General features: G+C 39.8%; 19 protein-coding genes and 1 long non-coding RNA gene across 25 annotated transcripts; 11 read left to right on the top strand and 9 right to left on the bottom strand.

Annotated features, from left to right (window-relative positions):
- Positions 1-48,556: 48,556 nt before the first annotated feature.
- VhaM9.7-d (Vacuolar H[+] ATPase M9.7 subunit d) lies at positions 48,557-49,106 on the top strand. Its single transcript, XM_020962015.2, has one exon. The coding sequence runs from the start codon at positions 48,675-48,677 to the stop codon at positions 48,939-48,941; it is 267 nt and encodes an 88-aa protein (XP_020817674.1). The 5' UTR covers positions 48,557-48,674; the 3' UTR covers positions 48,942-49,106.
- On the bottom strand, positions 49,103-53,785 carry Actn3 (alpha actinin 3). The gene is made up of 2 exons (XM_020962014.2): positions 53,426-53,785; positions 49,103-53,368 (listed from the first exon to the last, which is right to left on the bottom strand). The coding sequence occupies exons 1-2, from the start codon at positions 53,616-53,618 to the stop codon at positions 49,164-49,166; spliced, it is 4,398 nt and encodes a 1,465-aa protein (XP_020817673.2). The 5' UTR covers positions 53,619-53,785; the 3' UTR covers positions 49,103-49,163.
- Positions 53,786-53,921: 136 nt separating this feature from the next.
- AhcyL2 (Adenosylhomocysteinase like 2) lies at positions 53,922-57,770 on the bottom strand. Its single transcript, XM_020961498.2, is given in 8 exon segments — positions 53,922-54,023; positions 54,084-54,108; positions 54,110-54,204; positions 54,419-54,662; positions 54,725-55,710; positions 55,817-55,886; positions 57,144-57,204; positions 57,321-57,770. Coding segments are annotated over 7 exon segments (1,518 nt in total). The 5' UTR covers positions 57,195-57,204; positions 57,321-57,770; the 3' UTR covers positions 53,922-53,976.
- Positions 57,771-59,533: 1,763 nt separating this feature from the next.
- Positions 59,534-64,673, bottom strand: LOC110190869 (uncharacterized). 5 transcript variants are annotated; one of them, XM_020961521.2, is made up of 3 exons: positions 64,223-64,673; positions 60,896-60,944; positions 59,534-60,136 (listed from the first exon to the last, which is right to left on the bottom strand). In XM_020961521.2, the coding sequence occupies exons 2-3, from the start codon at positions 60,906-60,908 to the stop codon at positions 59,865-59,867; spliced, it is 285 nt and encodes a 94-aa protein (XP_020817180.1). In that variant the 5' UTR covers positions 60,909-60,944; positions 64,223-64,673; the 3' UTR covers positions 59,534-59,864. The 5 variants fall into 5 exon arrangements, with proteins under 5 accessions (XP_020817180.1, XP_086697132.1, XP_020817181.1 ...); XM_086841006.1 differs by lacking the exon at positions 64,223-64,673 and adding an exon at positions 62,751-63,139; XM_020961522.2 differs by lacking the exon at positions 64,223-64,673 and adding an exon at positions 62,759-63,139.
- On the top strand, positions 61,427-63,988 carry LOC147642616 (uncharacterized). The gene is made up of 2 exons (XR_015273481.1): positions 61,427-61,565; positions 61,624-63,988. It is a non-coding gene; the product is annotated as an uncharacterized LOC147642616 (long non-coding RNA).
- Positions 64,452-68,170, top strand: LOC110191214 (uncharacterized). Its single transcript, XM_020961980.2, has 4 exons — positions 64,452-64,812; positions 66,436-66,748; positions 66,809-67,240; positions 67,302-68,170. The coding sequence occupies exons 2-4, from the start codon at positions 66,699-66,701 to the stop codon at positions 67,675-67,677; spliced, it is 858 nt and encodes a 285-aa protein (XP_020817639.2). The 5' UTR covers positions 64,452-64,812; positions 66,436-66,698; the 3' UTR covers positions 67,678-68,170.
- A 51-nt stretch (positions 68,171-68,221) lies between these two features.
- On the bottom strand, positions 68,222-69,821 carry LOC110191212 (ER membrane protein complex subunit 2-like). Its single transcript, XM_020961979.2, has 4 exons — positions 69,607-69,821; positions 69,069-69,477; positions 68,854-69,010; positions 68,222-68,792 (listed from the first exon to the last, which is right to left on the bottom strand). Exons 1-4 carry the CDS (start codon positions 69,638-69,640, stop codon positions 68,511-68,513), a joined length of 882 nt encoding a protein of 293 aa, XP_020817638.2. The 5' UTR covers positions 69,641-69,821; the 3' UTR covers positions 68,222-68,510.
- Positions 69,822-70,305: 484 nt separating this feature from the next.
- Positions 70,306-73,077, top strand: LOC110191412 (xylulose kinase). Its single transcript, XM_020962269.2, has 6 exons — positions 70,306-70,622; positions 71,080-71,201; positions 71,265-72,092; positions 72,146-72,367; positions 72,423-72,612; positions 72,667-73,077. Exons 1-6 carry the CDS (start codon positions 70,566-70,568, stop codon positions 72,898-72,900), a joined length of 1,653 nt encoding a protein of 550 aa, XP_020817928.2. The 5' UTR covers positions 70,306-70,565; the 3' UTR covers positions 72,901-73,077.
- Positions 72,996-76,019, bottom strand: Sf3a1 (splicing factor 3a subunit 1). Its single transcript, XM_020962267.2, has 7 exons — positions 75,794-76,019; positions 75,514-75,678; positions 75,281-75,452; positions 73,751-75,219; positions 73,517-73,689; positions 73,277-73,447; positions 72,996-73,214 (listed from the first exon to the last, which is right to left on the bottom strand). Exons 1-7 carry the CDS (start codon positions 75,900-75,902, stop codon positions 73,113-73,115), a joined length of 2,361 nt encoding a protein of 786 aa, XP_020817926.2. The 5' UTR covers positions 75,903-76,019; the 3' UTR covers positions 72,996-73,112.
- Positions 76,020-76,522: 503 nt separating this feature from the next.
- Irc (Immune-regulated catalase) lies at positions 76,523-81,030 on the top strand. Its single transcript, XM_020962268.2, has 11 exons — positions 76,523-76,863; positions 78,078-78,186; positions 78,293-78,623; positions 78,685-78,880; positions 78,996-79,177; positions 79,236-79,795; positions 79,852-79,999; positions 80,061-80,228; positions 80,363-80,480; positions 80,542-80,704; positions 80,895-81,030. The coding sequence occupies exons 1-11, from the start codon at positions 76,767-76,769 to the stop codon at positions 80,926-80,928; spliced, it is 2,106 nt and encodes a 701-aa protein (XP_020817927.2). The 5' UTR covers positions 76,523-76,766; the 3' UTR covers positions 80,929-81,030.
- A 1,264-nt stretch (positions 81,031-82,294) lies between these two features.
- Positions 82,295-88,446, top strand: LOC110190492 (epidermal growth factor receptor kinase substrate 8-like protein 2). Of its 2 annotated transcripts, none has more exons than XM_020961019.2 (7): positions 82,295-82,436; positions 83,651-84,047; positions 84,119-84,163; positions 84,286-85,182; positions 87,045-87,414; positions 87,759-88,099; positions 88,162-88,446. In XM_020961019.2, exons 2-7 carry the CDS (start codon positions 83,652-83,654, stop codon positions 88,255-88,257), a joined length of 2,145 nt encoding a protein of 714 aa, XP_020816678.2. In that variant the 5' UTR covers positions 82,295-82,436; position 83,651; the 3' UTR covers positions 88,258-88,446. The 2 variants fall into 2 exon arrangements, with proteins under 2 accessions (XP_020816678.2, XP_020816670.2); XM_020961011.2 differs by lacking the exon at positions 82,295-82,436 and adding an exon at positions 82,822-82,978.
- Positions 88,447-90,707: 2,261 nt separating this feature from the next.
- Positions 90,708-106,656, top strand: Pxd (Peroxidase). The gene is made up of 9 exons (XM_020961732.2): positions 90,708-91,300; positions 103,529-103,701; positions 103,767-103,967; positions 104,028-104,239; positions 104,332-105,076; positions 105,567-105,723; positions 105,786-106,155; positions 106,228-106,333; positions 106,400-106,656. The coding sequence occupies exons 2-9, from the start codon at positions 103,529-103,531 to the stop codon at positions 106,506-106,508; spliced, it is 2,073 nt and encodes a 690-aa protein (XP_020817391.2). The 5' UTR covers positions 90,708-91,300; the 3' UTR covers positions 106,509-106,656.
- On the bottom strand, positions 96,227-100,512 carry Adsl (adenylosuccinate lyase). The gene has a single exon (XM_020961733.2). It carries the CDS (start codon positions 98,282-98,284, stop codon positions 96,839-96,841), a length of 1,446 nt encoding a protein of 481 aa, XP_020817392.2. The 5' UTR covers positions 98,285-100,512; the 3' UTR covers positions 96,227-96,838.
- A 697-nt stretch (positions 106,657-107,353) lies between the features above and the next one.
- On the top strand, positions 107,354-109,390 carry LOC110191431 (uncharacterized). Its single transcript, XM_086839912.1, has 3 exons — positions 107,354-107,405; positions 107,496-108,101; positions 108,183-109,390. Exons 1-3 carry the CDS (start codon positions 107,375-107,377, stop codon positions 109,388-109,390), a joined length of 1,845 nt encoding a protein of 614 aa, XP_086696038.1. The 5' UTR covers positions 107,354-107,374.
- A 455-nt stretch (positions 109,391-109,845) lies between these two features.
- On the top strand, positions 109,846-113,593 carry LOC110191432 (uncharacterized). The gene is made up of 3 exons (XM_086839920.1): positions 109,846-110,057; positions 111,250-111,367; positions 111,427-113,593. Exons 2-3 carry the CDS (start codon positions 111,337-111,339, stop codon positions 113,475-113,477), a joined length of 2,082 nt encoding a protein of 693 aa, XP_086696046.1. The 5' UTR covers positions 109,846-110,057; positions 111,250-111,336; the 3' UTR covers positions 113,478-113,593.
- Positions 113,588-116,067, bottom strand: LOC110190977 (peroxidase). The gene is made up of 5 exons (XM_020961681.2): positions 114,757-116,067; positions 114,356-114,695; positions 114,105-114,300; positions 113,941-114,046; positions 113,588-113,884 (listed from the first exon to the last, which is right to left on the bottom strand). Exons 1-5 carry the CDS (start codon positions 115,977-115,979, stop codon positions 113,803-113,805), a joined length of 1,947 nt encoding a protein of 648 aa, XP_020817340.2. The 5' UTR covers positions 115,980-116,067; the 3' UTR covers positions 113,588-113,802.
- A 409-nt stretch (positions 116,068-116,476) lies between these two features.
- On the bottom strand, positions 116,477-120,260 carry LOC110189742 (uncharacterized). The gene is made up of 13 exons (XM_020959947.2): positions 120,084-120,260; positions 119,824-119,959; positions 119,641-119,751; positions 119,399-119,558; positions 119,307-119,333; positions 119,067-119,232; positions 118,663-119,010; positions 117,779-118,606; positions 117,551-117,719; positions 117,390-117,492; positions 117,194-117,325; positions 116,980-117,121; positions 116,477-116,927 (listed from the first exon to the last, which is right to left on the bottom strand). The coding sequence occupies exons 1-13, from the start codon at positions 120,176-120,178 to the stop codon at positions 116,702-116,704; spliced, it is 2,643 nt and encodes an 880-aa protein (XP_020815606.2). The 5' UTR covers positions 120,179-120,260; the 3' UTR covers positions 116,477-116,701.
- Positions 120,261-121,106: 846 nt separating this feature from the next.
- On the top strand, positions 121,107-122,277 carry Trm7-32 (tRNA methyltransferase 7-32). The gene is made up of 3 exons (XM_020961501.2): positions 121,107-121,327; positions 121,390-122,078; positions 122,137-122,277. Exons 1-3 carry the CDS (start codon positions 121,207-121,209, stop codon positions 122,239-122,241), a joined length of 915 nt encoding a protein of 304 aa, XP_020817160.1. The 5' UTR covers positions 121,107-121,206; the 3' UTR covers positions 122,242-122,277.
- Positions 122,243-123,572, bottom strand: bdwf (bedwarfed). The gene is made up of 2 exons (XM_020961500.2): positions 123,041-123,572; positions 122,243-122,981 (listed from the first exon to the last, which is right to left on the bottom strand). The coding sequence occupies exons 1-2, from the start codon at positions 123,428-123,430 to the stop codon at positions 122,406-122,408; spliced, it is 966 nt and encodes a 321-aa protein (XP_020817159.2). The 5' UTR covers positions 123,431-123,572; the 3' UTR covers positions 122,243-122,405.
- Positions 123,573-123,982: 410 nt separating this feature from the next.
- Patr-1 (Protein associated with topo II related - 1) lies at positions 123,983-128,941 on the top strand. Its single transcript, XM_020961745.2, has 5 exons — positions 123,983-124,139; positions 124,349-125,174; positions 125,347-126,866; positions 126,925-127,170; positions 127,231-128,941. Exons 1-5 carry the CDS (start codon positions 124,101-124,103, stop codon positions 127,507-127,509), a joined length of 2,910 nt encoding a protein of 969 aa, XP_020817404.2. The 5' UTR covers positions 123,983-124,100; the 3' UTR covers positions 127,510-128,941.
- The last annotated feature ends 4,002 nt before the right edge of the window (positions 128,942-132,943 follow it).

Genomic DNA, 132,943 nt, shown 5'->3' with positions numbered 1-132,943 from the left:
ATAATTTTAAAAGATACTTATACTTTCCTTATAAGCTAATATTGAATATATGTATATATCTTACCTGTAGGATGGGAACTAACGCTGGAGGGAGAAATGCTCGCCGCTGTCGGCGCAACGAGGTGGCTTTGGCCGGACGCCACCGCTGAGGGTTCCTGACTTTGGAGGAGCTTGGAGCTGGTACGGGATGTCAGTGCCACCTGATGCCACTCAGTTCCTCAATGCTGCAAGTAAAGAAAACAAGAAAAGAGGTCGGTGAGCCATCAATAAATCCGGGCGCCACTCATCATCATCGTCATAGTTGGCCATTTTAGCTGTCCTGTAAAGAGGACAGTGAGGTCTTTATGGCCGGCGTAAACATCTTGTTTGATTTTGACACCGAGCAGGTAATAATGCAGGCCAGGCTGACGGCCAACCAGGATGCAGGATGCTGGATGCAGGATGCCGCGATTTCCCGCTGCGGAAGTGAGCGGCGCCGGGCCGGAAAAAAGGGAAAGGCAATGCTTCAGAGTCAGTAAGACAAGGCGACATGAGACATGCAGACAGCCGTCAAACACGTCGTAAAATTTGTTTCTCGTTTCGCATTTGCATTGTGCAACACTCACGGATACAGATACTCGCACTCTCGAGATACACACTCACACACACTCAGAGTGCGGTGTCAGGGTCAAAGTCAACTTCCCTTGCCCTTCGACAGTTTGTACTTTCATGCCCAACTGAACTCCACTCCAGTCGCCTTTCAGAGAAGGAACGCAGCCACTGCCTCCATGTGTCCCTCAAGAGTTTCGCTTTCGCTTTGATCGCACTCGGCTCTCTCGTAAAATCATTTGACTGAAACTTCACTTTAAAAAACGGAAAAGAGGAAAAGGAAAAACTAAAAGGGAAGTGGCAGAGGAAATGGGAAACGCAACCGATTTGTGCGGAATAAAGTTGTTCGAGGGACTGTAAAGTTATGAAGTTATTTTCAGTCTTCTCAATTTTCAGGTCTATTATGATTTTATTACTTAATTTTTACACAAAATAAACAAAATATTTATTGAGTTTATATATAAGATACTTGTTTATAAAATGCTTTCCTATTGGAATCAAGGATTAAGTTAAGACATCATAACTTTCCCCAATTAAACCTTAACTTCCTCAAATGCTGCAGCTCTTTTTAATAAGCTAAAATGGACTAGCTTGTTATTTTTGCCATTTAAATTAGGAAATATGAAAAAATACATAAAACTCTATGAAATAGAAGAACCCGGTTCCCAACTGCAACAATCATCGTGGGAAGATCGGTTTGGTGGGTGTCACAATTATTGTGAATAATTTGTATAATTTCCTTTTGTCGTCGACAATAAAGCCTTTCATTCGCTGCGACATTCTTATTTTTTTCGATGGGAATAGAGCGATAGCCATAAAAAGAATTTCTTCCATTTTTAACGATTCTCGAATTTGAATAAGTTAATTAACAAAATTAATATTCAAATGGGTTTATGGCCGAAATGGCGGCGGCTTATGGCTTCATTATGTTATGTCTGTGCTCGGGCTAAAAAATTTAAATTCGGACAACAATAAAGCCACCACAAAATATATATAATCATCTTGGACAAATTCACATGCAATATGTCCGAAGGAATGAAAAGTGAGAGACAGAGGCAGGTTCATTGGCCAGTCGCCATAAAAAAAGGCGAAAGAAGAGCCAGAGGTTTCTCTCGGTGGGTTCTTCTTCTGAGATGCTGCGTCCGAATTAAATGAAATAAAATTAAATTCATGTTATCCAATTAGACACAGCTCTCATGGAGGGGTGCACCACGATCTTTAATGATCTTTCTCCCAGCTAATTATGATGCCTTCAGAACCTTTAATGGCCTGGAATCTCTTTATTCTCGGAACCCTTTTCCTTTGGACCCGAAACGTTTTCCATGAAAGCGAGCGCAACCGGAGACGAATCACAAGATACGCGGCTTGATTCCTATTCCAAGTAAACTGAAAAACTAAGCTCGGTTTGGAGATGAGGCCACCGGTGGACTGCTTTTCCAAACAAGTTTTCTCATTCCTGTTCTTTTTCTTTCTTTCTTTCTTTCATTTTTTTTTCCATCGTTGTTTTTGTATTTCGTTTGATCGTGGAAACGTGTTCTGGGCGATTCCAATGAAAAGAGCCAGCAAAGAGCCAGAAATTGGGCAACAGCCGCCAGAATCATTCGAGCGAGAGATACAAGATACAAGATACAAGATACATACATCCAGAGCCATAATTAGAACAAAGAGCGAACGGAGGGGCTGAAAAATGAAATATCGTGCTGACAGCTTCCAAGCGAGACATTTTGTGGAAAGATGTCAGAGGCACAGGCGGCCATGTATCTGTATCCCTAAGATACATTCTGTCGGATGCATGTGTTTTCGTTCCCAACATGGCCACCGCCCCGCTCCCTGTTTTTCCTCGCTTTGTTTACGAAGCATTTCCATTTTTCTTTTTTTTTTTGCGCTACATCCTTTGGACTGCTGCATCCTTTGTTAATGCAATTTATGATTGGAATTTGTTTTGTTTAATTATGTACACAAGATGTCATTGCTCTTTGTCTGCCTCACAAAGTAATTGTTGAATTTTATGCCTTCAGGAATCATGAAATTGTTTGTAGAACATCTTAGATGTGCCATAAATATGTCAGCGGACTGAGTGGAGCGTGGTTAAAATTTGGGATACATTTTCAGTAATTTTTTAGAATATTTTCAAACTGCCAAAGATTCCTAAAAATATGTCATAGTTTTTAAATATAATCATTGATTTTTTACCGCCCTTTGAACCTCTTTGAAGTAGCTCTGCATACTTTTTAATTAAAATATGTGATATATAATATATTTTATTATTTTACAGAAAAACCCTTTTACACTTGGACTTGATCTGGCTTTAGAACACCATTTGGCGGGGCACCCCTTTTGGACCTTTTCTAAAAGGGGTCAAGAGTTCAGAGCCACAGCTTCAGCTTAATGTGGCAGCTTTCATTCTCCATTTAAGTAATTATTACAGTAGCACTAAATGAGTGTCGAGTGCTTTATGCCACAAAAACCAAAATAAAAATATATATATATATATATATAGAAACACCAATTAGCCGTCGTGATACCCTTAACTAAACGGCCTTTTATCGTATCTGACATTCATATAAGTTTAAGCACCTGAGAAAGTGCCGTGTCTGTGCGGTGGACGCGCACTTGAGCCATATTTTAGTACATTAAATCTAACTAGTTAACTGCCTTTTATTGCCAGCAAAGCGTTTTACGACAGACAGAACGAGTGAGAGGGGCCACAACTCTTTCGGGCAAGTGAAATTGTATGTAGAATGCATTATATATTGCAATAAAAATAAAAGTAAACACCCCTTAAATTAAAGCAACACTTTTGGCCACTTTATGGGTAGTCAGTCAGTCGTCAGTCGTCAGTCGTCAGTCGACAGTCGTCTGGAATGGAATGGTTTTATGCTCGAAATTAACTTCATGTTGTTGAGTTGAAGGCCCGTGTCAGACCTTATTTGACTTCTGTTTGCTTCAGCTTTAACTATCACTATTTTGGCTCCTTAAATTCGAACATTACTTTCACCTTTCCTGTCATCCATCAGCTGACAAAGCGACGACCTTCGAGGCTCATCATAAATTTAATTACACATTGCCACGTGTAAAACTGAGACAGAGACGACGGGGGCGATCATAAAAATAGACACATTTGCAGTCGAATCGCTGCTTCCACTCGGAAGTCCATTCAAATTCCGGCCAGTCTGCGGCCAAAATCGAAAAATCAAGGCCCATAAAGTGGCCAACGTTGAACTTGAACCACATGCGAGTGCCGCCCTTTAGTTTTTATGGGTTCTCACGGTTTGTTTGTGTGGAAATGGAGGTGATTTTTTTTCGCAGGTTCTCTCAACAAATTCAATTGATCTTTAACCCATTGATGGACTGGGTCAATCGGTCGCACCTCGACTCTTGTTTGGCTTTTGATGCTTTATGACCACTCTGGGCCAGAGTGTTAATTGCCCCGCTCCTTTGCTCCCAACCACTCCCAACCAGCCACATCACTCCAACTCTGGTCCAATAAGGTGTTAATACCATGTTTATGGGCATTAAATTGGCCACCAGTTAAAATTCCAGCAAACACGACGAGACACGAGTTATGATGTCGTTAGGCTATTTGATGGCGTCTCCGACTCAGTCTCAGTCTCTTGGCACATCCCCATTTCACATACATATTTGTAGCCTGACATCTCTGGGCAGGCTTTTATGGCGAATTAATTGTCGCTGAACGAATTAAATGCTCCAAATCATCATCTCCAAATACTATATATATTGCATGTATACAAATCACCTAAAACCGATCTAATGCCAGTTGGCTTTTACTACTTTTAAGTTTTAACGAAATTGAAACTGTGAGGCTAGATAATACTACGCTGGGCTTAGCTCAAAGCCTGCACATAAAAACCACTTTTGCCCCGGGAAAAAATAAGTGAAATCATCAATTTTCTGTTTCTGTCAGAGCTCTGTTTTCCTTCTCTCTAAGAAAATTCCCAGCGGGGGATGAAAACTTTGCAACATTGTGTGCGCATTTTTTCCCCATTTTTCTTACTCGCTGTTTTGCCTGGTTTTCTTCTCTTTTTTAAAGGGCAACCGCCTGCCTCATTTACATAAGCATAATTTCCACATAGAATAGTTACATAGCTAAATAACGCCAAAGAAGAGATGTGTATATGTATTATATAGAGACAGCCACCCCCTTCCCGTTCCCTGTTTGTTGTTCACATGCCTAGCAGCCAAAGTCAGCAAAATATTTATTCAAATAGCGTGTGCTTCCCCCCGGGTCCCCCCTTCTACGTCTCCCTAAAGGTTAATTTCAGTTTCGCTCGCTACACCAACAAAGACCCTAAAACCACCCAACCACCCACTCAACCCACCCAGTGAACCGCCCACTTCCGCTGGATGCCGAAACAACCCCCGGCAAAGCGACGGGCGGTTGCGATAAGCAAAGTCAAAGGCAGTCAAGGATAAAGGCAGAGCGAGACAGGAAAGGAATGAAAAGTGGGGAGACCTCTGGAAAAACACGAACCACCCCCAAGGACCAAGGACCAAGGACCGAGGGTAGCCGAGTTTGAAAACACTTTTGCTGACGTTGTTGGTTGCTCACACAAAAACACCCACACACCCATACACACACACTCTAAGGCGAAACACACCCACAAAAGGCAAGGACAAAGGACGAGGAAAACTGAATGGGTGGTGGGCGGTGGGCGCCCCTTGTTTGTGTTGCTGGAATATCGATCCCTCTTGGGTCGTTGCCTGCACTCAATGAGTTCTCAATTTACTTTGTGTATGTATAGATTTTGTATCTCTCAGATACTCGGCCAGCAAACAATCCCAGCGAATTGGAAAGTTAAGATACTACTTCTACAGAGAGATGTATACACTTCCACATTAACGCATTCCTGCACAACAGATGACAACTGCCATGCAGCCATTATTAATTGAATTATAAATTTAACATTTTATTATTATTGTGTCTGGTTGCAGGTTGTCCAGGGGCGGGACCCCAAGAGCCCTGAAATCGAACCCGGCCTGCGCTACGTGATAAGCCTGAAAATGTTCAAAATATCTCTCTTTTGGTCTCTTCTGGCCCCTCGCTTCCATGGAATTCCTGCTGACTAATATGATGAGGACCTCAAGCTAATTTTCATTCGGGTGCCCAGGGGCCAGAAGTCAAATAAATGAGGCACTGTGGTACAATTATATATGAAATATATGATAGAGAATAGTATTTCTTGGAAAAACTTAATGAAAGCCTAAAAATACATTTAGATTAGGTGGCTATCTGTATTAAAAGTATTTTGAAACATAAAATATATTGTCTGATACCAAATACTTGTAAGGAATAAATTGGTATACATTTACTATATATTATCCTTGATATATCCAATTATATATCTTTTGATTATATTGTTATAATATCCCTTTCTTTTAAGTAGAATTTTTCCCTCTTTCATCCACTGTGGCCTGAAGGCAGAGAGAAAACGCTGAGTTCCCCATTCCGAGCCTGAGCTCGATTAGCCAGCAGAGGGGAAAAGACGAGATAACAAGTCGAACCGGTCCGTTGGTCCGTTGGTCCGTGTGTCCGCTTGTCCGCTTGTCCGCCAGTCCCTCCACCGGACAGACAATGAGAAGAAAAAAAAAAGACATGCGAGTAGAAAGCCACAATCAGAAATTTAATAATGGCTGCACAAAAGACAGCACGGAGCGCGTTGACGTGCACATATTTTATGGGTTTTATACAGGCAGAGGGTACAGTGTACAGCGTTCAGTACAAGTATCTGTAGCTGTAGCCGTGTAGCTGTATCTGTATCTGACGGATGCACATGTTACGCCCAGGCGTCAGGGGCGAAAGGTGAAATGAAATGCCGGCAATTGAAGCTGCCGAATGAAGTCATCGTCATCAAGAGAAGAAAATGGCCACCTTAACACACACCGGGGGGAAAGCAGGGAGAAGGAGCAGGAGACCTGCGCTCACCTGCTCACCTGTGCGACCTTCTTTTGCCTCCGGTTAGATCCTGAGACCTCGATCCTCGATGGCGGACCAGAGGCGATTTCTGCCACCGATAAACTCCACGGAGCAGCGGGTTTTCCCTCCGTTCTTGTTTTATTACTTCATAAGTGGAACTCGGCTGCTATTTTCTTGATGTCGTGCACGATTTCCCCTTTGTTCTGGCGAAAGTCGTTAAAAAATTCTTTCTCTCTCTGCTGCTATTTTTTATTTTTTGTATTTTTGTGGATAAGCCACATACGGATCGGGTTTTGCCTTTGGGCTGTTGAGAAAGTCTGGCGAAACAATGGGAAATGGAGTTGTAAATGTCAGGATTTTGAAATGCATTGCTTAATCGAGGATGCACCTGACCCAAGATGCCAGATCTGCATCTGGCGTCTGTCTGGAGGCGGCATCAGCAGCAGCCGCTGGACAGAAAAAGGTAGTCATAATTAGGCCATTTGTTCGATTTCCCACGGCCATAAAAATAATTCACTTAAACTTTCAAATGAATTTGGCAGAGCGAGCCACCCAAGTGGTCAACAAATCCACTCATAAGCGACTTTTTCCATGCTTTTGTGATTTTTGGCAATTGATTTAATGTGTCATTCATAGATTTTTATTGCGCCATTTTATTGCCGTCTTTAACTTCCGATTTACCACAATTGGCCCGCTTGGACACTGTCCTTGCCCGGGGGCCACGCCCACTCCCCGCCGAGGTCCTGTGTGGGATCTTAACAGGGAAATCATGTACTCGCCGTACTTTACTTTATTTATTGCCATTTTTAATACCATCGCCGCCCGATGCCCGATGCCCTCCATGCCAGTCTTTTGGACACTTTAACGCCCAGCTCTTGTCGCGAATGCGGATTGGGCGGTCAGGGGGCAGACCACTTTATGTTACAATAATGCTCCCCCGACGCTGCAATCGAATTGTCTCGGCCATAAAAATCAAAAAGGTAATTCGAGCATTCGTTCGTTCGAGGAGAGCCTTCGTGCCATGTTATTCTCTTCGGTTGGCGTTTTGGCCTTAATTATTGGGATATTTTCACTTACCAGTTTGTTATTGAAAAAGTATTTGCTTAATTGTTTCAAAGGTAGCAAAATGGAACTGAAATAGAATGGAAATTAGTTATTCAATTTATTTTCTTAATGAGAAGGTAATTCATTAAAATTCAAGGAATTCCCTCATACTATCTTAACTAATATTTATGTGAAGGAGTCATTTCCAACCCTATAAATCATATATATTCTTTATCAGCATCAACAGCCAAATCGATCTAGCCTTGTCCGGTACAAAAATAACATTTTCAAAAATTTTCAAATTTTTATAAGGGGTTACATCATTAAAATTTTAAAAATTTGGGAAAAAACTTAAATTTCTTAATTTAAAAATTGAGTATGCAGATTAATTATCCTAACAAAAATTAACATGGGAATGCATTCCGAATCAAAATGAATACTTTTTTGGCTGAGTTATGAATTTTTAAAATCTTGTATTAACCCCAAAAATTGTCATATAAAAATATCGTTTTAAAGAATATGAATTTATAAATGTTTTAATTCTATAGCAAACTAAAAAGATGTATAAACTACACTAAGTTAGTTTCATCTCTTTTTAAATAAAACATTAAATATAATTTTAAACTAAACTCTTAACTGACTTCAACTTAACAAACACTTGACTTTTTTTCTGATGTGTACACAATTATATATAATACTTTATTACATAATAAACTCTAAAGTTTGTGTCAACTGCTTATAAAATACTATCAAATGTTACGCCACATTGCTAATTAATTAATATTATATAATAAATTTGAAATTAATGATTATGTCAATCATCACTCTTGAGAATTGAGATGCAGAACTCACCACATCGAACGATTCTTTGAACTGGAAGATAAGGAAAGAGGGAAATATTTCAAACGAACGAAATAATAATTATTGAAATGGAATCGAGGCACTCGTAAATGTCCGTCGTTAAATATGGGAACCGAATAAATTTGTTGATATTATTTTTATATGCTTTCGAATTAGTATCTCGTGTTTGCAATCACAAAGTAATGAACTTTTCAGCATGTAAGAACTTAAAATTCCCGAATTTACGGCCACTGATCGATATAATTATTAATGAATGACCTGCACACACACACAGGCATGCAGATACACACACACACCCGCGCACACTCACCGGCCGCCCATCGATCGGTATCGAAATCGAAATCGATATCGGGATTTGGTTATCGGAAACTGGATTGATAAACCAAGGGTTTAGGCACTGGAATCAGGCGAGGAAACAGCGGCGGTTTGCATTAATTTCAACGGAGGCACGAAACGCGACATGCGCATGCGATAACGACTCCGAAATTGTTAGAGAGCAACTAACACTAAAAAATTAAATTCAATATTTTGTTGTTTAGACAAAACGCGAATGCGAACGCGAACAACGAACAACGAACGCGAACGCGAAGAGAGCCGATCTCGGATCTCCAAGTACCGATCTCCACACGAGCCCCACCACCGAGCACTAGGAGAGGGGGAAGGGGAGCACGAGAGGGCGGGGAGGGGACCTCCGAAAGAGAAACACACAAAACATTTTTTTTTTTTTTACATAGTATTATTTTGGGTTTTATGGCCCCCGCCGGCAGACAGAAAGAGACACAAAGACGCACAAAAACAAGTGAACATTCAAATGAATGCGATCTCTGGGATCCCAGGGGTGGGGCCAACTACGGGGGAAGGGGGGAACTACAGTCCCGTGTCCCAACACAAAGCTCACCGCCAAAGTTCAAGAAATATAAGTATATACGTACGTATGTATATATGTATATATATATATTTTTGTGTTTTCTGTTTTGCCTTTTTACATTCGCGTTGCTTCCCTTAATTTTAATTATAACATGCTGCCTGAGACAGCGACTGCTAGCTAGTTCAAAAGACAGACAACACACTCGAATAATTCGAGTATGAGAATGACAAACCCACAAATGTCTGTACATGCCATCCATATTATACTCAGAGTATATATATTTACTATATAGTAGAGTCAAGTATTCGTGCAGTGGCCATTAAGGCCGCCCGAAGGCAAACTTTGCACATCTCACTTAACTTAACTATGACGGACTTTGCGGTTCGCTGGCAAAAGCGTCTGCCTGCCAAGCGTTGCGTGAAAACCAAGGAAAACTAGGGGAAAAGCCGAGGAAAAAAATATTATGAATAACACTTTAAATTGTCAAATTCATTTTACAGTCTTGCTCCAATGACACAAATGGGAGAAATAGACAGAGACCGGAAACTGATCATATTTTATGTTTTTAAAATGCATTCGAGTGTCATTGTAAAGAGATCTAAATTCTTTAACATAGCTTCCAAATGTTATAAATTAAATATCATATGATTTAAAAGTCAAATAAAAAATGCCTACATTGTATAAGATAGATCATATATACTTTCATTTTAAAATGTCAAATAAAAAAAACATCCTTAAAATCATTTCTTTGCTTTTAAATTGATTAATTTAAATGCAATGTATTTTCATTTTAAATGATAAATGCCTACAGATTGCATTTTTTATATTAATTGAATGGACAAAATCTTACATATTATATATAAATATTAAGTTTTTAATAATTTTCCTATGTGTTTTCTGCCAAGTAATTTCTTTTCTCAAAATAGTTGGTATAATCTTACTTTCCTGTATGTTTGATAATATATTTGTATTTATTTAAAACGTTGAAATAACTATAATAATCAAAATCACAATACTTAGGCAAAAAATAAACATAAACCACCTAAGATATACTTTCTTCAGCGTTAAGGCACTATTTATCTTATCTCATTTATTCCTGAATAAAAATCCAAATAAAATACCTCCAAGTTCTTGTAAATTAATATTTTTCCCAGTACCCTTTGGGACCATTTACTTGGCCATTTCCCATATACATGGAATGGGAATGGCAACCTGGCACTTAAATGGCCAACATTCTGGCCAATTCATGGGACACCAGACCAGGCTGATTTTGAGTGACAGAAAAGGATATGGGAGGCGGATGCTGTCTGCATTAACCTAATCCAAAGGCTAGTTAGTTAGGCTTAGGTTACTTTTGCCGTTGCTTCTAATGGAAGAAGAAAGCCAAGTGGGGCTCTACCTATGTGTGTGTGTATTTGTGTCTTTGTAATTTGCTTGGGGGGATCGTAAAAACGTCTTCGGCATCCTGATTCGTGCTACCAAAACCCGTTTGGCCGGCTCTCAAGCTTGCCAATCAAAGGCAAACCTGTTTCGCATCAAGTGCGAAAAACAAAACACAAAAAAGCAGCTTTGGAATTGCAACTAAACTGAAAATCCAGTTGAGCTTTAATTAAAAACCTGGAAAATACAATTAAAAATACCCGTCAGTGGCACTGCCAACAGCAACCTGTGCAATTAACTCCGGCCCCAGAGAGACAGTGAGACAGGGGGGGAAGGTGGGGCACAGGGGACGAACTGCGGCTAAAAGCAAACAAAATTGTAGAAAAGTCTTGGCCAAGTGCTGTGTGTAATTGGCCAGCCAACTGGCAAGTCGAAAAGGCAGAGGCTGTATCTGTATCTCAGCTTACCAGTGTATCTGTATCTGTATTTGCTGCTGACCGTGAACAGAAACGCGGACGCTGATCGCCGCCGCCGTTGGACCCCGCCCTCTTGGCACAGCGTTCCGTGTACCGCCTCCCGCTCGGCGGCCTTGGAGACTGATTGCGATTACCTGCGCGGCCCTGGACACAGACAAGGGGGAGCGCGTAACGAGCGGCAAAGTAATAAGCGTGTTTCATAAATTGAAAGCTGCCACTGCCGCAGCCGCTGTAGCCGCAAAACGAAGAAAAAATTATTAAGGCAAGCAGAAAAAATAAGAGAAACAAAAATTATTAAGGCAAGCAGAAAAGGAGGAAAAAAAAACGCCATTTAGATTGCAATCTGGAAAGCGTTCGCCTCAAAAAATGGCCGTCGCACACACGAAACAAAAACGCGGCCATAAAATGCTTCAAAATTGCGGCTCTGAGCCACAAAAAGCAACAACAAAAAGACAAAAGAAGCAGCATACACAAAAAATGCGAGTAATTATTTTTATTAAAAAAATAACAAACCGACAAAAAAATACTTGAGCAGGCCAAAAGTTGCTAACGATGATGATGACCCCTGTCCCTGGCACTTTCTGTGCTGCTTTAATTAAGCTGGTCACACTGGAAAAGCGGGGGAGGAAATGGGTCAAAACTCAGGGGGAGAAAATGATAATGATGTTACTGAACCCCTGGAAAATCTTTAGAATTTTAAAAATCAGGGGAAAAATAAGCTAATTGAATGGGACTTTCCAAATGACTGAATTTTCATCAATATTTCATAAAAAATAAGTTTGCTAACTTTTGAAAGGGTGATTAAATTAGATTTTCAAATAATATATTTAAGTATATATTTAAAGTATTATAGTATATATTAATGTATATGTATTTCATAATGTTAGAAACACTGTAGAAATTGTACAACTATTTTCATTTATGTCAAAAGAAAAGCGTAAGAGTTTTACTATATAAATAATACCCTTATCGATGTATAACATCGATACCTTCTCCTGTTACTAAAACCCATTCTCTTTAATTATTGAATTTAACAAAAACATTAGGGTTTCGAACAACTCCTGCACATGTTCAATTATATCCATTGATTAACAGCCACCCCAGAGTGCAAATCCAATGGAAAGTGTGCTCTTAAGACCCTTGGATGGCCAAAAGTCATGGCACAATTTCGCAGCATCGCAACAATCCCATAAATACTACACACAATAACAAATATCAATTGGGAAAATGCGGTTGATGGCTCAATCTCCGCTGGGCAAAGCGACCAAATAATTACCCATTTCAGCGGAGGGGAAAAACTGCGAAACTATGCGGAATATGCAACTGAAACAACATCCAATGGCGGTAATGTCGAAAGGAAGTTGAAAGCGAACCGAGCACAGAGCTCTGAGCCAAAAGGAGCAGTTGAAATAGCCGTTTTTCATCCATCATAAATAATGTTAAGCGCCACGGCTGAGGGAAAAACATGCACGGTCCATTAACTTTGTGCGGAGTGTGGAGCGCCGAGTGGTGCGAAAAGTGGTTCGCAGAGAGAGAGGTTTGTGGCCTGGTGATGGTGATGATTCTGCAGACCACGTCATCACACAGTGAGAAATGGGTACTAGGTAAAGTATATAATCTATAGACATAATCAAGAACTCAAAGGAAACAATGATGTTTAACTGAATGGCTTTAGTTAATGCTCTTAACAAATATAGAACAAATACATCAATAGGTGGATTGTTTCACTCTTCATTTTCTTTATATTATAAAACAACAAATAGCAAATTGCAATTGATTTGATCATAACTAAGCTTAAAATATTTGATTCTTTGAACAGATAATTATCAATATTTATATACAAAAAATCAAAGTTTAAAAACCTTATAACTATGCCAAAAATGCATTAATCTTAATTCGGAAAACATTCCTATGTTAGTTTTTATTTTTTCTCAATTTTGAAAAATTTAACCCTTTAAAAAGTTCGACAATTTATTTTTCGACCGGACATTGCTAGTTCGATTCGGCTGTTGATTCTGATCAAGAATATATGTATGTATATGATTTATAGGGTCGGAAATAGCTATTTCACAGTGTTCAAATACTCTGACTGAAATTACAATACCCTTGGAAGGGTATACAAATAAAATATATGTACATAGATATCAAGTTTAATCATTATAGTTTGGGAATATTTACAACCAATGGCTCTCAATCTTAAAATAAATCTATCTTTAATTAAAGTATAATATTTATAGATTACAAATTATGTCCCCACGATTTTCTCCCAGTGCATCCATACGACCTCGACATCGATGGGCTGACATTTTGAAAGCTGCGCAAGATTCGCGGCCTAAGGAAATGTGCCGCTCGCAAAGAGGCCACAGGGAAAACTAGTTGGAAATTCGATTTTTACTTTTTTGGCAACTGAGTTTCACCGACTCCCCAACCGTGTGAGTATGTGTATGTATATGTGTGCGTGTTGGGGCAAAGGTTAGGCTAAGGTTAAGTGGGTTCAGATTGAAGCCGAATTCAGACTTTTTGCAAGCGTTTCAGCTCGACTGAGCGAGCAATTTCTTTTATTATTCATATTATTTTAATTACGACCGCCTGCAGCGCTGCTTCCTTTTAATCTTAAGTGCCAATAAAATTAATTGTAAGGCGCTTGAGAAGCCTAGGATTGTGCATTTAGTTGCAAAGCGAAGGCCCATTAAAACTGCATCAAAACTGTGTGACTCACACGGCGATCCAGTCAAGTTCAGAGCATCTAAAGGTTAAGTGCACTGATGATGCTGATGACTCGACGGGAGAACAAACAATAAAATATAAAATTACAAAAGGAGTAGATGTTAAATTAACTGTTTATTTAATTAAAAACATAGGAGATGCTAAAAATGGGTGGATTTCTTTTAAACAACCGAAACATTCCGACGGAATTTACTAAAGAAGGTAAGGTTTAGTCTAAGGACTCTCTATTTATAACAAATTGTGAAAGAAAATTGAAAGCAATGATTATAATTTCAATTAAGTTATATTTAAATGCAATAAACATGATCAAAAAAAACATTTCTTCTTAAACAGGATTATAACTTATTTAACAATCAATAAATTTTTGTGGAATTTTATGAGTGAGCGTGTTATTTTAAGAGTTCTTTAAATAAAGCATAACTAATCTTCTGCATATATTTATTTTTATAATCATTATTTAAAAAAACCTTACATTATTACATTAATAATTCACTTAATTACTTGACAGAACTAAGTGTCTCCCTGAACATATCAATTTTCCTGAGACCCTTTTCCCCTTAAATTTATGCAGGCAGGAAAATGGAAAATTGCAGCAGCTGCAACAAAAACACAAATAATACAAACGCTGCCGCCGTCGGCGACGACGCAGCAGCCGCCATAAGTGAGTGCAGCAAAGTCACCACTCTCTCTGGCAAACTCACCTCACCACTACCGGCCATAATGGCCGTTACAGTGAGTGCGAGCGAGGCGGCGATCGCCCGATCTCAGTGCACGAGCGAGAGGCAAGACCAATGGCGGCGCGCATGGCGCCGAAGATGAGCACTGCCCACTTTGCTAGAGCGAGAGGGAGAACGGAAGACCCCAAATGCACTGTGCGAAAAATATAAAAGAAAACAACACCGATCTAGGACTAAATAATAATAAAATATAAACGCTTTTTAATTGCGACCGATGAATCAGCACCGCACAATGCACAATCAAAGCAGAGCCCCACGCCTAGTGAAATGATTGCTAATATAAAAATATATATATACATATATATCTTGTGGGCTCATAAAAAGAGCAACCAAAGCGGCTTTATGGGTGTGTCCTGTTCTTAGCGGGTGGATGTAGACCCCAGCGGTCGCCCTGTCTATACGCAAAATACAATATTTTAAGGTCTAATTTTTTGACGAGTTTTTAAACGATTGTAAAACTCTTTCCCCGCACAGACACAACAACGACGGGCTTTCCTCGCTTTTACGAGTGCGAGGGCCATTCATGTGTTTTGGGTTGTCTGAATTATGGGCCAAGTCGCGGGATACCTCCATACGGGCGTACTATATATCGTATCGGTGCGGTAATATAGTATCTTTTGTGGCGGTTTACGGCCCCACGGCCCACGGCAGTGTGTGACAAAGCCGGCTAAACTGCGTGGCGTTTATTACGTGAGTTATGACACCTTTTGCCAGCCATTCTGGCACTGGCTTTGGCACTCTCAGCCATTCTGGGCCACAGACAAAACTATACCCATCAACAATGGCCAAATTAATTGCGAAACAATAAAAGCCGCACTGAATATACTGCATAGAAATGAGCGAATTTCGAATGGAATCCGCATCGTCAGGTAGCCGTCATAAAAATGCCAATTACTAAAATCACAACAAATCATAAAAGTTTTTTAATTGCACACAGCGGCTTTTGGCATTTCCCATTTGCCGTGCCGGCCCATCAATCAGTCAGCCGGGCTGGCTAGTCGGGCAATCAATCAATCAATCTGCACGAAAGCCGCAAAAAAGTTAATTTAATAAGCAATTCGAAATGAATAAATTTGAGTGCAGCTCTGGGAAAACGTAACGTATATATGTACATATATTATTTGATGGAATTACGAATACGATTACGACTACTTTTATTGGGACCAATTCATTCATTGCGGAGCCAGAGCCAGAGCACCGTAATCGAGGTGAGGTGCTAACAAGGCTCTTTATGCCAACCCATAAATACACTTGTTCTACGCTCTCACATGCACGAACATATTGTAAAACAATTATCACCTGTTGCAAATTATTCGAATTTTATGCCCTCGCCGCGTAATATCAGTGGCTGTTCTGGAGACTCTCCAGACTTTGGACCCCGGACCTCCGGACCCCAGGTTTCCCTTGCCCTATTGCATTCGCTCATAAATACTGCAGAGACATCATAAAAATGTTTGAAGCACCGCCGACAACAACAGCAGCAACAATACAAACAGAGCCAGAGCCCCATAAATCCTGATTATGGTCTCTGGATTTATTGCACGTGGCGAGCTGCCCAAAACGCCGATCGCCCTTTAGCTTTATTTTGGTTTTTTTTTTCTTCCTTTAATTTTTTGTTGTATTTTTGATTGCTGATCATTTGTAGCTACAAATGTTCTCCTTCATTCGAGGGAGAAATGCAGCCAAACAAATCGAATCAGATTGCATTGCAAAAAGTTTTTGAAATTTCTCTCTATAAAAGATTGAAACTTTATAATTATTATCTTGCTGATTTTCCTCTAAAAGAGAGATCAAGTCATAAATCACCTTCGAAGTTCCGCTGGCAATCGAAGAAACATTTACCAATTTATTTACATTCAATCACTGACTGCATTTTCATTGCAGCCATAGACTCAATAAACAAACGTGTTTCTTTGTGTGAAAGTCTTGTAAATAAAATTGGACCATGTTTATGGAAACATTTCTGGCCAAATAAACAGGACGACCAGGCTGCAGAATGCAAATGAACTGATTTAATGTCTCTGGTGTTTTTTTTGGCCAAAAAGTCTGTCGTGTTTACTTCGCTGCAGTTTGTTCACCTCCCGAAAACTGCTTCTGTCCGGCAAAAGAATTTCACAATTATTCTCGAAATAATGTGAGGAGAAATGAAGCCAGAAGAAAAGCCAAACAAAGGCTGAAGAAAAACCCGTCAGGCGGACTAATCAGGCAACCAACCCGACTGGGGCCAAATAAAAAGTGACACTTTTATAGGGCACTTTGGAATGCACAGCCACAGCGGGTCGTCCGAGCTCTATGGACTATGGTCTTACAGTCTATGGTCGAGCATAACCAGTCGGACAGGGCCTCTGCATTTGCATTGGCATTTGCATATGCCTCCGTATATATACATACATATATATATATATAATTTACATATGCATTGGCATCGACATCGACATCGGCATCTGCCAGATGCAGGCCCAACATCCGTGGCTAACGAGGCGGAGACGCATTGTCGTTGGACAGAATGTAAAATCATTTTATGGATCCACAGAGTCAGTGTCTGACAAAAAGCATATAGAAACAGGGAAAGGAAGCTAAACTTTGGAGAATAGAATATTTGATACCCTAACTGGGGATATTGGGAATCAATTATTAAAGTTTTGACAAGGAATTAAGAAAAACAACTAGAAATATGTTAACAAACAAATGTCTTTCAAATAGTAGCAAAGAAAGAGTACCTATATATTAAGATCACCAAGGGTTTTTATAGAAAAGGATGCTTACTCTATTATATAAATCAAAAAAGCACAAAATTGGATCCTTAGACGAACATGAATGCTTACTTTTGATACCTTCCTAGCTGCTTCTGTAGCTGTAAAACTATCCATAAGTCGTATATACAATCATAGTTCCATTTCCAAGCCTCCTTCTAAGTCCTAGTCAGGATACATACATCTCTTAAAGATCTGAAAATATTACAACACTTTTCAAATAAATGAAAAAACACCCCTTGCCAAGGGTAATGGAAACATCCATGGCCACCCTGCCGGCCATAATGGAAGCGTGAATTTCAGAAGCAAGAGAGTATCTTTTGCCAGAATTTAGGGCACGGCCTGCACGCGCACCAAATCAAAATATGTATTTGTATATTTATACAACAGAAATGTCAAGCCCCCGCCTTTTAGCTCCCCGTCGAGCTCTATTTGCGTCCAGTTAACGCTCCAGAGTCATAAAAAGGAAAGCCGTCCATCGGGCACAACTCTTCTTGCCGAGAGCTGAGATTCAAATTTTCCGTTTAGCATCCCGGTTTCCCTTACACAATTCGTTTTATGATTTTATTGCATTTACGCATATTGCCCTCCGATGCCGATGTCGTTGTCGATGTCGATGCTCAACTGATTTATGGTGGCGACGGTTGGACGTACCAAGGAGAAACCCTTTTCAGTCCCAAAATTGTTCCATTCTCTGCATATTCAAAAATTCAAACAAAGGCAAAGAGACCGTGAACAATGAAATTAGAGCAACACATTGAGGGTGACTGAAGATATGCAGAAGGGCAGGAGCAGGAGCAGGATCAGGAGCAGGGGTTAGAGATACAGGACGAAATACACACAAAAGGATTGTTTGCATTTCGGGTTCGCTTATGTAACTTTCTAAAATATTCTCCCACTCTCTCTATTTCTCTATTTCTAAGGATTTTCAGAGGCAGTGTCAGTTGTAAATTACACTGCAAAAGGAGTGGAAGGTCTCGAAGGGGGGATTTTGTTTATTTATCAAATACTCGAAAAGTAACTTTAGTGGAAAATCAGAGTTCGATTTTAGAGGAAGAGTTGTAGCTATACTTTATTATTTATTTTTATATATATTCATTAAATTCTATATACTCTTAAGACATTAATGACTTAGTATATTAAAGCTTTTCTTCTTTAAATATTAAATTAAGGAGAAGAGATTTCTGAAGCCATATTTTTATTCCTTCACATGATCCCATGATACATCCCACACTAATTGTTTATTTCGATTTTGGTGAGCTCATCAAAACTAAGTGCCAACTAATAACTATAAGAAACAAAATACAAGAAAGAAAAAACAACTTCAAATGCCATCATCTAACCAAGAGCATGAAAAAGTTTAAAGAAAAGATAACGAAATATAAAACCACCTCGAAGACGCATAAAAAATACCGAACAAAAATGCTGGACAAGATGGGATCGGGATGGTCTGGGGATGGACCAGGGACTGGGCCTGGGCCTGGGCTTGGCTGTCCAAAGCGGAGTGGCTGGCCAACCTTCATGCCTATAAATCCATCGAAATAATGGATCGGATAAGAGGCGCGCATTCGAGATGAGTTCCAGTCAAGTGGGTTGAGTGCCCACACGATGGCCATTCCCATTCCCAATTCCAAATGCCCGAGATACAGATAGGATGGATACACGGAAACCAAAAGGGAGTGACTATAAAATTGAATTCACCTCAAAACTGACAGATACCTTGGCTTTGGATATAAGGATCATCAAAGCTTTAAGAAGAGTTTTGGGTTTCTAGTAAGTATTATTTATAGTTCATAACAAATAACTAAAGACTGTGAAAGAAGCATAGTTTTTACTCCTAGAAACATATGGTTTTCTTGTTTAATTTTTCAATTAAACTCTTTATTTTCAGTGCAAGTATAGAGGACTGGTTGGGACCCTCTCTCAATCAGGCCATTGCGACTGGGGGCTGAGCCGAGGCTGAGCTGCCACAACGAATTGAGAGGCAGGCATTGCCATCGGCGGCGGTCGACTGACTGGAGGCAGTATCCCAATACTCGTATCTTAGTATCTGTATCTCTCGGATACACTTGGCTTGGCCTGGTCTGAGGGGCCCAGTTCAACGAACCGCCGCATGCGAACATGTGCAACGGAAATGGCAGCAAGCAGCCCGAGAGGAAAATGGAAAATGGCAAATACAACCACACAACTATGGCAAAATGCGAGCGCATCGAAAGGAAAGTGGCTTTTAACCCCTGCCTGGCAAACTTAGCCATATGCCGCCATGCCGGGACTTCGACTCACCACCACCAAAACATCGAATCCTGGAGTCCAAAAATCCCGAAATCCACCCGGCTCAACCTCATTTCGCTGCTCATCAAAAATTCCAAATACGTTTTAAATTTAATATGTGCATTTATCTCCAAGCCCCGTCAGTTTCAGCAGTTTCCCCCACTGATTGCCAGCGGTATTCTCCACTCCTTTTACTCTCCTTTATGGGGCTTAAATATGTATAACCCCTGGGCGCACCGTACGTGTGCGCGTTGGTGTTGATGATGGGCACACTGGGAAAAAATACTACTTAAAGAATAAAATAATATTAAGAAGCATAGTTCAAACTAAAATTTACTACATTTCAAAGGATATGGGAAAGGATCTAGTAATGAATAGGAGGAAATTTATACTTAATGAAGATTATTTTCCTGGTAAGGACTTGAAGATACTGTTTAAATGATATTTAATCATTTATAAAGATTGCTGATTACTCTTTAAAATTTTGGGATAATTTCATTGAATCAAAATAATTTAAGTGAGCATGTTTTAAAAGTATTTTTATTTTTAAGAATCTAAATACAAAATATATGATACTATTGCTTTTGAATAAAGAAGAAGTGACTTTTGGGGAAGGTTTCTCTTCACCTCAAATAACTATCCGTCTTCTAGACCCCGATAAAAAATTTAAAAAAACAACAAAAAAATTTAAATTCTTTATACATTTTCCTCTCTGTATAATATTTCGACTAAAAATTCACGCCCAGCGTTATTCTATCAACACCTCCGCATTGTTGTTGTAGTTACTCCTTCTCCATAATACCCGCTCCACCCGAAAATGCGATGGCGGCGGACTCGCATACAAAATGAGATTTGTGGACAGAGTTTTTGGGTCCCGGGATTTTCAGACTAAGGGGGAGCAGGGATTACGTCTAAGTCCCGGCCCGGACTCACGTGTCAGCAGCGTGGCTGTACGTGAATGTAGAAATACATATTTCATATATAATTTCGTATATATCCCTTAGTTGTGTGCATTTTATATTATTTATGTTTTAATGCTGCCAGGTGCATTTTAAAATCCCATTATTCAGGAAACTAATACTCATATTTTCCATTTTGATTGAGTGATTGAATGAGATAATCATTAAAAGATTAAGTACCTTAAAACATGATAAATAGCCTATTAATATGAGGATGATTTAAAGTTGTTCTAATGAATACAAATTAAAGGCATATATGTATGGAAAATAGTTATTTTATGTTTTAACTAACTATTTATAATACTATTTTGTGTATTCTATATGTTTAAGATGTGTGAAAAAGTGTAATAAACAACGCACTTTAATCTTAATGCTAGTAAAAAATATATTCCTATAGCCTCATAAATTAACAAGGATTTGTGGTTACAGACAGTTATGGGCAATCATCTTATTTATTCTTTATTTACATCACATCAAATAAAATCTTTACATTTCCATATTTAAGACAAAAAATCAAACTATTTTTTGCTATTTACAAGCTGAGAGAAGAAGAGCAATTCTCATAAAAAGCGATTGTACAAAAATAATTCCCATGATCTCCGAATGAAATATATTTTTCGTTTGGTTCTCATTCTCATTCTTGTTGTGTGGGCGGCAGAATTTAAAGTGACTTTTGTTCCCCTTCACATTTTGGCAAATGTCGATGAAGCCTTGATTTCAATATTGTTTCTTTTGACATTTTGAGTGCCGCCGGCAAGCGAAAATCAAAAACCAAAAAAACCGAAACAAAAAAACCGAAATCTTAAAACCGAACAAAAACCAAAAAAAGAAACAGAATTATAGTTCGTGTAATGAAGTTATTACGAGTCTTAATGTTGAAATTTATGCGCGGCCATTAAAAATCGAAAGACACGTTTTTCGAATATTTTAGCTTTAGCCGCCGCTGTTGCCGTCGCATAAATTAGGCGACGTGACTTGTTTGCGCCGCCCGATAACGAACCCGCTTCAGGTAACTCCTCTATATATAAACATATATATATGTATATATATATATGTATATATCCCCAAGGGGAAGGAACCGGCATCAAAGGGGGTGTGGCCGATATCGGCCATAACGATCGGCATGGCTTTCCGCCCAAAGAATTTACAATGCAAATTCTGGGCTCGACTTAATCGAAATGCGCGCAAAATGGACTTGAAGATGACAGAGATCGGATTGCAGTTACAAACCCTGAGCTCAGTGATGGCACAAGTTTAAGAAATATATATTTTAGGGAATAAGAAATCAATATTACCATTGGTTCATTATTCAAAATTAATTAATAATATGGAAAACATAAAATAAACTTTTGAATAAAAGAACTTCCTTCTAGATCGATTAGCTTAAGGTAATATATGATTTTATAAAACCAATTATAAAATTCCTTTTGAGATATTTAAAATATATTTAGTATACGTTAAAAAATTATAGATTTACAGCTTTAAAATATACATAATTTATAAAAAGCAGTTACAGCTCGACATCACTGATCGTTGTGATGCGATTTGTGCACGCTTTCGCGAGGTGAACTTTGTTGCAGGTTGGCGGAACATATTAATTGCATTTTATTGGCCTGCGACTGCCGAGTGACTCGCAGACTGCGATTCCATCGACTGCGGCTGCTTGCAGTTTAATAACGCGCATTAAAATCACAGATTTATAGCTACACGCAATCCGATTTCACGACTTGAACTCGAGTTGGAAACCGCGACTTGGTAGCTCCTCGAACTCCTCTATCTCCCGCCTCTTGGCATATTGCATATGGATGAGTTTCCGCCGCACACTTTTCCAGAAAATCTCACCCCTTTTCGGGCAGTCAGCCCCAGCTGTCGGAGGGGTTAGAGAGGCCATTAAACAAACGCCAAGATAATTAAAATATCTGAGAGGCCTTCGTCTTTGGGAAATTCCTTGTCAAATTTCATTAAACATTTTAATTGCCGCCATTTTGTGCCTTCTGCAACTTTTGTTTCAAATTATTCGCATTCCATTTCCAATTCCCCGAAAACGAAATACAATTTCGGAACCCTTTTTCACCCAGTCCCCCACGGGCAGAAGTCCCTTTTTTCCGTAATCACTTCGGCACGCAACCCACCCAAAAGGAACTCCCAGTCACCCCGTCCAGAGTCAGCTCCGCATCCAACCATTTTCCCCGATTCCAATTCCGATACCCCACAGAAATATCCTGGCCCCGGCAAACACGCAATTTTAAAACAAGCCTCACGCATCTCCCAACCACACGGACACACCCCATCGACAAGGGTTCGGTTCGTCCTGATGGAAAAGAGGTTTGGGGTACACAGAAAAAATATATCAGAACATTTTAAAGTTTAAAATTAAGAAGAGAAATAATTGATAAGTTATTTACTTTGAATTCAGCTTTATAAAGCTGCTTTATAGGCCAAGTACTTCGCTTAACTTTAGTTAATAGAGGTTCGTATTAAAATAATAAACAAGCAAGGACTTCCTTCCTCTTTCTGAAAGTTATTTTCAATGCATTCTTAAATCTTTTTAAAATCCTTTAAAAACATTTCATAACCCACGCATTCCTTCTCCCTCTGTAATGGGCTTTGAGTGCAAAATGGCACAAGGACTCCCTCCACCATTTTCGTCCTGATTTCGTCCTGTTTCGCTGTTGTTGTCGCGATTTCCCCCCTCCATTCGATTGCGTAACTTTCGGTTGGCGGAGCAAAGTAAATGTGTAATTTCCCCAGCCGCCGCACTCTAAATTTAGTTAATGAACGTTGCTTGTCGCTGCTGGAAGAGTCGGAAAAGCAGGGAAAACAGTCGTCCCTGGACCCAAGCCCGGAAAAGAGCTCCCCCAAAGTATTTCCCTCTACCATTTCCATGGATACACACACACTCACAACACTCGGAGGAAAGACTCCTCACGCACGCACATTTTTGAAAGTAAACAAAATTAGACATGATTATGTTTGTGCCCGGGGACATAAAATAAATTGGCTCCCAACTAATCCCGGCGAGCACGTGGAGCAGCCTTAGCCTCCTTCCTTCCTTTTGGCTTCTACGAGGATATATCTGGATCGGGCAGAGGGGAAATGCCAAAAGTTTTCCGCCTGCCTCGAAATCAAGATACAAACAAGTTGAAAATCACAAAGAGATAAAAAAGAATAAAACGAATAAAATTGAAGTTCCAAGGAAAAGATTAAAAAGCAAAAAGCCTTGAGCTATGGAAAGGACTTGGAATTATGAGTCCTAGTCCAGTTTTTATTACTAAATGTTTGTTTGAAAAAAAAAAAAATTTACAGGAAAAATATATTAAAATCTCATTTAGAAAACAAAAATGACTGACACAATTTCTCCTTGTACTTATTTTATTAGAAGTTTTTAATTGTAAAATGTTGTTAAGAAAGCTTTCAGTTATTTTTAAACTGTAAAAAAAAAATCAGAGTAATTATTTTGACGATGCAATAAAATTAAATGGTAAGCTCTCAATGGGTAAGTAATTGTTCGCTAAGTGTTTAAGTATCTATAAAAATAATTAGACTATATAATATAAACTTAACAATGAATACTATTTATTATTAATGAATTCAGTTGTGCTAAAATAATTTGAGTTAAATTAAAATAATGCATTATTAGTGTGATGATGTTGATGTTGCAATAAACCCAATTAGTCGTGTGAATTGTCGTTTAAAAGGGAAAATATGCTACAAATTCCATGTAACAAGTGAGCTCTACTAAATATTAATTTTTGAAAGCCATTTATATATATTTTTTCCTGACAAACTTGGGGCTAAGGTGTGTGCTCCATATGCATATATGTATGTAGCTCTATAAATATTCATGTGTACATTTTAAGAACCCATCTGGCGGTGAAGAGAAGCCAATTTAATTTGGGACAGTAACGGGGAGACTCGGCTGGCGCACAAATAAGTGTCGATAATAATGTGGAAGAGCTGTTCAGGGTCGATGAAAACCATACACAGAGACAAAAGGAAACTAATTCAATTTATAGCAAAACATTAGAACAATATAAATATAATGTATAATATTATTCTGTATATTTCTTTGTATATTTTATAAAAAATACTTTAGTAAATCTGAGGTAAATAATACCCACACTGATTTCTTTATTTTCTGTGTAGAAAACCATATGGGAAACCCCCGGTCTGATTCTGTTCCCGGCGGAAGTCGCATTCTAAAATATGGCCAGACAGCCAGGCCAAATGTGGAGCAAATGTTGGCGATTCTGTCACTTCCATGGAACTCAAAACTAGCAAACCAAGAAACTGGGAACTTGGGGCAGCTTGTTGTAGCCGCATTTTCGTTTTCCCTGGGAACTCAGTTGGCGGCAAATGGAAATGGAAATGGATATGGAAATATTCGCGATCGCCACGCTCGAGAACTTCTCGGAAGACGAATTTCATCTGTACGTGGTGCCCAGCCAGTATAGTTTCCCTTCTTTTTTTGTTCAACCGAGTGCTCCCAGTGGTAGTGTTCCCCTGCAACCCCATTCCATTTCCATTGCCAGTCGCTTGTAGATACATGCTTGGATGACTCTGGCTTCCTTCCACCGACACCGACAGTGGAAGCACACAATATCCAAAAGGCAAAGGGGACAAAGGCACGTCCCGCGGGAACCCAGGAGGCAGACTCTCGAACAATTGCACTCGAAATTGTCCAGAGATAAAACCCGGCAACTGGCGGCTGTTGTTGTCAAGCGGCAGCGGTGATGGTGACTCCACCCCCGAATGTCGCCTTTCATCTCCATCTTCCATCTGTCTTCCATTTTACTCCATAAATAGGACAAGTCTAGAGAGTGTCTTTTATCAGGAGTTGCTCCAGAAATAAAACAAGAATGATGCAAACACATTTTAAGTGGCACAATCAAGGAGTTGAACGTTTAAAATAAAAATTAACTGTGTTAAATATTTAATACTTTTTAAACCAAGGAGGAACAAAGCTATTTCTTTGATAAACTGTAACAATTTTAAGTAATGCAATATTATATATTACAACTAAGCTTATAAATTGAATTATAAATAAATATTTAAGATAAGAAAAGATCACAAGGCAAGGATATTGCTATTAAAATTCTGGGTGGTAACATATTCTAAATACATTTTATTTATAAGGCCCTCAGCCTTTTCCAACGTTTTATTCATATAGATTAATTATCGACCCTTATTGACCCTTTCATCATTCGGAATAATTTGTCTACAGAATTTATTACTTTAACGAACCGAACCGAATAAACCGGTAGTGTTTCTATCTGGTCATTTCAATTAAAAAGCCAGGACATCTATATATTTACATTATAATTCTTACACTTTCGAAACCCGTCATTTAAATATATTTCAAATTTAAAGAATTAAAATAAATTTTTTAATATTTTTAAGCCCATAAAAGTGACTAAAGGATAATTCCGAATTTAGAATTATCCCATCTGCAGTGCCGCGCTCTTTCGGCTGATTCGGCGCACTAAGAGGCTAAGCCCATGCTTCCATTTCACAAACCAAGGTACGCAAACACCGCCCCCTGGCGGGGAGGACCCGAACTACCAGTATGTTAACTGCTTTTCAACCGAAACGTTGCTCTCTTCGAAAAACGCATCTTATACGCACGCTCCGGAAGTAGAGGTGGAGAAAAAAACATCGAAAACATTGATGGCTCCCCAGGTCTCACCGGAAGCCATTGATATCTTATACTAAAACCGGTTTGAAAGCACTGGAAAAAATATTTAGCTAAACTGAAAGTATTTATTTATTTTTTAAAGTTTTAGTCAAGGGAAATATATATAAATCTAAGAAAGCTTTTTATATTCTCGACTATACAAACTCAAAACTTTATTGGTATACGGTATGTGGTTTAAATAATTAAAGTAATGTTTTCGTTTGAGTCTTAATTTATTTTGACTTATGAAGTCAAATTTATTAATATTTTATTATATTAATAAACAACACATGTTTTAAATATATTTATACACATTTTTGTCAAATTGATTATATAGATATTAATTTTCCTCAGTGTACGCTCACGCACAGCCCCAGTCTCAGCTTCTCATGCCAAAACAGGTTGACACACACTCTCTTTCTCTCGCTCTATCGCTCACCCTCTCTACCTTTCGGGTATCCCTATCTCTCTCTGACCAGGCCCAGCCCAATGGTTACGCAGCACACTCACACACACATAAACACACACCCTCTCTGGAGCAGAGCATCATGGCCGCCAGTACCGTTCGCGTGAGTGATTGGTCATTATGGCCGACGCTTCGCTTAGCGGGACTGTATACTATTTTATATATATTTTATAGTACGCATGTCGAAGGAGCAAGCTCGGCACTCGGAACTCGGGGCTCCTTTAAACCCGCTTTTCATGGCGTTTTAATAAACTGCACGTTTATGAGAAGCAGCTAGACCGTAAATGCCGTAGTCGGCCACCACCTCGCGGCGATTAAGAATATTTATGAAATTATAGCCGCAATTACTTTGCGGCAAAGGTGAGAGGTAAGAGGTAAGAGGTAAGAGGTAAGAGGTAAGAGGTGCGGTATGAGGTGCCAAAACCGCACGCAACTTCGATGCCCGTTCGCCGTTTGATGGCTGATGACTGTGACTGGCGCTAATGACTTTAGTGCCTCCCATAAATCCACACAAACGGAGCGGCATTCATTGAGTGGTTGCGCTATTAAGTGCGCCATCAACGATGGCGCTCAATTGAGTAGAGGAGATTCCATCATAAAACCACGCCAGCCAGGAGTATTGCTCGGAGGAGCAGGAGAGGACGAGTAGTCCTTGGCCTGACGGGCCATGGAATATAAAGAAATGGAATGCACTTAACACCTGATCGGTAATGAAGCGTGCATGGGAGCAATGTGTGCTGCTGGGTGCTATTTCTAGATTGTATTTTTAGGCATTATCCCATTATCCGGAATTTAACGGAAATACTCGCTCTATATAGACTTTGGCCTAGGTTGGACCCATCATAAACACAATTATTGAATCGAGCACGTGAAATGTGAATTGTAAAAACATTTAACACAATCTCACTTTTAAGAACGGGTGTATAATATTTATATGGCTTTGAGGCTTATCAAAAAATTTAAGATTTAAATAAAGATTTAATTTTATTTTAGATTGATTAAATTACAAAATATTATGCACCAATAGGGCCTTACTTTTTCATAAACTTAAACATATTTCTACATTGCAGTGTAGAAAGAAATTCATTTTTACTGTCAGACGAAAGGATCATAATATATTTTATATAGAAAATCCATTAGTTTTGTTGCTAACAGAAAGTATTTTTTTCGAGAAACTAAGTTTAAATGGTTCACAAAGACTAAATGATATTTTAAATATTGGTGGTAATCCATTTGCTGTATTAATTTTATGATTAAACACAGCTTGAAGGGCAACTACTTTATTACGTATACGACACGTGTGATGACAATTTATTAACATAAGCAATCTTTGTGTTTTCATATAACTCAATTTAAATTTCTAGAGACATAGATATATTCTTGGAGTTTTTAGTAAACAACTAAATTAAAATATCTTGCAATAATATAGATTATAGCCGAATAAGCAGAGGCATTACTAATAACAATGTAACTAAAGGTTTTTGATTAAACAATCAATTGCTGTATAATACATTTTGTTCAAGAAATTATTTAATTGAAATACTTTAAATATTTTAAAATAATTTTTATTAGATCTAAATCAACCTCTTACAAACGGATGAATTAAAAAATAAATAAAGAAACAAAATACTTGCTACCCTTTTCATAATTTTAGTAACTCAACGACTAGTTGGAAATTCCTTTTCCGATTTGCCACGGTAATTATAGAATAAATGCCTCAGTCTCGTGGACTTCGCGGGCAACCTTGAGAACTTGACACCTTTTTCTCTGTGGCCTTGGAAATGAGTATTCAAATTGGACACACCGTTCACTTTTCGAGATTTGTTTCTTGGCAAGGACATGGAGAGTTGAGGCTGGGCACTTACGTGACGTTTTATCTGACAGATACGATGTATTTTTCGCGGTTTTGAGGTCATTGAAGTGCCGGCGGCTTGCTGCGATTTGTGTTTATTTCCAACCTCATTTTTATTTCACTTCAAATATCACTTTAAATTGCAAAAGGGAGGCTTTGATTGGCAATCGCGAGAAGAGATTAATAACTTGACTGTTTGCTTATTGATTTGCTGGCTTTTGTTTTTGTTGTGGCTTTATTTTTGGGTTGTAGGTCCTCGGTTTTCGGTTTTCGGTTTTTGGTTATCGGTTTTGTTACTCTTGCGATTGCTCCGCGCACTGCGATCCGCTCTATACTAACAAGAAGTTTACGACCAAATGCCATAAAATGCGATGTAAAAAGTCGACGAGGCTGGAAAATGTGTTTTCCGTTTTCTTCCCCTCTCCCTGTCCCTGTCCCCCTTCCCCCCCCATCATTGCCTCTGCCCAGCGCCCATCTCGCTCGCACACGTGCGCATGCCCCAGCTATCCATCTCGCTCTGCCCGCATATGTATCTGCTGGTGCGCCTGCCATGTGTATCTGTATCTTTTGCCGTTGTGTATCTCTAAAATAAAATAAAACTACCCCTCGGCTTCTCTCCACCTCCATTACCATTCGCAGCCATTTTATTGCTCTCTCGCTTTGTCTCCTCTTCTCTCCTATTCTCTTTTCAGGCGGCCAAAGAAGAATGGGAAGAACTACAAGAATTTCTAATCAGCAAACGCTTTTAGCCTTTTAAATGCTCTGAGAAAAAAAGGAGAACAGAAAAGTCAGCTTGGCATTGTTTCGCACGGATAGCCTTTGGATGCTCTTTTGATATTTGAAATTGCGATTGCCAACTCACGATTCTTTGGAGATTGCAATATGCTTTTAACCATTCGAATGGAGAAATGTTTTCATCCCAAATGGCTTGAACATTAAAGCCGAGTAGCTGTTCATTTAAATTAATTAGATTTTAGAGGAATGGCAGTCCTCAAATGTTTGCTTCTTTCTATTCTTTAATTTCAAATTAAATTACAGTCTATACTTAACGAAGAATTGGAAAAAAGTTGTTTCCTTGCAGTTATTATGGGAATAATGTCTTAATAAAATAACCAACTAATTAAAATGATAACTGAGGACTGTGTGCCTTCAATTTAAACATATTCCTTGACTGTTTCTTAATAATATTAGACCTTCAATAGGAAAGAAGAAATTAAAAAGCGGATAAGAAAGACGGAGATACCTTTATATGGCATTATTCAAATAGTTTGGTTTATTTTCTTAATAATATTTATTTATTTCAAAAGTTATCTAAGCAAATGCAACAAAAAATTAACTCCAACATTTAGAGTTAAGAATCATGTTTCTAACTAATACATTCTTTTGGGGAATATATTTATTCCATTCTTCATTAAATCCGAAAATACACAGCAAAACAATTTTTAATTAACCTTTGCACGAATATAGCTTCGGCTGCTGTTTGGACCAAACATTATTAATGGCAAAAACATGTCACTTTCGGCCCACTAGGAATGCAAACAAAAGCCTTCCTTAGTTTCGGGTTTAATTTTAGTCAACAGAAACACGTGTGTGTTTGTTACATTTCGACCCTTCTCTCGTATGTACTATATATTATGTATATTCCGGGATGGTGTAACTTTTGGGACTTGTAGGCAACTTTATTTCCGTAGAATGCTAATGCAGATTCCGTTCCAACGCTCGGGGGTTGCGATTTTAATGGGCTTTTCGCCCCCCTTTCCGGTTTTACGAGCCACGGAAGCGGAAGAGGAAGCAGCAGCAGCAGAAGCAGAAGCATCACACCCCAAAAAAAAAGGCCCAAAATCCCCAAACGAAGCCCAAACACCCCAGAACCTTTTACGAGCTTAATTCGCTTTGCCACCCCCAAAGAAATGTTGAGGGGTTGTCAGCGCCATTTGCAGGGAAAGGCATCGGCATCCCACACAAAACCCAACCCAACCCCTAGAGGAGGAACACAGCAGAGCAGAAGAGACCCATTATAATTTTACAAAATCCGAAAGTTAATCATACAAAAGGCCCCCAGGCTTGGCATCTTTCCGGGACTAGAGTCCTGCACAGAGGAAAAAATATACTAAAGGGGAAACTAATATTTGGAGATTGTAAGAATATTCAAAGACTTTTGCATTATGTAATTTTAAAGTAACTACTTTTTAGGATTAGATTTTAAATAGTTGACTTTCAAGTAAGAAGACTTTTAAATATACCATTTTAATATTTTTAAAGCACTTATAATCGTTCTGAAGTTGTCTTTTCATTCAATATTAATTCCAAAAGAGATAATTTTTAAAGAATTTTTTATAATATTTAAATGAATAACACTATTCCCTAAACTTTCTTAAAAGTGTAATGGACTTTTGCTTTGAAACTGCGCAATGCGTTTGAGGCTCATGTTTTCCGGCCATAAAATCCGCCCAAAATCCAACTGCTGCTCCCAAGTTTTGGAGCTTAGAATTTTTAACTAAACTGGGTTTGGGGATACGACTGTGAATCTGTTTGCATTATTTTACTCGGCAATTAAAAATGCCAAATGTTCCGCAATCGGACCCACGAATGCTGGGGGAAGACGCATTCTTTATGATTCAATTTATCTTTTTATCAATTTGCTGGTCACTCATCGATGGTCCGGTGGTCGGTGGTCTTGGTTGGACATCCAATTCCCATTTAACGAGTACTTAATTTGAGCAAGTGTTTGCTTGGCTGTAAATATTTATGGCCATCGTATGTGCTCGCTGGCTCGCTGGCTCTCTGGCTCCCTGGTCGTCTTCGCCTTCGCTCTATCTATCTTTCTGACGGCGAAGCGTTCCATAACTTTATTGTTTTATTGCCATTATTATGCATTATTTTTATTGAGATAGTCGTAAATGGGGAGGGAACAACCGACTGCAATTAGCTAAACGCTCTGAACCGCCTAATTAGACGCTGGCCCAGTGGCATGTGGTCCCCAAATCGATCGAATGTCAGGCAATCAAAATAATGGCATTATGGCCTACGATGTCGGGCCACCGAGCGGAACGAGCTCAGCCAATGGAAAGAACAGGCCTTTGGAATTAACATTGTTTTTTTGGGGCTCCAAATTGGGTAATGAAGTGGAAAATTAAGGGAAAGTGTCACTATTTGATTAAGTCCAATGTCAAGAGAATTAAAACAATTCATTTCACATTAAAGACTATGGTTTTTTTTTAGCGATTAGAAGTTAAAACCAATGTAAAGTGAGTAGGTGTTCTGTGGGCTAAATTTGATTATTTTTGCCAAACTATTTTACAATCCAAATTAAGCTTAAATATAATACTCATTAAGGTAAAACTAACAAATGGCTGACATCATTTAATTTTATGTGGGATAAGCTATTCCAAACACGGAAACGTCTTCTTTAGATTTTGAAGATTTAAATGATTACGTAAGCTAGTGATAATTAAAGATAAAGGTATAAATATATTTTTATAAATAGAAAATATTAATAGAATAATATCTAGGTCGAGAAGGCTATATATTTATTAAAATCTTATTATATCTCTTGTAACTTTAAATCCATTTAAAAATAAAGAAACGTAGCTAACTTCGGGAAGCCAACGTTTGCCCTTTCCGAATTTTAAATCATTCATAACTATGTCAAAAATGCATTAATTTTAATTCGGAAAGCTTTTCCATGTAAATTTTTATGAGGTTTATAAATCTGCATACCCAATTTAAAATTTAAAAAAAATAAAAATTTTTGACCATTTTTAGCGATGTAACCCTTTATAAAATTCTGAAATTTCGAAAAGAAATTAAAAAATTTATTATTTCGCCCGACATAGCTAGATCGATTCCTCTGTTGATTCTGATCAAGAATATATATGATTTATAGGGCCGGAAATGATTATTTTACTGTGTTATGAGCTTTTGACCAAAATTGAAACACCCTGTAAGAGTATAAAAAACCTTTCACGTATTCCAATATAACTTTTAGTTATTTTTATAATCAATTATCAATTTTAATTTATAGCACAATATTATTTCTAGAAAATAAGACAAACATTTATAAATCATACTACAATAGTATTCAAATAAGCAACACGACCTTTGTATTGTCATCTTTTCCTTAAATATCTGGTAACCCTTACTTAATAACAAATTAATATATTTACTGATATTTTAAGCTATCAATTAAGGTATTTATTTATTAACTATATTTCATTATTTACTTAAAGAACACCGTTTATAGATCATAAAAATCTCACCGTCATGAAATAAATCACAATTTGATTTTAAAAGTTTAATAATTCAAGTAATTGCTTACTGTGAATTGCCAGCGGAGTTTCTTCATATTTTTTTCACTTTTAATAATTTCTATATTTTAAACAGTAGTCAAATTGCTTCACTCAACTCATTAAAAATCCATCAGATCTATTATATAACCACTCGCGTACAATTAGGGTCAAATCTAATTGGTAATTTGAACTTTTTGCACGCGATATTCGATCGCGAAAAAGTAATTATTGCGACAGATTAATCCGAATCGGATCGGGACTGTGGGACCAAGTTGATTTCGATTCTAGTGCTTTATGGCTGACACTCCGCGGTTTTAATTTCGACTTTATGCGGCGATGATGACGACGACAATGACGACTCGCGGTACTAAAACTCCATTGTAAAGTGGTAAATACTCGGGCGGCGCACCGTAAAAAACTCCAAGCGCCAAAACCAGAACAACAGCATTAAAGCGGTATACACACACACACGCACATATACACACGCTATCCGATGGGCACACAGATACTCTCGGGTGTGCCTGTGTTGGTGTGTGCGAGAGTGAGGCAAATACGACGAAATCACCACTTTGCACGAGTGAGCGAGTGGAAATCTCTTGGCTTTCTCACTCGCCAGCACGCTCTGTCCCGCTCTCTCTCTCTTTCTTTCTCTCGAAAGAGCTCCCCTTTCCCCACCTCATCTCGTAAAAAAAATTGAAAATCCAAACCCAGCTGAGGTTGACGTGGCAGCCTTCGATGGGGAAATGGAAATGGAAATTGGAATTGGTAATGGTAATGGAAATGGGAAAATCAGCAAAAGAACGCCCCTAAAACCAAATAACACCTGACATCCAAAACCAAATCGATAAAGCCAAAAACTGCTTTTTTACGTACTGAAAACTTTTGGTAATGGCCGAAACGAAAGATAATTTAAGCCTCGAGGAAATTTTAGTTAAAGCGTGATTTAAAATAACTCTTATAGTGCGTAAATCAGAAAATATTTATCGACTTTTATGCCTCACAGATGTCTTCAAGTGAATCGGTTTTCCGGCAGAGTAAAGTAAATGAGTTTCAGTTAAATAGAAGTCTATAATGATTAATAATAATAAATTTATGACAATTATAGAAATAAAAAAGTAATAGTCAGATACCTGAAAAAAATAAATGTAACTATTATAATTTCATTGCTTTTTAGTTTTGTAAATTTTACTCAAGTTTAAATATCGTAAACTTTCATAAAACTTTCAAAAGAATCTTAAATTAAATAAGGAAAGGTTTATAAATTAAATAATCCTTAAGCAGCTTTATCAAATACTATTAATTTTAAACTATAAATTATTATAAACAAAAAAATCTGCACGTGTGCAAGTTGTAATCCCATTTAAACGGAATTCAATTTGAACAGAAGCCAAGTTAAGTTCGAAAAACAATTTCCACGATTCATTTGTGTTTAGTGGAATCCAAATTACGAGCCCATAATTTACGATCCGATTCAGTGAGCTTGAAAATATTTTGCAATTTGCTGAAATTGTCCTCTGTCCTCTGTCGTCTGTGCTGTGTGTCCTTGCCAATAATTTGATATTTTCTTTTAGGGCGGACAAATAAAACTCCCCAGTCCACCGAATGCGGGCAGTCGTCAGCCATCTTGAAAGGACATTTTTCCATTTCGGGGAGAACGAGGACGAGGACGAGGACTGACTACTGTGCGATGTCGTGTCCTTAGCCGGCTGCTAATCGGAGCGGGCGGAGAGGCGATACATTTAGGAAATTGTGCACCATTTCGGCATTTTTCGCAGTCCAGAAAAGTAAGAGGAGAAGAGGCGGGCAAACCTTTTACGACTTATAAATTATCGTTGTTTTTCCTTTAGTTGCGCTGCCAGCCGCAGGACACCTAGAAGGGCGGTTATGAGGACGAGGACGAGGGCCTGGGCATGGGTGTGGACTTGTGGACTCAGGACTCTGGCTCCGGCTACTCCTCAGCATTGGGCGCTGCTGATTGTGGAGTTTTTCGGGACATTAAGACACTGACAGGCACAATTTATGGCCTCCGCAGTTGCCGGCCACAGGGGCTGGGCTTGGCACTCTCAGAAACCAAATGCCCATTCTCCTCGCCTGCCACTCACACATGGGATCCTGCAATTTGATCCTGGGCTTGGCCATCACCACCGCCATTGTGCCAACTAATTTCCAATTTAACTAATGAAAAATGGACGTGGCATTTGGCCAAGCAAAAAAATATATTCTCAGCCTCAATTGAAGCACATCGCAAACGAAACTGGTAGAAATTCCAGACTGCCTGGGACTGAAGATTAAATTTCTGAGAACGATTCGGTTGAGCTGGATCATCTGGAGCAAGCCTTTTGACAAAGTCTTCAGAAGTCTCATTTTTTTTAGGATCTTATAAGACAGATTTCAATAGGAAAACAAGAGGAAATAAAAGTACAAGGGGAAAACAATGGAATTTACTTTAAACTTACATAGGAAAATAGTTAATACAGAACACATGGCATAAATGAAATCTTATAGGCGTGTTGACGATTTAAATATATTAAAAATAAGATTTAATCTTTACTTGCCTAATTATAGAACCACATTTAATCCGACACGCTCTTTAATCTTTAATACACTTCACACTTTAACTCAATCTCCGAGTTGATTTTCCACCAAGCCTGAAACCATTAAATTTGTTATGCAAATTACATTTTTTTTTAACGCGCGCTATTAAATTCATATGGTTTTATTATAATTTGTTTTTTTTTTCTTTTCCCCCGTATCATCTTGAGCATGGATTTTTGGCAAGTTCTAAAAAAGCCGAAGGAATGCATTTGACATCAGCTGCCAGCAAAGCCATTTTAATGTTACCAAAAGAAGGAACGTAATTTCCGGCGGGCGATAAAAATGATGCACAACTTCATCGGATCCTGGGGGCTCATCAGCATTAAAAAAAAATGGCGAAGCGATGCCGGAAGAGGCAACAAAGATGCCTCAATGGAAAATGTCACAGTTAATCGAGCGGAAGAGGGGCGGGTTTGGAAAGATATGAAGTATATACACCATATCGATCATCCGCCCCGTTGGCCATGGCCTGTCAAGTTTGAAGATGAACCGGCAAATACTATTTTGCTTCAACTGCTGTCCGCCGTTCTGGAAGCTCGGCTAAGTTTTAGTATTTTGTTTAATTGGCTATAACAGTTTTTTTACAATCGAACGCCACTAGGAGCTGCTCTCGCTCTCTTCTCCCCCTCAGAAATGAGCAGTGTCTGCCTTCGCAATTCACTCACTGCAGTAGTTAAAGAGCTCCGTAGGTCTTAGGGCTCTGGTACTTTTATGGGAGTCCGCGTGGATTGTAAGCAAACTGTTGTGGCCCATTCGCGAAACGATCCGATACGAAACGAAACGAAACGAAAATATTATTGACGATCCAAACTAATTGAGACATAAACTTAATTTGATGACTGATTTCATAAAAACGCGACAACGGCAACATTTGAGACCCGAAATCAATGCAACTTGCTGTGGGAATCAAAGAAGGAAAATTGCGTGAGGCCGTCGGCCATCCAGAGAACTTCGATTTCCATAACAAAAGTGAGTAAGTGAAGCCCGCTCATTATGCAAATAGACAAATGTGTATTTCGTATTCACATGGATTTAATTTCATGAACTGTTAGGTCATAAAGTACGTTCAAACATTGTTTTTTCCATTCCCCCCTATTTGTCTCGTTTTTTTGGGTGTTTTATAGCCCTTGTGGGTAGGGAAAGTGTGTATTATTCTGATTTGTCATTTGTCAGGCCTTACTATATATGTATTTAAATTTATACATATTCCGGGAAAATTCCTAAGCTTGATTAACTTCTGCTTAAGAAACATATTTCCTTAACCTTGTTACCCTTAAATTAACATTAATATTTATTAATTATTTGCCTTTTCTTTACTCTAATGGCTTCTGCACAAATTAGCATATCGACTAAGGCAAATATCGACCCACTAAAAACGGATTTCCTACTTAAGACTCATTTACATTTTGATTTAAAACTTAAAATTCATGAAATTCATCAAATTAAGGCCCATTTTAGAATAAATTTATATTTTTATTGACTGGTATTTTGGAAATTAGAAGTTAATACAAAAATTATGAAACCTATGATAGTTGAAGAATTATGTTAAATAGTTTATAACAAGAAAGGAATTTAAATTCGAGAAGCCTTGCAGTTTGCAATTGATTTATAGTATTGAATTGGAAATCGATCATAGCTAAGCTTCAAATATTCACATTCTTTGAATAGAATTTATTTATATATTATTATATGAGAATTTTTTTTCGATAATTCAATATTTTAAAACCTCCTAACTAAGCCAAAAATACATTAAATTCAATTCGGAAAGCTTTCTAATGCTACTTTTGTTGGGTTAAAAAATCTGTATAAGTAGTTTAAAGTTTAAAAAATTTAACATTTTTATGAATTTTCAAAAATGTTAACGATGTAAAATCTTTTAAAATTATCAAAATTTTGAAAAAATTAATTATTGCCGGACATGGCTAGATCGATTCAACTTTTGATGCTGATCAAGAATATATATATTATTTATGGGGTCGGAAATCATTATTTCACAGCATTACGAGCTTCTGAATAAATCTATATTACCATGCAAAGGTTGTATTTATGTTAGTTTAAGATGTTTAGTAAAGCCTTTAAACTATTGATTATATTTTTACTACCATCTTATTTCCATCTTCATTCTAGTTGCTTGATTACATAAGTTCTGCTCTCGGGAAGGTGCATTAAATCCCAGAACTCTGCAAATGAGACCTGCTGTGATAATAACGAAAACAGGCTTCCATCCAAAACCGGACTCCAGCTCCTGCACTCTGCACACTCCATCCAAGGGTCGGGATGAGTCGTCTGATGATAAGTCAAGATACACTCGCTCCCCACACAAAGAGACTATAATTTATGTAAATGCGAGAAGGAGACCCAACACAAGAGCTCAGAGCACCAGCATGACGCGGTTTGGTCCCAAAACTCAAACTCAGTTTCGGACTCGAGGGATCGGCTTAAGTGTTTCGTGGCTCCAAGCTGGCAAAATGGTGTCGCAGGAACTGCTCGAGGGGAGATCGGGCTGGGAGATCAGGAGACGACCGTGGTCGCTGTCTGACTTGTCTGTGCCCGCGCCTCGCCTTCAATTACAAACACATAAATTCTCATTTCCATTTGACACATGACATCCCATAAAACTTGTTAAAAAGTACGGCAACAAAGGGGCCAACCTCGGCGACCGAGATGGGATTGGATTCGATTTGATTGGATTGCGAAGGAACGAGAAGGAACACTGCATCCAAAATGGTAAACTCTGCCTCACAATCTCAACGCTGGTCATAAAAAAAAAAAAACAACAAAAAAAAATGCGGAGGGTTCCCGCTTTATTCTCTTACGGACGCCGAATGATATCAGATTTCTTTTCATTTCGTTTTGATTGAGAATGTGAATGTGGTTTTCGTTTCGGTGTCTCGAAAGCAAATGGCGGACGGGTCTTTTTTATAGAGTCCGAGCGAGCTCAAAGCTGCGTACAAAGCGAGGCTCATTATATAAATCTCATTGATCCGCCATTAAAAAGATACACTTTAAATGCAAGGCAGCGGGGAGTGCAACATTTAATGGCCTTGGTCTGCAGCACATTACATTTCCATGAAAGTGTTGGAAAGCGATTTGAGTGGACAGTGAAAAGTCTCAAATAAGTCTCAAAAATAACTAGCATTTTCCACTATTTCGGCTAACAAAGTATCTAAGCGGACAGTCAGAGACAAACAATCCAGCCTAAAAGGCAAATCCACTTTGTGACAGCCATTCGCATAAGCTTTTCTGCTCCTCGACTCAAACATTTGATGTCATAAAAACGAAATTGACATTTTCGCAAAGTCCGTCTCGGTCCCTGGCAATAAATTTGCTTCTTTCTGGCATTTCCGTTTATTTCTACTTATTTCTTTGGCATTTTGCAGACAAAGGAGCTGCCACTGACATTGTAAGGGGCTATTGTGTTGTCTGTCGGACAGTGGCGTAGCTACTAAGGATTTCAGAGACATGATTTTAACAAGGAGTCTTTGAAGTAATACCCTTTGAAAAACGTGAGTTAGTAATCTAAATTAATGAAAACCCTATCAAAAAAATAAGGAAAAAGGTACAAGTACAAGGCTCTACCTATTAAAGTAAATTAAATTGACAAATATAAGGTGTAAAATTAATTTAATAAAAATATTTAAGCCATATATTTTTATACTTTCTTTACAAATTTCTAAATATTTCTTCCGTAAAATTCAATCGAAATGCAAACCCCTCAAGGAACCCCCCTGGAAAATCCTCTCTTGATCCGCCTCTGCTGCATTTGACTTGGGTTTTTACGAGTTCACGTAGCAAAGAATCCAAGGATCCTTCTCCCACGATTTTGATTTACGAGAACGCTTAGATTTTGCGGACGATGGAGCAGAAGCCGTTACTGCCGCACGTGAAGACCGTTGGCAATTTTAGACAAGCGTTTTTCAATTGTAACCGAAATACCGCGGAGATTCTGACCAAGAAAATCGATAAACGAAAACCGACCAACGATCCGCGATCCCCGGCCCGACACATGTTGCACACCGCTGAGCTCGTAATCCACACTGATTTGCATCCCGTCAGGAGACCAGCCAACACCCACGTAATACCGCTGGCCTTGAGGCCACCAGGAAAACGCTTTACATAAAGGACTCAGCTCGACTCAACTCTTTTCACCTACGCCGCCAAATGGCATTAGAAACCGGATCGTAATGACTGTGCATACGGTTCAAGGACACGACGACGTATCCTTCAATTGCGCAATGTTGTGCTCGATCACACAGACCGCATTTGGTTCAAGGTCACCATTTGATGGTTATGCGAGGACATTAAAAACTGGCAGAGTTTCTAATGCACATAAAGGGTGCTCTGGATAAACGGTCGTTCGAGTAATTTTTTTGTATTTTTATGAGAGCATTTTCCTAAGATCTTTTATTGCTGCATTTACAGGAGCCAATTATGGTTTTGTCAAGGGTGTTGATATACTAGGCATTTAATTTGTGTAAGTCTTGAGCAGATGTTCACTATAAGATAAAAGTTAATTAAAGTTAATGTTAATATTAAGAAAAAAATATATATTTATTAACAACCAGTTAATTATTAAATATGCCTGTAAATATTGCTCCGCAAAACTGTATATTATAAATAATTTAAAAGTTTTCTTCGAACGACTTAACATTATTAGTAAAAACTGCAAACTAAAATATTTATAATTGGGTCTTGTGATTTCAGTCAGAAGCTAAAAACGTAGTGAAGAAATCATTTCCGACCCTATAAATCATATATTTTCTTAATCAGCATGAGCAGGCGATTCAATCTAGCTATTTCCGGACAAAATTTATTTTTTTTTCAAAATTTTCTGAATTTTATAAGGTTACATCGATAAAGTTGTCGAAAATTTATAAAAAAAATAAACTTTAAACTAATTATACAGATTTGTTAACCTTACAAATACTAGCATAAGAACGCTCTCCGAATTGAATTTAATGCTTTTCTGGCTTAGTTATAATGAATTGAATGATAAAATTATACAAACGTGGTGTTTCCATAGATATCACATTTTATCCTTCTGTTTTTATTTTTTAAATACTTTTTCTTAAATGTATGGTTTGAAAATTGATTTTTATTTAAAAGTATTCAACTGGAATTTCTAATTAATGCGAATGGGAACTACTTTCCATCATTAAACGGAATCTATAAAATCAAATGGTTATAATTGAATTAATAATTATAGCTTCCGTTTGCTTTAAGAAATATTAATGGAATTAGGAATTTATTTAAATCTCGTTTATAAAATAAGTTTAATAAGCCTAATTTCAACAGCTTTGAGTAATTGAATAATTGTAACAACATAAAGGCTTTAAAATTAATTTTATAATAAATATTTAATTTTTTTAAAAATAATATGAATCAACAAATAATTCACATTCCGCCGCCGTTTGTAAATTCCCCCCTAACGGCATACACACAAATATCGATTTCAACAATAACAACTGCTTTTGGCGGCCATCATGGAATTTGGCTCCGCCCCATTTTGTATACAGAATTTCGCAGCTCTCTTATAATCTGAAGCAGGTTTGTCTTATACATATTTCCGTTTGTCGTTTTTCGAAGTCCTCTTCCTGCGATGAGGTTTGTGACATTGCTAAGAGCTTTTCTTGTAGCACACTTCTGTGGGCATTTAGAAAATTGTGTCAAATTGTCAGAATAACGATAGAAACATAGCCAAAAATATACATACACAAAAAAAATATACAAATAAACCGATTTAAAATTTGAAAATGCTTAAATATTTTAAAAATTAAGTAACGGAAGTGTAAAAATTTAACTAGCGCCATTTCTTTTCTGTGGGCAGAATTAAAAAGGTATTGGACGATTACGGCGGTAGGTGGCGCCCCTGTTAAATAAAATCTGTACAATTTTTCTAAGGTACAAAAGAAACAATATATTTATTTATTTGTAAATAATAAACGTTAAAAAAAAAACTTTTTGAACTATAATTTTGAAATATATTATTCATTTATAATTGATAAACGTTAAAAAAGCTTTTTGAAATATAATTTTGAAATATTTTATACAAGCTCTTTTTGGCTTTTGAATTTATTCTTGTCTAGGAATTGGACGGAGTAATCTAAATAAACCTTTAAAGTATTCGAAACCACAATTAACCTACAATATTTTGGTTATTACAGGTTTATTATGGTAGTAACCATAACATTATAATAATTTAATTATTTATAATATATATTTTTTTAAATAATACAAAATAAACAATTAATATTACAATTAATGTATATTATTTAAATGGACATTATATTATACAGAAAACATCGCACAACTATCGCAACCTCACCCGTCTGGCAACGCCACAGCAATCCGCACGCCATTATTTATTTCCGCATTAAGCCCCGCCCACCATTACTGTCGCCGAGCCGAAAACAACAACAACATCAAATCGTATCTGTGTGTCCGCATGAACTGCAACAATGTTGGCGGCCATTTGCGACACAGATACATCGAGATAAGGTGGTGGTTGAAAGATAAAGAATTGTGTTCCGCGGGGTAGGGAATAAGGGGTGGTGTGCGTGGCTCCATTTTGCGGAATTGGATTAAGCGGCGGTGGTTCTTAAGTGCCGCCATTCCCGCTCCCCATTTGCCGTTATGCGTCGCGCAGGGGTTTACGGCCGTACGTGATCTTGTTGAGCAGCAGAGTTCCGTGGGAAATTTCCCAGATGCCCTTTACCGACGCTGCCATAAACGGAAACGGGCAAATCGCGACCGGAAATCTGTTTCATCCCTTCGCCAGTTCCCTCTGTTATTGCCGGGATTTACTACAAATAGTATCACGCACTCCCGGATAGTGGAGACGAATTAAAAAGGGACATAAAGCCCGGCTATGATAACATTGTCATCCTTAATGGGCCTCGAAATGTGATTGAAGGCAAAACAGACTCTATGATGTATGCAGAGTGACAGATTCCACTCCTTTTAAATGCAAATTAATTACATAAAATATAAATGGGCATTTCCGTGGGATTCGGCAATTCATGGACATTGAAAGTAAAAAAATCGTACAACATTAAATTGTAAAGTTAACTTCATCCACAAAAGTTAACTAAAGAGGTTTTAAACCAAAGGAATAGTCGTGCCAAGTGGTAAGAATTGATGATAAATTAACGATGGAGTACTGTACCCAACACTCCTTTCTTAGAATATAAATATACATTTTTAATGTAGCTGTGGTAAAAAGAAGTGATATTTCTTATTGGATTTCTTTTACCTTTTTCAAATTATTAAATTTTGGTTTAAATTTTGATTAATGTTGGAAAACGTTAACATACCTTTACTACTAAAAAATTGCCTGAGTACATCTTATTAATGTCTCATAACATAAAAAGTTAAGAAAAAAGATCTTCATATATCCTTGAAATTTGTAACTGAATTATAGAATCGAAAAGGAAGTCATTTATAAGCATAAATAATAATTTCGGGATCTTTGAATTGATGTTTTTGTATGACGATTTTTTTCCGACAAATCAAAGCTTAAAAAATTCATAATTAAGTCAAAAAAGCAGTAATTTTAATTCGGAAAGTTTTCTCATATTAGTTTTTGTTTGGCAAATAAATCTGCATACTCAATATAAAATTTAAAAAAATTATTTTTTTTCTGAAATTTTTGACAAATTTTAACTATTTTTATTTTTAATTTATGAAATTTCGGAAATTTTGATCAAATCTTTTTTCTTTAGAAGATGTCTGGAACGACTCGCTTTTTCATGCTGATAAAGAATATATATGATTTATAGGGTCGGAAATGACTCCTTCATAGCGTTACAAGCTTCTGTCTAAAATTTGAATCCACTGTAAGGGTATAAAAAGGCGACATAAAATAGGTATGATTGTGTATTGGTTACAAAAAAGTCATTTTAATATATTGTATTACCTATATATTACCTCTAGGACTTTTTTGGTTTAATTTAAAACATCAATATTCATTAGAAACTAGTCATTCATTTGCTAGGGTAAAAAAATATATGCTGAGTGTTTTCACCAAATTTGCTAATATTAAAAAATGACCGAAATAGCATTCATGTTGTATTTTCATTATTATGTTTTTAATAAAGTAATAGACCTAAATTTTAATTCATTAACGTAAACATTTGAGAATTTTGAAGGTTCAAGAAATCTTGTTTTACATAAAAAATTTCTACGAAAGTATTGTATGTTTTGTGAAAAACCTTCCCGGAAGCCATTTGTTATGTTCATTAAACTATATTTTTTTCTATGCAAAGGTAACCTTCCTAATAAACCATTGTGTTTTATTTTACAATATCGATTTACTTTAGGATAGCAATTTCTACTCACCCAAGTACTACTCAAATGCAAATCAAGTTTTATTTGATGACATTTGAAACTAAGATGGCTTCGATTTAAATCTCAAAACAGGAAATCGTGGGAAAAGTCACTTGCCGCCGGCTTCCAATTGGAAAGGTGATTTTGGATCGCTATTACTTTGATACTTGACAATTAGATGCAATAATTGATAATGACGGGATATATATATTTGCCACCGGTCTCGCCCGATTTAGTTACGATTTGATGATGGCTATAATTTAAAGCACACAGTCATTGGGCTGACGCGGAACGTTTATGAAAATTGCACATTAAATTTTTGTTTGTGGCCCAATAGTCTGTCAATTACGGGTGTTATAGTTCCCGTTCTGGTTTGTTGTTAACGTTAAATGTTAACGCTGTTGTTATTGCTATTGTTGTTGGTTTATTATTTTAACACTTTCGTGAAAGAGCGCGCCGAAAGAGCCAGCTTTTTGGATGTGACTGCGAGGTGCGGAGCGTCATCAGCCGAGCGCTGAACACTGAACTGAATGGTGTGCGAGTTGTCCGCTGTCTGTGAATCGCTGTTAGTTTCCAGGAATCGCAATCGCATGGCACACTCGCACACCCCACACACACACTCGTTCACTTACACAAAAAACGAACAACGAAAACGACGCCGACGCCAAGAGTCACCCAGTCTCAAACCCAAAGCCAAACCGAAAGCGATGCCAATAGGGTTCTCTATGGGCATACCTCTATGGCATACACATACTATGTACTGCACCTAGAGAAAATTAGTACAAATTTAGCCTTAAAGTATTCAAAATTAATCTTAACTTATACTCTTTAATATTTAAGACATCAAGCAGTTCTTATTTGAGTAGAATTATCATGATATATACATTTTTTGAAAGGGTTTTAAACACACAAATTTACTCCATATGAACTTCCTGTAATCCTTGCTCAAATTTACTAAATTAAAGAGTGTTTCCCCAGCTTAAATTGTTTGTTTAAGTGTACAGGAAAATCGGCAACAACTGCGACCGTGACGAACCAACGGGGGTTGGGGGCCTGGGGAAAACTCCGCCTTCGGTTCTCGGTCTCTGTCTCGGGATCATAAATAGTAGATAAACAAATAAATAAAGCAACGCTAAGGGTATGAGATATATGACGGGCATATATCTTCCATATCGAACTGACACACGCACCCCAAAAAAAGAATTCGATATTCTTCGATTTCGGTTCTTTCTGTGGGGGTTGCACTCCCGTTCCAGATACATAAATTCGCCAGCGATAGGAATCAACCACCGACCGTTGACGCCCTCGTATCAGTCACATGTATCCGTTCGTATCAGTGTATTCGTATCTGTATCTGCGCAGTGCGCCATTCTAGACGGGGGAGCAGTACCAGTCACTTGCTAAAGATACAGTCAGAAAAATCACAAAAGAATATTTAAATCGCAGGCTTGGACAATATAATTTATTATTAAATTGTTTATTAAATTTATGGAGTTATTTATTTCTCAGTTAGGAATACTTATAATACCTTTAAATGCTATTAATAATTTAATTATTCATATGTTTCATATGTCTAATTGTCTAAATGTCTAATTCCTGGTCCTTTCCGTTTCTATCTTTAATTATACATTATTTTTAACAATTCAGAACATCTTTATAAGGATTTTCTTTGAGTGTTTACTAGCGGATATGTCAAAAATCAATCGCCATCGGCGGATGCATTTTATCGTGCGCAGACTCCATTTTATGAAGACCAACGATTTTGGGGGTAGACGCCCACATATATCTACATATATATATCATTCTTATTTACTTTCCCAGCACTCTTAGGGATCATAATGCTGGACATTAATTCGCAAATGTTGTCCAGATAAAGATACGACCTGCCGAATTAAGTTTGACCCTCAACGAAAATGAAAGTCTTTCACATGAAAGAGAATAATAATTGCGAAGAGCTAAAGGACTTTGCCCTCAACAGAAAATTTGCATTAAAGTTGTCAAGATTTAGATGGGTTAAATTTAAGATTGTAGCTTAATAAGAGGGTTTTGTTTAAAAATTTCTTTAAAAATATAGTTGGTATCCTTTTAATCACAATATAAAAACACCAAAAGGGGGTCAATGGCTGCAGCACAAAGTAAAGAAATTATTTTAGTTATAAGTATAATAAATTAAATTTGACAACAGTTTCAAAGAACTTTTACTATTACAAGATCAACTTTAATATTTCTTTTAGTTCCCATAACTTAATCTATAAAAATCCTTTTGTAAATATAAAACTGAAAGTAAGTCCCCTAATAAAATCAGCTTCCTGCCTACCGATTTTCTATATTCTCAGCCATTATGAGCATAGGAATAGATGTGTGAATGGAAAAGCCAACAAAGGTAAGTTCCCGCACAGCAAAACGGTCACTTTTCCAAGCCGTTATTCGAGGGACTAGAAAAGGGGGCAAGGTACATATGAGAGAGATGTTGGGATGCGGGGAAAGCGCCACGGTCCAAAGAGCCGACACGACGCCTGCCTGAGCAGGTGTTTACCTGCGAAATGGAATGTGTTGCAAGCTTTGTGTTTCGGTGTGACCCCTGGCACTTCCTTGAGACCGAGCTGGGCCAAGGCGCTAAGTGGCTGCCCAAACAACGCGTGCTAGTGTCGTACGACTAATCCAAATTGTTAAAATCTTCTCCACACCCAGCACTTCTATGCGAAGGAGAACAAGTACGCGAAAATCTGGTAAGAAAACAGGTACTACTTCTCAGTTTGGCTTAAAGTATTATGGGGGTTCCCTTCCTGATGTTTTGAGATACATTTACATGTTAAAAGGTATTCGTTTCCTTATTTATTAAACTGCTCTCAATTCCTATTTAATTGAGTTAAAGCAAAATATATATTCTACAAATTAAATATCCAATTTGTGGTGACTTCGATGAACTGTCCAGGTATAATTCCTGTAGGAATCGTATTGCAATCAGCCAAAAATTCCAAACTGAACAAATCAGTCACGGTCTTGTTTTATTTCGAGTCAAATATTTTGACGGTTCGTCAAAGAAGTGACAAGACAAACCGACAGCGGCACCGGAACCGATAACGCAATGCCCCAGAATTTTAGGTTTCGGTTTTGGGTTCGGTTTTGACTCTATTTCTTCTTAAGTGCCGACCGTGCTAAAGGGGAAATCACACATTTTGGCCCGATTTGCATTTGCTTGCGACTCTCCAGAGTTGAGACTCCGTTGGCCAACTGGTGATTTACGATCCTAAATCGAAATCGATCTTGAGGCATAGAAAACTCGAACCAAAACATTGAAAGAATGTATTCAGTTTCAATCTGAAGTCGAAGTGCGAAGTTGATTCCGAAAGTAGCTACTGTTTTGGGTTCTTTAAGAATTTGAATTATTTGTTTTGGATGTTATAAAGGAATTATTTAAGCCGGTAGTGGAAATAACATATATAAAATAGCTCTATGGAAATATGTGTACGAATTCAAAAAATGTTTTATTAAAAACAAGTCTGAAAAAATCATTGTATCTTTAAGAGCCTTTAAAATAACAATAACCTTTACATAAGATTTCACTTTGGTATAATGACTAATTAATAATCTTTGCCAAAAAGTAAGTTTTAATGTTGAGATGGGTTTTAGTTGCTATTTGAAATCGGGTATCGAAATTGTTACCAAAAGTAGCTACTGTTTTTCATCCTCTATAAGGCGATGGCTCTCCCCCGCATCAAAATGGAATTAAAGATGGCCATTGCCGCGAAATAACCGTTGGCTTGGCACCGGACGTCTTGATACTTATGGCGAGAAAATGGAAAATTCGATGTCGCCATTAACATTTATTGCTACTTTGGGAAAACTCGATTACACCACACCACCACCACGAAGCAGAAAAGAAAAACGGCTCACCGAAGCACATTGCATTGCCATTGCACAGCCGCCATTTTATGAGGCGCGCCTGGGCACTTATGGCATCATCAGGATGCGAAGGAGGGGATGGATATGGATCCTGCGAGGATGAAGGATGCAGGGTGGAGGTTTGCAGGAGAGCCGGAGAGCTGGCAGCCCTCGTAAAACGGATTTTTCGCTTAGTCAGGATGCGTGCAGCAGTTTTATGGGCCATCCTGGCACTCGGAAAATGTATTCAGTTCAGAGAAAGCAATTTATCCATTTTCCGGATAGATTTAGAAATTTTTTTTTTTGAAATGATTTATTATCCTTGAAGTAGTTGGATTTTGACGGGATGATAGGATTTCTTTAGTAATTTCTTAATTAATTTCTACTTGGTGTTACAAGAATATCATTATTTACTTTCACCTTTCAAAGAACATTGTGATAAAAAACTTAATACACTTATAACAAGTTTATCTTTATTTAACTAATTAGAAAATATGTTAATAGTTTTTTAAGTTAAGATATATCACTCACTCATGTACAAAATACTACAACGCTTTTAATGGCACAAAAGTGAAACAAGTGCTTTAATTAAGAGCCAAAATGTCACTTTCAATAATAACTTTCAAAACATGAAATCAAAGAAGAAATGTTTGTCATTCTCTCACCTAAGATGCCTTAGTAATATTTTAAATTAAAATCTATGAAGAATATTGTCCTATTTTTGTCGAAATATCCTTTCTCCCAGGAATAGATTTCTGGCAGCACTGTTACAGTTTTCCATTTACAACCTTTGCGCTCCACTGCGCCTGCAGCCTCCGCTGGCCGCCATAAAATATCGAAATGTTCGCAACCATAAAAGTTTATGAGTGCGCCGGCACCCAAATTGGGATTGGCAGGAGGCAAGCTCTCCCGATCCAGGGGCCAGGGGTGAAAGTTGTCACAACTAGCCAGTTTTCGTTGCCAGCTGCTGGGACAAGCTCCCCCCGGAAATGGATAAGAATGTGGTCTTTGCAGTTATCACCATATTTTGGTTACTCTTCGCCGTCGTCGGGTATCTGATCTCCTTCTGGTACGAGGAGCGGGGCGTGATCCGGTGCTGTGCCATTGCGACCGCCGTGTGCTGCTACCTCGCCTGGCTGGTCACCTTCCTGATGCAGATGAACCCGATGATTGGTCCGCGGGCCAGCCAGAAGATCATCTTTGGCATGATGAGCTACTGGCCCAACTCATTTCTTCATGATGAGCCCGATCCGTGATGTCACATTACTTTCCTACATTACAGTATATATTTCATGTTTAAATTTTAAGCCCAGAGTGGAATTATCCTACATAAGAGTATAAATTTCATGTTTAAATTGTAAGCCCAGAGTGGAATCGTAATTCATGTGTATTTGACAAATAAAGAATTTAGTTCAGATAAATTTATAAAATGGAGAACCATTATATATTTTATTAAATAAATAAAAACAATAAAAACATCATTGTCCGAGCCTTGGCTCCAGGCAGCGCTGCAGTTCACATACGAATGTATAGACCTTGAAGTAATCTGGTACCTTCTTCAAACACACCTGGACAATGTCCACTTTGCTGTTCACTCCCAGGGATTTGGCTGCATTGGCACCGCATAAAAGGGTTTTCCTTGGCGACTGCTTGGTTAGACGGTTCTCTGGGTTAAAACGATCTTCAATTAAATCCTTGCGGTATGAGTAAATGATGGCGACCAGGGCACGACCATTGCGCCAGGACTCGCTGAACTCGTACAGAGGAACCCCATAGTCTCTCGTTCTCTCCTGACACCAGCGGAGCAGCCGCAAACGATGGTCCCCAAATGTTTTTCCCACAGAAAAGAAACTTGAAACTGATTTTGGCTTCTTGATCTCAAGACTCCGGTTTGCAGTAGGTATTATCTCGGAAACTGAGTTCTTGAGGGACTTAAGCCACGAGTTTGATTTGTTGACTGAGATAGAGGAGGAAGAAGAGGGGCTCGTGAATACCATGGGATTGTCTGTCCTAACCCATAACTCATGCAGGGATGTCGAACTTTCGGATACCATTTTTCTTTTAACTTCTTTCGGGAGTGACAAATTGGATGCCGGCAGGTCTTGTCCACTTTTCCTCCTTAAATCACTATCGGATCCTGCCAACGCCATATTGGATTCCAGTTCATTTAGGTTCTCCAATATAATATTGCTATAGCCCTGACTCCAACGCTTGTCTATCTGGCTTCTCAAGACCGACACGTCATCCAGGCCCTCGATCCTTAATTTCTGTGGGGTTTTCCTTTTTTCTGGCTCGTCTTTGAATATAAAATCAGAAGACGTGGACACTGTCTGAACCGTGGGCTGTTCTATCGGCCGACTCTCGGTTCTCAAATTTGTTTCACTTCCGTCGGTCTGTAGCAAGTCCTTGAATCCGGTATATGATGATGTAAAGTCCGCCTGATCCATGGAGTTATCTTTCTGAGATTGCAAAACCTGCAGGTTTTCTCGACTATCCGTCCTCAAAGTTCTTTGACTTTCAGTGTTCTGAATGGAATTATTAAACACCACATCGTATTCCGATTCCGTCAAGTTGCGTATGATAAAATCGGAAGATATGGAGCCTGACTGAATCATGGGCATGTCTTTCTGGAACTGACTCTCGGTTCTCAAAATTGTTTCACTTCCGTCAGTCTGTCGCAAGTCCTTGAATCGGGTATATGATGATGTAAAGTCCGCCTGATCCATGGAGTTATCTTTCTGAGATTGCAAAACCTGCAGGTTTTCTCGACTATCCGTCCTCAAAGTTCTTTGGCTTTCAGTGTTCTGAATGGAATTATTAAACACCCCATCGTATTCCGATTCCGTCAAGTTGCTTATGATAAAATCGGAAGATATGGAGCCTGACTGAATCATGGGCATGTCTTTTTGGAACTGACTCTCGGTTCTCAAATTTGTTTCACTTCCGTCGGTCTGTAGCAAGTCCTTGAATACGGTATATGATGATGTAAAGTCCGCCTGATCCATGGAGTTATCTTTCTGAGATTGCAAAACCGGCAGGTTTTCTCGACTATCCGTCCCCAAAGTTCTTTGGCTTTCAGTGTTCTGAATGGAATTATTAAACACCACATCGTATTCCGATTCCGTCAAGTTGCGTATGATAAAATCGAAAGATATGGAGCCTGACTGAATCATGGGCATGTCTTTCTGGAACTGACTCTCGGTTCTCAAATTTGTTTCACTTCCGTCGGTCTGTAGCAAGTCCTTGAATCCGGTATATGATGATGTAAAGTCCGCCTGATCCATGGAGTTATCTTTCTGAGATTGCAAAACCGGCAGGTTTTCTCGACTATCCGTCCCCAAAGTTCTTTGGCTTTCAGTGTTCTGAATGGAATTATTAAACACCACATCGTATTCCGATTCCGTCAAGTTGCGTATGATAAAATCGGAAGATATGGAACCTGACGGAATCATGGGCATGTCTTTCTGGAACTGCAGGTCTTGTGCACTTTCGGTAATCCAACCTGATTGGCTTTCAACACTCTCCGACCGCGGCAGGTCCTTGAATAAGTCGGAAGAAGCGGAGACTGTTTGAATCACGGACTTTTCTATTACCAGATTTCCGTCGTTTTGCGGCAGATCCTTGAATAGGGCATGTGAAGATTTATGGCTCCCCTGAACCTGCAGGACTTGCGGACTCTTAGTCGTCGAACTTGTTTGGCTTTTATCTTTTTCCAGTTGTGGCTGGTTCTTAGTAATAAAATCAGAAGAAGTGGAGTCTGCGTAAATCAAACTCTTTTGGCTTTTATCTTTTTCCGGCTGCGGAAATTCTTTTGATTTTTCTTTCTGAGATTGCAGGTCTTGCCGACTCTCCATCCACAAACTTATTTTGCTGTCCATATTGTGCAAGGAGCCTACAAACGCCTCATCCGTTTCCGTTTTGGACATATTCTTGATTATAAAATCGGAAGATATGGAGTCTGTTTGAATCCCTTGTGTATTTTGTGAATATGCGATCGTCCAACTCGTTTGGTTCTCAACCATCTGCGGCTGAGGCAGGTCCTTGAATAAGTGGGAAGAAGTGGGGACAGTCCGAATCATGGGCTCGATTCTCATATTTGTTTCATTTCCCTCGTTTTGATGAAGATCCTTGAATCGGGGATTTGAAAATGTAAAGGTCGTCTGAGATATAGTATTTTCCTTATAATCACATAAAAACTGCAGGTCTTTCGAACTTTCAGTTGTCAAACTCGGTTGGTTTTTATCTTTCTCTGGCTGTGGTAGTTTCCTGATAATAAAATCGGTAGGCTTGTAGCTTTTCTGAATCTCAAGAGTACTGTGTGAACATGCGGTCAACCAACTCGTTTGGCTTTCAACTTTCTCTGGCTGCGGCAGGTCCTTGAATAAGTCGGAAGAAGCGGAGACTGTTTGAATCACAGGCTGTTCTATTACCAGATTTCCGTCGTTTTGTGGCAGATCCTTGAATAGGGAATGTGAAGATTTAAGGCTACTCTGAACCTGCAGGACTTGCGGACTCTCAGTCGTCAAACTTGTTTGGCTTTTATCTTTTTCCAGTTGTGGCAGGTTCTTAGTAATAAAATCCGAACAGGTAGAGCTAGAGCTGGTCTGAATCAGAGGCTTTTTATTCTGTACCCACAAAACGTTAAGATCTTCCTGACTCTCCATCCGTAAACTTTTTTGTCTATCAACTTTCTGAAAAGAACCTACCATTGCTACATTGGATTTGAGCTCCGGCAGGTCCTTCAGTAACAAATCGGAATGAGTGCATTCCATCTGATTCATAGGCTGGGCTTTTTTAACCCACAAAACCTGCAGATCTCGATCTCCGATGTTCTGATACGATCCCACCAATGCAACATTGGATTCCATTTCTGATAGGTCGTTGAGTACAAAATCGGAGGAAGTGGAACTCCTCTTAGTCCGTAGGTTTTCCTCTATCTCGGTTGTCAAACTCGTTTGGCTTTTATCTTTATCCAGCTGCGGCAAATCTTTAACTTTAAAATCTGAGCAAGTAAAACTCTTCTGATGCTTGGAGTTGTCCTTCTGAATATGGAAATCCTGCAGGTTTTCGGGACTCTTCATTTTTAAAGTTTTTTGGCTTTCAATGCTCTGAAAGGAACCCTCCCACGTTGCATCGGATTTTTGTTCCATTAAGTTAATGAAGCTAAACTCGGCAGATGTGGAGTCTGACTGACTGTCTTTCTGGAATTGCTGGTCTTGCGAACTTTCGGTAATCCAGCTTGACCCTCCGTCAACTTCCTCCGACTGTGACAAATCCTTAAAATGCCTTCCTTTTGACCAGCAGTTGGAGATCTGGTGCTGACTATCAAAACTATTCTTAGACAGTTTGGACGAATAAATGTCCGTGGCATCGCCTCCATCGCATCTGATTTTCTGATGATCTTGATGTTTGGAGCAATTCTTGGAACTATCTTCAATTTCGCTTCTTCGTTTGGCGGTCATTTTCTTAAAGAGCTTCAGGTTTTGGTGTATTTCCTTCGGTTCCCCTTGTACCTCATTATCCCCCATATTCTCTTTCATTGAGGATTCTTTGATGATGTTGTCAAACTGGGCGATAACCGCATTCATGACCTTTATGAAACAGCGCTGCACCTCTGGAGTTACCGTGTCTCCTTCGGCATGGCATGGCACACTCCTAAAAAGAAATCCCAACTTTATGCGAGCTGTGGATAGAAGAGTTCTATAAACACGGATCTGTGGTATTTCCTAGGCAGACTTACATTCCACCAGGACTTTCGAGGTATGACTTATGATCTGCTCACTGTACATTCCACTCTCAACGATTGTGTTTCTTAGGTCTTTCATCAATTGTATAGTAATGGCCATACAGGCTCTCATATGCAGCTCATCCGGTTCGGTATCATTCTCCAGAAGCACCACCGCATTCTTAATTTCTGACATAAGAGCCTGCATCTTGGTGTTACTTATTGTTTATTTTAATTTCGGAAATGGAGTTCAAGACTTTTTCAATTCCTTAATTTAATGTACATTTTTTGTCAGAGTAAAATTTTCCCTACCAACACGCCATGCCTAGTGTACACTGTTACGTTCAGTTTTCGAACTCTCGACTAACTGTAACTGACTTTTCCGGAAGCGCCCCCTATATATATATAAGTTTCTATAGCAAGCAGCTTGTGCTTGTGAACACATTAACGGTATTTTTATTTCCCTAAAATTAAGTGGGAACTAACTATATTTAAGATTTTCAAAACAATATTTTTATAATTTTTTATTTTTATTTAGTTTTATTTTTTTAAATAATATCAAAAAATTACAGAACGAGAATAACAGGATACAACATGAAATACTGATTAATATCTGAAAGCAAAGAAAGTAATAATTATAAATGCATAGGGGTAGTTGAACTTTTAAACTTACCTGTAGTAATTGGCTTTAAAAGGCCCGGCCTTGTTTAAGCCCATGAATTTGGCCTGCTCGTCTGTGAGCTCCGTGAGATGCGCATCAAAGGTGGCCAAATGTAAACTGGCGACATACTCATCTGAAATCGGGAAGAATAAGGAGAAATTATGCTATTAAAGGATCCCCCACACTCCTAAGAAAAACCTCTCAAATGATTGCCTACTTATTGGGGCTGGCCAAAGGAGACATTCAAAAGAGACTCCAATATGGCTGTGATTATTGTAATATTAATTCGATTGGGTTGATTTTTGGTATGTGGTTAGTAATAAAAATCTTCCAACTATAAAACATACCCATTTTCTTTGGCAGCAGATACACATCCGATTTATACCTTCCCGGTGCCGAGAACAACTCGATCAGAGCTAAGGCCTGGGTAGAGGAGGCCACCGACACCACGAACGAGGAAATCGTGGAGCAAGAGAGATTCACCAGCCTACCCTCGGCCAGCAGGATGATCATTCTGCCATCTGGCCAGATGATGTGATCCACCTGCGAACGAACCCTCTCCCACGTCAGCTCCGGCGTGTGCAGGCCATTCTGAAATCAAAATTGAACTATTAGAAAAGTTATTCCAGGAAACGTAATCCTCCTTTTCTTACCACATCAATCTCTGAGCAGGAATGACCCATATTGCACAGGATACAGCCGTTCTTCATGCGATTCATATGGTCGCGGGTAATCACATTCTTGTTCCCGGTCGCCGTGACCACCACATCAACGCTCCGGATAACCTCGCTGAGTCGTACCACTCGGAATCCATCCATGGCCGCCTGCAAGGCACAAATGGGATCCACCTCCGTGATGTACACTATGCAGCCCTGACCCTTCAGCGACTGGGCACAGCCCTTGCCCACATCCCCATAGCCACAGATCACAACCTGTTTGCCGCCAAACATGATGTCCGTGGTGCGTTTCAGGCTGTCCAGGATGGAGTCCCGGCACGTATAGAAGGTATCGAACTTGTTCTTGGTCACCGAGTCATTGACATTTATGGCGGGAACTGTGAGTTTGCCGCCCTTGGAAAGCATGTATAGCCGATGGACACCCGTCACGCTCTCCTCGACAATGCCTCGAATGGATTTAAAGCATTCGGGATACTTTTTCAACATCAAATGGGTGGCATCGCCGCCATCGTCCAGGATGAGGTTAGGCTGCCAACCATCGGAGTGAATGCATCTGTCCAGGCACCACCAGAATTCCTCCTCCGTTTCTCCGCGCCAGGCAAAGATCGGGATGCCTGCCTCCGCCAAGGCGGCTGCCACGGCATTCTGCGTGGAGTAGATGTTACAGGCCGCCCAGCGAACTGTGGCACCCAGCTGGATTAGTGTCTCTATCAGAACCGCGGACTGGGCATTCACGTGAGTGCAACCCACGATGTGAGCGCCTTTTAAAGGCTTCTCATCCTTGGCCCGCTTTCGGAGCATCATGATGCCCGGCATCTCAGACTCCGCAATCTCAATCTCGCGCCTTCCAAAGGCACTCTTCGAGATGCTCTTCACGCAAAAGTCGGTCCCGCCGGCGGAGTTGCGTTGACGGTTGTCCTTCGGCGAGATCTCTTCCTCGTCAGAGCTTCCGGTGAAACAGGCTAATGGGGGAGATTAATACATTACATTTTAAGACTTCTCCTTATTTAAGATGTTAATAATTAGATCATATAGGGAAGATTAATCTACTTTTAAAGGATAACTTACTAGAACTGAAGGAGCAGGTGGAGACATCGGAAAACCGGCGAGCCTCTATGCTGGACTTTTTTACTGCAGTCTGTTGAAGGGAAAAATAATTTATTTCAGTTAAGATAAAATATATTTGCAAGCACGAAAGTGGATCTGCCTTATCGTATTTAAGCAAACAAATTTTTTAACCAAATTTTAAACAGAGAATGAGCTCATTTACAGTTTTAAACCAAAGATTGAATTTAATAGGCCATGACTTTATAATTTATGCGGTTAAAAAAACGTTTGCTTATGAAAAACATATAGTTGCTGGTATCTAAGCTTATTATTAACACTATCTTAAAAGGGTTACCCTAGCTAAAAATATATATGCATAATAAATATCCCATCTAATCAGTGATAATAAGGTATGATAATAAATCACATTTCCATAATTCTGTTTCACATTCCAATTAACATATCTCCATTGGATTAATCGATTTCGCACTGCATATAAATCAATATATATTATAGTAGAAACCGATCAGATGGGCGCGAATTCTGCGCCATTTCCAGCGAAATCTAGATTTTAATGCAAAGAAACGCCAAGTGGAAAAAGTTGGGCACTAATTGGCGTCATTTAGCATACCGGCGATAATTCGTCGCGCCAATTGATTCAGGGGAGATATACATGTATATGTTATGAAAACGCGATTCTATGGATCCAATCCAGAGCGATATCCAAAGTGTATGTAAACACAGGCAAGAGAATTAATGAAATCTACGATTGTTGTATACCTTGTGCATTTGCGTCTATTGTTGTTTACATTTCCAAGACCAGGCCACATGGAATAAACATGCCCTTGTATTCACAACATTATAATATATATCTCTGCGAACTTAATAAGCAGATATATGCCATGGACCTGAAACCCTGAGAGATCTATCTTTAAGTTACAACTCGGAACTATGCGAAAGTAATAAATTTAAGTTTTATCACTGCAATTTAGGGGGGCAATGTGCTATTATATTGAAACACTTTATAATAAAAAGAGGTCTTTATAAATACAAATCGTTTTGGAACTCTTTGTAACCTTTTAGAATCACCTAATTAAATCGGCTACACTGAATTCGTTATGCTATTACTTTCACGGAGGGTATTTAAAGATTCGAGGTGATTGTCTCGCCTTTATTTGCTGTTCCGAGAGCGTCTCTGGGGGCTTTTGTTTGTTTGTCAAGTTTGTCACGTGCTGTTTTCAGATTAATCGCCAAGTTCAGCGATCGAAACGCGTTTTTACCCAGCACAGCTCATGCATATTCAGTTCAATATTCCCATTGTTAGTTACTTTAGTTGATTATTAATTACCTTATCGGCCAAACTCAGATCGGCAAACGTTGTCTCTGGCATCTTGGACATCTTGAAGGTACTAAAAATAGACAAAGTAATTAAGAAATAAAACCAACAATTGAAATGAAAACAAACAAAAGTGTTGTCAGTGGCAGAAATTATTCAAAGGCAAGAGAACGACCTTCGGGGACTTACATTTAGATCGATTCAAAACAGGTTCTCGACTTTGTTGGGTTTTTATTTTGATTATTATGTGTTTTATTTTTGTTTCGATTTTCTACGTTCTGTGCACCCCGGAGACCAGCTCTAATCGGCCAGTGCAAGTGTTGACAATATCACTACACTATAGTAGCTCCTATAGTTTCGCGGAGCAGGAGAAGTCACAACGTCAGTTCTGGCGGAGATCAGGCGGCTGACTAGCGGCCAGAGTTGCGAATTCAAACGAGATCGCCTCTCGATCTCGTTAAGATCTCTTCTCTGGGGCTGCTTTGTTTGTTTTCTATCTATATCTGGGACGATCAGAGATCGGAGATCTGTGATCGGAGACTGGTGATCGGTGTTCAGTGATCGTTGGTTGGTTTTGGGAAGCGGAATCGAAGATCTCCGGAGCAGACGACCGCTCTCGACTGGGGCAAACAACAAACTGACTCACGGGCCAGGGTTTATGAGATCGTATAGGAATAAAGAAATACGGCAAGTAAAAAAACGAATACAGAGACCCAGAGAACCGAAACCGAAACTAAAACCGAAAACACAACAAGACCACGGAGCGCGAGTTCAAATAAAAGATCGCCACATTTACGAGAACCTTATCAAGCCGCCAGCTCTTATCGCCGGGGTTCACTCTCTCTCGCACATCCCCCCCCAAAACACAGCCGCTTATCATGATCCAACTTCACTCTGCTCCTACGACTGTGTCAGATTACGGAAATCAATTGGGACTCTGACGTAGACCTGGCAGGGCTTCCATGGCGGATGAGTGGAATTCATAAATGCAGAAATTCCATTTTATGAGAGGTATACGTACTTTAAAGTGGGCCTGCCACTGAAATTAATCTATTAACTTAAGGGTTAACAATTAAAGAAATTGTGTTTACAAGTGTCATTATTCCCATTTGGTTTTATATATCTTATCTATGTAATTTTAGTAGTGCACTGTCGCTCTCCCATATAGGTAATAGGTCTATTTAAAGATATTGGTTGGGTAAACTGCATTGTGATTCCACTATCAAAATAGTATTATAAAAGCTCAGTGAACTTTAGAATTCAGTAATTATTCGGTTATTATTAAACTTTGTTTAGATTGTTTAATATGTTAAAACCTCGAGACCTTTCTCGTTATCACTATTAATACTTTTGCAGGGTATTATAATTCTAGTCAGAAGCTTGTTGTGCTATGAAGGAGTCATTTCCGACCCTATAAATCTATCTATTCTATCTAGCTAGCTATCTTAGGATTTTTTTTTTTGCATCGTTTAAAATGTACAAAAAAAAAATGCAACATTTTCAATCTCTTTAAATTTTAAATTTAGTATTCCGATTTACTAACCTATTTAAAACTAACATAGGAAAGCTTTCCGAATTAAAATTAATGAGTTTTTGTCTGATTTACGCGATTTTTAAAACATTGGTTTGTCGAATAAATTGTCATATAAAAATATCAATAGGTATTAATGTAATGTTTAATTCAATTGCAAACAGGGTATTTAACCCTTGGCTTCCCGAAAAAAGTACCGTTTCTTGTTCATAAAAAGGGTTGCCAAATATAATTTAATTCTTTTTTATATGCTTTACAAACGACTGGATATTAATACTAAAAACTATTTAAAGTATCTCTCAAATTCCACGAAAAATACACCTTTAAGCTTGTGATAATTTACATATTTAATTCCCACTAAACTTAATTGGAAGCACACTATATCCTATGCAGATTCCAATTAGTTTTCCATATAGTTTGTCTGTTTAACCATTCTAGTTCAGGGGTTGCTCGTTAACTTTACCCCCATTCATTGTAACGTGCCGTTCGGCCATTTTTCGCCAACGTTACCCAATGATTTGATTGCAGACAATTTTATGGGATTTTCGTGCGCTTTTAGCATGGCCATAAATGGGGAAGAATTTTAATCAAGACACTGTCAGCGAAACAGAAATTACGACATCAACCCTCATCCTATGCAAGGGATGCTGGGTATGGTTGCGGGGGATGATTGTTCCCTTGAATTGGTACAGACTCTATAGGGGTTGAAGGATTCATTGTGTGCATCCGAGGGTCTAATTGGTCACTTTCAATTCCAAGTAATATTTCAATAAGAAGTGCGTGGTAAATATTTATTATACCGGCTTCTGTTCGAATTCTTATGATCGTGATCGTGACCTTATTGCCGTCGATTCAATATCAAAATACATGGTTTTTTTACAGGCAAGTATTTCGTTTATTCCATAAACTATCTTTGTGATCTTTCGTTGGAGCGTTTACCATGCAAATAAACTTATGAGAATTTACACATCCTTAAATACAATCCAATATGTCAAAGTCACATTCGCCAATCTATTACACCGCGAGTTTTCCAAACTCTATTGCTTTTCTTTTTGTTTTTCTTTTAAAACCACACAGTCTATTTACAACGTACGAACTATTTACAATTAGTTAAATCTACGCTTGTTTATATACAAGAGTCTACTTAATACCGTCCAGGCTGTAACTATATACAAGAAGCTAATGCCTTTCCCATCGACCCTTCACATCGATCCCACCCTCTCCATGAGATACCAAGGCAGGAAGACGGAGGCGGCAACCACGGCCACGCAGGTGGCACACAAGGCCACTGTAGCCGAGAGGCTGGTCATGGAGAAATGATCCTCCTTCTCGTCTAGCTCCTCGTGCGGATGCTTCTCGAACTCCAGGACCTCGACATCAAATCTGAATCGGACCTTTGACTCCGGCGAGTCCTTGCGCCACACCAAATGGCCAGAGGATTCGCGACGCTCCAAGCTCCATTTCGGATCGTGAACTATAAGAGGAATAATTAAGAACAAGCTAAGTTCGATAAAAATAATATGAATTTACACATAAAAATAAAAACACTCAATTCAAAAGTATTTTTATTATATGAAAATTTCTTCAAAAAATCAAAGTTTTAAAAAACCATAACTTTTCCAAAAAATCATTAATTTTGATTCCGAAAAGCTTTCCTATGTTAGTTTTAAATAGGCTAATAAATCTGCATACTACATTTAAAATTTAAAAAGATTCAAAAAATTTAATTTTTTTTTACAGTTTCAACGATGTAACCCCTTATAAAATTTTGAAAAATTTTAAAAAACTCTGAAGATGACTAGATTGATTCGCTTGTTGATGCTGATCAAGAATATATTTATAGGGTCGGAAGCTTCTGACTAAAAATATAAGTCATTTTTAAATCAGGTAAATATAAATAACTGAATGATAAATAAAATGATAGAAAATTATGAAATTATTTTAATATACAAAAACAATTTTTAGAAATATATTTTAGTTTAAAAATACTCTGCCAAGTAATCATATAACATTGTTCATTTGATTTTACTTTACACAGTTAATAAATATTCCTAAAAGTGTGCTTTAAAATATAATAATTATTGAACAAAAAGGTCACGATCGTTTGGTGGCATTTAAGCCGAAAGCTGTAGAACAAGTAATTTTAAGAATTGTTGTTTCGAATCAATTGTTCGGCTGGCAAAGTACTAAATGCATTCATGTATCTCGGTTTCGTAATAATTTAAATATTTACCTGATCCAGTCATTGTGCCTTTTTCGGAGAACGCTTTGAACTGAGAACCCTGGAATAGCACAAAAAAAAAACAAATATCATTGAATAAATTAATTGAAAAGCATTGCGTAGAATTAATTATTTGTTATTTTATCGAAAAATCTGCTGACTAAGCAAGCGTTCTAGGTGAAGTGCAAGCATCTAATTAGCATTCCCGGCACACGAACTATTAGAGCTCACACTTTCCGTCTGGGGATCGGAATTAAAATGGAACACGGCGGTTAAGTGTCTGACCCTGTCCTTCCGTATAAATTGGACGCTGCCCGGAGCGAAGCTATATTTTCCCATATATATTTTATATATACTCTGTACTTTACAGTTGTGATATTCCATTAACCCGGCGTGCGCTGACATAGACTTTGAGTCGACTGAAATTCCAGTCCGCATGGACTCGGATTCTCAGACAACCAGGTGGGGAAGACGCCACCTGACTTTATACTTTTTCCCTTGTTCGCACGTTGCTGGCATTGATTTTATTTAATTTTTTTTTGTTTTTACTGTTTTTGTCATGCGAAAATGTGGTGCGACGACACTCGAGGGCATAAGCCAAAAATCAATCACGACTGACACTTTGCACAGGCTGTCGGAAAACTTTATCACCTGAGGCAATATTTACTTATAACCTGTAAAGGTAAATATTGCAATACTGATAAGTTGAAAGTGACCAGGAAATTGTATTTCCCTATTAGGTAATTACCAAAGAATGGCTTATCTAATTTCTGCGTTTTATTGAGCTCGGTGGTTCTTTACAAAATAACAAAGTAGCTACGACGAAATTTATGGGTCTTGGAAAATTGATAAGGAGGTTTGGAATGTATTTTTGGAAAGGTTCTCGTACTTGGTATTTAAATATATTCATGAGTAAAAATAATTTTCAATATTTATTTAAATAAAAATATGGGTTTAAACCTATTACGAGAATTTTGGGAACGTGGATAATTGTTCTTTGCTTTATTTTGCCATTTAAAATTATATCTAGTCAAGTTTATCAATCAATTTCCATATTTTTGTAAATTACAATTAGCTAAATGCCTTGAACCATGACTATATTAAATATGGTATAATATATATTAAATTAAGCGACCTTGCTTATTCGTATATCCCAGCGATAGGCTCGACTCCAATGTCAAAGTGACCAATACGATAAGTTGCGGACTTTAATAATAATTTCCACTATCCTTATCTTTTAGTTTACGTGATTTATATACTATATATTTATATAATTATTTATAGGAAATAGCTTAAAAACAAAAACAGATGCGCTAATGAAAACCCATAAAAAAAAACTCCATAGTTTGCATGACGCAAACCGAACGGAAAACAAAAATAAACGAAATGAAAGAAGCAACAAACAAAAAGATATATATTTTCGTACTGACTGCCTAGGTACCCGGTACTTGGCACATTATTTATAGATATTTATCTCAAGCTTGAAATAGTACAATAAATCAAAATGAAACAATTAATATAACCCACTGCTGTTTTCCCAAGAAAATAAACAGAGGAGGAATAAGTGTACACCCTGCAGAGGTAAGAGGTATAGAAAGATCGAAACACATGCTGGCTATTGGTTTTTGAATGCGGTTTTTGCATATTTTACTCGGTGCTCGTATTCCGAAAGCGACAGCGAAAGGTCGCATCACCAAATTAGCATTCACGCATTGTGGCCTGCCCTTGAAATTTGAGCATTACGACAGTCCGTCCACAAAAGCAATTTCGTTCTCGAATGGTTACATTAGCTCCACACACGATCTATTTCATAAGCTTAGAACTTCCGTAGGTCTGACTTACTAAAAAAAAAGTGTCTAATATTTACCGACTCACTTCACTCTGCTGGAGGAACACTAGACTAGCACCAATGTCAGGTTTTGCCTGTCCCCGATTTTAGCACATTTCGCTAGCTAATGATAAACGTTGGACTTGAATGATTTGCTCGCACGATCGACACAAAAAGTGATTTCTTGATGGACTTTGCACAATTCTTGATGGGGTGACGAGGACTACGACAGTATTCTGCATTTATACAACGCTTAATAACGAATGCCCTGGGTTTTGAACGCGTTTTGCATCGCATAAAGACTCATGCCATCTGATGTATTGGTGTTTTTTAATTGGTTTTTCCTATTTTTGTTGCCGCCAGTCTCTGATAAGATTCACAAAGAAAGAAACGCCAACGTCAGCTGAGCACTTTTAATCAATGAACTCACTCGTTTCGCAGATGCCCATTTCCACTTGAGACCCAGATACAGTGGAAACTGGAAGGGTCTTACCTTACAGGGACTTAAATACTCTTTTTAATCATATTTCCTAATATTTCTTGAGCTTGGAGTATATCAAAATTAATGTGGATCTCTTCATTGGGCAAAAGTGGTCATGACAAATGAAGTTTTTTAGCCAAAAAACCTGCTTTGGCCAATGCCATTATAATATGCACATACTCGTAAATTGCGCAAGTTCCACGCTTCACTGTTAAACAGTAAAGCCACTGAACTAAGACAGTGAAATAGTTTTCACAAATACGAAACGTAATCTAATACAAATCAGCATTAAAATTCACTGGAGGTAAACACGAGCCAGAAGGCGAGATAAGAGCGAAAGACCTCTTTCGTTGAATTGATGATGTATGTCTGTACATACAGATGTACATCGTATGTTGTCAGTTAATCAATAAAAACATATGTGGGGCTATCAATGTATAGTGTGGGGATTCAATCACTGTCAGAAAATGTAGATTTAAAAACAATTTAGTTAAGAATAGAATGAAATCTAAAATTATTGGTTGTTAAAGATTTAAAAGTGGCATCTGAAGCTGATTTATTTTTATTAGTTTAGGAATTAGGGAAAAGTTATCTAACTATTCAACTATTATATTATTATATTACAATTATACAATTTCTAAATCTTCAAAAATAACTGAAAATAGTTGAAAGAAGATGATCATTTCAAAACAATCTAGATTGTCTTATGATAATTAAAGCAAACTTCTATAGATAATCACATATATAGTTATTTAAAAAATTAAAAAACGAAACAAATCTTTATATATTATTAAAAATATAATATTCCTATGACCTATTTTAATTGAAATAATCGCTATATTTTCAAGATACTTTGCCCCTCTGTGTATGAATCGATTTTATGAGCTTTGGGTGGTATGGGGCAAGGTGGTGCCACTGGCAACCCGAGTAATCAATAACAAACTCAATTTTGTTTTTGTTATGCTCGCATGTGTTCAATTGCACATTTATGTAAAGCTTTTGTTATAGTTGTTGTGTTTTTGGTTATTACCGCTGCTGATTTGAAATGAATCGACTCGACTTGCGACTCCTCGAGGCCAAAAGCACCGATTGAGAATTAGTCAACAGCTGTGCACTGCCGCAAAAAACGCACACACACAACGCACACTCTCTGAAAAATCGAATTCGGATTTGGATTCGGATTCCGACTCGTACACGGATCGATCTTGCAAGCTTCGCGTGTTGGCCGCGCGCCGAACTATTGGGGTCTAGAGCAGGGAGCAGACTGAGCGCCACGCTCCAGCCGGTCGCAGTAGCTCGGCGAGCGGCAGTACCAGTGGGGGAGCCCATAGCTGGGGCCATAGTACCGCCGAGAGCGAAAGTCCGCCGCGCCCCCATATTTCGTTTTGCGCTCTTGCCCCTATACCGCTGTATATCGTATGATAGTATGGCATAGTAGAGACATGGCTCTAGCATCGGGTTCGAGTGCTTTCCGAGTACTCATAGACGAATTAAGTTAATGAATGAGTGAGAGTGGGTTGTCGGAGCAAAGCTTACAAATCAGCCTGGACATATCAGATCACACAATCAGTAGTGGCCACAGGGGGGTCTCTATAGATTGATCATCTTATTGAGCTCTGTGTAAGTATAGGCCATTTATATATAATATAGAAAAATTTATTAGAACTTAATCCAATGATTACCTATTTACCAATTTAAAATCAATGTAAATTTAAATTAATATTATATATGTATAATAAAAAACAAAAGCTTGAACATTTTTAACTTTAAATTCAATCTAAGAATGACATAAATATGAAATTTTATTACTTACAATTAAAAATACATTATATTATTCGAATTATAAAATTGCCATTAAAATTGTTTATCTCACATATCTTATCGATACATAATGGTACCTTAATAATAATAATATACTTGTATAAAATGTATATATATTTAAGACCCAATTTACAATGTTTTTTTTTTACTATGTTTATCCTAATTTGCTTGGCAAAAAATCAAACCTTAAGTCATATTAATTAAGTACATCCGGCTAAAGTAAGACTTTGATATAGATTTATAGTAGATTTTATTTAAGATTTAATTTACTTTTTGTTTCAGTTTTACACGAGCTCAGAAGCCAGAACAAGATTAATAAAATAAGAGCACTAATGTAAATGGTGAAAAGCTTGAAAACTACAGAAATCTCACATACACAACATATTTTCACGTTTTCTTTATTTTTCCGGCTGACAATCTATATGTCAACACTTCCAGCCCATATAATCCAAAACACACAAATCAATTTAATGCTTTCAAAGCGTAAACAACATTTAGATGTAAATATGTAACCCTATATGAGGAGATTTACTGTAAATAATGGTAAACATGAAAATAATAAAGCTATTTTTAAAGCACCATCGTTTTGGTACCCTTTAAATTATTCCCATTTTGGGCCACGTAAGTGTAAGAAAATTCATGGAAGTAGTATTCATGCTTATCACTAATGCGAAGTTCATCTGATAATAATACAAAGTAGACACGTTCTGGTGAAATGGGGGAGTAGCCGAAGATAAGAAGTATCACTTTCACACCCTCTCTAGAGGTACTCGAAATAAGGTAAGAAAATTGTCAGGTGAGTAATTAATTTCTACTCCAAGCAAGCATATAAATTAGCATACCACGTCACTAGATAATTCCTTTGCAGGGTATCAGCATCAACAAAGAGAACACAATAGAATTTACAGTTCCTCGTACTTACTTTGTTTTGTTGTTTTAAACCTTTGTCTTACATGTGTTTGTGCATTCTACTTACTAATCTTAGTGCACTGAACAAATTTAATTTTATTTTATTAAATTTCACAAAAATATTCCAATCAAAAATTATCTATAACCATTATTTATACATTATTTATACGTATATAAGTTTATTTATTTGCAATCTTTATTATAGTCTCCATAATCTTTAGTTTTTAATTTTGTTCGAAATTAATAGTCCTTTGTTAAATATGTTGATTAAAAACCAAAGACTTTTAAAGCCTTTACGTAAAATCACGATTTGTTATTCATTTCCTGATAACGAAGTATTTACAAAAATTGTTATTGACTATAGAATGTTTATAAAATTTTTAATTAGTTTTTAAGCTGTATGTATTCTAGTAGTTATATTTATATTATTCACTCTTTACATTTATATACATATTAAATTAAATAACAATTATTTGTTGCAATAAATTATTTTATTATTTTATTACTAATAAGAATATTTCCAAGTGTTCTTTGAGTGCGCCGAGTAATTGTGACCACCGAGATGACAATTGTTTCAGTACATACACACACTCACACCCTCTGGGTACTTGTTTGCTTGGAGAGCGGAAAGACTGAGATAATCTCCGCGGAGCGAGAATCAAGTGTCACTTTTTCCTCAGTCTGGCACTGACGTTGGACCAAAATAAAGACAATCAGACGGCCTCCGGCAGCCAGCAGAACAACCCAATCCGAAGACGACTGTTGCTTACCCAGTTATGAGGATGTCTGGGACATCCACCTCCGAACGCTCCAACTCCGAAGACAGGTGAGCATCTCGGCACTTACCCTAAAGTGTCCGCTATAATCGGTAATATCCCTGTGCCAGTCCATCGAATCCCTGCCTGACGGAGGTGCTCAGAACCTGTGCCAATATTCAGTCGCTGGAGAGCCTCAACTACGAGTATAACGACGTCTACCTGACCGGACCCAGTGAGGGCAAGATGATCTCACCAAATCCTTACTCCTTCAGCGGGAACATCTCCACCAGCAGCTGCCCCAGTGAAGATGTATCCTTCACGGAGAGCATACTCGAGGACAACGGGCGTATATCGCTGGCGTATGAGAACCTAAAGACAATTCCAAGGCGATTGGCCGACAAGCTTGCGGCACAGACCAAGTTCCTCGATCTGAGTCACAACGATTTCCGAAATCTCAAATTTCTCTCATTCTTTGAGGACCTGGACACCCTCATCCTGGACCGCAATGTAAACCTGGACATCAACACATTCCCCTACTTGCCGAGTCTGAGGATCTTGTGGTGACTAAATGAATCTTTACATGCTCTTTTAGTTACCATAACTTTCATTTTAATATTCCAGGATCAACAACTGCGATATAGCCAATATTACTGACTGGATACACCGCATCGAGCGGCAGTGTCCTTCGCTGGAGCAGCTCTCCTGCATGGGCAATCCTGGTATCCGCACTGTCTTCGGTAGTCAGGGTCCTCGGGACTACACCCTGCAGGTCCTGCCACATCTAAAATACCTCGACGGACTGCCGGTTTGCCTGAACAGCGGGAGTGGAGGGCACACGGCGCTCTCCTCGTCGCAGGGACACGGTCAGGATTCCACCAGCAACTCAGAGAAGCCACATACTGCACCCGCTCTCACCTTCAAGGACTTCTTTCGTGTGAAGCATTCAAGGAAATCGCACAGCGGACGGACCTACGCCAACGGCTCCTCCACAAACTGAAGTCCACTGGCGATGGCTGGGTGGGAGGGGTATTCTGTAGATTGCATTCAGTCCCATTGTTGGACTATTTTTAGCCGTCCGCTGGACTATCAGCGCTGCCCTCGGATGCCCTGCGGTCGTCGATTGCACCTACAGTACGATGCATGGAAATATATACACATACATGCCATGAACCGAGTGCACGTATATAAATATGCAGATGTATGACGATGTTGGACATGCACGAGCCTAGTGAGAATTAATCTAGTGCATTGAAGCAATTTTTACAATAAAGCGAGTCAATGGACTCATGAGATGATCAACAGTGGGTATAGTATAATGGCACCTATCTTCTGAGTAAATATTGTGCTCGTTTTAACAGCATTGTGAATGCCGTTCAATGTCCGATTAATGTTGCATCAATTCGTGTGCCTGATTAAGTGTGCTCTTGTTTTCGAAATGGAGGTCACCCAAAAAGATATAAAATAAAGTAAGCAGTAAATTAAAAAAGCAAGCGTTGGGTTTTCATTGCATCTCAAGGGGTGTGAAAGGAAGGCCAGCTATCTCTGATAATTAATTTCTCTAAATTTATTACAGAACTATTTTTGCATACCCGACATATTCAAGGCTATAAATCCGAGTTCGAAGCCGTCACCGATTCTTTAAGATCAAAAAATACTAGCTCGGATGCACTGACAATAAAATATTTGTTAACTCCCGCTTCTTTTAATGCTTTATCTATGTTATTTTCGCTTAAGAAACAAACTGAAAACCCATTTCTGAGAATATTTGGAATCATTACTTTCTGGCATCTATTGCACGAATGGTCTGATATCCATTAGTGCTTTTGTTGGTCAATTCGATTTGATTTCCATGTTTCCTAAGGCAGCCTCCAGTGACTGAATCAGTTTGTCGTTGTTTTTGATTGTGGATTGTTTGGTCGTGTGCTCCGAAACCTGATCCAGGGCCCATTGTGCCAGCTTTTGCAGCTCCTTGCGCTTAGAGCTAACAGCTCTCGAGTTGGCCAAGTAGTTGCAGCACAAGTAAATCCCATACAAGGCACGCAAATTGTGGGGGTTGAGCTTCAGGGCCTGGGAGTAGTAAGTTCGAGCAGATTCCACATTCTCGACGCCGCCCTGAGGAAAAAAAGGTTTGTTAAAAATGTTTACGATAAAATATAACTGCTTAAAGACTCACCATTGTGTAGCGAATTTCTGCCAGCCGCTGGTGTATCAGATGGCTGTGGGGATTGTGCAGCAGGACCTCCTCCATGCAAAAAGCTGCTTTGCCGAACTCGCCCTCAGCCAGGTACAAGGTGCAGAGCTCATGCCAAGCCTCCTGATCGGACATAAACCTGGGGAAATATACATTTTTAAACCGTACTGGGACTCTTCCAATCTGTTACTCATTACTTTTTCAGATATTCGTTGAGCTCCTTGATGGCCTCTACCCGTCGACCGCGGGCCTTAAGAATGGCAATCTTACGCTTTCGGGGCGCGGCATTGGTCTCGTCCTTGGCAATTATGGCATCTAACACCTCATCCGCCTCGTCGTACTGCTCCAACGCCTCGTACCGCATCGCCTTGAACTTCATTACGCGCAGGCTGCCAGGAAACTCCAGTGCCAGCTGCTTGGTGCACTGGGTGGCAATGTCGAAACGGGCAGTGTCCAAAGCAGCGATGATCACCTGCTCCAAGATAAGGTGGCGCTCGTTGCCGGTCTTGTGCACTTTGTCCTCCAGCACCGCCACCCACAGCTGCACCACTTCCTCGCTGTGGCGGCCGGTCTCCTCGCGCCACTTCCTGAACTGATCCCGCACATCTGCAAAGGGTGAACGGATTAGGGTCGTCAACTTTTCATTCATGCTCTGCTCCAATTTTCATCCACATGCCAATTGGATTACTGACGTGGACCCGCATCTTGCGGAGCCGGTAAAAGCGGAAAACTCACCCGACCAACTCATCTCCTCGTAGTTTAGTGACATGTTCTCCAAATCGTACCTATTTAACACTTGTATTAAATTTAATTTTTTCAATTATTAGCAATTTCAGGGCTGATCTAGGGATGTGAAAAATATATATAAATATCGAAAAGGTAAAGTCGATACATCGGCTAATAACATCGGTGTTTTTCCATCTCTACATCATGGCTGTTTTTACCGCGAACTGGATCAGCAATAAATAAAAAAACAAAATATATAATAGTATATATATATACAGATATGAACTAAATGGGTTTATATGCTTTTGTTTATTCACCACAACAACCTACAAAACGAAATCCACCTATCGATAGAGATAAGTTAAATTCGGAACGTGAACTGGTTCCTCTAATAATAAAGATTCCAGAAGAAAATTACGTTAAATATAATTAATTCTTACTTTAACTCAAGTATATAAACTGGAAATAGAAAAGAAACATAATTAACACTCAAAGGCTACAGCAGAAATGGTCCCAGGAGAAATAAATGTAAAAAAAATTTCATGTTCGATAGTCAGCCAAAAATCCTGGTGTTTGTCATAGAACATTAGGTGGACTTGCACGTGTGAAGAATTATCAAATGGTTGGAGATCAAATTTGCCAAATTATATCAATAACAACAAATCACAAAATTCTAGAGCCATGACATTTTCCAAAAACGTGTTTCTTGTGTTCCTTTTAAATTTAATAACTCCGAAATGTAGGCTCAGTAGGCAAAATTTGTTTTCAGTGCGTTGCCATGGAAATCCGTTAAGGGTTTTCGCAATAACAAGCAACGGTCACACCATTCCATCCGAATTCGTCAACAAAAACTTATCTCGGCAATTCCGGCTATATAACCCGTAGAATCGGGAGTACTAGCGCCGCATGAGGGAGATCCGACTGGCAGACTACAGCTGGCATCTAAGCGAACCGGAAGCAGAGTTATTATGGGACCGCAGCAGCTGAAACGCGCCTTCCTAGGCTTCGACCTGAGCACCCAAAAGGTGACTAAAGCCCCAGAACGGTAGCTGCCTACGTAGTATCTTTGTATCTGCGAGATGTGAAGGCGTCCCCAGCACCACTTCCATCTCGCTTTGTCTGCGTGGGAATGCGGTTATTAAAAAGGTCATCTCTAACGGAACTTGCAGCCTCGATCGGAATGGAACCTGTTTCCCAAGAAGCATTTACGACACTGCTTATCAGTGGCCCATTGGCGGGGCTCGCTTCCCGCTTATCTGCTAAGCCCATGCGCGCACACAATAATTTAACTATTAGCGTTTGATTATTAAAATTCGCGTTCGGCGGATTGGCCCCCGTCACACTATCTTAACCACCCCAATAACTTTCACAATTCCGCAATGACGCCAGCGGTGACTCCTAGTTGCCCTCTGTGTTTGATCGTTACTTTTAAGGTGTGTCTTCGTCTGTATCGTCATTCGCTGTCCCATTTCCCCTTTCCAGCTCAAAGCTATCCTTGTAAACTCCAGCTTGGAGGTGCTGGCCTCGGCGGAAGTAAAATTCGACAGCGATTTGCCAGAGTTCCGGACCGTGGGCGGAGCCAACCCAGGACCCAACAAGAATGAGTAAGTTAATAAAGTCCTGAGTCTTTAATAAAGTTTCTCACCTAATTTTCCCTCTATATCTAGGTTCTTTGTGCAGCCCGTAATGTGGGTAAAGGCCATGGACATTGTCCTGGACCGCTTAGTGATGCAGGAGGCTGACCTGAGCACCGTAGCGGCAATCAGTGGCTCTGGACAGCAGCACGGATCCTTATACTGGTCAAAGCACGGCATTGCCTCACTGCAGAACCTAGATCCTGACAAGTTCCTGCACTCACAAATCGACGATTCGGCCTTTGTCGTGAACCGAACGCCCATTTGGATGGACGCGTCTACGACGAAACAATGCGTGGAAATGGAGACGGCCATTGGAGGCCACCTCAGCATGGTGGAGATAACGGGTTCCAAGTGCTACGAACGCTTCACAGGACCTCAGATCCGGAAGATATATCAGCAGCGAACGCACGCCTACGAAGACGCCCAACGAATCTCACTAGTCAGCAGCTTTCTGGCTTCGCTATTTCTCGGCGCCGTGGCTCCCATTGACTTCAGTGATGGCTCCGGAATGAATCTGCTGGACATTCGCGAGAAGAACTGGTCCAAGGCCTGCCTAAATGCCTGTGCCCCTGATCTGGACGAGCGGTTGGGTCAGGCTGCCAGTCCCAATACGATTGTGGGCACAATTTCCGAGTACTTTGTAAAGCGATTCAGTTTCCCTGCCGATTGCAAAGTTGTTGCCTGCACGGGTGACAATCCCTCGGCTCTAGCTGGCATGCTGGTAGACAGCAATTGGCTCAGCATTTCTCTCGGTACCAGCGACACGCTGATGATGAGCATGAAGGAGCCCCTTAACTGGGAGGAGGGCCACGTACTGTGTCATCCAACCGAGACGAAGGAATACATGGGGCTCCTATGGTAAGTTTATACTCAAAGCAATCGATTTTGTATGTATTGCATACCCTTTATAGTTTCAGAAATGGCTCCCTGGTCCGGGAGGGAATGAACAAGACGGAGGCCGGCGGAGATTGGCAAAAATTCAACGAACTTCTCGAATCCACGCCACGTGGAAACTTTGGCAACATGGCCGTTCATTTTAATGAAATGGAGATAATTCCCAAGGCGAAGGGCACACTGCGATGGAATAAGGATAGCGTGCCGAGCTCACCGGATGCCGCCAAGGGCGTTATCAAGTAAGTCTATTATAGCTATTAAAAGTGTTTTAATTAATTTTCTTATACTCCGCAGGTTCAGCTCGCCTCAAATTGAAATTCGTGCCTTAATTGAGGGCCAGATGTTGCACCATCGCGCAGTTGCCGAAGACATGGGCTTCCGATTTGGCAACGAGACTCAAATCCTTGCCACCGGCGGTGCATCTGTTAACAAATCAATCCTGCAAACCATTGCCGATGTGTTCAATGCCCCCGTCCATATTCAGGTGCTTATTTAATTTTTCTTTCTTTACTGGTGACTTTAAACCTATCATTTGCAGACTGAAAGCGAGGCCGCCCTGATGGGAGCTGCCTTTAGAGCCGCTTATGCTCTCTACAGGCACGAACTGGATGAGGAGACGACTCCGCTTAGTTATAGGGACTACGTTCTAAGTCTGACGCCCAACAAACTGCAGCTCGTATGCGAGCCACACAAGGACAGTGAGGACATCTACGCTCCCATGCTGCTGCGATATCGCGATATGGCCCGCATCTTGGGAAAGACAGACGTTTAGACTAAACATTCCTTTTTTTACTCCACTGCATTCCCACAATTCACACTCCAATTTTTAACTCCACCTGAAATTGAAAGAACTAAAGTGCAATTAACTTAATTCTGTGATTGACGATTTATTACAAATTTATGCGAAAACCCATATACAAATAAATGTCTACATATGGAGCATTCCTAATTGGTTGTGGACTGGTCTTTTAATTGATTCTCGGTCTACTTCTTACGGCCACCACGCTCCTTGACCTGTAAATGCACTGTGGTTCCGTTTACCAGATTGTAGAAAGCCATCGTGTTGCTATCTTTGAAGAACATGCCCTGAAAAACGATATTTTGTAATGGTAGTCCTTATTTTTGAGATGAATTCGCATTTATCTTACCTCATAGAAGATCTTCTGCTTGGCCGGCGGCATACCGGTTTCGTCCTGAAGCTTCGTCTTGAGATTGGTGATGGGCTCAGATAGGGCCATAGTTACGGCTATCATTTGGCCATTTAGCTTCCACTCGGATTTGTCGGAATTGGGCACTTGAACCTGAATAGTTACAGGACTCTGGAAAATAAAGAAATTAAATATTAAATAATTCTGGAGAGCATTTTGTTTTTAGCCTAAAAATCTCACCTTGTGTGAGGCAATAAACTCGGCCTCTGGTATGAGGTTATCCTCCGAACGCAGCTTTTTGGCTGGAGGCTCTTCCTCAATTAAATCAACCGGCGGAGCTGGTGCCAGCTGTTGAGGTGCGCCACCCGACTGCATGTTCATGTAGCCCCCACCGCCAGCTCCATAGGGCGGTTCTGTGAAAACAATACACTTATTAGTTCTAGGATGGGATGGTAAGTTATTATGTATACTCACGCATCATCGGTGGACGTAGTTGCATGAGCGCCATTACAGGTTGTGTTGGTTGCTGAGGATGGTGGTGGGGCGGATGCTGAGGCGGCTGCTGATGCTGCTGCGGCGGATGATGATGGTGCATGCTATGGTGGCCGTGATGACCACCGCCGCCTCCACCTTGGTGGTGTTGGCTCTGGCTGGAGTGACTGGTCTGGGACCTCGTCGACGGCTGCGGTGGCGCCGAGAGCGTGGCCTTGTTGCCCACCGGCTTGGGCCCAATCTTCTCCTTCTCCTCGTCAGGCAGCAGACCCTTGACCTTGTGAATCTGATGGATCTGCTCTTCTAGCGTGATATTTGCTCTGGCAGCACGCGTTGCGGCCTCCACACTGGACGTGTGGCCATCCCAGGTTACCCGGTCGTCCTTCTTTGTCTCCTCCTCGCCCAGCTTTTTGCCAATAACTGTTTCCTCATCGCCCACACCGAATATATCGGTACGACGCTCAGCCAACTGCTTGAGACTCGCCTCGATTGCAGTGCCTGCGGCGAATACGTTGTCCTGGTTGATCTTCTCGACGGTGTGCTTGTCGCGCTGTTCCACCCAGCGGGGATCCAGCAGACCAATACGCATATGCTCCGAGACCTTGGAGGCCGGGATCTTCTCGCCTGTGATCGGTGAGATGAGGTATTCGTCCGTGGGCATAGGCGCCGGCTTGGGTTGCGTGGCTTTGGGATCGTATTTCTTGACCACCACCTTGTCATGAGTGGGTGGCAGCATGGGTGCCACCGATGGCTGTAGCTTAGTCGTTGGAGTGTCCTCGTCGCTGGAGGCCTCGTCCATGTCTTGTACCTGGGTATTATCCCGCTTGGCACCTGTTGGTTGGCTATAGGATGACACGTTCTTCATCTGAATGCCCACACGGTTCTCCATCTGCGAAAGCTTAAGACCGCTCTCCAAGTGGCTGCTCACATGGGCGTCGTCGTCGTCGTCCGATTCGATCTGCATCTCGGTGTCGCCCTCCTCTTCCATAAGACGCTCCTCCATGAGCACGCGAGCACCCACCTCGTCGGGATTGGTGGGCGGCGGGAAGTTGCCAGACTCAAAGGGCTGATAGTCCACAGTCTCCACCACCACAAAGTCGTGCCAATCAATCTGGGCGTAGGCTACACGCTCCCTCTCGATCTTCTCCTCCTCGCGGCGACGCTGTGCCTCCTGGTGGCGCTGCCAGTTGGCCCGGTATTTGACGTGTTCCAACACCTGGTTCATGCTTGCCCTGCCCGGAGCACTCTCTGCCCGGAGCTTGCCCAGCAGGTCCTTGGGCGGAATCAAAACCTTGGTGTACTGCTCCAGCAGCTTGGTGAAGTATTGGAAGAGCGAGTGCTGGGGCCGCAAGAAATCAAATTGGAAGTTGCGCTGCTCACGGCTCATCAGATTGGTCAAGAACTGGCGGCCATTACGGGCCACAAACTGAGCTGTTAGCTTCACAATGTCCCTGATTGGAAAGAGAAAACAATAAGATTTGCGTTGTAGGTGGCTGAGCACGGGAAACTTACAAATCCAGGGCGGAAATGGATGGCGGATCGGCAATAAACTCGAATTCCGGCGGCGGTTCTTTGGGCACAAACTGCTGCTCCACTACCTGCTTCAAGAGCTCCTGCTGTCGCTGTTGGGCGGCACTCGTCACCGCCAGTTGCTTCATGCCGGCTATGGCCGTGATCCCGGCATCTAGTTAGGATGTGACATCACATGAATAAGACTTGTTTAGTGGTAAATATTCCAGACTTACCATTGCCCTCGCGAAACTCGTTGACCTTGTGTCTGTAGTAGGCGTGGTAGGGATCGCCTCCATTGAGAAAATTGAACTTCGGGTTGCCCAACTCATTCTGTCGGATACGGGCCTCGAACTCCGGTCCATTGCGTGCCACAAAGCTGGCGGTCTTGTCAACGATATCTGTTAGTTATAACATTGCTAACTGAGCATGGGAAAACGCATTAAACCTGTGACTTTGATTAGTATTTAATATGAAAAATTGTGTAAACATTATTCGGTTTTTGGCAAAGGATGCTTCTGACTTCCGGCGGCGGATAGATGATGCCGACAATAGGTCCGGACATTGGCTTGGACTGGTCATTACTGAACTGATCCTCGTTGGCTTCCGCGTCTAAAGCTGGCATGGCTGCTGAAATTCTTCGCTTTTATTGATCAAATTCAATTTATTTTTTGGAAAACGCTTGTTTGGTAAAACTGGCTAGAGGTGGAACTGAAATCGATTGTAATATCGATAACACTATCGTAATGTTGATAAGACGATGGGCTTAGCCTAGACCCAATCGGTGCATAAAAATAATCGGATGGCTAATTATCGTTATCGTCCGACTTTCCGCCAACAATAATTTGATTTTGTTTCCAAGAAAACCAAAATGGGCAACTTTCAGTATACGTTAAAAAAAAAACAACTGGGGACATTCTAAAATATTTTAAAATTGTCCAAGCCATAGTTTTTGATTAGACACCTCTTAAGATAAAGGCGGGCTGTCAAATTTAACTTTAAATATTGTGTATTATATCAGTATATAATATATATCTTTCCAGGTGTGGTCGTCATTTACATATTACGTTGGCGCTGTTCTGTTTTTTGTTTGGGAAGAACATTCTCACGAATTGATTCACCGTGCGCCAAATAACAAAAATAACATTTGTTTACGGTTTGTTCGATTTTTTGCTCTGCCGAGAGAACAAGCTCCCAAGTCAGATGATGAGTTTCCATTATGCGTAATAATGATCTGGCTGAGCGGCTGTGATTCCGGCGAGATCAGACCGTATCTCAGTAGTCTATGAGCTGCTGAGCCATCGACACGGTTTATTAGCACGGGGAGCCCAGCCAGAGTCGCAGTTCGAATTACTTCCTTATCAGTCGCTTGCGACGTGACTTAAATTTCATTTACGTGTTGCCGTGGCTTGTGGATTTTGTGAATCAGAAGCCGACAGCCCATGTGTTTGCCCTGACAACTCTGTATTCTGGAACAAAGAACAGTGCAATGGCTGGGGACAAGTGCATCTGTCTGCTGGCTCTTATAATAGGAGCATCAATACTGCCCTCCATAAGCGATGCTACAAGTTTTGCCTTCCCAAATCGTAAGTCAGATCACGATATATTATCAAGAGCACTATTTTTGCTAAGCTATTAATGCAAAAAAAAAAAAAAAAAACATAATTTTAAAGTTCTTATTCAAGCTTGTCAGCTAGCAATATATTATTTATAAAATTAAAGAATCTAAATACTATTTGTATCACTGCCAGCCGGTGTTGTTGATAAAATACTTTTTTATACAAATATCATATGCGACACCACAACAAAACCTGAATGCGGTGAATCTAATAGGTTGAATTATTGACTATTGATTTTATAGCTTGTTTAAGCTATTCAGTTCATCACACTAATAAAAGTGTCAATGGGTTACAGACATTTATTTCTTGGATTATCAGGAAGCCGTTAAATGTTATTTAATCAATTTATGATTTTGATTTTAATTGGTATATGAAAAATAATAACTTTACAGCCCACTTCTTGTTTGATTTTCGATACTGGAAAGCAAAAAGTAGCCTCTCTCTTTTTTGTCGAAGCTCACGTGTTATGTCACCATGAATGACTGCACTTGTTCCCTGTAACGTCAGTTACTAAAGTCAAAAATATATAAATTTCCTGTTAATAGACCCATTATGAACCTAATGGGAATTCCTAAATTATCGCTTGAACATTTCACACAGAAGTGTTTTGCTTATCACTTAGAAAAATAAAAAATACTTATAGACCAAATGTTTACAAACAGCTCTAAATAGATTTGTGAAGGCGTGGCAATTCCAATCAATGATTTATTTTTGATTACAAGCAAATTGAGTATTTATATATGAATGTATGCATTTCAATTAACATTTGTTAGCAAGTATGTGTATTAATAACCTTTTTCTAGTGATGCGGGAATGTCCCTATACTTTTGATTTTGATAATGATCAGATAGATCAATAAAAATCCCCAAAAGCCATATTTGTTTTTGCGAACTGCAATGACCTTTGTAATATAATAGTCTTATGTCGTCTTGATTAAAGTGTTGACAGCGCTTCATTTGTGGAATATTCCAGCGGCATAAATCATTCCTCCCTAATTGGTAAAACGTATTTTAATTGAGTTTAAAAAGATTTTCCCACCATCATTTAAGCTTTATTAGAATACAAAACGTGTGGAAACTTTTTAAAGCTTGCTTTCATCACTTTTATTTACCTTTAACTCTTACGATAACAGAATATATCTTTTCTAATAATTTATGCATTACTTTTAATATAATTTTTAGCAAGAACTGATATAAGTAATGAAGCCATAGCATACTTAAATGGAATTCCGTCTTCGAAATGGTTGGAATTCGTCAGCTCTGGAATTGATTCTCTGAACAGACAGAAAAGGTTTGTTTATTTCTTATTAATAAACACAACTTAACAATTATTTATTTCTGTTTTCCAAACATTTTGGCATACTTATAATATATTCCTTTAATATACCTCTTTATAGACTTGAGGAAAATCTCTTAAAATCTGATATTACTGTCCAGAATGGCACAATTTCGCACGTTCAACTTTTGGACACTTTGCCCAATGGAGCCTCGAAGGAGGACAGCGAAATAGCTCTTAAGATCCTGAAGTCTAGCCTGTATGTGTACAATAGTCAATGTTTGAGCCATGGTATCGATGGAGATGAGTGTAGGAATTATCTGGAAGACATACCCCTGCCCGTGGGCAGCAGCTTAAGGGAGGAGTGCTTGAACTTGCTCTCAGGAAACAGAGAGGGTCATCATGCTTTCCGGCGCTTGCTGGAGCCGCACTACAGAAATGGCTTTCATGAGGTGGGAAGAATTTAAATAAATATATATTTAAGGAAGTGATATGATTACCCAATCCCTGTAGATGTTTCCCGAAACCGATCGCTCTGTCAGCAGCCTGCCGCCTGCCTGGTCCATTAGCAAGGCGCTTTATGAACCGGATACCATCCAGAAAGCCAAACAACTAATCGCCGAAGAGAAATCCCATTTGAATTTGGGTCTGGCTCAATGGGCCCAGTTTGTGGAGCACGATCTCAGCAAGCCCGTTTCACAATCGATGAGTAAGTTTAATTTCAAGAGCTTGAAAAACACTTTTAACAAATCCCCATAATCGATCAATTAAAGCTGGCTCTATTTATTTAATAAAATTCAATTATTGACTTCTGTTTTCCCAAGGCACCGGAGCACCCATCGAGTGCTGCAGCCGTGACCAAAATAACCTTCAGCCCCGCCACCACCACCCGGCATGTGCTCCAATTCTGTACCAGCCCAGTGGGAAATACGACGTGCCCAGCTGCCTCAACTATGTGCGGAGTGCGCTGGCCGTGGCCGATTGCAATTTCGGTGGCGCCGAGCAGGTGAGGCACCCAGTACTAGATCATGGGAAATAATATTGATAATATTTTAATTCCCCAGCTGAACCAGGCCACTGCATCCTTGGACCTGTCCCAACTCTATGGTTTCACCTCGGCTGCGGAGCAGAAAATGAGACTGTTTAGAGGTGGCCTCTTGAAATCCACATCGATTGGGCAGCGTCATCATGTCCTGCTACCCATGACCACGGATACCCAGGATCTGGGACACTCATTCTGTGCCTGGGGAGCCACTGGCAATGCCACCTGTTTTGCTGCTGGCGATTCCCGGGTGAACAGCAGTCCCTTCTCCATACTGATCTACACGATCTTCATGCGCAACCATAACCGCCTGGCCAGGGAGTTGAGTGATAGGAAACCCAGGTGGAGTGATGAGCAGCTCTTCCAGGCGGCCAAGGCGGTGAATGTGGATATCTATCGGCGGGTGGTCATAGACGAGTGGCTCCCAGAGGTTCTGGGAGAGAAACTGGCAGCCGAAGCAAGGAGCAGAAATAAGCGAGCACAAGAGATCTCCAATGAGTTCGGAGTGGCCGCCATTAGGTTCTATTTCTCCATGCTGCCCAATGAATTGCGGAATTTGGTCAAGGATAATGAACTGGATGAGTAAGTTGCTACTTTACATATAGAACTCTATAATCTATGCATTTTCTACATTTTAGGAACAACCTACCCACCACAAACCTTTTTGAACTCAAAGAAGAAATCTACAAACCGCGGCTGCAATATACAACTCAGAAGCTGAACGAGATCCTCGAAAGTTTGCTCAATCAGCGTACAATGAAAATGGATGCTGCCTATGCTGGTGATGTAAGGAGAATAATTCTTATCCCTTTAGGTTTGAAGACTTTATTACAAAAACCTTTTCCAGGTGGTCTGGCACAAGGACACCAAGCCTACCCATACGGATATCCTGGCCTTTGACATTCAAAGAGGCAGGGATCATGGCCTGCAGCCTTATTACAAGTACTTTGAAACCTGCAGCCTACTGAGACCAGTAAATAGCTGGAAAGACTTTGAAGGCTTTATTCCCAATGATGTAGGTTCGGGTTTTAAAACCATTTTTATCAGATAATAAACTAGAAAACAACAACTAAGTTGTTAAACACTTTCCTTTAATTTATTCAGATATTTTATTAATATTAATAATTCATTTGTTTATTCATTTAAAAGGTTTTGGACAAGCTGAAAACAATATATTCAAGCTGGCAAGATATAGATCTGATTGTGGGTGGAATTTCTGAGCGTCCTGTAAGCGGCGCCATTGGTCGCACTTTTAGCTGCATACTAGGTAAGTTTTTCCATATACAAAATTATATATTTACTCTAATAATTTATTCCATATTTTTTAGGTGAACAATTCTGGAATGTTCACCAACATCATAGGGAACAGTCGGACCACAAACACGACTCTCTCCTCCATGAATATCGCCATTTCAATGGCTCCAAGCTCCTCTGCCTGAACTCGGATGTTAGAGCTGTGCCCCAAAATATCTTCCAGTTGCCATCCGCCAGGTATGTATAGGTTTTTGCCATTCAATCATTACCCGCAATAGATAACCTGTCAGCGGTTGTCTGGGCTGTGACTCAACATGATAGAAAATTAGATTCCCATTTGATATTTAACCTACGTACCAGAGTGATAAGCTCGGCAACAGCAATTATCTACAAGCATAATGATGGTTTCTTGTATGTTTCCTTACAGCAATCAACTGGTAGCCTGCGACGATGTGGTCTAAGGAAGATACGAAAAAGTCACCAAAACGATTTTAGATTATTATGTTCCTAAGTCCCAAGAAAGAAAATCTGATTTAGAGCTCAATAAATACCTCGAAAATAAACATTCTAGTTGTTAATGCATAAAGATTAGTTGGGAAATTGCAAAATTCATGCATTCAGAATAAACAAAGTAATGCTTATTTACTGAAAAAATTATAATACTCAATTCAGAAGCTGCATCGTTAGAGACACGCAATATTGCTGTAATTTCAGTCGTTACAGAAAGTGTTGCTGCAAGTGTGATACGTGTATTGCCATTTTCAACAAATTCCCATTTTCAACTGTAATGAGGGTCGCTTTTTTTCTGATATTACGTGAATTAGTTTGCGGGCCCCAATAAAAGGCAGAGAATGTCACAAGTAGCACCAATAAAACTTATTGGCCAACAAATGAATAAAAATGTTTCCCCAGACCTTTAGAAGCAAACATTGTAGCCATAAAGAGAGGGTTTCTTTTATGCAAATATATTTTACCCTTAAAAATATTGGTAATTAAATATATTTATTTATTTATTAAAAAAGAAAGTTATTGATGGCCCAATAGGAAATTACCTTTTAACATATAATGGATTGATAATGTATGAATTATAATTAAGCAAAAACTCCAGACAACTTTGGAATGTAGATAATTTAAGATAATGGATGACTTAAATTGATTAACAAATGATAACTTAAAAGAAAATCTGCCTAAAATTTTATTTTACTTTTATTAATTCATATAAACGCCTAAGAAGAGCTTCCCTTATGCCATTTTTAAGTATTTGTTATGATTCATTTTGATATGTATTTTTAGACATTATGCAAATTATACCTTTTCAGACTTAAAAATATAAGTTTACAGGCACAAGACACTGTATAATAATGCATTAATTCCCGACTTAAGTTGTCGCTTGGCACAAATATGCCAGAAATGTGGAAATGTTGTGGCGGGGAAACTCTCTAAAATTCCAACTGCCTGATAGCGAATATTTACTTGTCGGTGGCCCCAGGGTCAGCTGCTGACCATTTGATGCGATCACCTTCTGCCGCTGATATAAAAGAACTAGGCCCAGCGCCATTCGACCCTCTTTTTCTTTCTCTATATATATATTTATACATTTGTTTCTGGTATTCTCCGCCACGCGATAAGATTGCTCCAAGTGCCAATGGGTATTGTATCGAGCGATATGATGCACAATCGCAGAACAGCGAGATAAGGCACACTTTTGCTTTTGCGATAAGGCCAGCCAGCCGAAAAAAAATAAATAAAAGGTAACAATTTCAGGCAATCAATTAATGAGGAGCCAGCTGATATGGCCAATTCCCTATGGGCCCACTGTCGGCGGTTAGTTGGTATTCGAATTTGATTCGCAGCGGGTCGAGAGTGCGAGTTCGGGCCATCTGAAACACAATTACAAATATATAAATAATACTAGAGTCTTACTATCAAATAAATAACCATCACAGTGGGCCACCGTGTGAACAGCAAGGTAACCAACCAGATCGATCTCGACTCGTAAATCAAGATCCCAAAGATACGGAGTATCTCAGGATCTGATGTCATGCCAGCAAAAGCCATAAATGAATCTCAGTCATGCACTAATCATGGTTAAAAATACGGATACTACCATTATTATATTCGGCTCTTTATGTAATGAGCCTACCATTAATGATTGCTTCATGTGCCAAGAATTTCCTGGCTCTGTGATAACTGCAAAAGTAAAGGTGCAAAAGCAGAAAGCAAAGCCAATCGCAAAGTCAGGGCCTAATTGCGTTTATCTAATCGGGCAGGTAGCTACCACACACAGAGGAAATAGAGTTTGTACATAAATATATACATATAATAGCCAATATGTAGTACATTGCACAGGTGTGAATCTCTGTCAAGTGGCGTCTATCCCAATGTCCACTCGGGTATCGGGAATCAATAATAGTTTCCCAGAAGGCTTTGACTGCACAACACTAGAATCGCAATGGTCAAAGCAGGCAATAGAACCTTGAGATACTTTCGACCCATCGCGGTGATAAATGGGTAAATATTGGTAAAGATGGACAGGAAATTATAGCAGATATTGCCGCAGAGTAAGATAATCCTACTACACCTGACAACAAAGTGCGGGATTTGGTATATAAATTGGAAAATTAAAAGCGAGATGAGTCATCTTCAACTCAAATTGAAGCTCAAGTAAATTTTTGAAAAGTAAGGGGATGTTTTCTAATACAGACAGAGAGCTCCTTCAATGTTGGGTTCTTCATAAGAAAACTTTATTGAAAGACTTTAGTTTGGAATAGCTTAAAATCTCCCTAAAATACTGGTTGTAATCAGACCGTTATGGGGGAAACAAAATAAATGGATAGCGATGGCTGATAAAAGTTTTTTTTTTACGGTATTCCCCTCTTTTATAAAGTTAGAAAAATAATACTAAATATTTTTTCAGAGGCCTCAAATGCAAACACTGTAACAATTTATTGACCATTATTGTTGCTTACATGTATTTGTTTAAATGTAGTGTTATCGTAAATGAAAATATAGAAAGCAAATAGGCAAGGCATACAAATGGCGAAGAAGTGCGCAGTTCCATTTTCTCCTGCCAACAATTGCTAAAAAATATGGCTTTAGTGGCTTATTTGGAATTAAAAAGAGGGAATAATTCAATTTTCAAGAATAATTTTGCTAAGACCTTCCCGTTTCCTTACCCTGTAGGATGCCACGTAACGGCTACGAAAATGGAATCCCAAATGGCGACCTGGTCACCAATGGGCATTATAACGAAATCAAACCCACCTATGCCCTGGAGCACTTGGCCACCTTCAAGCTGAAGAATGAGGCGGAGATCAAGCAGCCCAAGGAGAAGATGAAGCTGCTGATCGAACTGGACAAGACTGGAGGCATCTGGCCCCATAAGATGTTTATGAGCTTCAATGGCCAGTGGTTGGTGATGCTCGACAGTGAGATGAAGGAGATTGAGAACTTTCCGGGCAGCCTGATCACAGAGCCCACGGCTTTCATTAGCGAGGATCCCAAGGAGGCGTACAATAATATCCTGATATTCTCGGTGCCCGGCATTTCATTGGGCAACACCGAAATGCACATCTTTCAGGTGAGATTCCAACAACTTGGATTTAGTCAGCGTCAAATTTGAACTCATAATCTTATCTTGAAACGTCACAGGTGGCCGACGTCAGTTCAGTGCATCTGGTAGAGGATCTAAAAACGGTGAGTAAGCCATATAAACGTATAGCAAGTAATTTATTGACAGATTATCACATAATACTAAACTTCACTTTTAGATTAGGAATTAAGAAATGTTTCTATTAAAAATTTGTCACATTTTTCAGCTGAGCAAAGGCACTCCCATTACAGTGGATCGCAACAAGACGCCCATTCTGCTACCCAAGCCAGACAGAAGCCACAACCATGAGGCAAAGGATCAGTATGGAATCGCTGCTGCAGTAGCAGGAATAGCAGCGGAAAAGAACGCCCTGGACAAGGAGCAGACGGAGCGGGCTGTGCAGGTGATTAATCACTGCTTCGAGGACATTGAGCGTTTCATGGCCCGACTTCATTATGCGGCCGAGGCCCTCAACGAGCTAAAGCTGCGCAAGGAGCAGCACAATCCCCATGGCGAAGGACTCTTGGTCCTGCGATCCCGTCCACCCATTGAGAGTGAATTCCATGACATCCTGGCCAAGGTTAAACTGGCATTGATCTACTCCGTCCGACTGCAGAATCACTTTAGCAAGTCCACCGATCCGGTTCATAATGTTTTCATCTCACTGAACACCATTGTCACCGTCTGCAATGATATCTATGTGGATGCAGGCTTACCGGAGGCAGTGGTCAATCCCCTCCTGCGCAGGGAAACGATTGCCTTTCTCAACGGCGCCCTGGACTCCAACGAGAAGCAGCTGTGGCAGAGTCTAGGTCCCAACTGGACGGTGCCGAAGGATCAATTCAAGGATCATAAGAGTTCCTATCATCCAATCTTCTACGACGACTGGTCTCCCGATTGGGTGGTGGATGAGGAGGTTCCGTACCTGGCTCCCGCACTAAAGAAGACCAATACACCCTCGCCATTGGCGGTACCTATTCCAATTCCACCGAGTCCAGAGGGCGGCAATCGCACCTGGTTGAGTCGCCTCGAAAGCCGGAATGTCAAGATCGCTGAGGTGGCCTACAACAAGCAGTCGACCAACGACAAGGAGCTGAAGGTCACCAAGGGGGAGTATCTGGAGGTAAGTAGCACTGTTCACGATTTGTTATTATTTTGTTATAATAAATTCAATGCTGCTTGGGCAGCCCACATAAATTCACTGCAAAATACAGACACTTAATAACCCAGAAAGATTAAAGCAAAACTGGAATAAAATCAGGCATGTGTTGCGTATTAAAACAGTAAATGTAAAAATAAATTGAAAAGGAATCAGGTATTAAATAATTGTTTTGAGATTTTTAAAATGAGATTAAGTACTTCAAATAACCTAAATTGAGATCATTTTGCGTAAGTGTTGTTTATTTCATATTTAAGTGCTTTTGACTTAACTTGATTTAAGATTGTAATATCTTAGATGACGTAGGAGTATGTTCAAGTTTAGATATTAAGTTGATCTTTGCTATTTTTATACTCTAGTAAGTGCGTTTTTATGACAACAGAACTCTCAAAGATAATAAACTACATCCTCAGCAATAGACTTAGATAAAACATGCTCAATAAAGATATAACCATTTCGTAGAAATATAAATGTGATTCAGGCATAAATATTTAGTTTGGGAAATCACCGCTTTTTCTGTATTTTTATTCCTTTCTATTATATTTTCAATCCGAAGCTTGTCAAGAAGACATTACCGACCATATAAAGCATATATATTCTTGGTCAGCGTCAACAGCCGAGTCGATCTAGCCATCTCCGGAAGAAAACAAAATTTTATCATTTTTTCAGCATTTTACATTGTTAAAATGATCAAAACTTGTGAAAAAAATTAAAATTTTTTAATTTTAAATTGAGTATGCAGCTTTGTTAACCTAATAAAAACTAACATAAGAAATGGTTTAGTTATGATAGTTAAGAAACCAAGAAAATACACATATTACAATACAAGTTTCTTTATTATATAAAATATATTTGAGTATAGTTAAATATAGTAAGTTATCATTAGTATATATATCTTAAACTACTAAAACTTGATATAAATAATTTGAAATTAAAGATTTAATTAAAGATTGAAACTATTCAAAAATAATTTGGTAATTGTAAACCCATGTGTCGTATACGTAATTTATAACTTCATGTTGACATAAATCAAAATTTTTTCCATAATAACTTTTAAAAATCCAGTTCAATATTTTAAATATATATGTATATATATTTTTTTTTATATATATTTAAATATATATAAACATTTTTTGCTGAAATAATAATAATCTTCTAAGCAATTTGGTAATTGTACAGTGTCCCCTGTGGCGTATACGTAATGTATAAGTTTATTTTTACTTAAGAATTGCAGTTTTTAAAAAATAAATTTTAATAATCTTGTTCAATATTTTAAATAAACTTTAAATATGTTATTGTAGGCCAAAACATTATAAATAAGTTGGTAATTTTACAATATTCCTTGTTGCGTATACGTAATTTATACATTTATTTTGACATAAATCTAGATATCTTGATCAACTCTTTGCTGGGTATTAAAATTTTAGTCAGAAGACATTTCCGACCCTAAAAAGAATATATATTCTTGATCAGCATTAAAAGCCGAGTCGATCTAGCTATATCCGGCAAATATTTAACTTTTTTAAAATTTTCAAAATTTTTCGTTATAATTGTCAAAAAATTTGAAGAAATTTGGAATCTTTTTAAATTTTAAATTGAGTGTGCAGATTTATAAATCTAACAAAAACTAACATAGGAAAGTTTACTGATTTTAAATAAATGATTTTTTAACGAAAAAAGAATTACTTACAAATATTGATATATGTACATATAATATATTTTTCAATTCAATATTATTTTAAGAGAGCTTACGGATTAGTTATTGTTTTAAATAATCTTGTCATCTTGTCATCTAATGAACTATATTTATATTTTCCTAAACTTAGATTATCGACGACTCCCGCAATTGGTGGAAAGCTCGTAATTCTTACGGCAACATTGGCTACGTGCCGCACACCGTACTTACCCCGTATAACTTTGAGCCCGGAGTAAATGGCCGGGACAACGAGTCCTTGGCCTCGCTGGCTCTGGTGGAGAATGGCGCCGAGTTCGCAGATGCCAATAACCCGTTGTACCGCAATACTATGGCCATGTACACCGCTCCCGTGGAGCCGGTAACCAATGGCAAAGCCATGCCGCGATCCTATTCGATGCCCAATGTTCCCGTTCCGCCACCGATGCCACCAAGTGACAGTCAGCCACCAACACCAAGCGGCACCCTCAAGCGGAACATGGCGGCGGCCGGAGCTTTGGCAGGTAAGTGAAGTTTCATTTTAGAATTTTTTAAAAAACAGAAAATGTACTAAATAGTTTTAGATAAATAAACCAAGTTCTAGTGCGTCTGATTTTTAACACAACAAATTTCCCTTACAAGCAAACTTGCACAAATGTATTCATTATTTAAACAAAGTTTGGACTTGCCTGATTTCCAGACTGTTATCATATTTTTTTATCTTTGTCACTATCAAAGATATTTGTGACCTTATGTAGTCCAGATAAAAGCCACTGTTTGCCCAAGAAATATGGGAACCAAAACCTGGTAAATAGTAATTTATCCAATTGTCTAAACTATCTTATTTTTATATCTATAATTTCCTTAGCAATGCGTGCCCGAAATGATTGTGATGCCGATGACGAGGCCTACTATCTGCAGGATGATGTGAATGATGAGCTGAGGGTGGCTCTGCAGCAAAGACAGAAACGCAAGGATCTTGAAATCTTGAAGACACCGGAGATCTTCATCACACAGTACTCGAAGCCGCGGGAAGTGGAGGAGTGGCTACGTGGTAAAGGCTTCTCGGATGCAATCATCAAGCGGCTTCACACGCTCAACGGCGAGGAGATCTTTGCCCTGTCCCCGCACACCATCGAAAGTTACTTTGGCCAGAGGGAGAGTCGTCGCCTTATCTCCCAGATTGTGCTGCAAAAGAACTTCTGCGAGGTAACTTGATATCATTTTAGAAATTATAATAATATTATTTAAATGTAACCTTTTACTTGCAGTACAAAACCATACGCTCTTCGGAACTGTCAGCCAAGTTGGCCAAGGCTAGGCAAAAGGCTGATCAGTCTAATGGCGATCCCAATGAGGTTTTCTAGGACTACCAAAGATCCTGCGGAATTTCTATTGGTTCCGGCTGCATAGTGGCGTCTGAAACTGAGCTCAACTGAAATCATAGATAGCTCCGCAGACGCTAAATTTTGCCATTTATTTATTTATGTGTAATATTCCTTCATTTATGTTAAACCGTGTTCATACTTATACATTAAAGAAAAAAGACAGACAGATTGGTATTTTTGAACTCAGGAAACTTACTTAGAACATAATTCTTTCTTGCCTTCCATATATTGTATAATATTTAAGTAAGTTTCTTTACCAATTTAATATTAAAATTGTTGCCAACCCATATCTTGGCCACTTCCTGTTCTCAAGAATTACTTTCCATTGAATACAATATCGAACAAATGTGTGCATAATTATCGCATTCAAAACTTTGCTCTGGCATGATTAATTAAGCACGAATATACTTTTGTATCTTAACAGGAACTTTATAAAAACTGGTTACGGAACTGTAATGCAATGCTAATGTTTAACCCAGTTACCTTTTCTGTCTTACAAAATTACACATAAATCAAAGGCTGTTATTGCAAAATATTGCAATCAAATTAAATATGAATTTGCCATGATATGAAGAAGTGCCACGTTTTAAGACACTCAGCTTCGGTCGTAATAATGTCAAAAATGTATGTGATAATCTTCATAAATTCTAATTCAAAAATGCATCCTAATGTGAGTGGGAGTTGGAAACCGGTAAGGGCGTGACTCGTCCATAAGCAGTTTATATTTCTGTTTCAAAATGTAAGTCACGCGCCTGCTCACCCAATAATTCGGATCTGTGAAGTCACATGTTCCAAGGCTCCAACCGGTCTCGTGGACCCATGTTTGAACATATGTACCAGTTCACGTGTACCCACTCTCTAAAACATTAAAACTCCAACATTTGTCCGTTACGGGGATACTATGAATTTTATGGTTTCTTCGAATTTCGATTTGGAATTTGATTTTGATTTTTAGATTTTTCGCTTTCTGCGACCGTTTTGCCAATTAGAACGAATTAATTTTGCAATTACGCGCCACGCACAGAACAGGTCTGTGGGTTATTTGGGTTTAATAGACGGTCAAATCGATTCAATTATTCACAAATGTATTTGTAACAAACACAAACCAGAAAAATGAACAAAGAAACAAGTTATGAGTGATACTTGATTTTTTGTCAACCTTTTAGTACGAATAGGACTCTTAATCGATCGTTCCGACAGATACTATTGTATCTGGTGACCACTTCTTTTTTGTTTTGTTTCTTTGCAACTATGTTGCCCAAACATTTTTGCTGACAGTTAATGTTGTCAGATAATTACAAACTGTTTAGTGATTTGGAAATGCAATCGATTTAGACAGCAGCAAACATTCCTCGAACAAACAACACAAAAACAAGATACATTAAATGTTCCACTCGTTTTGGTTTGGGTGTCTTTTTTGGTGTTGTGTCAATCTCTCCCATATTGATGGGTGACTTACCCGGGAGTAAATAAATGTATATAATTACAAAAAAAGATATATATATATTTGAGCAGAATTTATTAATGCCGACTTTTGCACACTTCGTTATATAAACACATTTTACTTTTTGCTGATCATATCTATTGGGTGTTAATTTATGACCTCAGATCATGTTTTGTTTTAAAAGAATTACTGGCCAGAAACAAATTAATCTGGATCGGAATTGATATATTTAATATAATTAATTTAATATATTATATTATTATTATTTTATTTTTGGGAATTTAAATATCGAGCAAAAACAGTGAAAGAGAAAGGTTATTTGAAGCTTTTATTATGTCTATTTATTTTTAATGTTTAAGCAATGCTAAGTTGCAAGCTAATTAAAGGGAATTTTTTCATATTTAAAGTTACAGCTCACTTATTTTACCAATTCTTGCATACATTTTGCAGCTTTTTTTTTTGCTAATTTGTTCATATTACTAATAAAATATTTAAGTTTTGTGGGGCGCCAATGTGTCCCCAATTTTGTACATTACATTATATTGCTCTAAGACGGCCCCTACGAGTTTAATTAATGAAAACAATTAGCCATAACGACGGTCACGCAGAGCCAGTGACACAGAGACGAAATCCCCGAAAAAAACACAATAAATTTTCGAAAGAAAAGCTTTCTAGGTCACAGCTGCGTTCCCCACTTAAAAAAGGTCGACAGGGTTGCGCGATTTCAATTGCCTCCTGAATGGCAAAGACCAATAACCAATAACATTAGGCACACGTTGAGAGTGCAGTCCCCATCAGATATGCGAGTCCTAGCCAAAAACGTCAACTGTCCGAACATAAATTACATAAAGCATAAGGCAGGCAGCGCGGTTTTTGTTTTTTAAACTGGAGCAGAGCGCAGATCCGAGCGGAGCGGTGTGGAGTTTGGCCAAGACAAAAAAAAAAACACATAGAAATAAAGCCAGGCAGAGCAGACATTTGATTTACACACTCGCCGAGGCGAGTACGAGCAGCGTGGAACCAAGCCGAGCCGCGAACCGGCTCCTCCGTGCTCCAACGGCGGCGTCTCTGCTGGCGCCTGCGCTCCAGCGGATTCGGATGCGGACTGGCCTTATAAAAGGCCCAAAATCAGCGGCAGCGCAGTTAGTTCGCCTTGGGCCTTGCCACAGTTAACCAGTTAATCCGATCCGATCTAGGTACGAATATCTATATCCATTCGATATAAGCCACGGATTAGCGCCAAGCTTAAAGCCCCCTTTAATTTGGTGGGCAGGTGCAAAGCAGCGGCTAATTAAACTGTGAATTGATTTCGGAGTCGCCACCCTGTAATCGCGAAAACCAACATAATTCAGAGCAATTTGCTCACCCCAGCGTGGAATTCGCGATTGCGCATTTGAAATTGGTGTGGATTGTAAATACGGTGCCCGAGTATCTGTATCTCCAGGGTGTATTCACTCAGTTCCCTGCGAGCCCCTTCACCAAAGTCGTTAGCAAATAAAAGTGAAAGAACACCATTGTCTTCAGCCAACAAACTGTTGATTAATCGTCGGGAGAAAGGATATTCGCTTGGAGCCAAAAGTGAGTATGATTTGAGGAAAAAATGCTGTAACGATATTTAATAGCAGGGAATACGCATGGCAATTTTATCGTCTACAAAAAGTCAGACAACAAAATCGCACTTAAATATTCAAAATGCCCAATAAAAACCCCCTAATAAAAAATCACAAAAAATGGTACATCGTATTAGAAAGTAAGAGTGTTTGTATAACTTTATTAATAATATGTTAAACTTTAAAAATCGTGTTTTAAGATTTTTGTTTTAGTGTGATTAATTCCGCCAAGTAAATATTTGATTTTTGGTACCAGTCTTTATTAATACAAATCAGAATTAAAACAATAATTTTTAAAAGAATTGTGTTAGTGAGTGATTTATTCTTTAAATTAAATATATGGTGTATGTACTTAAAAATAAATATGGTTTGTGACAACGGAATGCAAGTTAAATGCTTAAAATATAAAAATAATAAGGAAAAATAAATCTTTTCCTCACTTAAAAGATGGATTTCAAATACAATTATTTTTGTCTGCTAATTGGTATCCCAAATCTTTAATTTTATTACCTTATTTAAAGCACAAACTATTAAAAAAATTACGAAAAACACAGATTTGCATCCAATTGTATTTTTTAATGTTAAATTTTGCAATGATTGCTTTAAACCATAAAGATTTTGATCAAATGTTAATTAGTTTAATCTGTAGCCTAAAAATCAATGACCACAAGGTGCAGCCTTTATAATCTGAAAATTAGGACGGATAAATTAAACAAAATAATATGTAAAAAGTAGTTCAAAATTGGTATTTCCCCTGAAAGATTTAGATTAAATAAAAGGTATTGGAAACCACAAAAAATAATTAAAAATAGACCGAAATTCACTCCAAGTTTGATTTGTCAATTTTGAGTTTACAGTTTGATGGATTTCTTAAGTGTTATTTAAACACAAAGGATAGCATTGACTCAATTTTATTTAAATACAATTAAGGGCACCCAAGCTATATAAAATGACATTACGCATACGTTTCGAGCGAATTGTCTTTATCTCTTCACGTGTTTGATTTTGAAATGAATTGAGGCTTTATTAATTAATTACCAATTATGAAGCTCAATGGCTGCACGTACTTTAAAGCACATACCGGTTTGCAAGACTGCTCTAAATTACACATTTTAATAAAAATTACGACCAAAAGCGGTTTTTTTAAAACAACCGCTCGAAGCGGTAAACAACAGAGCGCACATTGCGTTGAAAGTAACAAATGTTTTAATTACAACCAAGACAATTATTTTGAGATCCAATGCAAGTGACCTTCAGATGCCGCCAAAAGGTTTCCAGTCCGCCAAGAAGCCGAACGAACCGAAAGGCCGAAAATACCAAAAACCACATTGAATAGCACCCGCTGATCGCAGATTGGCCTTTGAGTGCTTCGAATTGATTTCTATTTAATGCATTCTCAGTCCATGTTCGGTGATATAAATCTTGGATAGGATCGGATTATATATCGGACTCTGACAGCTGTGATAAATGCCCCGACATGATCGACACTTACCTTCACTTTCGTCGGACCATTAGCTAATTATTCATCTAGAACATTTAAATCCATCACCTGGATCTGGTTTTGGATCGAACTGGGGCTCATTGAGCAGGTTAATGTGACGCCCCGTGGGCTTTACTTTCGCTCTCTCTATCGATAGGAATCTTAAGCCTGTTATGTAAACGCTTACACACTTTCATATATCCGCAAGATTGTGCGACTGCATTTGACGACTTGCCGCCATTCACCTGGTCTCAACGCTGATCCAAGCTGCCATTTAGCTTTAAACCCAGAAGTCATTTACCGCGCGATCTTTGGGACTCTGGTTTACATATATATGTAAAATATGGGCAGGTGTTGTGAGTAGTCGGTCGATCTCACATAAAATTAAATAGCTGTATAGGAAATATATAATAATGAGACCTACGCTCCAAGTCACGACACCTGCAACAATGGCAGGGATTAGTTTTGGGAACTACAAAGTAAACCAGCCATGAAAGAAGAAAAACAGGCTGCAGCTCAGCAACTTAGTTTAGTTGCACATAATTGACAGAGTGACACGAATATGCATAATTCACTTCTGGTGTTCAATTAAGCCAAGGCAGTTGGCTAATTAGGCCATTCCAGTTACGTATTGCCCATCGATCCGGCCAGCCAAGCAAACTATATACGCATGTTAATGGCTAAAAATAACTCCAAATATCTTGAGAAATAAACCTGGCTACATGCAAACTAAAAACTAAATCAAGCTTTTACTTGCTATTACTAGCTTTCTGAATATTTCAACTTATAAATACAAGGTGTAAATTTGTATGGGAATTTGTTATCGTAAATTTTGTTTGCTTTTTTTCTCTGTGTTCACTGTTCACCTAGACTAGTGGGCGTTGCACCTGAGCTTACCAAATCGTATCGCAGCAGAAAAGGCGCAACCTGAAATCGCATTGGGCATTTTCATGGCAGACAGAGCGGCGCGTGCGCACCCCACATGGCAGGTGGTGCTGGTGTTTTTGGTGGTTAATGGTTAGACGGACAAGAACCACAGCAAATAAAGCCAAAACCAAAGCAACTCAGAAGTGCTTCCAATTATTGCAATTACTTTAGCGAATTAAATAATTGCATAATTAATTACCCGAGGCGTTTGTGGAATGTGGTTGATGACCATAGACTTTCGAAATAGGCGGGGGAATCACTGAGACTTCACCAAAGTGGGTGCTATTTAAAATAATAGTAAATTAATTGGTTTTCTTTTCAATATAATTTCTCTTTTCTGTATAATTTTGTGAATCTGCGCTTCTTACTATTGATTAATGTTGTTCTTTACTTACTGCTACTATAAGACTTGTTTTTTCAGCAGGACTCCTCATAATCCCTTATGAATAGGAATAATTATAATCATGCTATATTTTTAATCTATCTATAAACAAAACTTACTAAATAGTTTCAATCCATTACCATATCAAATTCAAAAGCTATTATTGAAACAATTTATATGACTTAATCCCAATTGCAGTCACCAAAACTCCTAACAATTGACGCCAACTTAAATGCAGGCCGAAGAAAGTGATTTTGGTGGTTTCGATTTGGAACCTGTTTGCCAATTTCACTTCCATTTCCCGGCTTTGCCAATAGCTTTGGTGTCCGTCTCGGTATCGGTTTCAAAGTCAAGGTCTCCGTCCCCAAATATAAAGAAAAAAAAACAGCAGCAAACGGTATTGCAACGGTCAACGGCAGCCACGTTAAGTGGCAAACAACAACTGGCAACATGGTCCGTCCATAATTGGCCCCCATTACTACTTCAGTTAGTCCGTAACCGCTCGTCGGTTAGCTGATTCATGGGGCGTCTGTCGTTGGCGGCACGACTTGTTAATGAAACTGGAGATACCAGCCAGTTGAGTGATTATCTTTGTGGTGTTTCCTTCACCACATAGATAAAGTCAAATCAGATGATTTAAAGAATACTATCTTGACGTCTTGTGACTGATTTCCTGAGGTGTTAATTTTGTACATATGAAGATACATATGGTATTTCTTTAAAATTCATTCATATATACAACTGCATATTAAAAATATTTTTTAAAAAGTGTACATATAAAGATTTGCTTTCCTCATTAAAGTTATATAGATATACCTTGAAAATCAAGGTGTATGTTTTACTTATAATCTTATAATCCCATCCAAGAAGGTCGCTTTACGAATAATAGTGTGGGAAATGCAATTTTCCATGGGGATTGCGTGAAAGCATATATCCAGAAAAACGAGCCGACATTGCAAATAACACAAATGCCACTGTAACTTTACTTTTATAATAATGAAGAAATTGTTTCTCGCGTGCCCCACGAATTGTCTTTGGTCGCTTCCGTTTTTTGTATATATATACATATATATAGTATGACTTATTGCAATAGTCTTTATATATATCCGTACTGGCACTGGATCTGCTCTGGTTGGCATTGTCACTGCCGTATTTTGCGTGTTAACCGGACCAACGTAATTACATTAGACTTAATTGCCAGCCTGCAAGTCGGTTCAATATTCAACCAGGTAGAGGATCATAAAACTCAGTCGCTTGTCTGTATTTCTTGGGTTTACATGACATGACACTGGGCCTAATTAGTCGTGTGTGTTTGTCTCACGTCTTTCGCACGAGAGTGCAGCACGTTTGGATCATCATTTCGCAGCCATCCATCCATTCATCAGCCCGAAAAGGAAACTTGAAGTTGCTTGCCGACTGGCTGATTAAAATGTTATGGCTAAAAACTCTCGACAAGCAAATCTATTAACAGCTAATAAACACATACAACTTTTTTTTTAATTTTCCGGAATTTAACTGTGTCTTTATTTATTTTATACAGATTGAAATTTAATAAAATATGCTAACTATTCAGTTGAAGAAAAGTGAACATAACATACTTGACAGAAACTGCAACTTTGAATTTTAAATAGATAGTTTAAAATGAATATAGAAAATAATTAAAGAACATATATGAAAATATATCTTTTAAAAAAATTACTAAATTTACTAATAATTACTTTGATGTTAAATTATGCTAATTCCTTCTCAATTAAATCGAGGTGTTTTTATAGAATGTAAACTTATCTGATGTAAATCAAGTCAATTAAATGTGAAAATCCATTTAGCAACAGCAAAAGTTAGACGACCTCCTGGCGAGGTGATTTTGCTTAGTTTGAAATTGTTTTATTTCATACCCTATATTATTTTAATGGTTAGACGGACAAGAACCACAGCAAATAAAGCCAAAACCAAAGCAACTCAGAAGTGCTTCCCTATAAATCATATAAAATATTCATATAAATCATATTCCGAATTGAAATTAATATATTTTGGGCTAAGCTTTAATCGATGTCTGATTCAAATGCCATCTGAAAAAGAAAATGTATTCTTCGGGTACCCTCATATTTATTTGTATTATTTTTATTTATTTTCCTTCAAAACAATATAAAATATGGAAATAAGAGCATAAAATGCCATTGAATAATTAAAATTTGTTCTAGTTTAAAACCAGTAGCTCGTTACAGCTCTTTAAGAAATGCGCGGCTGCCGGGAAAATTCTCAGCATATGGCTATATGTTATATGTTTGAATTTTATATAATTAAAAGTAAGTCAGCAGCAGCGACCTGGGGTTCCATGAGACAGACCTAGAGACAGACCCATAGACCTACTGTGCAGCAGCATTGGAGTCGTGATATGTCAGGCCGAGTGGCGAAAGGCAAAGGCAAAAAGGCGGCAAAATATGTTTACTCGGATCAAGAACGTCAGCTCTCGAGTTCGATTCGAGGCTTGTGGTTTTTAATTGTAAATAAGCTGGGCAAAACAAAAACAAAAACAAGTTGAAACCGACAACAAATCTCGTCGGGGGTCTGACACAGCCAACGACCCCATTGAGTCCATGGCGATAATCTCTCGACTGCATCGTCGACGGCTGACGCTGTTGATTAGGTGCGAATGTACGGCTATTTTTTACAAAATCAAACTCTGGGGGGATTAATGCTCGACAACATAATGGGTTCTAGATGTTCAGCTTGACGTCTTGGACGTTCTTCAATGCCTCTGTGTAGCGTGCCAGCACGGGTCGTACCTCCTCTTCCACAAAGTCATCCACTTGCTCACTAGCTCGTCCTGTGAACGTCCTGGCATCCAATATGGTGTCCAGATGCTCCAGTATGGGTGCAAAGTAGGGATCCTTGCGTACACGATCCACCAAATCGTTGTCCTTGCCATGCTGCTTCACCTGAGCGCCAGCCTCCTGGGACAGCACGCGGATCTTCTCGTGGCAAACCTGCCGATCACCGCCTGCCTTCACCATGGCCATGATGATATTCTCCGTGGACATGAAGGGCAACTCCTGGGCAATGTGTCGTTCAATCACCTTCGGGTAAACCACCAATCCTTGCGAGATGTTGAGCAGAGTCAGAAGGTTAGCATCAGCAGACAGGAAAGCCTCGGACAGAGTCAACCTCCTGTTAGCAGAGTCGTCCAGAGTGCGTTCCAACCACTGAGTGGCATGGGTATTGGCGGCACTGCTAAACAGCGTGATGAGATGACGGGCCAGGGCGCAGCATCGCTCCGAGCGCATAGGATTCCGCTTGTAGGCCATGGCCGAGGATCCAATCTGGGTGCTCTCAAAGGGCTCCTCCAGCTCCTTGCGGGAGGCCAGAATACGCAGATCGGTGCACATCTTGTGTACGGTTGTTCCCAGACTGGCCAGAGCTCCCACAATCTCTACGTCCACTTTCCGGGAGTAGGTTTGCCCGGTCACGGAATAAGCCTTCTTGAAGCCAGCCAGTTCGGTTACCAGCTTATCCAGTTGCTTCACCTTCTTTCCATCACCGTTGAAGAGCTGCAGGAAGGAGGCCTGGGTGCCGGTAGTGCCCTTGACTCCCCGGAAGCGCAGATCCTCCAGGCAGCGAGATAAAGCACGCTCGTCCATGATCAGATCCTGGATCCACAGGCAAGCTCTTTTACCCACAGTTGTGAGCTGGGCAGGCTGCAGATGGGTGAAGCCCAGCGTGGGCTGATCCTTATAGCTCTGGGCGAACTGCGAGAGGCGGGCGATGACGCAGGCTACCCGCGGCAGCAGCAGCTGCAGAGCATCTCGCAGCACAATTAAATCCGTATTGTCGCCCACATAGCACGAGGTGGCTCCCAGATGGATGACCGGCGCCGCCGTCGGACACTGCTTGGCAAAGACATGGACATGGGCCATGACGTCGTGCCGCGTGAGCTTCTCCTCGGCGGCCGCTGCCTCAAAGTCAATGTTGCTGATCTCGCGCTCCATCTCCGCAATCTGCGCCTCGCTGATCTCCAGGCCCAGCGTGCTCTCCGCCCTTGCCAGCCAGACCCACAGCCGGCGCCAGGTGGAGAACTTGTTCTGGTCACTAAACAGGAACTGCATCTCCTTGCTGGCATAGCGGGTGCTAAGCGGCGACTTGTAGCCTTCGTAGTTGCTGGCCATCTTTAAATTATTGCACTCGCGACACGGTAATTAGCAGCTGAGAAAGTAATTAGGCGAAGAGGTGGAAAACAACTGTTGCTCAACAGAAGGTTCTCACATGGCCGGCTGGCAGTGTGACCGCAGCGAGGGGCTCGGAAATATACCGCGCGCTTTGCATACTAAAAATACTAGCTTGGGGTTTCAAAATAGACCGTTATGAAAATATTTAAAAGCTAACGAAATCAAAATAAGAAATATTGCTTTGAGACTTAAAAACCTTGATACAATTAAGTAATTTCGTCATTTTTACACCTATTATATATCATTAAATATACAAGTAGATGTATTTTCAACAGAAATTGCAACTGTATTACTATTATTAACTTAAGCACGTTTAAGACAATGGATTCATTTTATTATTCGTTTAACGAAAGACGTTGGAAAATTACCGAACTATTATTATAGATTAAAACGCTTCATTATTTTAAAAGAATACAGGTTATTCTCAGTTATCTTAGTGAGTTGCTCATCATTACCTACCACCTAACCACTCAATAAGTTCACTTATTTTAAAGAGTTTATTTAATTAAAATGCTTTGACCTCTTAAGATCAAAGCTAATAACAATTAATGGCTTTTCAAAGAGGCGTTGAAATCTATTTTAAAACCGACTTAAGTCAAGGTGTTGGCGCAAATAGGTTCCAGTGGCTCGAAGCAGTTATTAAAACGAAATAACTAATTTAAAAATCAATGAAATTACAAAACTAGTGCAAACTGTATTACATACATACGAGCTTACCATAAACCGTGAAATCAAAAACTAGATCAGTGTTGGTGGGACATTTATTAAACATAACTACATAGCTGAAAACTAGTTAAAAAGGTGAATTTTTTTGATGCATGTGATAAAAGTAACTGCTTGAATAGCTGTCGATGTGAACTCGTTTTTCATAATTACCACGAAACTCTGAATTTTCGCCTCTTTCAACGCAATTCAAAAAGCATAAATAATGTGGCTTGCACCACGAGATAAAATTCAGTGTGCAAAGCTACATTTTCGACTGAGAGATATGTTGATGAGAAGTCGTAAAAAGTCATTAAATGCGATGAAAAATGCTGGACAATTTCAATTTACCTTTGCGGCCAAAAGCATTAAAATAATTGTCAACTAAAAATAGCGACCACTTTGGCACGAACAGAACCGGTGGCGAGGCCCACCGAAATTGGCGCAAGACAGTTAAGAATCAATTAGTGAGGCGCATCTAAGGCGATTGCAAATTGCACTTTTGGCATGTGTGAAAATATCCAAATAGCAGCCGGATTCGGAAAACGACGAAAATTTGTTGGCAGTGACCAATCCAAACCGGAGATCGTGGGCCCAGCGGCGTGGGCCTGGGCACGAGATCGGCATCCAAATCGAGATCGAGATTGAGATCGAGATCTCCGGTGGCGAGCATGTGATCTCACCCAACGGGTTGTGCAAATCGCCTGAGACTTTTGGCTATAAAATTGCATATTGACGACGTTTTGACAAAAAGCTACCATTGCCTTGCATAAATTTTGATTTCAAACATCGCGCACATATTTTGTAATTAACGCGCGCGTTTCTCCAAAATGTTGCGAAATGTGTCAGCAGGCAAAGAAAAAAAATACCAGAGCAGTGACAGCTTCTGATGGGTCCCAATCCGTACCGAGATCGGGTGCACTTTTAGGTGCCCGACGCTTGGGACACTTTCCTTTTAAATGGCCATTTCAATTAGTGCTTGTTACTGTATCGGTCGGACAAATCGGAATGTCCTCGATTTGTGTGCACGCCACGTAGAGCCACGGCGCGTTTTTCATCCGATTGCGATGATGTTGTCGCTCTCCGTGAATAGCATATGGTACATGGCTTATATGGCCGGGGATTCGGACCATAGTCAGCCAATAAATCAATCACGGCGTCACTCCGCGTACCGGCTCACCGGCGCACCGGCGCCCTCGGCCCAGGCACTATTTTACACTTTAATGATCACCAAATAGCTCGGGATATGAATTCGTTTTTAATTAGAAGTCGTTAAAGTTGTAAAAAATTTGCTCGCGTTGGCCAATTTGGGATCCATGGACGTGGAACCCGGCCAAGTTGACCACGCCTTCGCTGGAAGCTGGACCCACAATGGTCTGCCCACATATGGGCGTAGTGGCTGGACATGTCTGTAAGTGCATCGATGTTACGTATGGTCTATATCAATCATAAAATTAAGAAAAAAAGAAAAGTGGCTAGAATGGAGTGGGTATAGTTGAACCCTTACCAAAATTACATAACATTTTTGGGTTTTCCACAATCGATTTATTTTGGCCAAAACACATAACTCATTTTTGGGCGTTTCGTCGGGGCGAAAGTCAATCAAAATACCTCATAAATCAAAGCGTGCGCCGACCTTACATTAATCATTTAAAACAATGTTTATCTCTTACCACTTAAACTACTTTAAAATACTTTGAATAAGTACTAAGACGTCATTATTCTTTAAGCTTTAAAAGAGTTTTTGGCCTTGGTATTTATTTATTATGATTGTGAAGATATGTTCAACTTTTCATTAATTGTAGTAGTTTTTTTGTGTTAAATTCATTAAACTACAAAAACATTTAAAGCTGTAGTATAAAGAAGTCTAGATAATGCCGAAATCCATTAAAGGAGCCATACATTTTGGTCTGCCGAAATGGATTTGTAACCATTATTTCTGTTATTGCTGTTAATAAAGGCTTTTCAATAGTACAATTACGAGTAGCTGAGTCCAAAAGTTAAATAAAATATAATTAATTTATGTAGATTTTTAGTACTGATTGCTCTCAATTGTTATTCTTAAATCTATTATTAGTTTTGCTCTAAAAATCTGTATATCTTTTACTAAACCAAAAACTAGTCCCTTTAAATATAAACAAATTTCTGTAGAAACTATAACAACATAACAAATGTTCTAAGGGTTTTGATGAATAAAACTATCTAACAAAGTTAAAATTTAAATTGCAGATGCCAAATTCTTCTCCCAACCCTTTTATATATTTTAATTTATTGTTCGTAAAATAGATAAATATTCTTTATTGTCTCTAAGTTTCTAACATGCTGCTACCGATCGTTTAAAATGCTTGCATATTTTAAGTTTTTAGAAAGGGTCTCTTAGCGGTTCTTTAAAGATCCCTGAGACCGTTGTACACAATTCATGTCATGACAACTGCATCTAATCGAATATCGCTTAGATCTTTCAGAATTATTCCAGTGTTCTGTGTTACAGATTTCTTTGATAGATATTCAGATATTTTTATGTCGCCGTCATTCGTGCCTGGCTTTGGCTAAGTTGGAGCTCATTAAGACCCGACAATGTCGATGACGGCCCTGACCAACGGCTGCCTTAGAATTGAGTTTAAGTTTGCATATGGATTGCCTTGGCGTGTCCGCCAGAAAATGAGACTTGAGACTGCAATTCAAACTCGGAGACTTGGACTAAGATTGTGATTCGAATGCAGGCGCTCTTTTTCTTTATTGACAGGCAGTGACGTTGGCGTTGTGGTTTTCAAATCCGGCCAATCATCGGTTCCAATCACTCGCTGACCCTATTTGAATTTAGAAACTCTTGAGGTGCACTTTGAAAAAAACATCAAAGCTTTGGAATTATCAAATAGAGGAGCCATGTGAACCATAGGGCAAAGAGTGGGTAGTTTTGTGGCTAATTCAAATATGAAAAAAGTGAATTTACAGGCTCAAAGTTCACTCTACTTTCAATCCTTTTTGCCGAGTGCAAGTTTGGGTTTCCTGGAGAGGGCGATTTCCAATCGGATTGCGGCGTTGGCGGTATAGTCCAGGTTTAAGAAAGTGTAAGACTCATGGCACGAACTCGAATGGTTGTCTGGTCCATTGTTCTGCACGGCATGCAATTAAAACATTGACAGAGGCAGCCTAAGCCTTTGTTTTCATAGTTTTTCTTAGTTGGTTTCTGCCACGAGCATTAGCTGGGCACTTGGATTGGGATTTGAATGTTGGATATACATACATATAGCTGGGGGATTTGCATGCAGCAGCAGCAGCAGCCGCAGCTGGCCTTTTGTGGTAAAGGTTGTTGGCAGGCGGAATCGTGGCGTGGAATGGGTTTTGGAAGCCACAGAACGGGGCCGCCACCGTCGACAACAAATTCATTATGTAAAGCTAACCATTACTGTCGATTCGGTCTGTTTACATAAGTAGCCTGCAAATTGGCCATAAAACAATTATGAGACTTTTCACGCTTGCACACGAATCTGAATCGGCTTCATTGTGCTCAGATTTTTTTTTTTTTAGTCGGAGGCTGCAGCTCTAGGCCGGGGCTTGGGCCAATACCATATAATGCACATAATGCCCCGCGAATCGGGTCTGAGCAATGAACATGTTCGTACTAAAATGTCGCAATAAATAATAATGAATGCGCACCAAAACGGTGATGAAACCTGTTGTGACCATATGCCAAGCCAAAGGAGTCCAGATCGGACTCCGTCTCGGATTCGTACTCCAGATCGATCGTAGACCGCAAGGAGAGACAAAAAATGCAAAACGTTCCAGTTGTAGTTCACTTGCTTGGCGAACATGAAATGTGTCCAATGTGTCCCACATGTCCAAGTCGTCGTCGGCGTTGGCTTTCAGTGGCCAAAACAGCTTTGCAGCCTCCACAAGCCTCACATATGTACTAGACCTGCTCTTTTCGGCTCTGCAAAAAAAAACCCCAGCTCTTTATGTGGGTTACCATACCAGCGGAGTGCATAAATTGCCAAATGTGTTAGGAGTGCTAACAGCTTTTTCCCATGTAGTTCAGGATATGCAATATGAATGGATTGTCGATGGTGTGTGTTACCATAAATGGTGCAGACCTTGGACTACACAGTATTACACACACGATGAATTTGTCTTGAATTCCATATTTCCCGAAAACAACATTACTGTGACCGCTTAATCAGCATTCCTTCGATTATGTTCATTTAAATGAAATTCCCATTAAGTGTGTTGAAATGAAAAATTGATCAAAAACCTGTTGGTTTTAGTTCAATTATGGTTTAATCGATCATACGATCAGAATTTAATAGGGAAACCAGGGTTTAAAACACAAAAAATCATTAATGTTTCCTGGAAACAATTTATTTAGGACAGACAGAAATTTAACAAGCTAACTCTGCCTTACTTGACTCTAAATATTTTCCTTCTTTGAATTGAAAATGCGTTAGTTCAATAAGGTTTCTAAACAATACCTTTTACTTTCAGATGTTCCGGGCAAGAGATTTTCTGTTCTTAGCCCTCTTGGGACTAATGGCCAGTGCACTTGGCCTTAAAGTTTCCACGGGCTATCATATAGTTCATAATCAGCCGGCGTCTTATCCCAATTTCCATGGCTATAGATACCTCCAAGGATCAGCTCCTTCTCATTTTGTTGTGGGGTAAGTTAAATCTTTTTTTTCACCCACTATTTTATACAACTTTTTTGATATTTTTATAGAAATAGCCTGCCCACTTCTCCGGCTCCCCAGCATCCATTCTCAGCACCTGCCAGTACTCCAGTGAGTGCCTACGGTTATAGTTTTCCCACTGCTGGTCAGGTGGCCTGTGCTGCTCCGCCTGCAGTTTGCGAAAAGACTGCCTATCGCACTCTGGATGGATCCTGCAATCACTTGGAGCGACCCGAGCTTGGCGTGGCCAACTCCAGGTGATAACCAAAAGAAAACTAACTTCCTTTCCTACAGTTACTAAGTCCCATCCTTTTCAGATATGGTCGCCTGCTGACACCCAAGTATGCCGATGGCATCTCGGCACCAACAAGATCTGTGACCGGAGACGAGCTGCCCAGCGCTCGTCTGGTGTCCCTGGTGGCCTTCGGGGAGCAGGATGTGCCCGATCCCGAGTTCACGCTGCACAACATGCAGTGGGGCCAGATCATGACGCATGACATGAGTATGCAGGCGGGAGGCACCCAATCGAGTAAGTGAAGTGCATTCACATTCATGCAAATCTAAGCGTGAAGATCACTAGCTTTGCCTTCAAATATTTCAATTAATGATTTCCTACCACAGAGAAGCATCCCACACGCTGCTGCACGGACGATGGCCGTCTAATTGGCCTGGACACTGCCCACAAGACATGCTTCGCTATCATTGTGCCGCCCCACGATCCCGCCTACTCCCAGGTGGGCACCGAATGCCTCAACTTTGTGCGCACGCTCACAGATCGGGACTCCAACTGCCAGTATCGCGGCGGACCGGCAGAGCAGCTGACGGTGGTCACCTCGTACTTGGATCTGTCACTGGTCTATGGCAACTCGATTCAGCAGAACAGCGATATTCGAGAGTTCCAGGGTGGACGTATGATTGTGGAGGAACGTAATGGGGCCAAGTGGATGCCACTTTCGAGGAATGTCACCGGTGACTGTGATGCTGTGGATGCCAATGAGGTGTGCTACCGTGCCGGTGATGTGAGGGTGAACCAGAACCCGGGTTTGGCCATCCTCCAGACTGTCCTGCTGCGCGAGCACAATCGCATTGCGGATCATTTGGCCGCTCTTAATCCTCATTATGACGACCGGACGTTGTTCCAGGAGGCACGCAAGATCAATATTGCCCAGTACCAGCAAATCAGTTACTACGAGTGGCTGCCCATCTTCCTGGGCGGCGAGAATATGCTGAAGAACCGGCTTATCTACAAGGCCCCGCCAGGAAGCTTTATCAATGACTTTGATACCAATATCGATCCGGCTGTCCTAAATGAGCATGCAACTGCTGCCTTCAGATACTTCCACTCGCAGATCGAAGGCCGTTTGGAGTAAGTACTAAGGAGCTCATTAAGCTAATTATTAAGTTCAGTAAGCTTTAACAACTCTTTTTCCCCTCTATTGCCAAATCATGGATCTAGCTAAAGTGAATGTTCCTCCATTTCATATTTTCCTTTTGTTCTTTTACTATTAAAACTGGTCAAGCAAGACAAAATGGTAGTGACATCATAGGAAATGGCAAAGAATCCACAGTCGGTTTAGATTATAGATTAGCCATTTAACCTACATACATTTTTGCATTATTTAAAATCACCTATTTCTAAACAGGAACACTAAATGGTATTAGTTCTCATAAAAAAGAGGTTTCACGATTGTAAATACTAAATCATTAATATTTACAAGCAACAGCTAATAGTAATAGGATTTATAGCTAATTATTTATACATCTTCTTTTACATCTACTTCTACTTTAGTTATGAATAGATTTAAACATTTTCATAGCACTAAAATATTAATTAACTATTTCAAACACTCCCTCAGCCTGTTGTCGGAGCTGCGTCAAGTCCTTGGATCTCTGACCCTCAGCGACTGGTTCAACCGTCCCGGCATCATTGAGGTTGGCGATAACTTCGATTCCCTGACCAGAGGACATGCCACCCAGCCGGAGGAGCTCACCGATATTAACTTTGATAGACAGGTATGCATCCATCTCGGTTATAAGCTACCTTCCTCCATTCACTGTTGACTCTTCCGGTGCAGATCAAGCACTTCCTGTTCAGGAGAAACATGCCCTTCGGTTCGGATTTGCGATCTCTGGATATTCAGCGTAATCGTGATCACGGTCTGGCCAGCTATAACGATATGCGTGAATTCTGTGGCCTGAGGCGAGCCCACTCTTGGGAGGGATATGGCGATCTGATCAGTCCTCCGATTCTGGAGAAGCTCAAGTCATTGTATGAAAGCCACGAGGATGTGGATTTGACTGTGGGAGCCTCTCTGGAGGCCCATGTGGCCGGATCTCTGGCCGGACCCACTTTCCTGTGCATCCTCACCGAACAGTTCTACCGCACTCGAGTTGGCGATCGGTTCTTCTTTGAGAATGGAGACAAACTTACTGGATTTACTCCAGGTGAATATTATATATATATATCTCTTGATATATAAATTATATAAATTAATATCTTATATTCTTCTATCTTAGACCAACTTGCTGAGCTGAAAAAGTCAAGTATGGCCCGTCTTTTGTGTGACAATGGCAACCACATTACATCCATGCAACCCGAGGCTTTCCGAACGGTTTCCCATTCGTGAGTTTTGATTCATTTTCAATTCAAGTAGAATTATGAATATATTTTTATGATTTTTTATTACAGGAATCCCATTGTGTCGTGCTCGAATATTCCACAAGTTGACCTCACCAAGTGGATTGACCAAAAGCCATATGCCGCGGTAGATCCGTCCGCTCATTTCGGAAAGAAGTGATCACCGATCTATTATTAACTAGTTGAATATAAAATACCTTTAGCTTAATCAGTAACATAATCATTAACTCAAACGCTCCCCACTCCCCATTGTATGATAATGCCCCAAACCAATTTTATGTACAGAAATAAAAGCCCTTTACCATTTAGTTGGATTTGTTTTAAGGAGTTGAAATCAGAAATCGGAAAGTTAGATCTAAATACCACCAAGTCAAGGGCATTTAAGAACGATATAATTCCCAAGATTTCCAGCATGATACCATGATACACGCCCCCTTCTTACGTAAGACTCATCGTAGTAAGATAATGAATAATGCCGGAGAATCGAAAACCTTTACGCTTTCATTGACTTTGGGTTCGAGCCGTACAATCAGGGTTAATCATATGCAGGCGCGCGACTGGAGGTGTGAACAACTTGATAGAAACGGCCAATTAAGAGACAAAACGCCTATTTTTCTACCATCTTTTGAGGTATTGTCGATCCCAGTCGTAAACGAGACAATCGGCTAACAAAGAATTTGTTCTTCTTGGCTAACATTTGCGATGGTATTCATATATAGGAATCAGCATATTCATACTTCAGAGGCGGTCCACTTTTTGAATTGGCATAAATTAGCATGAACATTGGGAGAACAGCGAAAGATATATCTCATCATCACCATCAACTGGCTGGCATCATCAGCAGGTTTGCATATTTTCCGAGAGATTCGCCGTGCGGATTTCTGAATGGACATGATATAACGGTTCTGGTGAATCTAGATTAATGAAAGTGATCTTTGAACAAAGTGTGCATACGAGATTAACAGTTCATAATGCGGTATAAAAGTGATCCATCCGCCGGCGAAAGGCAGCAGATGCCATTTCGCCATGAGACTGGTCGCAGTGATCTTCTGGCTAGGTAAGGGATTATCCCAATGGATCTGGCTTTGGTCAGATTGAGTTGCATTCTAATCGGATTCTGATTTTTATTTGATTTTTCTTATTTCAGTCTTGGCCTTCGCCCTGGAGGCGAGTGCCAAGCAGCCGGCTGCAGAGACCCCTCGTCTAATTGCCTCTCTCCAAGCCGCTCCGGCTCCCTCACCACCACAAAGTGTTATCTACAAGCTGCCACCGCAGCACTACTACCCACCGCCACCGCCTCCACCTCCACCACCTGTACACCACTGTAATTGCCCACCGGGACCACCAGGTCCCCCGGGACCGCCCGGAATACCCGGCACACCTGGCCAACAGGGTCCAAAGGGTTCTAAGGGTGACAAGGGCGACAAGGGGGAGCGCGGCGAGAAGGGAGAACGCGGCCACCATGGCCCTCCCGGTTCTCCTGGTTTCCCGGGTCCCATTGGCCCACCAGGACTTCCAGGACCTCCCAGTCACAAGGGGCATGGTCATGGTCACCATGATCACCATCATCATCATCATCCGCCGCCACCACCACCGCCGCCGCCACCGCCGCCTCCAACACCACATCATCATCACCCACATCATCCGCCGCCTCCACCACCACCACCTGTAATCATTCCTGTACCAATTCCAACACCTTCGAAGGGTGGACATCATCACCACAAGGGACCTCCTGGCCCGCCTGGACCACCAGGTGAGTGAACAATACTTTAAATATATTTTTGCCTAACTTTGACCTCTTGGGATTAACTATTTCCTTTTTTTTCGCTTACAGGAAACGGTCCGCCTGGACCGCCAGGACCTCCAGGCAGCACAGTCCCAGCACCGGCGCCTCCATATCCCCCCTACCCATATCCCCCTTACCCTTACCCACCACCATATCCACCACATGGACCGGGTGGACAACTTCCCTTCCCAGTCCCGTTCCCAGTGCCAGTACCATGGCCTTCCAAGGGTCACAAGGGCGACAAGGGACATCATAAGGGCGACAAGGGCGGGCACCATCATCACTACTATCCACCTGGCCACAATAAGGGAGGACACCATCACCATCCACCTCACCATGGCTACCCACACGATAAGGGACATCATCATCATCATCCGTCCCATAATCATGGCGGAGGCCATCATGGGGGCGGACATCACGGTCACCACCCACACTACCCACCCTCGCATCATCCCGGAAATGGTGGCCACCACGGAGGAGGTCATCACGGAGGTGGTCATCATGGAGGTGGTCATCACGGAGGTGGTCACCACGGAGGCGGTCACCACGGAGGCGGACACCACGGAGGCGGACACCATGGAGGTGGACACCATGGAGGTGGACACAACGGAGGTGGACACAACGGAGGTGGACACAACGGAGGTGGACACAACGGAGGTGGACATCACGGAGGTGGACATAACGGAGGTGGACCCAACGGAGGTGGACACCATGGTGGTCACCACACCGGAGACCCCATGGGTACTCCTCCTGTGCGCGAAGAGTCGTACGGTTCCGGCGAGCAGGTACCACGCGATGATCTTGAATTAGTGGATGCCGATGTGGAGGTTGTTGAAAACCTAGTCGAGGAGAATGATATCCCAGAGGCTGAGGAACAGATGCCTTACGATCCCGCTGATTTTCAGCCCGAGGAGCCCGAGGAGCCCGAGGAGCCCGAGGACACTGGCTATGGCAACTATATTGACAATACCCTGGACAATGTCCAGCCAGCTGCATCTGTTGAAGAAGCCACTGAGGAGGAGCCAAATGTGAGTGCAGAGAGCAATATGGAGATCGCTCCAGAGGAAGAACCCATGGAAGAGGAACCTGTTATGGAGGAACAACTGGACTTTGTACCAACCATGGAGGAGAATTCAGCGTTTGAGATTGATCCCGTCGAGCAACGAACTAATAACAAAGGACGGCCCATTATTTTGGCCATTGGAACTCCAAGAAATCCCTTTCACATTTATGCCTATGAACAGTATGAGACCTAGTCTTGCCAATGAAACATGATAATAAACTGATTTAAGAATGGAAATTTTATTACGTTTTGTTGAATTTTTTTATATTTATTATTTTTTTGTTTAGTACTTTATATTTTGTATTTATACCCTTGCAGGGTATTATAATTTTGATCAGAAGTTTGAAAACGCAGTAAGTCAAAGTCATATAACGTAAATATATAATTTATATGCATCAGACGGATCGAACGACTATATCATATAGATGTTATAGGGAAGATCCCTTTTACTCTATGCCGGCATTTAGCTCCGGCTCTATCGAGCTCTCTCTCTCTCCCTCGCTCTCTCTCTCTCTCTATGTTTCTCTAGGGATGTCTGTGCCCATGCCTAGAGACAACTCTTGCTCTCTCGCTCTCTTGCTCGAACTTCCTCTTTTCTCTTTGCTTGGAGAGTATAAATAGAGGCACTGATGGCCTCATTCTGTCCGTGGCCGTCCTCCTGTTTACATCTCTGGTGATAGCGATAGTGATAGTGATTACCTTCGACCTCAAAAATATCACCTAACCAATGGAACACATCTGGATAACCAGGAAGGAGCTTACTTTGATGATGAGCCTAATTAAAGTCACCAGGTAAACAAATCTACACTGGAAGGAATTAAATAATGGCGAATTAGGATAACCGAGTGTCCACTACTGCGGTAAGTCTTATTTATGAAAATAATATCATGTACATACATGTACATATTTTCAAAATTTTTGTAATCGATGGATAAACTTTTCTATAATTATAGATTTAACTAAAACCCTTTTACATTTTACTTTTTCCCAATCCCTATTTTGAAACATAATCCCTAAAATTAAGCCACATAATAAACCCCAAAAGTAATATCCCTTAAAACAGCAATAAACCCCTTTACATTTACCAGATTTATTAATTCAATCATTCTAATAAACTCGTTTAGGACCCGTTTAAATAAATTAGAGATAACCACGAGTATTGTTATGGCAATAGTTCCGTTGTTCTTAGAAATTGGTTCGGCTTTGTGGTCTTTTCTATAAGTTAACAATAAAGACAGACATGTGAAAAGTGAAATCACAAAGAAATTTAACAATAGAACCAATGACGCACAAACTTTGTTTGCCAATTTAACACCATCATTCATAATACAATGGGATATTGTCAAAACTTGTGCTCGGATATATCAAGAAAGCAAGTAAAAGTGCTTTTGATAACCACATAAATCTTAGGATTTTACACTAAAAGTACCGAATGCATATTTGTACGAATAAGTAGAAAATACATAAACCCAATATTTAAATTCTGAATTACGGAATCATAAATAACCCAATTTGAAAAACTACACCGTTTTGGGAGAGCTAACGATAGTGTGCATCTGATTGATCCACTACTTTATTACCTAAAAGAATTTAGCGTGTGTCATATCCGATTTCGCTACTTAATATCAATTTATATGAGCATCATAAAAAAACAAAAAAAAAAACGTTAAAATCCATAAAAAGCAGATAAGGCTAGTCGTTCCATTTTTGCGGTATCTGTTTTTTATAGTCCTAGAATATAGAAAACAAAAGACGACGAAAAAGAGAGCAGGGACCGTAAAAAGAAAGCACGTGAGTGCAATAAATATAAACTTTTGATTAGGCTTAATAAAAAAATAAATCTATTATTAAATTTAAATATTATTTGGGGTAATAATTATTATTGCAAAAACTTTATTGTTTCGGTTAGTTAATTTTAATTTGAACTTAATTCCCAGATCAATGAGATAATGTCTTTAAATTCGGCCAAGTCATGGCTTTAATTTATGCAAGACCGTTTAGCGGATGATCTGCGAATTTAAATTTGATGTGTTTCTAATTAACCCATTATAGAACCCGCCCATCCCAACTATTTTAGTGGGCTATATAAGACGGGCTCCGAGGCGGACAGGTGCACACTCTCGAAGATTGGCCCTCAGCATGAGGCTGCTCGCTCTTCTGCTGTTATCAGGTGAGTGAAATGTTGATCTAATTTTATGATTTCGCATTCTTACTTCCTTTGTTTCTCAGCGGTTTCCCCTTTCTGCGAGGGAAAGTGGTCTTTGAGCGCCATTCGGCCGGTGAGAAGGGAATCTCGGCCGAAGGAAAAGAATTCCCACCGTGACAACTATGATGTGTACTATTACAGACCCGAAACGATAGCTCATCCGCACCCTCCACCTCCTCCTTATGGCTATGGGCCCCACCATCATATACCTCAACCTTATCACTGCCATTGCCAGTGCAAGCCTGGACCTCCGGGTGCTCCCGGACCACCGGGCATACCTGGATTGCCAGGCGAAGAAGGTCCTGCAGGTGAGAAAGGTGATCGTGGCGATCGGGGAGAAAAGGGAGAACGGGGTAAGAGGGGCAGGCCAGGATATGCTGGATTCCCTGGTCCCATTGGACCACCAGGTTTGCCGGGTCCGCCAGGCCCCCCAGGGAAGGGTTCAGGTCATCGACAAGGGCCAACAATTGTTTATTTACCGGCAAAGGAATCGCCAAAGGGCACTTCAACCAATGAGAGCCCGCCATCAAAACCCGATATCAGGCAACCCATTAAAGAAACAAATAAACTCAAGGAACCGCAGCCCTCCAGGGCACATTTCGATAAGATAAAAGTTAAAGTTGCCAAGCCACATCTGACCCAGAACCATAAGAATCCAAGTCGCAGAAGACCAACGGCTTCCTCACTTTCCAATCGCCAGAGAATCCATCAAAGCCACAAGATAAGCCCTAATCATAAGAACAGAAAAACAGTTGTCAGGCCAATGTCCAGTTCTCAAAATCACAAAACCAATGGTTTAATTCTTCAACAAACCACTAAACGAAAGGTAATTAAAACTACAAGTACCACTAATCAAACTAATCCGAGCAATCCGAATCGCCGACCGTCTCTAAGCAAAAACAAGGTAACTAAACTCAGTGAGAAACCCAGTTTAGGAAGTCAAAATAAAACAAGAACCGATTTGGGTATCAGTAAAGTCAAATCTCCCGAAAAGAAAGACCAAGTCATTGAAGATGTAAAAGGTAGCCATAACAATATCGTATTAGATCTTACAACTCAACAGGAAGACAAGATAGATTTTAAACAAGATGAAATTCTTAATGAAAAAATATCTATAGTTAAAACAGATCAAGAAGCAGCTGTGGACAAAAATATTGTAGAATCTATTTCAATCGTGAAAGATTCCCCAATGGATAGTATAATGGAGCCTGCAATTATTGATTTAAAAGATACAAATCAAGAGATTCAAAGTACAACGTTAAACCCAGAATCTGAGGTTAATACAAATAATTCAGAGATAACTACATCTGCACTTGAGACCAATACTCAATCAACAAACACTAATATTGAAAAAGAAAATCATGAGATTAAAGAACTAATTACCACTAACTTGATTGAAAGTAATTCGGATTTAGTAGAAAATAATGCAGAGCCAATTACAACACTGAAAAATTCCCCAATTGAAAGTATTAGCCAACCTCTAACTCATGAAATTACTAATGAAAATCAATTTAGTATCGATTTAACTACCGAAAAAGATGAGATTACCGAAAGTAGTTTAGCAAACACCGAATCAGGATTAATTATGAAAGAAATCGAGAAAGATTCTCCACTGGAAGAAGTTACTCAGCCCACAAAAACTAAATTATTAGCGGAAAATCAAGAAGCCACAACTCTTACTGGAGATATGGAAACTTCAACTTTAATGAGTGAGTTATCAGAAGATAAATCGGATATTGTATCTACTGAGTTTCCGGAAGAAGTCACTACCAATGATAATTTTACAGAAGAAGAGAATATATATAACTTTACGACTCTAGAGCCACTTTCAAGTACTGATAACCCGATGACCAATCAAACCGATTATGTTCAATCAACGGAAGCTATATTATCAGCCAGTGAGAATATTTCTGATAATCTGATAGAAGAATCTATAAGGACCACAACTGAGGAACCAATAACTTCCTACCCGGAAACGACCACAATTAATACCAGTCTCCAACAAGAAGATAACATATCCGCTTCTAATATCCCCTCGGCTTCATTAGGTATCCCCGTGTCTATAATTCTATGAACTTCACCAAAACCTTTACAAACTACAGAATCAAATGTGAATTTGGCAAGAGTAACGAGTCTGACATTATTTTAAATAAAGAAAATATATAAAATACAAAACTATTAAATATTTTATCAACAATCATTTTTATTTGAATGAAACTTGTGGGATATCAGCAAGTTATAAAATTCTATAATCTAAAAGTTGTTAATGCAGACTTTTAATGATTTCAATTAGTTAATTGAAGCACAAACAATATAAATGTATTAAGATAAATGGTCATATCTGAATATACTAATTGGACCAACCAATATGCTCCAGATACTCTAAACCATTAATGCTACTAATGCACAAGTTGGGGCCTGAGATCCTGCCACTTGCTCAGATCGATTTGAGGTACATCATGGCAATTAATGAGCAGATTTCTATGAATAAATTTAGTTAAAATTTAAATTGGGCAGGAAAAATATCTTTAACTTACTGGGAATTGGGGAACACGAATACATTTGGCTGAATGGTGTGCAGATATTGGGCATTATTGCAGAACAAGCTGGCCAAACTGACCTTGCGGATCTCCGCCAGTTGATCTGTAGAAAAGGATTTAATAACGTATGTAACTTAAATAAGGTTTATAAGATCACTCACCCCTTGAAAAGCCTGCAGGATGCTCTCGCTCGAAGAAGAATCTATCGGCACGCCTGGTGTTGTGGAACTGTTTGCCAATTACACACAATAAAGTGGGTCCGAATAGAGCCTCGGGTATGTGGAATTCCAGGGTAGCACCCACGCTCAGCTCCACATCGTCAGGAGTGGCATACAGGCGACGCAGCAGTGAGATTTTCTAAAAATCCTCAAAATTAAATTAATGAATTCTAGAAGATTTATCAAATATATACCTCTGCCTGGATCTCATGAGCAAAGTCCGCCCAGTCAACAGCTCGCCTTAGTCCACAAAACTCGCGCACATCGTTGTACGAAGCCAAGGCAAAGTCTCGAGCCCTCTGGATGTCTATAGCCTTCAAATCAGATCCGTATTCCTCGAACTCCTTGCGGTTGAAGTAGTGCTTGAGCTCACGATCAATATTACCATCCGATCGCTTGTGAAGCTGCGTGGCCAAACCCCTTAGCATGGCATCAAAGTTGTCGTACTTGTTCAGCAAAGAGATGGTCTCCGACCGATCGAAATAGTCACTCAGGCGGAGCGTCTTGTTGGAGCTCCGATTGGGACCCACCAATCTAAAAAGGATAATTATGGTAATAAGCAGAAGTTAAGGATTTCTTTGACTAAAATACTCACGAGAACCAACCGGGAATCTGGGTATGGGCATACCGGAATGCTGCGGTAGAGAACTCTGCATAGGCAGCTGGGTTAACCGTCTCATCGTAATCATTGACATATTCGGTCGGCTCCACCGGATAGACCAGACCATTAAGATAGCTATAAGTGCGACCCACGAACAGGGGCAGCCAGTCGTTGTAGGTGATCTTCTGGTACTGAGCAATGTTAATCTTGCGCGCCTCCTGGAAGATGCGCTCGTCATCGTAGTCGGAGTTGAGCAGAGCCACGTTCTCGGCCAGTCGATTATGCTCCCGAACCATCAGAGTATGCAGCACGGCCACGGTGGGCTGGAAGCGATTCCGCTTGTCCGGAACAATGTAGCACTCGCTGTTGGTGCCACACTCACCCTCAAGATTCTGGCTAACCGGTAGCCAGTGCTGGCCATTGACGTAGCTCGTCCGCAGCAGACCGCCCTTGAAGAGGCGCACCTTCCGGCTCTGCGAACGTGTGTTGCCATACACCGAAGAGAGATCCAAGTAGGCTGTGGCCACCGACAACTTCTCGGGATAGGGGGCATCACTCCTTGGGCAAATGGCATCCGCCTCGGATACACTGCGTGCGAAGGGCAGGCAGGTCTTGCCTGTGTGATATGCGATGGGTCCTCCACGCGCCAAGTTGATAACCTGACAGCGGGGATTATTCGGCTCGGCACAGCAATCCCGGGGAGCTCCTTGGGTCGTCAACTGGCTGAGATCGTGGGCAACAAACTGACCCCATTGCATGGCCGCCATGGTACGGAATCTGTCGTTGCTGGTCTCTTCTCCGTACAAAGAAAGTGAGATAAGACGTGCATTTGGAGCCTGTTCAACCTGCCGGGGAGGCAAGAGGCGACGGTACCGGGAAACGGCAATACCATAATCCGGGTACAGGAGGTTGTTGCAAGACCCATCGATACTCCGGTATTGCAGGTTGCGTGTGTCATTCAGACAGCTTGGAGGCGGCACCCCACACCTCACGGGCTGTTGGGGTCCAGAAGACGGCGCCCAACTATTGTGAGCAGCGTTCGACTCGAACTTGGGCAGGAAGTCCTTGATCAGAGCATCCAAGCTGCCATCACTCACGCCCGGACGAATGTCGTAAGTATCCCGCTTCGTCCTGGACACCGGATCCATTGAAGCAAACGGACACTGACTGGCCACCGCCACAGCCAGCACACTTGAAACCAATAGAAAGACTCTCATCGCACCGACGACACCTCGAAACGCAATGACGGCCCACAGACGCGGCGCCTATATATACGAAACTGCAGCAGCCACGGGCCCGCACGATCTCCGCGCTCCGGAGACGTGATAATGCAACGCGAAATTCTTGGTAAGATCGTCAAGATAGAAGAACGTGCAGAAATATGCGAGCATAATTTCCAATATTCGGCGGTGACCAACTGTGGGTAAATTCATAGCCAAATAATGCCGACCAGAACGTGTTTTCCGTTCGGAAATAATCTGGAATGGTCAAGTTCTTTATAAATAAACTTATTAAGCAGATAAGATCAAGAAGATATATCTCGCCAGATTCTTATTCTTGACAGATTTTCATTCTACAATGAAAACAGCATTCTTCTGAGTCATTGTTTTCGTCTTCTTCTGCCAATGTAATTTTTAATGGGTGGGTAATTCCCTAGCTAAGGAAATCAATATATAAACAAACGAAAACTGATATTAATCAATTAAAACTGCAATTACTGTATCATAAGTAACTCCTTCAAACGAACTTTATAATATATTCAACATTTGCGTAAATAAATAAAAACGAAACAAAAACGGTATATGGCATGTGTAGTGACTGGAATGGATCATAAATTAACTTAAAATTGTTCTCCGAATATCAATAGGGACTTGTGCAGTCATGCCTCTTGGGTTTCATCATACATTTGTACACAATAAAAGGTGTAACAGGGGCCCTACTATTTTGATTCTAGCAAATATTTTCTTAGGCCCGGTGGCATTAGTATGTAAGAGTTAAGTATTGTCTTCCATTTGATGTGATAGGTACTGAATTCCATGTATAAGCGAGAAGCCTCTTCATCGTCAAGTAGTTTTTCTGTATGCCGCATTAGTCTCTTTAAAAGGCACGCACAGCTCAGCAGCAACATTTCGGGATACTCAGAGCCCAGCTCCTGACTATCGATCCTGCAATAAAGTTTAATAAATAAAATATTTTCTGAATTATTGAAAAACTCACATTATGTCAATATATTGTTCGACATTCTTCTGAATGACACAGAAGACCTGCCGGTAAAGGCCAATATCTTTAAGATATATATCATTGAGTTCTATTAACTCGATCACGTGAAAAATAATATCACTGGAATGTTGAAGAAAACCTAAAACAAGAATATTTAAATATTATTTAAAAAATAAAAAAAATATATATAATATATATATATATACGTTACCAATCGTGGCAAGAAACAAGGAAAACTTAAGCACTCCAAGTAAACACATTTCATGAGTTTCGGGGAAGTGCAAGGTGAGAAAACTGTTGTATGTTCCATACAAAGTCATTAAATCATGCTGAACCTTTAAATCTTAAATATAAATATAAAAAAGGGTTTGTATTTAACAACATAGATGTGCTAAAGTTTAACGAACCTTTCGGAGAACTCTTCAGAAATGATACCTTGTTGTTTATTTGATGTGTAAGTAACTTATGGTATCGCAACAACTCTGATGACTTTTTAGGTATTTCTCCGAACTGAAAATTAAGTATACAAATTAATAAGATAATATTTTAAATAGCACCAATTTCTTACAATATTGATTTCATTAATAGTCGAGGGAAACTTAAAATCCTGGAATTGCGCTCTCTCGAATGTTAGGTTCTGGTCATGTTGGTTAATCATGTCACAGCATAGCACCAACTCTACGCCGGCATTGACTTGGTCAAGTGTCACTCCCAAAATTTGACCATTAGGCAGCAACCTAAAATGGAATCACATAGTCTTTAGAAACAAAAAAAAAATTCACAATTGTAAACGTACGCCACTTTCACATTTTCAGTCTTACAGGAACGCTTAAAGGTTTTTAGGGTGGCACAAAGCGAGGATTTCAGTTGATAGATTCGATTATTTACAGTGAAATTGTTTATATATTGATGGATGTACAAATGAAAATATTTTGCAATATTCTTTAGCATCTGACAGCGCTTGGGTGTGCTGAAATCCTCGAGAATTTTGTCAACTAGCTGCATGGGCAGGATTTCCGCATTTAAGATATCTTCAATGCAATCGACATCACGATTTTTCAGGCATATTGAGTATAGCTTATTTTCGAAATGAACTAATGGACTTTCACCCTTCGTAGTTGAAGCGTCACTGTTTCCACCACTCTCCGGTGTCTTTTTTACGTTCTTGTAGCATTCCACAAAATCGGTGAAAGGATTGATTTTGTAATAAGTAAAAGCGTTTGCGGTAATACGTTCTGATGGCATACGAGGCGGGAACGTTGTTACCAACTCCACTCGCGCTCCGTTCAAGAATTCTCCGCATCTCGGATACCACAACTCGTGGCGATGAGAATTTAACAGAAGGTGGGCGCTCAAGCGCAAAAGTACAGCGGCTATCACATTGATCATGTCAATCTTCTCCAAGATCATCAAATTAAAGTACTTGTCTATAAGATCGGTGTCATTATAAATGAAAACAGCCAGGCGAAATGCTGTGAACACCACATCGCGGTACTGCTCCTTAGTAAGGCGCTTGTAGTCTGGCCGTGTGGCGAGAAAATCCCCCACAAGATGATATTCTTCGTCTTCTTCCTCGGCATGCTCCAGAATTAAGTTCCAAGCTTCGCGCGGATTGTTTATAACTCTGAAATCATAATTTTTTACGATCAATTTTATTTATATTAAGATCTTAAAGCTTACCCGCCATCCATGGTAAAATCAAATATAGCCGGAAATATGTATTCGGCTGCTTGAAGAAATAGTCGAAACAACATTGTGGCCTCTAGCATGGGTAATAGGCCAATTCGATAGCCAAGGCATTCAAACTTATGCACTATGGCATCGGAGTCAAAACACGCCTTGGAACAGTAGGTCTTATAACGACAGTCCTCGCAGGTATAAAGCAATTCCTGATGCGTTTCACACAGGGAGCAATTAAGGAACGGGGCACTGAACTGAAAGAGGGCGGGATCCTCGACCAGGACTATTTCCCCTTTGGGAATATCACTTGATGCCAGAACAGCGGCGTCATTATCACCCGACTTTGGGCTGTAATACAAATTTTTAGGATATTTAAATAAGCTAAATATGAAAATTATGCTTACACATATTTGCAGGCCTTGCTGGCGTAGGGAATTTTTCTGCAGAACTTGTAACCAAGAAACGGCTCAAAAAACTTGCGTACCGTTTTCTTGCAAAGTTCCACATTCCTAGACTCTTGGTTGATTTTGTCTTCGTATATTTTCAGTAAGTTCAAAACGCTGGCCATTTCTTTGATAAATACGAGATAAGCAATAATATTCATAATAATCTTTAGAAGACCTTATACTGTTTATTATACTCACCACTGTTTTCAGGTAAGGCGGCTTTATCTGTAAAAACATGAATTAGTATATATTATATATTTAAGCCATTAATGGCTAGGGTGTTTCTGTACCAATCAGTTTCTTCACATAAGCCAACTTATCCCTCGCTGGTTGATACTTTCGCAATAAATACAGGCAAACGCACAGGTATATTTCAGAGAATATGATTCCCTCCGTTGTTTTGAGGGCGACCGGCAACGATTCATAATATAGCAGGTCATTGCAGGCGATCTATGGATGAAAGGTATGTGCGTATGTCCATCATTAGTAGATTAATCATTGATTAGACCCGCAGATAGTAAATATTGTTTACCTCATGTTCGTAGTTCTTAAGGTAGACCACACTTCTGGCCAAGATTGCATCCACAAACGCAATCGAATCAGTGGGTCCACGGCAAATGATTTCATTTAAATTTTGCAGGGTCTAAAATTGGTACACCGTATTAATATTGAAATCTGGAAATGTTCAAGGAAAAGGAGGATACAGCCTACAGACCATTTTCATCACATCGGTGTCTTTCATTTTCAGGCACTCCTTGGAAATCGTCAGACAACTATCAGCGTTCCTTGCAAAGTACTTAAACACCGCATCGGTTTCCTTTCGCAAGATCTTTAGAAACAGTTCACACTCTCTGGAATTAAAACATGGGTTAATTTAAGTTGAACAAGAACGATAAATTAATAATAAACAAAAAACATTAATGCAAGTCGTCGCCATAAGACGCGTGGCGTAGACTTAAAACGATTGTTACTTACATTAGGTTGCGAGGACACATAACCGAGGTCATAGTCTCATATTCAGAGTCCTCGGGAGAAGGGTCCGCCGCTATATACAATGGTATCCTACGCATAATTTGCAGTTAATTTGGAAATTTCACGAGAACTTGCAGTTTTCAAGCTCTCGCGCTAGAAAGTGTGACCGAATCTGGGAGCGAATTAAATGCAGCTTATCGATGGAGGAAATTTTCCGATGAACTTTGGTATTTTTAAGTAAACCCAAGATAGAGACGATATAAATTAACCCTCTACTGCATGAGCTTAGGTATAATATAATATTAAAAAAAAAAATATATATATATATATATATAAATGACTTCCAATGTTTTTTCATAAAAGAGTCCACGTTATTCACACCAAATTTTTATTATTTTATTTTTAAGAAATGTTTATATTCTAAAAAAATTACAAATAATTATCAACAATAAATAAGGGTTTTGAATTAAGAAAATTTAATTTCGAAATTTAGCAGAATTCTCTTTTGTTCATAATCAGCTTGAAACGCTTGTTCAAAAATTATTGACGTCGCAACCAAAAAAATTTCTAAAAAAATTAATTCGAACAGAAAATTTTACAAAGAAATTAACTTGTTATAAACAACAATATATAAATAAACAAAACAAAAAATATAATACAACAAAAAATTGTTGGAAAATACATAAAATTTAAATATATATATTACAACATTTTTAAAATTATATCGTTGTTTTGACCCGCTATAAATTAAATTTTAGAAATATATCCTTATTCTGTACAGTTTCTATTTAAAAACCAAAAAAATTGCATCAAGTTTTTCCATAAGAAATATATGTGCTAGAATAACTATTAACTCTTTCGCTCTCAATGATAAAAACATCAAGTCCTGGACTTACGTGAAAAAATTCGGTGAAGCAATTTTCTATCGAATAAGGTGTTAAATTTAACTTTTTTCGAAACTTGATTTTTAAAACATTTTTATATTATTAATATTTTAGTTAGTATTATAAAAAGGAATGGTCGGTCATACTATTTTAGATTTCCAAATGAACTAGTTCCATTAGGTCCATCACTATTGTTTCATCCCCGGCATGGGAGATACCTTTAATAAATAAAATCTTAAAATATGGGCAAAACCTCAAAGGATAAACGAGATATATATTACCGACAGGCGAAGGAGGAAGGTTGGCGTGCCAGGAGTGCGTTTAAGCTGCTTCACGTGGACGAAGCCTACGGCATACTAGATGGTAAGATTAGCGTGGTATTCCAACTCCTTCGGGCTTTTCATATTTTATAAACATTAAAACAGGCGTCCAGCGGGCAGTGGATCTGTGCGCCGCACCTGGCAGCTGGTCGCAGGTTCTGTCCCGGAAGCTATACGACCCCTGCCAAACCGACGACGAGAAGGCCGCCGTGAAGATCATTGCCGTTGACCTGCAAGCCATGGCTCCAATTCGGGGCGTCATCCAACTACAGGGCGACATCACTAAGCAATCCACTGCCGAAGCTATAATCGGTCATTTTGGCGGGAATAACGAGGAGAAGGCGCAACTTGTGGTCTGCGACGGAGCTCCGGATGTCACCGGTGTCCACGAGATGGACGAGTACATGCAGCATCAGCTCTTGGTGGCAGCCCTCAGTATTGCCACCTGCGTGCTGGAAACTGGAGGCACCTTTGTGGCCAAAATCTTTAAGGGTAATGCCACCTGGCTGCTCAGTTCGCAGATGCAGATATTCTTCAAAAAGTTCGACATTTACAAGCCGCCCAGTTCTCGTCCATCAAGCATAGAAGCGTTTGTGGTGTGCTCCGAGTTCTGTTTGCCCGCCGGTTACATTCCCCAGGTGATAAACACGGCTCGAGACGATATCAGAGTGCTGGCACAGAAGACTGGATCCGATGTCAACCGCCGTCTGGTGCCCTTTATAGCCTGCGGTGATTTGGGAGGGCTAAGTGATAGCTCTGGGGATAGAGCTGAGGCTTCAGAGGATTCGAATGCAGTAAGAAATGTAATATGAAGTGTTTGTGAATTTTTTCTAATTGTCTAAAATCCAACAGGACGTGCAATACGCCTACGATGCTGTTATGAGTGATGCATTTTATCCCGTGGAATTCAAGGAGATCATTAAAGAGGTCTATGACGAACAATTGCAATTAAGCTAAATTTGTAAAATAAAATATGAGTTTAATCTATATCAATGTCACGTCTCTTATATCTAAAATAGAAAATTAAACAACAGTTAGTTAGAAAACACTTATTTTAGTTTATATAAAGTCCTTAGGTACTTAATATTAACACTAGATTACTTTTTACCGTGTGAATTCTGTCATTTCAGCAACAGCTTTCGCTGTTCGATTTCTAAGAATTTTTTCTTTAATTCGATTTTTTCTGCCATCAACTGCTCGATGGCGAGGTGGTGTCGCTTGTCCTCGTATAACTTCTGCTTGTACAAGATACAGAACTCCTTAAGTGCGTGTTGTGTGCTGCTCGTGGCATCATTAGCCAATGCAATGTTATTACTAATGTTCTCCAGGAAAGTGTCGTCGTCCACGGTTCGACTCGCAGCCAACGCGGCACGTTTGCTGGACTGCAGGTAAAGGGGGTCTATGTCTACTTTGGTTTCTTCCGGCTCGTAAACGAAATCGGTGGAGATGTTCAGGGCACCGCTGTCATCCTCCGGGACCACATCCTCGACGTCATCCACATCAAACTCGGTCGTGGAGTGGTCGTTCATCTCGTCGTCATCTGAAACCTTCATGATTATTTGGCTAACATCCTCGTTGAGGCGGCACAACGTGGCTATTGTTTCCTCCGACGAATTGAGACTGGTACCGAAGGGGACGTTGTGCATCTCATTTTTTTCGACCTTCTTTAGAATGAACCTCTTCCAGTCCTTCAAAGCCTGTGAATAAGCAACAGCATTAAAGGGAGAATGTTGTGCAGAGACAAAGGATGACATACCTTCTTCCAGGTGGCGACATCCTTTCGCGGCGGTCCATGTCGATTTAGTTCTGAGGTGAGCTGCTCCCACAACGATTCCAAATTGCTGCGCGTCTCCCACGTCGGGTTCTGCAGCAGGCGCGGGTGCTTTTTGACGAACTCCAGCAGGATTACCTCCTGCGTGGAGTTTCGGGGCTTGCCTTTGTTCCGGTCCATGGCGCTACCCGTCGTTTGAAATTTGTATTTGGGATTCTGCGACAGGGCAGATGTTGGATGCATCCTGTTCATATGCTTGCTGAGATTCGTGGTGGTTGTCTTGTAGGACAACTTAGCCTTGCAGATGTTGCACAGCGCAAAAGTGTCGTCCACAGCCCTAAAGAAACACCAAATTTCACTCGTTTTCCGCTTCATTTAGGCTTCTTCCACGGGTTAAATAAGTTGTTTTGGAAAATAATCCGTCTTCTCAAAAGAACCAATATATTAGGGATGTGCTAGCCGCGAACTAACCGATGGTACTGAACTAGTTCAAAATACCGACCAGACCGGTAATTAAATGGGGTATTCTTTGCAGTGGAAGAAGAAAATTTTTAATTCAAGAAAATGTATTTTAAACTTAGAGGAATAGAAAATTTATGAATTTATCTTCGGAAAATCGATGTATGAATACTTTTACAGTTTTAAATCGTATTTTGGATAAATTTGAAATCAATCAAAACCTGTCCAAAAACGCGCAACATCCTTGCATTGGCATATGACATTTACCCCATTTCCAAGCCCAATATCGGTTCGTCTGCGAAAAATAAAAAAATCATGTTATTTCCTTCAATATATCATTTCTAAGTTTACTTTCATTTTAGAAAAGCTATTTCTAACTAAATGAATTGAATTTAATTCAATTTTAGGTTCATTTAATGAATTTATTTTATTAATTAAATATTCGGTATCTAATAAAGTGCAATCGATAGCTGCATTCTATCGATAGCGAAAAAGTGCTGCACGACCGGCCATCGCTAGGTCACACTGGTGACAACTTGTCACTGACAAGTCATGATAATTTTTTTTGAAGCAATAGTTTTTCGCCATGGATGACTCGTTTTTCGGCTTCGATACAACTATACCGGTGAGCAATGGACGCCCCACGGGTGTAGAATTATGGCGGAGAAACCTGGACTGTCGGGAGCGACATTCGCTTCCAGATTTTCCTTTGAAACAGCCTCTTCGTGTGCGCTTTTCACCTCCGGAGAAGTTTCGCAAAAAGGGGCAATCGAAGGCCAGCGGGGGCCGTGGATGAGCGTGATTTTAATGTATTTGTATCAATTGGATCCCTAGGACGAGGACGGTGGCGATGGGCGCATTGCGGAGGAGGAGTATGATGCACTGAACGACGAAACCTTCGGATCGGCGATAAATGGAGACTGGGAGGCGGCCCACGAGACGATGGTGCGCCTCGGCGGCAATGGCGAACGGATGCGAAAACGGCCCGTGGACGCGTCTGCCGGCGGTAGTGCGGATGTGGATTTTCCCGACCACGGCAATGGAGCCTTTAGGCACCCGAACCTGCTGTCGTCCGGTCCGTCGTCCAGCGGCTCAACACCGGCCCCGTTCAATGCCCCCTTCAGGCAGGCGCGCCATATTGGCGACTCAGATCTGGAGCTTAACCTCTCCTCGATGAAGCTGGACGACATGGACCTCTCCTCATTCGCCGACAGCGAGACCGGTGGTCTGAGCAATCGGATCAATCTGGACTCTGCCGTCTGGGCGTCGCAGCCATTTCCGAACAACCAGCCACTCTTTCGAGAGCCCCTGCGCAGCGCCTTCAAGCCGCAGCAACCGCACCAGCAGCAACACCAGATGAAGCCTCCCCCAGAGGCTAATGCCAACTTCCCGCTGCATCACCTGCCGCCGCCACCATCGCAGCAGGCTGGGCCGAAGATCACCACCCTCGAGGACATTGAACGTAATATGATTATCCAGCAGGCAATGCCCAAGCAGCAACAACAGCAGCCGCAGCAGCATCATCATCACCAGCCAGCGGAGCGAAAGATGTTCGACGACTTCAGCCTTGGCAACAGGCAGCAGGTGGCCACACCAACCATGATGCATCAGCAGAAACAGACCCCGCAACAGCAGGCGCCACAACAGCCGCAACACAAGGGTAAGCAAGCAGTGCATTGAATAAACAGAAGTTAGTGTTCTTTATTAAGTGGAAACTGTTATAATAAGATCCAATTTCTGGACAACATAAACATGCTAATTTGATACATTATTTATGTTAGCCGGGCTTGTTTAGACTCGCCCCTGATATTAATAAACATTTTTTTTCACAGCCCCTCCTGGATTCTTAGGAACGCCGCAGACCTCTCCACCCAGGCCAAATTTGGGCTTCCCCGGTCCCCATCAACTGCCCGAGCTGCTCCAAACACCGCCGTCACAGCAGCAACTAAACGGTATGGGTGGAAATCGAGCACCGCCCGGTTTTATCTATCCGCCGGGTATGCCCGGCAATATGCCCCAACTGCCGCAGCATCCGCTCATGCCACAGCACTTGCCGCCCAACTTTCCGTTGCCCGGCGGCAACCAGCGCCCACTACCTAATCCGCACGCCCTGCCCACGGCCCTGAACAACTTTGCAATGCATCCGAGCTTCAATGCAATGCGCGCAGCTGGCCTCCATCCGGCGGCCTTCATGCAGCCTCCACATCCGCATCAGATGCAGTCGGCCAACAGCCTGCTCGGTCAGCAGCCAAACTCTATGTATAACATGTTTAACATGCGGCTGGTGCAGGAGATTCAGCAAAACCATCCGCTGCTCCAGCAGGCTGCTGCCGCCCGTCAAATGCAGCAGAGCCGTGCTGGCTCTGTGGTTAGCGACCGCCAAAAGAATCAGATGCAGCAGCAGCAGCTCGGTCGGCGCCCGGATGGGAATTATCCTCTTGAAGAATACGATGAGTACGCCAACCTGATGAGCACACGCGACAAACACTGGCTGATTGGGATCCAGCTGTCGCAGTTGAACACGGATACGCCCTATATCGACGACTACTACTTCACGGTGCACAGGGAACGCAAGGCTCAGCAGAATGGGCAGATGCGCAACAGCCAGGCGCACAAGGACAACCAGCTGAACCATCCACTCACACAGCCGCGCGGCCATGCGCAGCTCATTCTCGTCCAGTTGGGCAACAAGAACGGGACTCGCAATGGCCATGGACGCGAGCGCCGCAACTCGGAAAACACCAGCAGCACGGGAGGCAGCACCAACAATGGTCCAGGTGGCAACAACAACAACCTGACGGGCTACATCTTCTCGCCGTTGAAGTTTGAGAACTCCCTGGGCAAGCTGCAGTATGGCAGTGTGACGGCGCCGCGAAAAATCATAGACGCCGACATTATGGGCGGTGAATCGAGCACCGGCACCGATGCCACAGCTACGACCTCTGCGAGCACGAACCCCAAATCCAACGCAGGAACTCCACTGCTGCCTTCGGCGAGCAGCGAAGTCAATCCGAGCAGCATGCGTAAGTCGCGTCACATCTTGCTGTTAATCGAGACGCTGTATCGCTATCTGCTCAAGCTGGAGGATCTGGAGAGCCCCGAGGTAATGGCCACCATAGAGCTGAAAAAGAAAAAGGAGGCCGAGCGCATCGCGGCCCTGGAGCAGATGGAGATGGCAAACAAAACGGCTGAAGAGCGGGCCGCCGAAGCCGCCAATCCGCAAACCATGAATCCGCAACTAAGGAACAAGTTCAACTACGAGGTGGAGACCAATGCGGCTTTGGTGAATAAGTTAAAGGCTGGTCTGGCCTTTGACAAGGTGGTGTCAATGATGAATGTGCGCAAGGGAAAGGTGAGTTGATCTTCGATTGATATTAGGAAGTTAACTCAATAATACTTTATCCTTGCAGATACTACTCCGTCGCATTATGCCCTTCATTGCGGATCAAAGCATTTGTTGGACCGTTTGGAGCGGCATCTTTTGTTCGCTTCAGACCGTGGTGAAGAAGGACAAGGACGACGTTGAGGGACTCTTATATGCACTCTATCCAGAATTTAAAAAGCACATCAACAAGGCCAGTTTCGAGAACCTAGTGAGCATTTCAGCAGCCATCACGCTGAACGACAAGAAGCTGACCGGAATCTTCTGCAGTCGCGTAAGTTAACCTTACTTCCTAATACTAAGGAGAACCATCAACTGACCACTTCGCTTGTAGTTTGGAATCCTTTCTCTTGTTGCCCTTATACTGCGTGCTGAGGAAATATATGTTTCCCGAACGGACGCCACCCTCAGCGAGGAGAACAGGCAGAGGTGGCGGGAGTTTTTGGCACAGGTGGCGTCCTGTCTCAATCGCACCATACAGAATCAGACCATCTCGGCGGCCATCGAGTCGGATGCAATTCAGCCGCTAATGAACCACTTTGAGCGGTTCAAGGATCTAAAACTGGACGCACTCTTAGCGTTAATAACCGAAGCCAGGCATCAAATTGATTAGGTTGCGTGTCGAGCCTTTCATTTCACTTGATCGGGAGGATTCAGATAATTGTAAAATTCATGTAGTCGAGTTTACTTTGCTTTACTCAACTACTCATATGTTTGTATAAATTATGTATCCAATACTTACATATGTACCGATATGTACGATCGTGTTTACTTTTACGCATACTACAAAAAAAAAAAAAAACATTGCTGCTACAGGGTATACAAATCTCACGCGGAAAATGAGAGAGTACTCAGCGACGGTCAATAAACTTTGATAATAGTTTGTTAGAAACGTTATTTTATCCGAAATTATGTGCACACACAAACACACAACACACACACTGTATAAGAGACAGAGAAGAGAACATGTTTTATAATATATTATATATCGAATGGTAGGTTTTGCTCATTGTACATACTTATATCATTTCGTATCTGATAAGGAGTACTTTTCCGGCATTTTCTTTAGAGATTTATAATGATAATCCAAAACCCTAAAACATTCTGATAATTTGCCTACTTTGTCATCGAATTGAAACAATAACTAAAAGGACTTTCACCATAATTTGTACGCCTCGAACGGAGGACGAAACTATAATATCTACGTTTATAAACTTTGAAGCGCCAATCTGTGGGCGCGCCTCAACTATGCATACTCCGCTAAAAAGGCAACCATTAATAGTTATTTACTTTCCTGGTATTTGTAAATATCGGTTTTATGAAATTTCCCCCACACATACATATAATACATTTTGGGTTTCATTGAATCAAATTTTGTGTAAGACCCACAACTAATCATAATCGAGACATTCAGCATAAATGTGTACTAAATAATTAACATTGTGAGTGGTGCAGCCGAGAAAAAAATGTGTTTATTAAAACAAAATGATCAAAATTGTGATACATTTTGACTTTTTAACGTAAACGAGACGAAGATAGTCGAAGAAAATTAGTGTAACACACAGAAAATTTGAAATTAGAAACCAAACAAAAAAAAAACTAAAAGCAAAATATGCAATTCTCGTAAACCTTTTGTAACGCAACGGATAGATATTTGTTGTAAGAATCCGTTGTGGAGCATTTTCATTTTATTTCGTTTATTTTTAGTTGAATTCCTTTTTATCATTTTGACCATTGTGCTTAAGTATATTTTTTTTTAAATTGAATTCATGTTTGTATCTACAATGGTAATACCATTCGATTGCGCAAGAAAACGATGCTTTTTGTAAGCAAGTCAAGAGTCAAAGTAACGATAGCTGTTTAAGAACGTAAAAGCATATACAATAATTATTGTAGATTAATTTGTATTTATCACCAGAAAAAACAAAACACTTTCAAATTTTTAACTTAAATATGTTTGCAGATTGGAAAACCAACTTTTAAAATTCATTTGATTTCAAGGAGTATAATAAATAAAGCATACCATTTCACAGAACACACCGAAATCAAGCAAATGTCTTTTATGTGGGACTTTATATACATAGCAAGAATCGGAAAAGTTTCTTATATAGGGTTTTATAATTTTAGTCCAAAGTTTGTAAACTTATAAAGCAGTCATTTGCTACCCTATAAATCATATATATTCTTGATCAGCATCAATAGCCGAGTCGATCTAGCCATGTCCGGTATAAAAATAAATTTTCGACATTTTTTCAACAATTTTTAAGGGGTTACATCGTTAAAATTGTTAAAAATTGGCCCAAAATTTTTAATTTTATTAAATTTTAAATTGAGTATGCAGAATTATTAATCTTACAAAAACTTGCATAGGAACTCTTTCCGAATTAAAATTAATGCTTTTTTGTCTTAGCTGTGAGTTTTTTAAACATTGATTTTACGAAACAATTGTCATAAGAAAATATAAATAACTATTGATTTAAAAAATGCGAATATTTTAATATTAGTTATAATCGCTTTCCGATTTGATCCTATAACCGCAAGGGTGTATAAAATTTGTGTGTCCAAGGTTTCCTAACTTTTTTTTATTTTAATATATATGTGATTCCTTTAACAAAGTAATCCAATTCCAATTTCGATATTTCTTAATGCTAGCTCAGGTCGGGATCTTGTTAATAGTTTATTTATTCTAGCAAAAACGATCTTTATTTAGGCCTGGTCCAAACATACTTAAATTTGTTGACCAATTATAATAATATTAATTTAATAATTATCATTAATTTTTATTTATCCAAGGCTAGAAATATAATTTCTTGAAATGTTTCGAGAACTATACTTTCGGTAATAATAATTACAATTACATCCATATGAACAATTGTGAACGACCGCGCATCATGCTTAGCCTAGTTGGGGGCCAGGGAGTGCTCCATCTCATCAATGAAAGAACGGTGACAGACCGTGCTTTGTGTCTGTCTCCGTTTTGTTTTTGGCGCAGAATCAAGCGTCAAAGTGTCGGCAGTCGGCAGTTGGCCCATAGTCCATAGTCATCCGTAAAGGACATTTTGTTGTGGGAAGGCGCCAAAGTGCGTAACAAGTGGCGGCGGCGCGCTCGAGAATTGTTGCAAATTTCTGAGTCGGCGACGCCAAACCACGGCGGCACGGCGACGGTCACCAAGACGACAACTTGTCGGCAGCAGTGCCAGTCCCCCAGTCCCCCAGCGCCCAGCGCCGAAGGGATGCGAAGCCCACGCACCCAAGACCACCCCAAACAGCCACAACCAGCAGCCAGCATTTCGTACACTTGGAAAAATTAAAAGAGGTAAAATTTTGAATTTGAAAAATAGAGTTGTTAAGAAGGTATTTTAAAGTAAGAAAATAATTTATTACAAGTCAAATAAAGGGTCAACTAAAGACTTGAAATAAATTGAAAACAATATTAATTAATGATTTACAAAATTCTAAAACCTAAATTTATTTATAGTCCTTGCAATGCACCTAAATATTCAATTTTTATGGGATTTAAAAACTGAAACTGTGGTAGATGTTTTAAATAATTTTTGAACCAAAATAAGGGTTCCACAAAAGAAAATGTTTTAAACCAGATTTGACATCAAAAATTAAGGATTAAACATAAACAAAAGGAATAAAAATGTAACAGAAATTAGTTTCCTTAACTTTCTCTCTTTCACTCCGAAAGTATGATGTTCAATTCCCAGCAATTTCTCCCAGTGTAACCAAAGGCTAGACTTAGACAGACGATTGCGGCGACCAGTCGCCCGGCGATGCTCCTTCGGCGACACCGACAATGCCACGACAACGACAACGACGACGACAACACGCGACAGGACTGTGTCGAGGAGCGGAGCGAAGCAGACACGGACCCGCAGTTGTGGCCAGGACGGGATACGGACACTGGCGGATGCGGATACGCAGAACTTTGATTTGCGAACGGGCCAAGTGTGCGCCACTGGGCGCCGTTATTATTGCCACCATTGGCGCGCCAAACGCCGCTCGCTGCTCTCACAATTAGATGCGAAAATAGCCGGCGCGTCGATGATGACGAGTTATTGTCGCGTCTATTTGGTCGTTGTTTTTGTTGACGACACCGCCGCCGATACGCTCTATGGGGGAGGGGAGGGGGGACTGAGGACTGAGGATGGGGACCGAGAATGGAGCCAGCGGGATGGAGTTGTCTCCCCCTTTTTGCATGAGCACATTATGACACATTAATATGTATGTGGGTGAACCCAGGGAATTGAATGATCATTTATTTAAATTCAATTTTATTATAAACAAAGATCAACTTGTCATTTTATACATTTCAGATCACTAAGATTTGCTCTAAATAAAAGAAAATAAATTGTTTTAGTTGAAAATATTGTAAAGAATTTGGTAATTGTAAGCCCATGCGGCGTATACGTAATTTATAAATACATATTTATTGATATATGTAAATCTAGAGTTTTTCCAAAATAGTTATTGAAAATCTAGTTCAATATTTTAATAAACATTTAAAATAAAATATTTTAGTGTAAATAATAAAAATATTCCAAAAAATTTGGCATTTGTAACCTATCCCCTCTGGCGTATACGTAATGTGTGAATACATTTTGACATAAATATATACAGTTTTTGTAATTAAATATTTTTCATCTAGTATAATATTGAAAAAAACATTAAAAATATATTATTGTAGGTCAAAATATTTAGAATATGTAAATTGGCAGTTGTATTCTATCCCCTGAGGCGTATACGTAATTTATAAATTTATTTTGACAAAAATCTAGAAAAGGAAACATTTGCGACCCTATAAATCATATATATTCTTGAACAGCATCAACAAACGAATCGATCTTGGTAGCTCAGGAAGAATTTTTTTTCTTTTATTTTTTGCAAAATTTGTTAAGTGATTAAAATTGTCAAAAAAAATTACAAACAATTTCAATTTTTAAATTGAGTATGCAGATTTATTAACGCAAGAAAAATTAACATAGGACAGCTTTCCGAATTAAAATTAATGCTTTTTTTTTGATAAGTTATGAGTTTTTTAAAAATTGATTTGTCGAAAATGGTCATATAAGAAAATTTATTTTAAAAAATCTAATATTTTGAGCTTAATAATAATTTAAGAGCAAACTTTAAGAAGATATATACATCGGCTTCCCGGAATTAGTTTCATTTCTTGTTTATATTATTATGGTGTATTTAGCTTAGTAACATTAAATAATTTTCAATTTATCAATGCTTCACTATATACATTTTATTATATAGATATTACTATATTTGTTCCCTAACTCCCCATCCCTCTCTATTAACCTGACCCAGAAAAACCCTGATTAACTTGACACTCGACCTGCTTATATTTGATTTAACACCTTAATTACCGGTTAATGAGAGTCGCTGTTTGGATTTCTCCGCCAATTGCCAAAAGGTTCGTCATCGTGCACCGGGAAAGATGGGTGGTGGGGAAATGTAAACTTTCCCTTCCCATTTGGTAGCAGGGCTTGCTGTGCGGTTTAGGCCAACTTGGGCCGCCAGTCGCCATCGTCAGACGCCGGCAGCCAGCATTTGAAAAACGAAATGGCGCGCAGATTGGTTTCGGCTTAGACACCACTGCGACTACGACTAGACTAGACTAGACGCCTAGTGACGCCAACTAAAAATTTATGTACTTACTTCGCTATGCTTTTTGCAGTCCCTCAATTTCTTTTAATTTAATCGGAGCTCCGTATTCTTGTTGTTGTGTTAGCATTAGGGGTCTTAACAAGACATTTATTAATCAAGATAATCGCAAAGAGATTTGGTTAGATTTTGAATTTAGTTTTGACCTACTGACCGATAGGAAATGTATGAAAAGAAGCCCTGACTAAATTAATAATAATATTTTGTCAAGAAATGTTACCTATTGAAATAAGTTAACAAATTTATAAGGAATCCATTATATAGAAATATTATTCAGTGATTAAAATATCATGTTAAATGTACAAATAATAAGTAAATAATAATCGTAGTTATTTGTTCAACTTTTAAATTGTTTTTCTAGATAATTA

This window comes from Drosophila serrata, unplaced genomic scaffold, assembly GCF_035046125.1.
Source record: "Drosophila serrata isolate PLE 108 unplaced genomic scaffold, ASM3504612v1 contig_382, whole genome shotgun sequence".
Classification (NCBI taxonomy): Eukaryota; Metazoa; Arthropoda; class Insecta; order Diptera; family Drosophilidae; genus Drosophila; species Drosophila serrata.
The sequence above is the reverse complement of the archived record's forward strand: the minus strand, read 5'-3'. Positions and strand labels throughout refer to the sequence as shown.

What these genes read in the sequence shown, in the direction of transcription:
- VhaM9.7-d (XM_020962015.2), top strand. Translation starts at nt 48,675, where the DNA reads ATGGATAAGAATGTGGTCTTTGCAGTTATCACCATATTTTGGTTACTC.
- Actn3 (XM_020962014.2), bottom strand. Translation starts at nt 53,618, where the DNA reads ATGCAGGCTCTTATGTCAGAAATTAAGAATGCGGTGGTGCTTCTGGAG. An exon ending in CTCGAAAGTCCTGGTGGAAT is followed by an intron (nt 53,369 to 53,425) that starts GTAAGTCTGCCT and finishes TTCTATCCACAG; the next exon opens with CTCGCATAAAGTTGGGATTT.
- LOC110190869 (XM_020961520.2), bottom strand. Translation starts at nt 61,321, where the DNA reads ATGCGGACTGGAATTTCAGTCGACTCAAAGTCTATGTCAGCGCACGCC. An exon ending in AATTTATACGGAAGGACAGG is followed by an intron (nt 60,945 to 61,168) that starts GTCAGACACTTA and finishes GTGCTATTCCAG; the next exon opens with GGTTCTCAGTTCAAAGCGTT. An exon ending in AGGCACAATGACTGGATCAG is followed by an intron (nt 60,137 to 60,895) that starts GTAAATATTTAA and finishes TTCCTCTTATAG; the next exon opens with TTCACGATCCGAAATGGAGC.
- LOC110191214 (XM_020961980.2), top strand. Translation starts at nt 66,699, where the DNA reads ATGAGGATGTCTGGGACATCCACCTCCGAACGCTCCAACTCCGAAGAC. An exon ending in CGCTCCAACTCCGAAGACAG is followed by an intron (nt 66,749 to 66,808) that starts GTGAGCATCTCG and finishes TCCCTGTGCCAG; the next exon opens with TCCATCGAATCCCTGCCTGA. An exon ending in CCGAGTCTGAGGATCTTGTG is followed by an intron (nt 67,241 to 67,301) that starts GTGACTAAATGA and finishes TTAATATTCCAG; the next exon opens with GATCAACAACTGCGATATAG.
- LOC110191212 (XM_020961979.2), bottom strand. Translation starts at nt 69,640, where the DNA reads ATGTCACTAAACTACGAGGAGATGAGTTGGTCGG. An exon ending in CGAGGAGATGAGTTGGTCGG is followed by an intron (nt 69,478 to 69,606) that starts GTGAGTTTTCCG and finishes CACCCTTTGCAG; the next exon opens with ATGTGCGGGATCAGTTCAGG. An exon ending in CAGAAATTCGCTACACAATG is followed by an intron (nt 68,793 to 68,853) that starts GTGAGTCTTTAA and finishes TTTTTTCCTCAG; the next exon opens with GGCGGCGTCGAGAATGTGGA.
- LOC110191412 (XM_020962269.2), top strand. Translation starts at nt 70,566, where the DNA reads ATGGGACCGCAGCAGCTGAAACGCGCCTTCCTAGGCTTCGACCTGAGC. An exon ending in GAATACATGGGGCTCCTATG is followed by an intron (nt 72,093 to 72,145) that starts GTAAGTTTATAC and finishes TACCCTTTATAG; the next exon opens with TTTCAGAAATGGCTCCCTGG. An exon ending in GCCGCCAAGGGCGTTATCAA is followed by an intron (nt 72,368 to 72,422) that starts GTAAGTCTATTA and finishes TATACTCCGCAG; the next exon opens with GTTCAGCTCGCCTCAAATTG.
- Sf3a1 (XM_020962267.2), bottom strand. Translation starts at nt 75,902, where the DNA reads ATGCCAGCTTTAGACGCGGAAGCCAACGAGGATCAGTTCAGTAATGAC. An exon ending in TCCGCCGCCGGAAGTCAGAA is followed by an intron (nt 75,679 to 75,793) that starts GCATCCTTTGCC and finishes TATAACTAACAG; the next exon opens with ATATCGTTGACAAGACCGCC. An exon ending in AGTTTATTGCCTCACACAAG is followed by an intron (nt 73,448 to 73,516) that starts GTGAGATTTTTA and finishes TTTATTTTCCAG; the next exon opens with AGTCCTGTAACTATTCAGGT.
- Irc (XM_020962268.2), top strand. Translation starts at nt 76,767, where the DNA reads ATGGCTGGGGACAAGTGCATCTGTCTGCTGGCTCTTATAATAGGAGCA. An exon ending in TCTCTGAACAGACAGAAAAG is followed by an intron (nt 78,187 to 78,292) that starts GTTTGTTTATTT and finishes ACCTCTTTATAG; the next exon opens with ACTTGAGGAAAATCTCTTAA. An exon ending in ATTTCGGTGGCGCCGAGCAG is followed by an intron (nt 79,178 to 79,235) that starts GTGAGGCACCCA and finishes TTAATTCCCCAG; the next exon opens with CTGAACCAGGCCACTGCATC.
- LOC110190492 (XM_020961011.2), top strand. Translation starts at nt 82,920, where the DNA reads ATGGTCAAAGCAGGCAATAGAACCTTGAGATACTTTCGACCCATCGCG. An exon ending in CCCATCGCGGTGATAAATGG is followed by an intron (nt 82,979 to 83,650) that starts GTAAATATTGGT and finishes CTTACCCTGTAG; the next exon opens with GATGCCACGTAACGGCTACG. An exon ending in CCAAGGGGGAGTATCTGGAG is followed by an intron (nt 85,183 to 87,044) that starts GTAAGTAGCACT and finishes TCCTAAACTTAG; the next exon opens with ATTATCGACGACTCCCGCAA.
- Adsl (XM_020961733.2), bottom strand. Translation starts at nt 98,284, where the DNA reads ATGGCCAGCAACTACGAAGGCTACAAGTCGCCGCTTAGCACCCGCTAT.
- Pxd (XM_020961732.2), top strand. Translation starts at nt 103,529, where the DNA reads ATGTTCCGGGCAAGAGATTTTCTGTTCTTAGCCCTCTTGGGACTAATG. An exon ending in CCTTCTCATTTTGTTGTGGG is followed by an intron (nt 103,702 to 103,766) that starts GTAAGTTAAATC and finishes TTATAGAAATAG; the next exon opens with CCTGCCCACTTCTCCGGCTC. An exon ending in ATATTAACTTTGATAGACAG is followed by an intron (nt 105,724 to 105,785) that starts GTATGCATCCAT and finishes CTTCCGGTGCAG; the next exon opens with ATCAAGCACTTCCTGTTCAG.
- LOC110191431 (XM_086839912.1), top strand. Translation starts at nt 107,375, where the DNA reads ATGAGACTGGTCGCAGTGATCTTCTGGCTAG. An exon ending in CGCAGTGATCTTCTGGCTAG is followed by an intron (nt 107,406 to 107,495) that starts GTAAGGGATTAT and finishes TTCTTATTTCAG; the next exon opens with TCTTGGCCTTCGCCCTGGAG. An exon ending in TGGCCCGCCTGGACCACCAG is followed by an intron (nt 108,102 to 108,182) that starts GTGAGTGAACAA and finishes TTTCGCTTACAG; the next exon opens with GAAACGGTCCGCCTGGACCG.
- LOC110191432 (XM_086839920.1), top strand. Translation starts at nt 111,337, where the DNA reads ATGAGGCTGCTCGCTCTTCTGCTGTTATCAG. An exon ending in CGCTCTTCTGCTGTTATCAG is followed by an intron (nt 111,368 to 111,426) that starts GTGAGTGAAATG and finishes TTTGTTTCTCAG; the next exon opens with CGGTTTCCCCTTTCTGCGAG.
- LOC110190977 (XM_020961681.2), bottom strand. Translation starts at nt 115,979, where the DNA reads ATGAGAGTCTTTCTATTGGTTTCAAGTGTGCTGGCTGTGGCGGTGGCC. An exon ending in CTCATGAGATCCAGGCAGAG is followed by an intron (nt 114,301 to 114,355) that starts GTATATATTTGA and finishes GAGGATTTTTAG; the next exon opens with AAAATCTCACTGCTGCGTCG. An exon ending in TTCGTGTTCCCCAATTCCCA is followed by an intron (nt 113,885 to 113,940) that starts GTAAGTTAAAGA and finishes ATTTATTCATAG; the next exon opens with AAATCTGCTCATTAATTGCC.
- LOC110189742 (XM_020959947.2), bottom strand. Translation starts at nt 120,178, where the DNA reads ATGCGTAGGATACCATTGTATATAGCGGCGGACCCTTCTCCCGAGGAC. An exon ending in ACACCGATGTGATGAAAATG is followed by an intron (nt 119,752 to 119,823) that starts GTCTGTAGGCTG and finishes TACCAATTTTAG; the next exon opens with ACCCTGCAAAATTTAAATGA. An exon ending in AGCAAGGCCTGCAAATATGT is followed by an intron (nt 119,011 to 119,066) that starts GTAAGCATAATT and finishes TTTGTATTACAG; the next exon opens with CCCAAAGTCGGGTGATAATG.
- Trm7-32 (XM_020961501.2), top strand. Translation starts at nt 121,207, where the DNA reads ATGGGCAAAACCTCAAAGGATAAACGAGATATATATTACCGACAGGCG. An exon ending in AGCCTACGGCATACTAGATG is followed by an intron (nt 121,328 to 121,389) that starts GTAAGATTAGCG and finishes ACATTAAAACAG; the next exon opens with GCGTCCAGCGGGCAGTGGAT. An exon ending in CTTCAGAGGATTCGAATGCA is followed by an intron (nt 122,079 to 122,136) that starts GTAAGAAATGTA and finishes AAAATCCAACAG; the next exon opens with GACGTGCAATACGCCTACGA.
- bdwf (XM_020961500.2), bottom strand. Translation starts at nt 123,430, where the DNA reads ATGAAGCGGAAAACGAGTGAAATTTGGTGTTTCTTTAGGGCTGTGGAC. An exon ending in ATGTCGCCACCTGGAAGAAG is followed by an intron (nt 122,982 to 123,040) that starts GTATGTCATCCT and finishes GCTTATTCACAG; the next exon opens with GCTTTGAAGGACTGGAAGAG.
- Patr-1 (XM_020961745.2), top strand. Translation starts at nt 124,101, where the DNA reads ATGGATGACTCGTTTTTCGGCTTCGATACAACTATACCG. An exon ending in GCTTCGATACAACTATACCG is followed by an intron (nt 124,140 to 124,348) that starts GTGAGCAATGGA and finishes TTGGATCCCTAG; the next exon opens with GACGAGGACGGTGGCGATGG. An exon ending in ACAACAGCCGCAACACAAGG is followed by an intron (nt 125,175 to 125,346) that starts GTAAGCAAGCAG and finishes TTTTTTTCACAG; the next exon opens with CCCCTCCTGGATTCTTAGGA.